The sequence below is a fragment of the Carassius carassius genome, chromosome 44, assembly GCF_963082965.1.
Source record: "Carassius carassius chromosome 44, fCarCar2.1, whole genome shotgun sequence".
In the NCBI taxonomy this organism is placed as follows: domain Eukaryota; kingdom Metazoa; phylum Chordata; class Actinopteri; order Cypriniformes; family Cyprinidae; genus Carassius; species Carassius carassius.
In genome coordinates this window covers 3120789-3264967 of record NC_081798.1, presented here as the reverse complement: position 1 = coordinate 3264967, position 144179 = coordinate 3120789, and the positions used below count along the sequence as shown (strand labels likewise).

The 144179-nt window shown below is 36.8% G+C and overlaps 9 protein-coding genes across 16 annotated transcripts in view; 7 read left to right on the top strand and 2 right to left on the bottom strand.

Annotated features, from left to right (window-relative positions):
* The window catches only part of gpr179 (G protein-coupled receptor 179), a 14699-nt gene extending 8227 nt beyond the window's left edge, over positions 1-6472 (bottom strand). For all 3 annotated transcript variants that reach the window (XM_059537917.1, XM_059537918.1, XM_059537919.1), the window contains exons 1-6: positions 5446-6472; positions 4985-5093; positions 2446-2542; positions 1016-1227; positions 746-814; positions 253-362 (exon numbers count right to left, since the gene is read on the bottom strand). In XM_059537917.1, coding sequence (XP_059393900.1) covers positions 253-362; positions 746-814; positions 1016-1227; positions 2446-2542; positions 4985-5093; positions 5446-6341 — 1493 coding nt within the window. In that variant the 5' untranslated portion in view covers positions 6342-6472. The remainder of the gene's footprint in view (positions 1-252; positions 363-745; positions 815-1015; positions 1228-2445; positions 2543-4984; positions 5094-5445) is intronic.
* A 1854-nt stretch (positions 6473-8326) lies between these two features.
* LOC132126477 (suppressor of cytokine signaling 7-like) lies at positions 8327-20613 on the top strand. 2 transcript variants are annotated; one of them, XM_059537734.1, is made up of 9 exons: positions 8327-10200; positions 11284-11348; positions 11591-11695; positions 14359-14490; positions 15740-15885; positions 16029-16197; positions 16907-17035; positions 18846-18981; positions 19860-20613. In XM_059537734.1, the coding sequence occupies exons 1-9, from the start codon at positions 8894-8896 to the stop codon at positions 19978-19980; spliced, it is 2310 nt and encodes a 769-aa protein (XP_059393717.1). In that variant the 5' UTR covers positions 8327-8893; the 3' UTR covers positions 19981-20613. The 2 variants fall into 2 exon arrangements, with proteins under 2 accessions (XP_059393717.1, XP_059393718.1); XM_059537735.1 differs by lacking the exon at positions 14359-14490.
* Positions 20614-23210: 2597 nt separating this feature from the next.
* Positions 23211-31898, top strand: LOC132126050 (transcription factor Sp2-like). 3 transcript variants are annotated; one of them, XR_009427357.1, is made up of 9 exons: positions 23211-23279; positions 24517-24593; positions 26064-26804; positions 28046-28264; positions 28392-28677; positions 28784-28964; positions 29834-30027; positions 30114-30930; positions 30982-31898. XR_009427357.1 is itself a non-coding variant. In XM_059537046.1 (8 exons), the coding sequence occupies exons 1-8, from the start codon at positions 23273-23275 to the stop codon at positions 30212-30214; spliced, it is 1806 nt and encodes a 601-aa protein (XP_059393029.1). In that variant the 5' UTR covers positions 23211-23272; the 3' UTR covers positions 30215-31898. The 3 variants fall into 3 exon arrangements, 2 of the variants coding, with proteins under 2 accessions (XP_059393029.1, XP_059393030.1); XM_059537046.1 differs by having other exon boundaries at positions 30114-31898; XM_059537047.1 differs by lacking the exon at positions 23211-23279 and adding an exon at positions 23302-24242 and having other exon boundaries at positions 30114-31898.
* Positions 31899-37817: 5919 nt separating this feature from the next.
* On the top strand, positions 37818-49426 carry si:ch211-69b7.6 (neuroblast differentiation-associated protein AHNAK). The gene is made up of 6 exons (XM_059538450.1): positions 37818-37994; positions 38554-38620; positions 38960-39009; positions 39116-39209; positions 39390-39559; positions 39639-49426. Exons 3-6 carry the CDS (start codon positions 39007-39009, stop codon positions 48756-48758), a joined length of 9387 nt encoding a protein of 3128 aa, XP_059394433.1. The 5' UTR covers positions 37818-37994; positions 38554-38620; positions 38960-39006; the 3' UTR covers positions 48759-49426.
* Positions 49427-55294: 5868 nt separating this feature from the next.
* LOC132126726 (WAS/WASL-interacting protein family member 2-like) lies at positions 55295-66328 on the top strand. Of its 3 annotated transcripts, none has more exons than XM_059538178.1 (8): positions 55295-55553; positions 57446-57576; positions 58547-58679; positions 58776-58934; positions 59753-60373; positions 60977-61195; positions 65015-65116; positions 65195-66328. In XM_059538178.1, the coding sequence occupies exons 2-8, from the start codon at positions 57517-57519 to the stop codon at positions 65233-65235; spliced, it is 1335 nt and encodes a 444-aa protein (XP_059394161.1). In that variant the 5' UTR covers positions 55295-55553; positions 57446-57516; the 3' UTR covers positions 65236-66328. The 3 variants fall into 3 exon arrangements, with proteins under 3 accessions (XP_059394161.1, XP_059394160.1, XP_059394162.1); XM_059538177.1 differs by having other exon boundaries at positions 55296-55706; XM_059538179.1 differs by having other exon boundaries at positions 55296-55706; positions 58547-58683; positions 58798-58934.
* A 1275-nt stretch (positions 66329-67603) lies between these two features.
* Positions 67604-74973, top strand: LOC132126724 (cell division control protein 6 homolog). Its single transcript, XM_059538175.1, has 12 exons — positions 67604-67753; positions 69139-69405; positions 69525-69770; positions 69903-70102; positions 72945-73099; positions 73246-73352; positions 73442-73581; positions 73665-73765; positions 73854-73924; positions 74020-74192; positions 74279-74419; positions 74545-74973. The coding sequence occupies exons 2-12, from the start codon at positions 69165-69167 to the stop codon at positions 74632-74634; spliced, it is 1665 nt and encodes a 554-aa protein (XP_059394158.1). The 5' UTR covers positions 67604-67753; positions 69139-69164; the 3' UTR covers positions 74635-74973.
* On the bottom strand, positions 74820-100726 carry LOC132126723 (junction plakoglobin-like). The gene is made up of 16 exons (XM_059538174.1): positions 100549-100726; positions 86075-86129; positions 85337-85504; positions 84180-84433; positions 83852-84090; positions 82713-82914; positions 82435-82579; positions 81855-81964; positions 81329-81667; positions 80694-80846; positions 78589-78708; positions 78309-78459; positions 78035-78156; positions 76723-76762; positions 76432-76580; positions 74820-76326 (listed from the first exon to the last, which is right to left on the bottom strand). Exons 2-15 carry the CDS (start codon positions 86085-86087, stop codon positions 76435-76437), a joined length of 2202 nt encoding a protein of 733 aa, XP_059394157.1. The 5' UTR covers positions 86088-86129; positions 100549-100726; the 3' UTR covers positions 74820-76326; positions 76432-76434.
* A 12858-nt stretch (positions 100727-113584) lies between these two features.
* Positions 113585-132778, top strand: LOC132126189 (trafficking kinesin-binding protein 1-like). The gene is made up of 16 exons (XM_059537323.1): positions 113585-113592; positions 113635-113879; positions 115376-115570; positions 123862-123938; positions 124051-124167; positions 124414-124505; positions 124614-124722; positions 124816-124894; positions 124989-125119; positions 125204-125278; positions 125376-125587; positions 126536-126751; positions 126845-127164; positions 129187-129381; positions 129997-130099; positions 131410-132778. The coding sequence occupies exons 1-16, from the start codon at positions 113585-113587 to the stop codon at positions 131759-131761; spliced, it is 2526 nt and encodes an 841-aa protein (XP_059393306.1). The 3' UTR covers positions 131762-132778.
* A 5206-nt stretch (positions 132779-137984) lies between these two features.
* Positions 137985-142688, top strand: LOC132126725 (keratin, type I cytoskeletal 19-like). The gene is made up of 9 exons (XM_059538176.1): positions 137985-138363; positions 139026-139154; positions 139432-139514; positions 139678-139834; positions 139923-140084; positions 140576-140701; positions 141767-141987; positions 142090-142184; positions 142276-142688. Exons 1-9 carry the CDS (start codon positions 138082-138084, stop codon positions 142380-142382), a joined length of 1362 nt encoding a protein of 453 aa, XP_059394159.1. The 5' UTR covers positions 137985-138081; the 3' UTR covers positions 142383-142688.
* Positions 142689-144179: the final 1491 nt, after the last annotated feature.

Sequence of the window (144179 nt, the reverse complement as noted above, 5' to 3'; positions counted from 1 at the left end):
GTTTGGTTAGCTATAACAGAGTTGTTTCAAAAAACCAATTGGGCATGACCAAATATTTAACACAGAGCGAATCAAATCATTGTACCGACATACTGACATCCTAAACTGATCAACTGCTTTTATACGCTTTTTATGTTTATCTTTATATCCTGTGATGCATAGCTGAATTTTGTGACGGATGTGCAGGTGAGATGGATATGAAAGGATTTAAGTTTGATAAATCTCATATGACAGGACTGAAGTGCTACAGACCGGTACATCTTGAGCATCAAAGTTCCATAAACAATGGCGAAGCCAAGCAGACGGACCCAGCGGAGCAGAATACACCGGAAAGTGCTGGGTTTGAAGTATAAAATGAAGACCTGAAAACACAGTTTTTCACATTCAGTATATTTAATGCACTTTTTACTAAATAAAAGTGATAATTACTTTAAATAAAAATCTAACTTATCCAAAATTTTGAATGGTGGCGTACTAGTCAGCATATGTTAAAGAAGGCACTATTGTCTTAAATGTGATCGTGTTTGCATAATAACCACACTTATATCCCAATTCATAGTTTTGTAGCATAATTACTAATATAATTAATTTGTTAGATGTTAATTTGTTATTGCATTTGGTTAATCTAGTAGCAACCATAAATGTTTAATTTTTGATCATTTTCTGCCTTCTCAGTGCAACCCAGCCATTATGATTTCAACTGAAGTCCAGTAATCTGAAAAGAAGATTTGAATCACACACTCACTGGGAAGTAAAGCAACAGAGAGCCACACAGGATCATCTCCAGCAGCAAAAGCCCCGACGATCGGATCCGCTGAGAGATAGAAAGATGGAGAGAAGCACAGGGTGAGAAGTGAAGAGGGGAAGCTAAAGGGAAATTACTAAAGCTGTCAAGCATGCATGAAGTTTGTGCACATGTGTCTGAAATGATGCATCGAAACATATAGTATCATAGCATGTAAGATAGCCTATATATATATATATATATATATATATATATATATATATAATATACCTTGGTTCTCCTGCACTGATATGCCAGCAACATGCTGACCAGCACAAGGATCATGAAAAGGCCCTGCACAGCCAGGACACCCGTCCTCAGAAGCCAGTCTTCCTGCACCCAACACGGGGCTCCATCCTTGCACTCATCACAGCCGGGCCAACAGGGCAGACACACAGGGACTTCTGGGTAACAAGCTCGGGTACTATTCACGCGGTTGCCCCCTATAACACCATATACCATCATTTCTTATTCTTTCAATGAACCAATTTTAATTGAACTAAAAAAAAACTATTAAATAATAATAATAATTAAATTAAGAAAAATATTTTTTTTAATGAAAATTCAATTAATTTAATAAGCAAATTAAATAAAAATAATACATATTATATATATATATATATATATATATATATATATATATATATATATATATATATATATTAGATACACACACACATAATTATATGAATAATAGATAAAGATAAAAGCAGTTCATCCTGACACTTCATCCTTACAGTCAATTCCATGCAGTTTTTTATTTTCATTAAATTAATACTTAATACTTAAATACTTACCTAGAACAATCATACAGATTATTATATATATATTATATATTTTTAAGCATTAATGATTTACTTTGACCCTTGTCCAATCATTAATAAATAAATAAATAAAACCTAAACTGCAGCTTACTTGACAATCAGTGATTACTGAGCAGTTGTTGATTAAACATTTTAACACCTAATTATAAATAAATACTTTCAGCTATAAAAATCATACAGCTTAAAATATTTTAATTTAATTTATTCAATTCAATTAATTTAAGTATTGTTCAAATCCATTAACATATTTACTGACATACCACTCAAGACTTACTGATATAAAAATGTAAATTATAATTAAACTTTATTTGGAGTACTACTTTCTTACTTATTTTATAAGTAATTATATTAAGCCAAAAATGTGTTTTAATGCCACTATTGATGAGGATAGTATCATATTTTAATGATCAATAATCAGTCTTTAAATGCAAGGTATTTAAAGTGTACCTGAAGTATACTTGCAACAGTTCTGCTTTAGCACAATCAAACATACTTCAGTATATCTTCAGTTGGACTTACTTTTACACAATTAAAGTACATTAAGCACAAAATCAGTTGTTACAGTTTCGCAGACATTAGTGTACTAAAATAACAACTGCAAGGTATTTTTATTTTAAGTTTAAATTCAAAGTTTAAGTTTATTTCAAAATCCATTTTCGTATAGAATTATTTTTCACTATAGGGTTATCAAAAATACAAATAACTTAAGTTTAATAAATAATTCAGGTACTATTATATAAGTGACCATGTTAGCTTATATATTATCCAATAAAATAAGACTGAAGCCACTGTAGACTCACTGTAGACTCTGATTTTTGATTGTTTCAAGAATCTTACTTTTGTTTTCTGTGTCTGGATTTGGACTGTAGTAGCCCTTGTTACATCGGCAGCAGTACTGACCCATCCGGAAGCCCTGCTGCGGGATGGATTCACACTGAGGGGAAGACAAAGAAAGAGATATGAAGTCTGCTCATGTCAAATCAACACTGATGTTCCTGCCAGTGACTTGAGTATGATTGTGCTCTCTCTGCTTCCTGCCATTAATTGCATGTGCAGTCCGTCCCTCATCAGCGGTTTATCTGTGAGAGTTGGCTGACCCACACGTCAGTTAATCTAAGCTAAATCCTAAATGGAGGGGTAATACCTCCATTGACAGAGCTTTATCTTTTTATTCAGGGAAATCCAGCACTGTTCACATACATTTATGTGATTTTCTATTTTACCTTTATTTAATCAGGCAACTGACTTAAGAACATGATTGTTATTTTTAAGAGGATGTCATCCTTGTGGAGAGGAGCAATTAGGAATAAATAAAAAAATATTTTCTCTGTCTCTTTTCAGTTTTATATAATATATAACTCCATCCTTGGAGTTATATATTATATCTGTATATTTTACAGTGATCGACTCTCTGTGAATTTATCTAAACTTAATTTCGTTAAAGGGACACTACAATAAAAAAGAAAATCGTCTTCATTTATGAGTGAGTTTCTTTCTTCTGTTGAACATAAAAGAAGATATTTTGAAGAATGTTGACAACTAAACAATTTTGGTCCCCATTGACTTTTATAGTATTTTTTGTTCATAATATGGAAATCTGTGTGGACCAGTGACTGGTTGGTTACCAGCAATCTTCAAAACATCTACTTTTTATTTCAACAGAAGAAATAAACTCTTACAAGTTTGGAACAACTTTGTTTTGAGGAAATTATGATGTAATTTGGATTCTAGGGATTCTACCGATCCTTTTAAATGTTTGTGTCTATTGTACTGATTGTTGAATCTGTATCTTCCATGTAATAGTCTGTGAAACAATAAAATATGTATTAAGTAAAACCAAAACTGATTCTTGTCTATGTCATTTTATCCATTTAAATAAAAAATTAAATACAAATGACATATGATGTTGGACACAAATTTAAAGAGTTTGTGTCCAACATCATATGTAACCTTATCCATGGGACTATATCATGCATCATGTCATACTAATGTTTCATGTAATGAATGCATCATCATGACACTGTTCTATTAATATGCTGCTCCTTTCATTTATAGGCGGATCAACTCAATTCTCATTAAATTCATTCAGTGTGCCAAATCTTGCCGTTGCTCAACCTGCCAACACCTGTGAGCTTGTGCTCTGGTTGGATGAGACGATGGGGGGTCTGGGTCTTGTGAAAGGGGGGTGTATGAGCTTGTGTCCTCTGGGAGGGGGTCGGAGTTGGGTGGATGGGGGGTTGTGTGTGTGAGCATCACAGGATTATCAACCTAATCCTTCAGATCATCCTGCACCCATGCTCACATCTTTAAATAGAAGGTCTGGATGAAAGTGGGAGGATGATGATGGAAAACAGGAAATGTTAAACGTATATAACAATCCAGCAAAATAACGAGCAAAGCAGGTGATGTACTAATATTTCAAACTTAATATCTAGATAATATACATAGAGAGATGCCAGATCTGATGGCAACAGGCTTAATGAAACAGTGTGGGTTTTAAAGTTAAAAGCATAATTCATGCAGAAATGAAAACTCCTCTCATGTCATTCCAAACCTGTATGAGTTTCTTCAGTGGAGCACAAAAGAAGATATTTTGAAGAATGTTGGTAACAAAACAGTTTTGGTTATCATTGACTTCGACTGTATGAATAAAAACACATTTCTTAATTTGTGGTCTTTTATGTTGAAAGTCATACAGGTTTGGAACAACGTAAGGGGGAGTAAATTAAAGAATTATTATTCTTGGCCCAGGTATACATATAATATTATCAATTTTTAAAGAGCATCAATCAATCAAAAAAAACAGATCTTATGTAATTTACAGGAAGAGTATTAGAGGAAAGCATAGCTGGTAAAAAAAAAATTCAGTTTCTAACATTATAGAATGCAGTGGAGAATCACACAAGCTCAGAGAGACACATACAAAAATGAATGACTTCACCACGTTTTGAGTTGCTCTTATGCCCTGCTTGTTTCTGCTCAGTAAAATCCACCCGTGCTATTATATTGTATATTGCTGCATTCATTGTGGGTTAAAGTGTTTTATATTTTTTTCATTTTGACAATGAAAACATGATGAACTAAGCATCTTACAGCATTGTATTAATCTAAATATACTTATATATTTTAATACTAAACACTGAAACATTCTTCAAAATATATTTTTTTATGTTTCACACAACAAAGGAAAGTCTTAAAAGTTTGGATCGACATGAGGGAAATAAATGAGTTTTCATTTGTGGTTGAGCTATCCCTTTAAATAATGTTAATAAGCTGAACCTTATTGTTAAGTGTTGATTAAACTTGAAGCCCTTGGTGCCTGCAGGAAGTCCTATATGAGATGACTGAATTTATGTTCAGTGTACAGTACACTCACCTCCATGCTGGTCTGATTACATTGGTGTGTGTTTGCAAACCAGAAGTCTCCACTGGCACACTGATCCACATTGAATCCCTGGATGTTGACATCGACACGGATAACACCCCTACACCACCAAAGCAAAGACACACTAATGATGGAAGACTTGAAATTAAATTCATCGGATTGTTCACTCAAAAATGGACATTCTGCTGCGTTCCAAATCTGATGAATTACTTTCTTCAATAAAATAAAAAAAGACGATCATTTATGTCTATAAATTATGGAACTGTTCCTTTTCATTGTATGGACAAAAAACAATTGTAACATTTGTCAAAATATCTTCTTTTGTATTTCACAGGTGAATAATGAATGTCCATGTTTAAATGAATTATCCCATCAAGAGAATTGAGACTAAGAAATATTTTAAAAGACATTATGAGTACACAAACTTAAATTCAGCAAGAAAGTGCACTCACCTGAACTCTGGGTTGAGGTCTGGCTTCAACCCATAAAATGGCATTGAGAGACTGAATAACCACCCTGGCAAAAAACGGCCATCAATGCACTCAAGGAAAGGGGCTTCGCCCCACCGAACCCCACTGCTATTGATCACATAACTATCCCCACGTGCCCACTTGGGAGTGTCTAGGGTGCTTAGGTCATTTAGAAGAACCCGTTTCGACAAGGCATGGAGGGGTGGAGAGCTAGACTTAAACATATCAAACCAGCTTTGGTCAGGTGAAGGAGGACGGAAGCTGCTCCAGGCAGACGTCAGGTCCTGCAGAAGAATGTTATGGGTTGTGCCTTTGGAGGCACGGAGCACCAGTTGGGGCTGTTTGATCGTGGGGTCAGCATCGAATGTTAAAAAAGCTCGTCTGACCAAGCCTGGCCTGTCCCCTTCAAGCATGGCCCGCACCAGTGCATGGTACCACTCGATATCCTCTTGTACACTCGTTTCTCTCAGCTCACTAGCTTGGAATATCAGGTTGAGAAAGTTGGCAGCATTGGTCAGAGACGCTATGGCTTGGTGCAAGAGAGGGAGAAGGTCTCTAGGCAGAGATCCCAGTCGAACAGGCAGCTGGAAACTTTGTGTGCAGGTAGAGGCAGACAAAGAAGATGAATTGCCGGTGTAAAGGTAGCTCTCCGCGGCAGACTGCTCCTTCTCCGTCCTCACTTTTACTGGAGCCGGACTGGTGGGTCGAACACTGGAAGACGAGCTTTTCCCTGCTACAGTATTTGGGTCGGTAAGAAAAGGAGTTGGGCTGAACTCCAAGCTGGACGTGTCCTCAAGCTCAGACACAGTGGTGAGCTGAGCAGAGAGCAGGATGGGAAGTAGCAGCAGTAGAGGTAGCAGACCGACACACGGGCCCATCCTTAAAGCAGCTGCTCCTTCAATGCTTTTTGTGAAGGTAAAGATGAGCTTTGTGCTTACTCACATCCTGAAAGATGCTTGGACTTCTTTTCTTCTCTATCCCTGGTTTGGTATCTTCTCTCCTCTTCTTGTTAGTTGGTGTCAGTGGTGACAGAGTTCAACTGCACTTTGCTGCCAACAGCGTCTTGTTTTCACACATAAATAAGTGTGCATTCATACATGGACCGATATGCACTATACATTTTCAAAGGTGAAGGAGAAGCTCAAAGAGGAGGCAATGCTTTAACTCCATGCATCCTGCAGTCAGTTGGTCGAGTCCACCCTGGATGCGACGATGCTGGGACCAGCACAGCGTGGAGTTAATTGGCCTGCAAGAAACTGGAGTGAGAAACAGAGATCAACAAGAAACAGTCAACATACCCCCATTTCTCTCTCTGCTTACCTGTTCACTCACTCTGCAGCCCTCCTGTAAATCTCTCCCTCTCTCCATCTCTCCCAGTCTCCCGGTAGTGGTGAGAGCTGAGAGTGGCACATCTGTTAATGTTGGATTGTTATGATGAGTGTATGTGCATGAGGATGGGCTGATGGATGAGAGGATGGGAGGGTAATCCTCTCTGTTGGGGTATGCATCAGAATCTCACCGCTTTGTGGATTAACCCAACACTCCCCGGCTGGGTCAGGCATGAGTGGTCTTTTAAGGACTGTGTATGTGCGTGCGACTTTGTGCATCTGTGAATATGTAGATGCAGTGGTTTACAAGTCTGCATCTGCCTGGCAGATAAAGTGCACTGAAATGTTAATCTCGGATAGACCAACTGCGTTCTGAACTGCCAAACGTCTGGTGCAACAATCAGGAAAATTGTAAAAAATCAAAGAAGAAGAAAACATGTTCCACATGTGTTCTACATGAATGAACGTCTGTCAGATCTGTGTGTGTGTGTGTGTGAGAGAGAGAGAGAGAGAGAGAGAGAGAGAGAGAGAGAGAGAGAGAGAGAGAGAGAGAGAGAGAAATTATTCAGATAAATCCAGTCATGTAATGCTGGCGAATCCTTGTTTTGGTGCCATGGCAACAGGGTTCTGAGATACAGCACTCATTCCTGTGGGGCCCCACCCCCACTCAGGACTGCAGAGGCTGTTTGCATCTATATACATGAACACAATCATCAAAAAAAGTAATTGTGTAAATGTGTTTTTTTTTTCTTCATGGATGCATGTGTGTTCAGCTTTGTGTGCAGTTGTATGCATTTAATTGGAAAAGATGTGGACAATGCATGTAATATTTCTCTGACAACGTCCTGTTGAAACACATTCTCTTTTGGATATTTGTGTATACCCATAACTGTAATAAAATCCACTCTTCGTGTTATGAGATGGCGGGATTTAAAGGGCTCTTGTGGGCATGTGTAAATGTTTGTGTACAGCGACACCATTCGGTCCATAAATGAAATCGCATTTAAAAAATACAGCGCAAATGAAAAGTCTTGACCACAGAACAATGGGGTGAATGTAAACAATAACTGTATTGTACCTCTATATGCAATTTAATAGCCATATGCATACGTGCAATGATTTATAAGCGTATATGAGATTAAATACTTTTTGAAAGTTGAAGTGTCCTGCAGTTTAATATGCTTTGTATTTAAAACTAAAATGAATTTTTACTAAATTATTGGGATATAGCATTAATTGAAAGGCATTAAATTAAAACTTTGGCAGTTAAATTTATATAAATCTTGTTGGTTAAATACCCCATATTATGCGTTAATAATAGCCTGCGAAAACAATCAAATAAAACCAATGCATTTTTTTGTTTAAATAAGTTATGCTACATAATATGATGTCCAGAATAATATTTAATATTCTCTTGATTGTAGGCCTTGTGTTTGACACAATGCTTTACGTTTTTAGTAGCTATATGAGGATTAGAGTCATTATTCAAATGATGATATCATGCAAGTCATTTGTCTTTGACTCATAACGTAGGGATTTGCAGGGAGAGTTTCGCTGGCGCTGGAATCGTGCGGAAAGGCGATGCCACTACAATTGGTGCAGCATAAACATCAGTGGGTAAGGGCATCTTCCAGACAACAGCGCGGTAAATGACATGAAAGCAACGTTACAGCACGGTGCACGTCACTAAGGGGGACAGCACATAGCCTACAGCCAAGTGGACAGCAATGGCACCGATAAGACCAAACGCGAAACGCATCGAATTTGCGGAAGTGAGCGAGCGGGTGGGGCCTCGACGGTAATGTGACCACAGACGCCGTTAGGATTGCGTGAAACGAAGCGTTATGTATGACCCTACGAAGACCCGAGGAGGATTTTAAGACCGGACGCGAAATAAGACGAGGACGTGCGCAATGTTGAAGGAGCGACTGAAATAGTGTTGATATGCACTAATTGCTGGCGCTGAGTTAGGGGTCTAACTAACTAACACCAAGAGGATTACCATCATCATCATCACCATCATCACACGAGCGAGATCTCATGACTGGAAGCAATGTGAAACGCTGATATCGCTCATTCCTTCAGTATATTGAGGAATAATAATGAACAACGCGCAAGATATGTCTCCCGATTTTGTCTTGATGCGCCTGGTCTCCGCGGCCGAGGATGACCGCTTGGACGAGGAGAATGGGAATCTGTCGTCGGTGGCTATCAAGGGGAACTTTGAATGCACACAGAATCACGGCCACATCTCGGCGGTGAACAAAGCTCCGCAGGCCAGCGGAACGGAGGCACCTGACTCTGGAGTGATGGCGAACAGACCTGCGCTGTCTGCGCCGCCGCCTCCTCTTCATTCAGCCGAGGCCCACGGTTACGATCTCACGCACCGAGGTGGAATGGGGCCTCAGCTGTTGGTGTTCAGAAACATATCGAGAGACTCCGAGGGATTCGTCGAGAGCAGGTCGGAGGATCAGCGGAGAGCTTTTGAGAACCAAGCGGCGCTTGTTTCCGAGTCTGGCGCTGTGGATGCTCAGCATCCGCCTACATGGACGCTGCATCCGCAGCTCAAGCTGCCAGCGGTTGCTACGGACACGGATGGAGCCGAGCTGTGCCACCGGCATCGCTTGATCACCGACAACCAAGACTGGCCGCCGGTGTTGGATCACAAAACGAGCTCGGTGAAGGCGCAGCGGCAGCTGCATCAGCTGCCCGACGGTCCTGTGCTGGAGCTGGCGAGGAAATTCGGCGAGCTGGGAGTCGCTCCGGTTCCCGATTTTCTCCTCAAGGATGGCGAGCTGCAGCGCTGCTCGTGTCAAAGCGTGCTCGGCTCGGCTGGAATCAGACAGGGAGAGGACCCGACCGAGACCAGCGATGCGCTGCTGGTGCTGGAGGGCCTCGGGTCAGAGGAGGTGAACGGCCTGGGCATCAATGCGTGCCAGAAGACCGAGTCTCAGAACGCGGAGCCGGGTGCTTTTGCGCTCAAGTGTTTCCCCTCGGTGGTGTCCGGGGGACTTTGCTCGCCGGCGTGTTGCTTGTTACGAGACTCTGTAAACACCAGGCCTCAGGCTCCTGCCAGCGACAGACTGACTCCAGAGGTCCCGTCCCAAACCAAACCCAGCCAGGGCACCCCGTGCTCCAGCCAGGCGTCGACGCCGAAGTCCCGGCCGGACCGGAGCGCGACCCGGGCGCATCTTTCCTCTGCGAGCGGAGGAGAGAAGACTCTGAAAGTACCAGGGAAATCCAGGAAGGGCTCGCTTAAAATCCGTCTGAGTAAACTTTTCAGAACTAAAAGCTGTAGTGGCTCTAACAACCTTTTGGACAAGAGACCTTCAGTCACGTTCTCCATATCCTCGGCGGGCAGTTTAGTGGACATGTCCGGAGCGAGCGGTGGAGAACAAGACACGGCCAGGTGAGTCCATCCGCCCAAAACAATCTTAATGAAATACTGGAACTTTAAACTTTTGTATAGGCATAATTTTATTTACATGTGTACATATTTTCCTGTGACTTTATGTATATATACTGTATTATTCGAGGACAATTTCGTGTTCGTTTTCATACAACATAAACCATAAATCGTAAAAATGTTAATTAATAAAGGGGGTTGCACTATTTTCCCACACATGCAGAAATGATTGATTTCTTTTTCGAATTGCATTGACTGCTTTAAAATACGAGACAGGACAGAATATGCTTAACTGATTAATTTCCTATTTGGGTTTGTGTATATGCTTTATTTTTTAAGATTAACATTTTTTCCAATGCATTGTTAGATGCCAGTGTTTCCTGTCATGTGCAAGGATTTGATTAACCATGCCTGCTTTAAATGTTTACACTATTTATTACATTTTAACTTTGTAATCTGTAACTTATTACATTTCCAAAGTAACTTTCCCAACTCTGACAACCATTGTAGTCTGGTCAGTAACCTATTGTTTGTACAGTGGCTTCATATTTGTGTCCAATTTTGAGTTGTAAGACAACACAGACCTTAATTTACTATCAAATCATAAACCTCTTTCCAAAAACACATTGGAAATTGTGTACGCATCACATGGCATATTAGCATTCATTGTCCTCTTACTTAGAAACTATGGCCTTTTGGCATGTTGTTAACCTTTAAATTTGTCCCTGAAGCAATTCAGTCAAAGATTTAGCCCCTAACACATACTGGTGATTAAAATGAATCAGAAAATTGGACACTTTTTGCCCTTTTCTTTTTAACATAATCTGTGTTACTTCATAAATATTCAACTAAAAATATATTTTCTGTCATAAACTTTAGATGATAAAAATACATTTCATTTCATCATCAACTTGTACTTTTAAAAATATCATCTTTAAGTAGTTATCAATGTGGCTCGGTGTGTGTACTTTTAAAGCATTGTACATTTAAGACTAAAAATTGTACTATGAATTGTGATGATAAGAAACTGATATGTTGACTTTCTTTAAACGCTTATAATTGAAATTGTTTATTTTCTTTCTGCAGCCAGCCTGGACTAACAAGAGCACAAAGTGCTTTTTCTGCGGCCTCTTTTGCTTCCGTTTTTACAGGTAAACCAAGATTTATAGAAACATAATGGGGTGGAAGTAAAAGGAATCCTTGGAATATTTTTGAATAAGGCGCATTTGCAAACCACTAATGAGCTTACACAGTGCATGGAAAATAAAATGACACAGACACATGATTTGGATGAGATTAGTCTAATTTTCGGCCTGTCTTTGGAATGATGCTATAACATTGGATGTTGTTAATGTCGTTCTCATGGCTCTTGTCATTGTGGCTCTGGTCACAGGAGAGACCGTGTCCTTGGTTGATGTGGACATCTCTCAGAGAGGCAGGAACTCCCCTCATCCTCCCACTCCTCCACCTCCCCCTCGACGGAGCCTCAGTCTGTTAGGTAAACCCCACTACAGATGTTATATTTAAAAAAGACACAGCTCCTCGATCTCCTTTGTTTCTGCTCTCCTTCATTCATACCCTTCACATCTCCATCTGTTGCACACTCTCGAAATATTTCTCCCCCATCCCTCGCCGTATATTCCTTTATCCTTCGCACTGACACCTCTAGCTTCTGTATCTGTTTGTGTGCATGGTTTGATACACTACCGTTAAAAAGTTTGGGGTTGGTAAGATTTTTTAAATGCATGTTTGAATAAAAACACAGAGGGATTGTATATTGTGAACTATTATTGCAATTTAAAATCTGTGTTCTGTTTTAATGTTATATAAAATGTAAATGCCATTACAGTCTTTAGTGTAGCATGTGCTTTCATATATTATTACAGTTTTCTGCTCAAGAAACTTTCCTTATCATTATCTATATTCTGGAAACCATGATGAGTTTAGTTTGAACCTTTTTTAATATAAAGTTCAAAAGAGTAGCATTTATTTGTAACATCATTGATGGCCCTTTTCATCAATTCACCACATCTTTGCCAAATAAAAGTTCATTTCTTTAAAAAAAAATGTTTTGACTCCAAACATTTGAACTTGGAATTAACATTCATTTGGGAGACTCACTCACAAGTGGTGGGCACTAAATATAGACATACATATTTTTATTTCATTTATATCCTAAAGAGATCAAGTTATAAAAGGTTTAAAGTAAAGTAAAACTTAAAGTAAAATGACTTATCTTTTTAAATTGAAAGTATTTGTGCACCAAATCTAAGACATTGGCTGAAAGAAATGGTAACAAATAGGTCAAAAGAAAAGATAACTCATATATTAAGAGTTAAATCTACAATTTATTATGACCTCTCAAATTAGAATATTCAAGTTGGAAATGTGTTGATAGATGACTAAATAAATTCATAAACATGGTCGATATATTTTGTGATCATTCAGACCAAATGCATTTAACCAGATCACATTTGTAATGTAAATGCTCATTTCTCTCACCTGCTGTCCTGTCAATCAAATATTTGACCTAAATCATCCATTTTAAACTTTGCCAGTTGTGTGTGGCTTTAGAAGAAAACAATGATGCAATAATATAGAATCTCAAGGAAAAAATATTATTTATTTACTTTTTTATTTTTATGTAATTTAAATAATTTTTTTTGCGCCTTGTCCCTCTCCTCAAAATCCCATCACAAGTGTTCAAACTGCTGAGATGCATGTTGCACTTTTGAAAACGCAGGTTATTCACCTCACCTCTGTGGTCAAACCCAAGGCGGATGTTAAAGATGCAGTGTGACGTCAGCCCACACGCTCATTCTTTCACTTCATTTCCCTTTCTTATTCATTCTTTTCATTTCATGGTTACCAGAGTCTCTGATTGCATTCTGCAAGCATAGAATTCACAGAAGCTCCACCTAAAGTGAGTTACTGTGTAAGTCTATAGTTGTAGTTTGACTTCGCCGGTGTTTGGCTCACAGGCGAGCAGTTCCATTTCTAAAAAAGTGAGGCCTCTCTGGACACTTTTCCAGTTCATCTGCTCAGTGTGGCAGTGTGTGCTCTTTATACTGAAGATTGAAATGATCACAGTACTGGAGATGTAGGTATTGGATCTATGAAGAAGCAATCTTGTCATGAGTGAATGGAGATGATTATAGGTATGTGGATTATTCAGTCAATGTGTGTTTGAAGTTGATTGTTTATCATGTTTAGGTTGGAGGTTTTAAGGAATAATCCAGGTTTCAATATTAGTTAAGTTTAATTAAATGCTTTTATGGAATAATGTTAGTAGCATGAAAATAATTTTGACTTGTTTTGTAAAAAGTAAAAGTAAAATTACACTGAGGTCTCTGGAAATGGAAGTGAAAAGGACCCATTTCTGGAGGATTTAAAAGCAGAAATTCTATATTCTAAATTTTTATACAAATGTATTTTACAAAAAATTGTGTATTTTTTTTAGCTATGAAGCTGTTTAATTAATTGTTACAGATGACTGTACACTGAAAAGGTTAGTAAGTGATTTTTCCACCCAACAGTCATGTTAACACTCATTTAAAAAAAAGTTAAAAAAATTGTAATGAAGACTAAAATGAAAACTGAATGTATAAAAATAAAAACTAAATCAAAGTGTTAATAAAAGCTACAATAGTATCTCAAATAACACTGTATTGAACCTGGAATATTCTTTTAAAGTACATTTTTTAGCATCAGCATCGTGAGTGTGTGATTGAATGCACATGCCAGCATATAGATTTATTTTTGTTTCCCCACGTTGCAGCTCACCGTGTCATATGCGTCCCGTCACGGTGTCTTAGTCTTCAAGTGCTATAAGAGGATCATCAGATATCGTCACATAATTGGAGGATCTGTCCTGCTCCATTATGGTTCAGACAGGCAAAACCACGTTACTCATACATAAAGTGCAGGTCATTGAATGCAATATTCATGTTAGTTAGTTTGGTCTAATTTTGGTAATATCCGTCCCTTTTCTCTGAAGCTGAGTGGTGTTAGGGTTGAATTCAGTCATGTTCTGATTCCTCTTCATCGCCCGTGGCACCTGTCTCATTCTAATAGACACTTCTCATCGCTTCTGTTGCTTTCTTTTTCTGTGACATCTCCTTATTCTCCTGGCTCTGAACCCTCCCTCCTGCTCTCTTCCAGACGATATAGGTGGGCCACAGCCTGGGCCTTTCCTAGTGAGTGTAATGGGGGCCTCCCTGCAGTCTCTCCCTCTGCCTCTTCCTCCTCCTCCCCCTCTCCATGCCACCATCCAGCATAGTCTCAGCCTCAATGGTAAGACTTGGGTGCAGTGGAGGGGGCGGTGTGTGTGTTTCAGGGTGTCTTCCTGGTTCTGAAAACTCAATTTCTGCCCTCAGAAGCACCTTTATTTCATTGAATGAAGTGTGAATGTAACTGGTGTTTTTGTGAACGGCAAAGGCAAAGACAATACATGTCACCCACCACATTTATTGTTTTGCTTAACAAAGGCTTTGGTTGATCGTGTGGTTTCGTTTTTCACTTCCTGCCGTTAGAGGAAAAAGGTGGTGTGAAAAGAGGAAGTGTGAGCGATAGTGTCATACTGTAGAGTTCAAACTCTGTCTCATATAGAAATATAACTTGTGTATAAAATATAAAGGAGATTAAAGATATGGTAACTACAATATAGCATGTACACATGGTTATTGGTAGTTGTTATGACATTTCATTGGTGTCCTGCAGTGTGATGTGCCATAGTGGACACCGGGGCAAGTTGTCACACAGAATCCTATTAAATAAGAATCACCAATCAGCTATTGGGCAAACAAGTGAACACAATATAACACACAACTGGGGCATGTTGTCACAAAAGGGCAACTTGTGTTCAGTGTACTGTATCTTTTTCCTGGACAATAATGGTGAACATCTTTTTTTCTATTGTAGCAAAGAATGTAAGGTTTGTGCCAATACAGAAATTAAAGGAACATTCAAAGCAAACCCACGCTGATAAATATTGACTGGTGCAAAAATTGTGACAACTAGCCCTGGATTCTTGTCTAATTGTTATACGTAGTTCATATACAGTTTCTAATAACTTCATATTAGACATTACAGACACTTATAGTCCTGTCACACTATAGTGAAAAATGTACAGAAATGGTGATCAGTTACAGGACCACAAAATATACACTTTCCCGTATATCAATACATTTTAATCTAAAATGTTTTGAAAAAGTTATTTGAGATTTCTATTTATTGAAATAAATGCTGTTCTTTTAAACTTTCTATTTATTAAAGAATCTGGACCAAAACTATTGTTTAAACTATTTAAACTATTATACAATTCAAATGATTTCTGAAGGATTACTGATGCTGGAAATTCAGCTTTGCCATCACAGTAATAATTTACCTTTTAAAATATACTAAAATAGAAAAAATGTAATAATATTTCACAATATAGCAAAATTTACTGTATTTTTGATAACATTTTTCATTTAGCTAGTTTTAGAATATATATAACTCAATATTTTATGTTGTGTTAAAAAATCGTTCATTTGTGTCTCAGATGCTTTCTTCCGGGCACTTCCACATTCCGTCCAATCACAAACGGAGACGCCGGCCCCTGCTAGAGTGGCCCCGCCCCCAATCCTGTGTCCACTGAGAGGAGCTGATTCCAGCAGCTTCACTGCCAGCCTGAGAGAGCTGGAGCGGGTGAGAGACTAAAACATTAAAGCAGTAAGCCCAAAGAAGCCGTGATTTACAGTCAATTTATAACAGCTAAGGGCCTTTTGTGGGTTGTGGGTTTTATGTGTGTTTTTCTCACTGTTGTGGTCATTGTGTGTTTGCGCCTGCAGTGTGGCTGGTATTGGGGCCCGATGAACTGGGAGGATGCTGAAATGAAGCTGAGAGGAAAGCCAGATGGCTCATTTTTGGTTCGGGACAGTTCAGACCCACGATACATCCTCAGCCTCAGCTTTCGCTCACAGGGAGTCACACATCACACACGCATGGAGCACTACAGAGGTAAACACACACACACATGTATATACATATCTCTTAACACGCTCAAACCCTTTTTGGACTCAAAATGTGTAGCTAAAAAACACACGAAATCCTGATCTAAACCATTTCCTCAAGTGGTTTGAAGGTAGATTAAAAGGTCAGTGTTGACTACACGGCCTGATTTCATCACTTTCAGATTGACGGTTATTCCTGAATTCAGTTTCGAAAAATGTCAACAAATGTTTTCACACCCCCATTTGATTTCTTGTGCATTACACTGAAAAATATGAAACAGGCGTGCAGAATACATACTAAATTTACTGACTGCAGAAATGATTGTGGGTTTTGTTAATTTTTATGGGTTTTTTTTTATATACATAACTGAAACTGTGATGCATACTTTAAAATGTCATTACAATAAACATTAAGGTATATTAAAATTGTTCTTAATTCAAAGTAAGTAAATTAAACATGTTTTATCTTTTATCTTAAGTGAAAGTGCTACTTTCATATTACAGCTAATTTGAATATAATGTTTTTCATGTAAGCAGAAAAATATACATATGTGACCCTGGAGCACAAAACCAGTCATAAGTAGCAGAGGTATATTTGTAGCAAATTTTACTTTTACTTTTTTAGTTGTAGCAAATTGGAGTCATTTCTTAAGGATGTCCAAATGATATTTCTTTCAGTGTCATTTTTTCCTTAAAATTTGTTTTTAACTCTTCAGGAACCTTCAGTTTATGGTGCCACCCTAAATTTGAAGACCGCTGTCATTCTGTGGTGGAATTCATCGAGCGAGCCATCATGCACTCAAAAAATGGGAAATTCCTCTACTTCCTACGTTCACGTGTACCTGGTAAGACTACAAATATCCCTTGCAGACTATGGAAGCATATGGGTAGCGGTATTCAATTTGGGATGTAATATGCAAAATGACAATGCATTTCTGTATTTACATTTACATTTTCCAATACATTTGTGCAACGTTTGGTGCAAAATGAAAATGAAAATTAAAGTACATAATTTCCATTTGGCATTTCATACACCAGTTTTAATATGTAAAATGAATACTAATTTTAACGCTTTATAAGTTGCAAAATTAAAATTAAAATGTATTACAGAAATGATTAATTATGTGCCCAGCTACATCTGATTCAAATATTATGCTAATTAACAGTGAGCAGTGGTTTCAGACATTACAGTGCTTCACTCGCACTGACTCTTATTCTGCCTGAAAGAATGAAAAGACCGAGTTGAAGGTGGAGCGATTCGACCAATCAGATGAAAGCAGCGTTTCAGCTCCGCCCACCATTGCGAATGAAATATTAAAGCCATAAACTGAAATGATCAAAACGTACACGGACCAACTGTCTTGTCCATGTTCTCTCACTTGAATCCTCTTCTTGAGATTTGAGTCTCTTGACCTTCTGCAAGCCCCGCCTTGTTCACGCAGTGATTGACATAGCGGGAGTGGGCGGACACGTGATCGGCTCGGAATGCATTTTCAATGTGCACATTGAATTTTGCTACATTCATTGCGGGACACTGAATGAAAATGCAATTGTAAGTGTCTTGACTGTAAGTGTTAATGCATTTAAGAAAAATAGCATTTAAATAATAATTTTGCCACAGTTTTTGCTTGAACATGTTATACATATCTAATCATTTCTGTAATACATTTTCATTTTAATTTTGCAACTTATAAAGCGTTAAAATTAGTTTTCATTTTACATATTAAAACTGGTGTATGAAATGGCAAATGAAAATTATGTAATTTAATTTTCATTTTCATTTTGCACCAAACGTTGCACAAATGTATTGGAAAATGTAAATGTAAATACAGAAATGCATTGTCATTTTACATATTGCATTGTCATTTTGCATATTACATCCCAAATTGAATATCGCTACCCATATGCTTCCATAGCAGACAGAACTCTCAGCCACTTGCTGCATAAAAAGCATTTAATTTTTCTGTGTGATTATGGACAACAGGTTTATGAACAAAGGATGGGACATAATACATTGGCTAAATATTATATCTGAATATCAACATGTAAATTTTTCACCATTTTTAAGAGGGTATACAGACAATTTGTGTGTAAAACTAGCTACTTTTCATGTTACATTAAATTTATGTTACATCAATAGTTTTAACAGATTAGATTTAGATATATTCAGTAGTTCTCACAACAAAAACGTAATAAAAAAACGTAATCTGGATCTCATATTGTATAGTATTACTTACAGTATATACTATTATAGTATTTATTTATTAATATTTTAAATTAGCTTTTATTTTTCAAATTCATCTATGTGCTTTTATCATTTTTTTTATTGTTCCTGTAGTTCAAGTGGTAGAGCAAGCGCAAGGTTGGGGGTTCAGATCCCATGGAACACATGTTAGGAAAAAATTGTTAGCTTGAATGCAATGTAAGTCGCTTTGGATAAAAGCGTCTGCTAAATGCATGAATTTAATTGAATTCATTAGTTTTTGTTTGTGTTTAAAACAAAGCTTCTCTGTAGCTTTAATTTAATTTTAGTGCTTATTTGTTTTCAGGCAGTTGCCAATATGCTCAAAAATAAAAAGCATTATTTATATTGTATGATAAAACCAAAAGCAGGTTTGAGGGTGTGCGAGATGAAACGTGTGGTGTCTGTTTCAGGGTTGCCCCCGACCCCTGTACAGCTGCTCTATCCGGTCTCACGCTTCAGCAATGTGAAATCCCTCCAGCATCTGTGCCGTTTCTGCATCCGACAACTCGTCCGCATAGACCACATCCAGGAGCTGCCCCTCCCCAAGTATGACTCCCTCACACTGTACATTATTTTGATTATTTCCATTTCCGTCACACTACCATTCCGAAGTTTGAGGTCTGTAAGGTAACGGTTTTAAAAAGTGTCTTGTTCTCTCCAAAGCTGCATTTATTTGATCAAAATCACAATAAAACACTAATATTATGAAATATTTTTTAAATGCCTTTAATTTTTTAAAATGTAATTTATTAATGCGATGGAAAAGCTGAATTTTCAAGCAGCCGTTACTGTCCAATTACCTCTCAAGAAACATGTCTAAATATTATAAATGTAATATACAAATATCGACGTAAATCATTTTTTAGAATACTTTGATAAATACTCAAAAGAACAGCATTCATTTGGAAGATAAATATTTTTGTAATATTATGAATGTCTTCACTGTCACTTTTGATCAATTTATTGCATCCCTGCTAAATAAAAGTATTAATTTATTTTATAAAAAAAAAAAAAAAAAAAAGATTTTGAATGGTGGGGTATATAGGAAATGCATGAAATACTAGGAATAGCTACTGACCTTCTGAAGTTTTAGACATTTGGACACATTGTAGGTAATTATTTACTGATTTATATTAATTTACAAATCTAAATTAAGTGAATTAAGTCATACAGAAAGAATATGGCATTCAGGGCCCCTATTAAAAGTATTTTAAAGTAAATACTATTAATCGAAATGTATAAAATGATTATTAGAATATCAAGAGAAATCCTTTACAGTTATTATTGTCAATACTGAGAAAGTTTATTGAAATAAACATATATATATATATATATATATATATATATATATGTATACAGTATAACATAAAAAAACTTTGCCTACAAAGTGCCTAAATAGACTAACTTTTATTTTTTCATCATAGACCGCTCATTGTCTACTTGAGGAAGTTCTATTACTATGATGCAGAGGAAGAGATGTACCTGTCAATCAAAGGCATGCGCCAGGCAGCAGGTGTGGAACAGGAAGCCGAGTCTGAAACATAGCCAGATCGCTTTTTCACTGTACGTATCTGCACCTGTGACCCATCAACGTTCATTATGTTCTGCTCGGTGCCAGTATCTTTAAATAACAGAACACAAATGGATTGTTTTTTTAGGATTTCTGTGTGTGGATAATAGTTGGAACAGCGCATGGACACTTCCTGGTGCATAGCTCTGCTCCAACTCCCTGCCAGTCTTCCAGCAGCAGCCAATGAACATCAGCGACTGGCCCCTCCTCTTTGACCAACACACGGACAGAGAGAGTACAGAGGAGTGCTGGAATACTGTCTATGTTGAGCAGGCAAATAAATCCAGAGACTGACGTGATAGACAAAAGACTTGAAAGGTCACTGGACAGCAAACAGTGGACTTAAAAAAATTAAGTTAAACAAAAAAATTGGGGTACTAGCAAAAGCCTTCATCTGTAGGTTATATTACACTGGAGTTTTTAAACTGGCCAGTTTGTGAATCCGTCTCTGTTTGGTTCTTCTTTCTTTCCTCATCGGGCCCCTGACCCCTGACCCCTGGGTGGAGTGTGTGACCCCTTTATTTGTCCTTTCCCTGATTGTAACTCCTTCAGTCTGATCAGGCCACATGAACTGTATTTTGAGTAAAATACAAAGTAAACTTGAAAAAGTGGTGGTATATTTGATGACTTTTTTTAACATTATTTATGATTTAAGATTATAATTGCTTGAATTTAAATTGGTCTCGCCACTGGACGTATCCGTTCTTCCTTGCAAATCACTTTACCGAGTTGCCAATTTAACCATCGTGGATTCCAAGGTTTAGTTTGAAGTAATCTGTATTAAGGCAAGGCACTACTACGTGCACTGGTCAATTTTGAAATTTTAAGAATTGGCGTTTCATAATGATATATTTCAGACCAGTGGAAAGAAAACATCCGATACACACAAGTCTATTTTATTACACTGTTTGAATCTGTAGATTTCAATTATGATATATATCTTTAAAGGCGGCTTTCTCTCATGCACTGAGCTAGAAATCTCCTCTTCAGAAATGCTTACATACAACAAACTTTCCGGTGTTTTCTGTTTATATTCTGACGTTTTTTTTTTTAGGGAGCAGTCTGTTCATGTATCATTTCCCTGAAAATTTTATTAAAAAAAAAAAACATAGTGAAAATTTTTTGTTCTGGCTATTTTCTGATTTATGGAAGGTGATAAGAGATATATTTAAAATCCTATCTGTAAAAACCACACTAATATGTCGACAAAATGAAAGAATTTTGAATCTAGCTTCATCTAATGTTCATAATACTGTTGTGGAAATGTATGAATTTACTTCATATCTATTAGTTACATTTTTATCAAGAATGCCTTGTCTTAAGACAATGGGATATGACTGTGATAATCATTCAGTATGATTGTATTACTATCTTCTACGGTCTTTAAGTCATGGTAACACTACAGTACTTTTTTATGTGGGACATCATACACAATTAACAATCTAAATGGGGACCTTTCATAGACTTTTATTGTTTTTATATACAGATAGTTCCATATTCTAATCAGAAAACTGTCTCGATTTCTACAATTTTAAACAAAGACTTTCTATTTATAATTTATAACTGCAAGTCCGAGAAGGAGGTTTTGCCAGATTTAACTCACTTCTGAGTACAAATTTGTCTCCAAAATATGATTATTTACACAGACCGTTGGTTTTATATATTCAGGTAACAATACCTAAACATTAATTCTAATTAATATTGGGCTCACTTAACAAATGGCATGTACAAAATGTAAAATGTCATGTTGAAAAGTGAAAGATGCTCCATATGAAACAACAACCATATATTCCTATGGAGCACCTGCAGTGCTTTCATATTGCAATACAAAAATAAAACAGTGCACGCAGGTTGCTCTATCGAAATTCGTGTCAATTGCTTTTGATTGATATGCTTTATCCTATGGAATGATATTGCGGACTTTATTCAAAAGGCATTGCAAATTGTATTTGCAATTGCGTTTTCAATTTGTGGACGCATAAAATGTGACATAATCCAAACGCAAATGCAAATCGCGCATTACCGTTTTCATTTTCGATTAAGTGAACGCACAGTGTCTGCCAAATTTAAAATGGAAATGCAAAGTCCGTTTGCAATTGTGTTTCCCATATCTTAGGAGCTATGCGCCTGTCATATTTAAATAGCAATATTAATTACCACATTTGCCTTTTCACTCTCTGCACTGTGCATGTAAACTGCCAAAACTCAAATGGAATCGCAATACCTTTTGCATTTGAATTTCCACCGTCTACACGGAAACCTGTCAATCAAGTGACAGGGGTGGGGCCGTTTTATTGGGCGTGTTTGCATTGGGAAGTGACGATCGTACTAAATGTAATATGTTTTTACTAGGGTAAATATGAGTTAACGATAGTGTTTATAATTAAGCCACAGTAGCCACAAATGTACAGTTGTCTTAGACGAATTCTCTAAGAATCTAGCGATCTGATGCTACTTCAGCGTAGCTTGGTAGGTCAGTGGTCAGTGACTGTCATCTCTCACGGCACACAGTCTTTTAGCGCGTGTTCGAAACCCGGGCCGACACAGACGTTCTTTATTTTTTTGTTTATCCTACTAACTTCAGCCGCTGATTTCGGACTTGCATCCTCAGTAGTTCAGACTTTGTGCATTCGACTCGGGAGTGTGATGTCTGCGAGGACGCAGGTCCGGTAATTCTGCAAACAGCAGCGTACTTGATAACACGTCAGCTCGCCTTGACTACTGTAATTTTCCTCACTGTATGATCGCCCGTTTGGCGGCTGAAGTTAGTAGGATAAAAATAATCATATTTTGGAGACAAATTTGTACTCAGAAGTGAGTTAAATCTGGCAAAACCTCCTTCTCGGACTTGCAGTTATAAATTATAAATAGAAAGTCTTTGTTTAAAATTGTAGAAATCGAGACAGTTTTCTGATTAGAATATGGAACTATCTGTATATAAAAACAATAAAAGTCTATGAAAGGTCCCCATTTAGATTGTTAATCTAAAGTGAGCTTATTAGGCTTATTATTTTGACTGCATCACAACGCCCGCCTTTCTCCGGAAAGCTCGACAATCTATTGGCAAAAAATATATCCTTCACCTGTCATAGAAACAATACCTTATCTCATTGGCCGAAACAAACGTCAATCATCCAAATGCCATACTGTGATTAGTCAGGTCCGAAAGCTCGCGTTGATTGACAAGTAACCTGATTGGCCAGAGGTCGCGGGTGGGGCGGAATCTCTTGTGGGCTCTTCAAGGCTTCACGGAGAGCGAATGTCGTCATGAGCGGTGGGTAGGAATTATAAACGTTGGTGTTTATACTACTATGTTACTTTCTTAAACATTTTCTCGAGCGAATGAACCGATGTATATTTTATGTAGTAACTAGCACGCACAAGTTAAAAAAAAAAACATGCGTATCACGGCGATTGTACCAAATGCACACTTCCGGAATCACGGTTCTTTTCCGCAGCGAAGAGTTTATCTGGCTATAGTTAGCACTTTAGCATGCTAAGCCAGCAGTTTCCTTCTCCATCAGTGCACTATTGAGTTTGTCTGCCCGCAGACAGAATAACCTTTGAATAGGGCACTGCGTGTTTATAGAAAGACGTAAATGTGTAAACGGCTGGCTAAGACATGATATAATATGAGGTTAAATAGTTATTTTACAGAATTCATGTAGCATAGCTCAACCACTTGCAGGCATCTGACGTGTAGCCCGTTAGCGTTAGCCGCTGGCTTCAGTCTGAAGCTTTAACTAAACTGCATGTTAATTTTATATAAGCTTAAAAATATAATTTTCTTCCCTCCAACCACGAATTTTGCTGTAAATACACAAGCGTTGGTTACCAGCGGCTGTGCTCTGATTTTCAGCCTGACTAGCTTGTTATGACACAACAAGAGGCAAAACCGTTCAAATATGATGGCAAAAACATACTGTGCTTTAATATTTCTAGACTTGCTGTGATTTTGATCCCGGTCATATAAATGTGGAAAAACGAAGCTAGATTTGACTGCCAATTAGCGAGCAAGTGTTTATTTGGGTTAGGATCGGGGTCAATGGGGTCAATGCTGGGTGTTTACCATAGATGTATATATAGTATACTCGAGCAGCAACTCTTAGTCCTTGTTCTGACGAAGCCCAGCACTTCAGGACCAGGATTGAGAACATCTTATGGTGTGCTATTAGTGGATTGAGTTTTAAAGCCTGTCCCGTTGAATCACTCCTCTCCAGGGTTTAGATTATCACAGGTAACGCCTTCATAGCTACCGAAAGTGCATGCCTTTCTGTTTTGTTTATTTTGCTTTGAACAAAACAATCGGGTTATTTGATTTGTTCAGTATTTCCAGTTTCTATGCAAACACTGATCACAATGCTATGGTGCTTTGGAAAATAATGACACCGTCCGTGGGCATGCATGCACAGTCTATGCACAGAATTCCCTTTCATTCTTCTGGTGCATTATTTCACTGTCAAATGAAAATTGATTGATTGGAGATTTCTGATGTTTTCTTTTTCTCCCAGATCAAAAGGACAGTATGGCCACCACTGTCGCAGTCAGCCCCAGTGAATATCTCCAGCCCTCCACCAACACCTCTCAAGTAAGGTCCCATCTGTCTGTATTTTTAGAGATGCTTTGATAAAAAAATGTTTAACCCGATAAGCCAGTAATTATTTTAATGTTATCAATGACATCTACAGAAGTCATTTAAAATGAAACTACCATTACTGGTTATTCTCAATTTTTTTTTTTTTATCAATTTCGTATTATGACATTCAAATAAAATGTCTATAGTTAGTGTAGTTCAAATTCTAAATTGTATTATTATTGAAAAGCATGTAAGTCAAAACTTTCACACAATCTAAATAGTGAAGTTCTAAATTATTTTTATTGATTTCTTTAGTGTGAGTCAAAACTTGAAATTGAAATGTTTGTAAAAAAAGAAATAAATAGTCAGGAACAATGGTGTTAGTTGATATTTATTAAATTATGACTGTTTATTAAACCTATGTACCCTAGACCTGAGAAAGGTGCAAAATATGAATGCATAATACATTTTTGAATGCATTAGGGAAGGAAAAAAAATGTCTAAGAAAATTGCTTTTTACAGTGTCATTAGATTATTAGTTACTTTTAAGATTGGCTTCAAGTAGGAGTTAAATTATAGTAAATATTGTTTAAATGTAAAAACTTTTTTAAACCATGAAACTCATACTTAGCTCTGATTGGTCAATTGCTGTATACCACACTTAAATATTTAGTTACACTGTGTAAAAAAAAAAAAAAAAGTCAGCTTTTCTACTTCAAAATTTAAAGTGGCTTGTTCAGTAAGATTTTTCCAGAAAAATGTTAATTTTTTAAATCTTGTGTAATTTGAACTCCTTTGTTTGCTTTGTTTTTATTTTGTGTTTAAGTAACTCTTGTATTATTTTAACTGCTGACATGGAAATAAAAACAAATAACTGCTACTACTCAAAATTTCACATTTAATTCTGTGTAACTTGCTGTTTCTTTGTAATTATTTGTGAACTTTAATAGTTGTTTCTGAGAAGTTTTTTTATAAAAGTAAATCCTACACCAAACTACAATACATGACTTTTTTGCCCCTCTTTACAGTCTGGACAAGTTGACACTAGTTGGGGAAAGTCGAAGCCAGTTTGCACATTTGAGTTGACAGGTTTCACAGAAAAAAGAAAAAAAAAACGTGTAGTGAATGATGAGCACAGACACAGACAGTTTTTTTTAGCTTCAAACTATGAATCCATGCAGTCTTCAGAGATCGAACATGTTGAGCCGGTTTTAGAACACTGTTTTCATTTGTCACACGTATCCTAGCAACAAGGCCCATGATGCCCGGTTTTTCCTCTCTAACCATTTCCAGGCTCAGCAAGTGTTTTAAAAGTTATCTAATGTATTCTGCATTTAAACTGCATATTTGACAACTGCTGTGAAATGTCTTTTTTTTTACTCTGAGGTCTCTTTATTCACTGCTCTGCTCTGTTCATGAGTTCTTGCTTGCATTCTTAAGTTAGTCAAACTGCTGATTGTGTATCAACACTCTCTCATGTAGGACTCCCAGCCCTCCCCGCTGGCACTTCTGGCGGCTACCTGCAGTAAGATCGGGCCTCCGGCTGCCCAGGCCCCAGTCAGCACGCCACCATCTCAACCAACCACGCGCCGTCTGCACCCTATCAAGCCCGCTCCTATTGCCCCGGCTCCACCCAAAAACCTTGGATTCCTCTCAGCAAAGGGAAATGTTATCCAGCTGCCCGCTGGACTTGGTTCGTCAGGGGCCAGCCCTTTTGTCTTCACTATTCAGAGCCCTACACGTCCAGCAGGCACATCCACTGCCAACATCCAGTACCAAGTGATTCCTCAGTTCCAGGGGTCTCAGACCATTCAAATGATGCCTCAGGGAGGACAGATCCAGATCATCCCCGGAACCAACCAGGCCATCATCACCTCACCCGTCACAGTTCAGACCACCACACCAGCCCCGCCACCTCTGGCCCCGGCCCCCCAGCAGAAGACGCTGGCGATCAAGCCGTCTTCTCAGAAGCGGCGGCAGAATAATGCCAGCATAAATGCTAACTTTGTACGGCTCCCTAGTGGACTCACACTCCCACTCAATGTTAGTGCGAGTGAGATTGTTACAGAGACTGCTGCTGCTCCAGTGAAGGGAAAGAGGGGGAGGAAGAGACAGGTGGCTATAGCTCCGCCCACTCCGAATCCTCAACCGGCCTCACCGCCACCTGTAGCTGAACAAGTCGAAACCTTGCTAATAGAGACCACATCCGACAACATCATTCAGGTAAGTGTGTTTGTGTAGTTCTGCTTTGGCTTCCTGCTTGAGCTTTTTTCAGTTGCTGGTTTCCTGGATGTTGTCTCATCTGACCGATTTCTACATCAAAATGTCCTTTGTGGTTTACACTGTTCTGTGTTGGCATGTGTCTTAAGGGAAAATCAAAGGATTTTCAGATCTTTTGTTTGTTGCGCAAAGTTTGCACAAAACCGGTCCTATTCACCCCAAAATGAAAACACATCAATGTTATATTATTCTAAAAATATATAATTTTCAGGATCATGACATTATTATACATGACTGTTAAGTACATTTCATCCCCAATGCAAAATAATTCCTTTTCAGCATTAATGTCATAAAAAAATACAAATAAATTATAAAGTAGATGTACTCCATATTAGTTTCATGATGGGTTTAATTGAAAATCTTTAAAATTTTCCAATAATCATTAGTATTTGGCAGTAGGGCTGCACGATGTGTCATGATGTACGAATCCACGATAGTCACATCGCAGGATGTGCGATGTAGGTTGTCGTAGTTGATCCGTTAATCATTAACTGTACGGGCCAGCTGCTCCCCAGCCCTTGACGAATGTGATTCGCGAGAGAGAGCACGAGAGAGAGAGAGAGAGAGAGAGCAAGAGCGCGCGCGAGAGAGAGCTCGAGAGAGAGAGAGAGCGAGAGAGCGTGCGAGAGAGAGAGAGAGCGAGAGCGCGAGAGAGAGCGTGCGAGCGAGCCCCAGCCGCACGCTCACCGTCTTCAAATAACACGAGCGCTGTCTTGCTCTCTCTCCCTCGCGCATATTAATCAATTACGATGGTGTCGATGTTTAAATAATTTAAAATGAGAATGTTTGTTTGTAAGAAAACAATAGATTAGATTTCATATCGCAATATATATTGCAGAAAAATAAAATATCGCAATGTCATTTTTTCCCCAATATCGTGCAGCCCTATTTGGCAGTAATTAAAAGTACTGCGTTACAATCATTGATCATTTAGTGTTAGTTATTTATTTATTTTTGTTTTAATTAAAAATATTTATACAAAAAATTAAGAGAACTTGGTATTAAAAAAATATACATTTTGTAATGTGCTGTGATCATTTTATTAGTTTTTTTATTGTATGTTTACGTAACTTATTATAATTTTAGTTTCTTATTTATTTCCATTTAGTATTTTTTTAGTATTAGTATGCAAGCAGCTGTTTTTGTTGATTGCATATGTCCCTAATAATCTCTTCCTGTCCCAGGCAGGAAATAATTTCCTGATCGTGCAGAGTCCAGGGGGGGGTCAGCCTGCTGTGGTGCAGCAGGTGCAGTTGGTTCAGCAGAAATCAGATCAGCAGGTCGTTCAGATCCCACCGCAGGCTCTAAAAGTTGTACAGGCCGCCTCTGCCACACTTCCCCCTGTACCACAGAGACAGACAGTCACGCCCAGTGTGCAGGTGCCCTCCCCAGAACCCACACAGGTAAATCAGAAACCCCTTTATGTTTATTTCCTCTTTATGATTTAATCAAGTTCAAAGGCAGTTAAGATTTCATTTAAAAAAGTTTACAATTATCTAAAGATGTCATGCATGTGCTCTGCTCTCCCAGTTGCTGTTTAAAACGGCCTCAGGTGAATGGCAGGCTGTACAGCTACAGGAGACAACAGTTACCACACCAACAACACCCACCAGCACGCCCACACCTGCCATGGTCGCTAAAAAGTCTCAAACAGGGACAAGGAAAGAAAGGACTCTCCCTAAGATCGCCCCGGCTGGAGGGGGGCTGATAACACTGAACGCAGCCCAGCTGACATCTGCTGCTCAGGCAGTTCAGACCATCAATATTAATGGTGTCCAGGTGCAGGGTGTTCCTGTTACAATCACCAACGCTGGGGGTGAGTGAGTGAGTGAGTGAGTGAGTGAGTGAGTGAGTGAGTTTCAACGGACATCCAGCTTGTTATGTGATGTTAACTCTGCTGCATTTTGACTGGTGTGTTTTAGGCCAGCAGCATCTCACAGTGCAGACGGTTCCAGGTGCGGGTCTGCAGCTGGGTGGTGTGCAGACACAGACGCAGATCATGCAGGTGGAACAGACGCAGACACTGGAACTGCAGAGTCAGCCAGGAGAGAAAAAGCGGCGCATGGCCTGCACCTGTCCAAACTGCAAAGACGCAGAAAAGAGGTGGGAAAGCTTCACATATAATGGGGCTGTTTGTAATTGGGGTAAGATAAGTCTGGGCAATATGGCTAAAATATCACAATTTTTCTTTCCCATGTTATTTGATATTGATATTTATTACAATATTTGATACCGGTAAATGAGCAGTTCAAATTAATGCTAAGTTTGTTTTATTCCATCACTTGCTCATCAATAGATCCTGTGCAGTGAATGGGTGCCGTCAGAATGAGAGTCCAAACAATTGATAAAAACATCACAGTTAACGTCTTGAAAAGCTTCATGTTTTTTAATAATTTCACCATTATTAACCATTATTTCAGGCAGCACTATTATAAATACATCAGATTATTGATTTTTAAATGGGTTGCATATCATAATAATGCTTCCCTCAGTGAAAATGTTTTTATCACATCAAAATCCAAGGACATATGTTTAGGACTGCTTTCATATTTTCTAAAAATAGTAAAAAATAATAATATTATTAATATATGAATTTTTTGCTTGAGTGAAACCGCATTGCTTATTCACACAGAGAAATGCTGCACATATAGATTTAAAAACAATAAAGTGTATTGAACTGAATGTGCATGCACACTTTTTACGTTGCCAATAGTGTAGAAGTAGGCTACTCAAAAGTTTGTTATAGATATGGATTTATTTTCTCTGATAATTGTATTGATATTTTCTTTCTGATAAATATCAATTAAATTCAAATGGTCAAGCAGAGAACTGGTCTGGGTTTTGTTCTGCGTAGAATAACTACTGTTTGGATATAACTGTGATGCAGAGCTCAGATCAGATTTTACAAGTATTTCTCAATGGTCGTTAAATGAAATACTAAAAAATCCAAAATCACTTTCTACATGCTGCAGGCCAGGAGAGGTGGGGAAAAGAAAACACATCTGTCACATAGCAGGCTGTGAAAAGACCTTTCGAAAGACTTCGCTGCTGCGGGCGCATGTCCGACTGCACACGGGAGAGAGACCCTTTGTGTGCAGCTGGGTCTTCTGTGGAAAACGATTCACACGCAGTGACGAGCTGCAGCGACACGCCAGGACACACACGGGTACGCAAGCTACAAATACACACACGCCCTAAATACAAGTGTGATGCATGACTGTTTCAATTCTCCTCTTTTTCGTCTGTTTTCAGGAGACAAACGCTTTGAGTGCAACAAGTGTCAGAAACGTTTCATGCGGAGTGACCACCTCACAAAGCATTACAAAACACACATCAACACAAAGAGCCTGTGAACGTCGTCTTTCACAGGCTTTCGAGAACTTGATGGGGATCAGAAAGAAAAACGCTGTTCCCAGGGCTTGTGAGATGGGAGCATTCCCTGGAAGATCACCTGTTTTCACCAGCCGTTTCAGGGTAAACTACACTTCTTTTTTTTTACTCTCCCTCATCAACAGAGGAACGCTGGCTGGCCGTAAAGTGTGGCCCTCAACTGGGATTCATGAAGAACATGGATGCCAGTTGTGTTTTGGCTGATTCCTCTGTAATACAAAGCAGAAAAGACCTCTGTCTTGGCACCAACAGACACTCGAAACCGCTACTTTTCCCCCTGCACTTAAACTTTTTCACGTTTTTGGTTGTTTTAGCTAAACCAAGCCCCTCACAAGAAGTGTAGCAGCTAATGGACAGTGTTTCCTGGCTTTTATTGTGTAAATGTTTGTTTTCATGCATACAAACATACATACTATGGCAAATTTGAATACAAAAGTGACGCTTTGGACAAACTCTTTGACTCAGTTGACATGTTTTTTTTTTTTTTTTTTTAAGTCTGCTTTGGAATTTTAAACAGAAGCTTGAAACTTTGTATAACTTTAGTTGGTTGTTTTTAATATTAGTGGTTTGGAAATGAAATATTTGGCTTTTACATACTTGGCCATGTTAGACTATCATGTTTTATATAGAGGAGATAAACAGGAGGGTAAATATCTTGGGACTTGCTACACGTTGAAAGGTTGATCTTCATCATAAGGAATAACTTATAAAAAAACAAAAAAAAACAAAGCTGAAATGGCATTGGATGTATGCAGGTTGTGTCTTTATTAAAACACTGCAAATGTGTCGGTTCAAAAAAAAAATTGATAAAGAAAAACTGTGTGTATATGTTCTCGTGTAAAGCAGGATGAAATGTCTCACAAAACAGGACGCAATGTAATGAAAATGTGATTGAATGCTTTATTTCATTGAAGGTACTTGTAAGTCCATGCTGATGGATTTAATGGTTAGCTAATTTCAGTCATTCCTTTCAAGGTGATCCAAGTTTTTGTCCAAGCTCTCTAAAAGAGGCCTTAAGAAGAAAAAGAAATCTGTGCTCATGTATGTTTGTATAGTGTCTGAGTTCGCGCTCTTGTATTTGGGTGTAAAATGTAGGATAATTGTTACACAAACGTGTATTGGCTATTGCTGCCAAACATGAAAGATATGGACTGTGTACAGTATAAATGAGAAGGAAAAAACAATGTTGTATAGTTTCATTCCTAATAGATTACCCTTTTTATTGACTAAAAGTTGCCTTAGTCTGCAGCACCCCATATTTAAAGAGATTTGTCTTTTTCCAGGGAATTGCATTTGTAGACCTGCTTTATTATTAATATTATTTTTTTTGTTTCCTTTTATTCATTTTTGTCTAACTTATAAAGTGTGAAGAAATGCCAATTTATGTGCACTGACCAAATTCAGGGTTTTCACTGAGTGGGTAATTCAATTTTTTGGTTCATGTACCTACATCTGATTTGACAGAATAAAAAGTTCTTTATCTATCCTTGATAAACCCCACATTTAAAGAGCCCTGGTTTTGAAAATCGGTAGGTAACCCTGTGTTTGTATAACTTGTATTGAGGAGCTTAGACCAGACAACTTGCTATCTTTTTCTACAGTCAGACCACCGCTCCCACTCACCCAATAAAGCATAACACAAAACACTTGAGTGTTTTTGTTTTTCATTTAAATCAGTGCTTTCACTTACTCTCATGTTCAAACCCACGCATGACTTTCTGTCATGACTACATACATCAAGAACTGAGCCATTTTAGACTTAAGAAAGAATTTTACAGTTTAAGTTCTGTTGTACATCAACTTATTCCACATAGTGCCCCACTGAAACCTTGGATGTAATGTTTTAAAACCTTGCTAAATTTTTTAGCTGTAGACTGGTACATTTGACAAGCGCAGACTGAGTCTTAATTATTAACCCTTTAGCACAAAATTAGCATTTGCTGAAAATTAACTGAGATGTAGATGAGTTTGTCTTTTTATGGGAACAGATTTGGAGGAATTGAGCGTTACAGCATTGCTCACCAATGGATCCTCTGTAGTGAATGGGTGCCGTCAGAATGAAAGTCAAAACAGTTGCTAAAACATCACGATAATCCAAACCACTCCAGTTCATAAGTTAATGTCATATGCATCTTGTGAAGCAAAAAGCTGTGTGTTTGTAATAAACAAATCCATCATTATGGTGTTTTAACATTAATAAAAATTAAAAAAAACTCCCCGCTGACTGCAGAGGATCCAATGATGTAATGCTAAACTTCCCAGAATCTGTTCCCATGAAGAAACAAACTCATCTACATTTTGGATGAACAGAGGGTGAGTATAGTCAGTAAGTATTCATTTTTGCTTGAACTATTATTTGAAGCACAACACAGAAGTCTGGTGCTTTCTCTCATTGGCTGTACTGTTATTTATCATTGGCTCTTTGGAGTACTTTGATGAAAATTGATAATTAATCAAATCCTAAATTTAAAAAATCTAAATAAAACACGTCATGCAACCATAAAAACTGGAGCATGTAAAAATGTTTTTAAATGAATGATATAAATAACTCAATAAAAATAGAATGACTGAATTAAAATGTCAGGGGAATTCTTGTACTGGTCGATCCATCCATGCTTTTTTGTGGCAACATTCATCTTTGAGTGTTTTTGTTTGTTTTCTTATTACTTGTCATTTAAACACAGTTATGAAATTAATCTAATAATAAATGAAACTTGTCTATGACTGCTGCATCTTTATGCATGGCAGATTCATTAAATGAATAATGTGCTTAAAACATTGATTAATGCATTGAATTAGTGCATTTTATATCGGTCACGATTTTTCTGCAGTGTGTCCTGAGGACCCTCTGTCTGCTGTTGAGATGGACCAGGCGAGTTTTTCCTGGAAGCAATCAGAGGAACATGATTCTATCAGTGCATCTGATGACAAGACAGAGGATGGGTCGCTAAAACGCTGCTTTTATCTGCATGCACTCAATCTCAGCATTAAAAGGGTATGTGCTTCTGCAGGAGCAATTAGCCGTTAAGTGGACCATCAGAAGATCAGTTGTTTCACTTTCATTCATATAAATATATTTGTCTCCTTTAAAATTAGTTTTCAAATAATTTATCAAAAGTTTAAATAATGAAAAAGTGTATAAGTTTGTAAATGCTTTTGCTTTCTTGCTCTAAGGCTCTCTGGTGGCTGTGGTGGGAAAATTTGGTTGTGGGAAAAGTTCGCTGTTGGCCTCCATAACAGGAGAGCTTACCAGGAGCTGATTTATAATATATGTATAAAGTTACTCTTTAAAGGGAAAGTATATACAATAACATTCTTGAAAATGTATGGGCTGTTAGATGAAAAACAAAATTCAAGAAAACTAGTGCAAGGGTCATGCACACCTGACCCTGGATGCGTAGGATCAAAAAAAGACAATCTAGTAGACTAAAAAAAGAAAACGGATCCCGCACACTATAGCTTGCATACTAAAATAGAACTTAACTAAACTAAAATTGCTCTAAAGACTGCATTTTTACCACAAAGGAAGATCTCTATTTGGTAAAAGCCCCGAAAGACTGCAAGGACATCAGCAATGCTAAGGAGAACGGTACTGATGCTTTTCAAATGAATGCATTAACCATCCCCATGAACTGATGCAGATAAACCTTCTTCCTCAGATGCTATAGGCCGAGATGAAGAGGAAGCCAGTGAGCCGGAGCTAGTGTTTGGGGAGGAGCAGACGCAAATGGCCAAGTTGTCCTGGGCTGTGTACCGCTCATATTGGAGGACAGTGGAATGTATGGAATTACATTTGTTTCAATAATACTGAACGAAACTTTATAAAACTGAAAGTAACTTTTTCAGAAACTATCAAAAATATGCCATTACAAAAGAAGAAAAACACTATGAAAATGATGGACTTGATGAAGTCAGCAACCTGTCTGACAGCTGTAAATGTACAGAATGTACATTTGTACATTTGTACAACAGAATGTAACTCCAGGGCTTGTATCTATGGGCTTCTCTCTTGACGTCTCCCCGATTGCCTGCGAGCTTCTCCTTCTGTCTGTACGGTAATTTCTCTACTGTGCGACAGAGACTCGAGTGGTTATGACGCAATCGTTAGCCTATTTTTACAAAAACTGTTTCTACAGGGCCATAATGTAACATAGAAAGTAATGGAGCCCTTTATACATTGTCGTGTATCTTTAGAAATAAATAAATGGACAAATGGAGTCTTTAAACGCCTCAGATGAAAAGTTATTCGCTGTCAAAGTGACGCCAAAATGAATGGGAGTCAATGGGATGCTAACGCAAGTGAAGTTTCTTTTACTGTCTATGGTGTAGCCTCACGCTTTCTCCAGTTTATTCACACTTCTCCGAAACGCTCAGCGGTCTGTCTACAGTGGACACACTACCAGGTCTGAAAACTAGCTGTACTATTGTACGCAAATCATTTCATTTGCATTGATGTTTGGTTTGAATAAATCTCTGGGTCATATTTCACAGTAAAATAGTTAAGTAAAAATTATTTTGCATAATTTATGAAAAGTAAGCTGTTTTTGTTGCATTGTGACATTATTTTTCTGACTATTACTTTTACATTACATTTACATTATTTAATATATTAAATCTATTAAATAATTATTGATTTGGTAATGATTATTTTGATCAGCATTCATTAAAATCAGTACAACAAATGTTAGTAATGGAACTTTTTTTGTAAAATAATGTGTCATTATCATGTAGGACCTTTCTGTATTACAATATGTATATTGTATATATATTGTATAAATATATATATTTGCATAAAGAAATATACATATATATATATGTATATTTCTTCATGCAAAATTCTTCTGTAATATGCTGTCTTTTCTCATTTGACTTTGACCTGAATATTTTACTGACTGAGGTTTTTTGGGGGGGTTTTTTCAACTCAATGTTAAGTAACTCAATGATAATACACAAGGAATCTCAAGTGTTGTTATTTTGTAATGAGTTCCCTCAATATTATTTAACACCTACTTGATGACACTGAAATAAATGTTGATAATTGCCTGACAGTGCTTGCAATGCTGAATTAAACTGTATTTTTGTGTGTTTGAGAGCAGATTTGAGGAGGAGAATGAGAGGCGTCTGGAACAGAATCAGCGCTGTCTCTTTAACAGTAATGCTGCCATGCAGTGGCTGGACATTCGGCTGCAGATGACCGGTGTCTCTGAAGTAACTGTCATCAGTGTGACCACTGTGATCCAGCATCAGCTCAAATCCCAGGTTAACCTCTTAATAAGATTAGAGTGTAAATTCACATTAAAGGCATTTAGCAGGTGCTCTTTACCAGAATCTTTAGCTTCATGTCAGACAGCCATAGTCAACAGAGCTTTGAGAATGTTAACTATTGGGCAAATTATGAATTCAAATAAGTCTCACATGTACTTTATTAGTCTATAATGGAACGTTTATGAAACCCAACTCTACTGCAGCACTATTGTCCAGTTTTAGAAGATCATCATCCAGTCTCTGTCCTATGCACTGTCCATCACCAATCTAATGTCAGGCTTGATTTTCAGCTTTGCGCCTAAAGAGATGCAGTTGATGAGCATAGAGCGAGAGTGTACAGAGGAGTATTTCACCAACATCCTGCAGGAGCCTCAAGAAGCCAGCACTGAGGTTAGAGGAGTGATATATTTTAATCACCCTTCCTTTTCTTCAGCACAGTGCGAGAGAACCTTGATCCCCATGGCCTCCATCCAGACTTAAAGTTGCTGCCCTTGAGCAATGCCACCTGGGAGATTTAGTACAGTGGAAGTACTTTTGATTGTTGCCTTACTTGATAGGGTTTATCTAGGGCATGAGAAAATGCTGTCTTTAATATTCTTTTGCTTTGTCTGTGTCTCCCATTACAGGTGGCCTGGATTCGGAGGTTGAAGAGAGGGGAAAGTCTCTGTCTGTGGGCCAGAGGCAGCTGCTGTGTCTTGCCCGTGCCCTTCTTACAGAGTCTAATGTATAAAACTAATGTATAATTAAAGTAAAACATGGACCATGTCAAACAAACAATCTTACCTTTGTACTTTAATGTTATTTATGTTTCAATAGATTTTATACTTTGAGGAGGCCACAGCAAGCGTTGATCATAAGACTGACATACTTCTGCAGAAAACTATCAGAGAAAAATTAAAAGATAGATCTGTTCTAACCAGTGCTCCAAAGCCCAAAGGTATTAAATTGCTTGTATACTTGCATATGATCTCTATTTTTCTTTTAATTTAACTTTGAGTAGCCTATGGAATGAAAATAAAGAGGGAAAAATCCCTTTGTAGCGATGCAAAACTGATTTTCTTTATAAAAATAAAAAAAACACAGTAACACAGCAAGAGTGCACAGTTTTGTGAGGCATTTCTTGAATCAAACAAAGCGGATAGATTGTAAAAGTATATTTGCAACTATTTTATGATTGTTAATCCCCTTAAATTACTATGATTATCTCTGTTAACCTTTGTGCTGAACAGTCAAGCATACTAGCAAGCATTTTAGTAAGTGCGTGGTTAGGCTTAAGAGAAGCTGCCAAAGAAAATGGTGAGTTCATCACTGCTTTGAAAGGTTAATAAATTCATATTATTAATTTAGGTTTCAGGGTGTCTTGTTGTTTGGTTGATGGAACTAAAAAAAACTAAACCTGGTAGTGACTTTTTTTTTAATTAACGTAACAAGTTAATTTAAAACACTTTTCAAGAACAATTCTGCTGCCATACAAACTCAACCAGTCTTTCTTATCCCACAGAATGAATACAATTATGGACTCAGAGTGCTGGTGATGCATGCTGGGAAGGTGGTGGAGTTTGACAGCCCTGCTGCTCTGTGCCAAAAAGAAGAGTCTGTTTTCCAGAAACTCTTATGTGGTGGGGAAGACTGAGTATTGTATTTACCAGGTAAGAAAGTCGAGTAGTTGTCCTATGCATGGCCACTGGATATGTGCAAATACCTGTAGTGTATCATGTTATAAAATGTAAAACATTGTAAAACTCAGGGAATGTTTTGTTGTTGTTTTAGAAACGGTCTCATTTGTATGTAATAGTTTTAGAAGTAAATGTGTTTTTTTTTTATTAATGGTCTGTTTTCAGATTTGTATTTATTTTTATTTATTGGTCTTCAGGAGGATCTCCTCAAAGTATTTTTCCCTCTTCAAACAGGTAAACATTTTTTTTTTTTTTTTTTGCAAACTAAGGTGTGAGAGTCCGACTGTTTTTTTAATATTTATTTCTGTGATTTGAATGCATTCTCTCTTCTGAGAATTCACAATGCCTAATTGGTTTCATTAGAGGTGTGAATGCTCGTAATAATGCCGTCTCCACCCAGAACAACCTGCGTGAGCGGGACTACGCCTTGAACAGGTGAACGTTTTCCAACCTGTATGAGTCATATGGGAGTACATGTGTGCATTGTTAAACCCTATTTTATAACCATTCCTTTAGATTTTCTCCCATCAATCTCGAATTAGGGAGAGGTTTGTTTTTGTTATGTCACCCTGCCTCCAATGCAGAACAGGCAGTGATGCTGAAGCTTTATTAGGTATGCGTTTGGCCTGGTTAAACCAGTCGGTCCACTGTTCAGGTGGATTACTTCCAGCAGTGAGAATACCATAAACAGTGATAAGAGAACAGAGGTGAACACGGTCTCATCCAGTCAAAACTTGTCTTCAGCATGGCACATTATCACCGCTGACACTGAACAAGGATTTAAAAGCTCACTGGATACAAGGTAAGGCTTTCAGATTTACAACAGTACTTTGGACTGAACTCTGTTGTGTAAAACAGCCCGTATGGTACTTAAAGTAAAGTTTGGTTGTTTAGCAAGCATAGGTGTCCAGGTGTTATTGTTATGTATGACTGCGCAGCACTCGCAGAGGTTACGCTGATTTAATTGTGTTTTTACTATCATTTAAGAGTGGTTTAATGTATTAATATTACAAACTGCACATAAGTCATGTATTAAAGTATTGCACAGGGACAGTTATAAGATATTTAAAATTGTGAATGTTTACATTGACATCATTTCTTTGGGGACCACTTTTTCTAAATACTGTTACTGTCTATTACTCTGTATCAAAAATAATGTTTCTGAAGCCAACTTTTAGGTCTTCTACCTGTAATTTGTGTTTACTGTAAATATACAGGTTACAGGCTTTGTGGATGTATATATCATTTTTCCATGTGGAATAATGTCAGATGGATATGCTGTAGGCTGCTTTAATGAAATGAGACAATTAAATCATTTTTATAAATAGCTGAGCAGATTATCAAAATATGTGCCCTTACAGATGATCATGGAAGCACCTGGTACCTCTACGATTACACATGTTTAATACAGAGGGTGTGGTTAACAAGGTGAGGTCTCTTCACAGTTTCCTTTGTCTGGCCTAACCTGTTCCTAACGCCCTTGTTACACTATCCCTGAACAATTCCTTGAATACCTCAGTTACATCAGTTTCGTCTGCCAGTGGGATAAATGCAGATGTTTAGTTAAGAATTAACATTGTTAAGGATGAGTTGCATACCAATATACATGCTTTTGTGTCAACCGGCAAAGCACTAAATTAAGTTAGTGTTGTTTGATCAGTCTTGCTTCATTTTCATTCAGTGATGTTCACAATGACATGTCAATAATAATTAGTACTCAAACATGGGTGTCTTGCTCCAGCTGAAAAATGTATTTTGCATCAACAGGTTTGAGATTTGGAGGCTTTTCTTCACCGTAGATATATATTAGTGAAATGGTATGATATCTTTATTTTATCCAATCTGTATCTGAAGAAAAATTTTCAAGAAATATGAAATATGGAAAAAAATAAATACACCATGATATTATCTTGTAACTTGCAGGCTCTTCGAAGAAGCCTCTCTGACAGCCTGCTACTTGAAGATGACAATGTGTCTGTAGAGGGTTTGGAATACACAGACCTGCACTTTCATGAAGGTACAGTTTTGTGACTGTTTGAATATGATTTTATGTCATTGTATATTAATTGAGCTTTAGATTGCTGGTTCACTTTTACTGTGGAGAAAATGGCTTGCCATGAACATTGAAATGGTGGAAATTTAAGCATAACAGTTTGTAATAGACTACATTTCACGCTAATTTACATTTCCATTTAAGATGATGAAATTGTGGGTGCCAGTGGTCAGTTTGAACTAAAGAGGAATGAACAAAAGAAGAATGAAGCTGTGGACATTTTAAAGTTGATTGATAATGACAAGGGGATAACAAAGCATGGTTTGAAATCCAGCAAGAGCTTGGAAAGCCTGGATATCAAAGCTCCAAATGAGGTCTGTGCACATCACATTCACTTCGTTTTCCTCCTGAAACCCCCAAACAAATTAACTTATGATTCAAATGTTTCAACAGGTGTGGAAAGATTCATATGACAAACTCTTCAATGCCAAAGTCAAGAAATACATGAAAGGAAATACAACTGTTAAGGAAAACAGATATGGCATACACAATGGGCCAGTGACAACCCAAACACTTGACCGCAAAAACGGTCAAGTAAACGTTTCGGCTTTACTTGAGAATGCAGATCGAATGCGTCCCACTCCATATGAAACAGAATTTGGCAATCAAGCGGGGCCATATATGGTCCATTATGATGCCAAGGATTCTACAGGTGAATATGACTCTGAAATGTTAGTACAAGGATCTGATCTGCTGAAATCAGCAAAGATCAAAACCAGTATTTCGAGAGATTTTCCATCGCATCATTTCACAAAGAACTCGACCAGTGTTGATAGGGAAATGAACATACGTGGTGGAACATATACAGATCCAAAAATAGATGTTGGTATTAATGCACCAGATTCAAATCTTACACTGTCAAATACCCAAGGATCTCCTGTGATGCACCTCACAAAAGGACATTTTAAAAGCCCAAAAGCAGTGCTTAATTCTTCTGATATAGATATGGATGTACCATCAGTTAACGTCAAGAAGTCAAAATTTAAACTGCCAAAGTTTGGCCTATCTGGAAACAAGAATACAGACATCAGTTATGATGGAAATATGAAGGGGTCAAAACTGGCATACCCTGAAGTAGCTGCAGGTCTTAATGGTTCTGATATACAAATTGATGGACCAAAGGCTAATTTCAAAGGTCTAAAAACTGACCTTCCAGACATGGAAAAGTCATCTGGAAAACTGAAAACCCCCACTTTCAACATGCCTAATTTTGACCTGTCAGGACCCAAAATAAAAACACCTGACTATGATCTGTCCGCTCCCAAATTTAAAACAGACTTTGATTCACCAGACTTCAACATCAGAGGTCATAAGCCAGACATCACAGGACCTGACATGGATGTTGATATTCCTGAAGGGACATTTAAAGGACCAAATTTCAAGAAACCCAATCTTGACTTAAATGCGCCTAATCTCGGCATAAATGTGCCTTCTGGTAACCTTAAACTGCCAAAAGTTGACTTCTCTGGTAGCAAGCCAGTAGGACCTGATCTTAAAATCAAATCTCCAGACCTGAATCTCAAAAGCCCCAAAATTAAGGGAGGAATTGATACCCCAAACATGGATCTGACTCTCCCTCAAACTGATGTGAAAGGCCCAAACCTAGATATCAAATCACCTGATATTGATGTTAATGGCCCTTCAGGCAAATTTAATATGCCAAAGATAAAGATGCCCAGTTTTGGCCTGTCTGGTTTGAAAGGGCCACATATGAACTTGGATGCTGACATTGATAGGCCAGACCTCAGTCTAAGTGCATCAACTCCCAAACTTAATGCAGGGATAAACAGTCCTGATATTGATATTCATGGACCTAATGTTGATCTCAAAGGACCAAGGACAGACATTACTCTTCCAGATATGGACAAGCCTTCTGGAAAAATGAAAATGCCCACTATAAAAATGCCTAAGTTTGGTGTCTCAGGACCAAAAATAAAGACACCTGATTATGATCTAAAGACCCCTGAAATGGATATATCAGCTCCAAAGTTAAAGGCAGACTTTGATTCTCCAGATCTCAACATTAAAGGTCATAAGCCAGATATCACAGGTCCAGATATGAATTTTGATCTCCCTAAAGGTCAATTTACAACACCAAACTTAAAAACACCCAATCTTGACATGAATGCACCTGGCCTCGACATCAATGCCCCTTCAGGTAAACTGAAGAAGCCAAAAACAGATCTTACGCTTCCAGACATGGACATGCCATCTGGAAAAATGAAAATGCCTACTTTCAAGATGCCTGATTTTGGTCTCTCAGGACCTAAAATGAAAAAGCCTGACTATGATTTGACGACTCCAGATATGGATATTTCAGCCCCAAAGTTTAAGGCAGATTTTAATTCACCTGATATAACGGCACCTAATGTTAATGTTGATTTCCCTAAAGGTAAAATTCAAGGACCAAATTTGAAGACACCCAATATTAACATGAATGCACATGACCTCGACATAAATGCTCCTTCAGGTAAATTTAAGCTGCCAAAATTTGACATCTCTGGTAAAAAAGCAGAAGGACCAAATCTTAAAATGAAATCTCCAAACCTGAATCTCAAAAGCCCCAAAATAAAGGGAGGAATCGATACCCCAGACATGGATCTGACTCTACCTCAAACTGATTTGAAAGGCCCAAACCTAGATATCAAATCACCTGATATTGATGTCAATGGCCCTTCAGGTAAATTTAATATGCCAAAGATGAAGATGCCCAGTTTTGGCCTTTCAGGTTTGAAAGGGCCACATATGAACATGGGTGCTGACATTGATCAGCCAGACTTTAATTTGAATGCATCAGCTCCCAAACTAAATGCAGGGTTAAATAGTCCTGATATTGATTTACATGGACCTAATGTTGATCTCAAAGGTCCGAAAACAGATCTTATACTTCCTGACATTAACATGCCATCTGGTAAAATGAAAGTTCCAACTTTCAAGATGCCTGATTTTGGTCTCTCAGGACCTAAAATAAAGACTCCCGAATGGGATCTAAAAAGCCCTGAAATTGATCTGTCAGCCCCAAAGTTTAAGGCAGAATTTGAATCGCCAGAAATCACAACCCCAGACTTGAATGTTGATATCCCTAAAGGGAAAATGAAAGGACCAAATTTCAAGAAGCCCCATCTTGATGTGAATGCACCTGACCATGACATAAATGCCCCTTCGGGCAAACTGACGCTGCCAAAGTTTGGTATCTCTGGTAGGAAGCCAAAAGGGCCTGATCTTAAAATCAAATCACCAGACCTGAATCTCAAAAGCCCCAAAATAAAGGGAGGAATCAATACCCCAGACATGGATCTGACTCTGGCTCAAACTGATTTGAAAGGCCCAAACCTAGATATCAAATCACCTGATATTGATGTTAATGGCCCTTCAGGTAAATTTAATATGCCAAAGCTAAAAATGCCCAGTTTTGGCCTGGCAGGCTTGAAAGGACCACATACAAAGATTGATGCTGACATTGATAAGGCTGACCTTGATCTGAGTGCAACAACTCCCAAACTTAATGCAGGAATAAATGGTCCAGACTTTGATATTCATGGACCTGATGCTGATTTCAGTGGTCCAAAATCAGGCCTTGCACTTCCGGACATAGACATGCCACATGGAAAAATGAAAATGCCGACTTTCAAGATGCCTGATTTTGGTCTGTCAGCACCAAAAATAAAGACACCTGAATATGATCTGAAGACTCCTGAAATGGATCTGTCAAGTCCGAAGTTTAAGGCAGACTTTGATTCTCCAGACCTAAACATTGGAGGTCATAAGCCAGATATCACAGCACCTGACATGAATGTTAATTTCCCAAAAAGAAAAATGAAAGGACTAAATTTCAAGAAACCTGATCTTGACATAAATGCACCTGATCTGAAGGGGAACATAAATTCCCCTTCAGCTAAACTGAAGCTGCCAAAATTTGGCTTCTCAAGTAGCAAGCCAAAAGGACCTGATCTTAAAATCAAATCTCCAGACCTGAATCTCAAAAGCCCCAAAATTAAAGGAGGAATCAATAACCCAGACATGGATCTGACTCAGCCTCAAACTGATTTGAAAGGCCCAAACCTAGATATCAACTCACCAGATATTGATTTAGATGGCCCTTCAGGTAAATTTAATATGCCAAAGCTAAATATGCCCAGTTTTGGCCTGTCAGGTTTAAAAGGGCCACATATGAACATGGATGCTGACATTGATCAGCCTGACCTTAATCTAAGTGCATCAACTCCCAAACTAAATGCAGGGATAAATAGTCCTGATATTGACATTCATGGACCTAATGTTGATCTCAAAGGCCCGAAAACAGATCTTAAATTTCCAGAGATGGACATGCCATCGGGAAAAATGAAAATGCCAGCTTTCAAGATGCCTGATTTTGGTCTCTCAGGACCCAAAATAAAGACTCCCGACTATGATTTGAAGACCCCAGAAATGGATCTTTCAGCTCCAAAGTTTAAGGCAGACTTTGATTCACCAGATATCACAGCACCTGACATGAATGTAGATTTTCCTAAAGGTAAACTTAAAGGACCCAATTTTAAGAAACCCAGTCTTGATATGAATGCACCTGACCTTGACATCAGTGCCCCTTCAAGTAAATTTAAAATGCCAAAATTTGGCTTTTCTGGTAGTAAGCAAATAGGCCCAGATCTTAAAGTTAAATCTCCAGACTTTAATATCAAAAGTCCCAAAATAAAGGGAGGAATCGATACCCCAGAAATGGATCTTAGTCTCCCTCAAACTGATTTGAAAGGCCTAAACGTAGATGCCAAAACACCTGATATTGATATTAATGGTCCTTCAAGTAAATTTAATATGCCAAAGCTAAAGATGCCTAAGTTTGGTGTCTCAGGACCAAAAGTAAAGACACCTGACTATGATTTGAAGTCCCCTGAAATGGATCTGTCAGCTCCAAAGTTTAAGGCAGACTTTGATACTCCAGACCTCAACATTAAAGGTCATAAGCCAGAAATTACAGGTCCAGACATGAATTTTGATTTCCCTAAAGGTACATTTAAAGCACCAGACTTAAAGGCACCCAATCTTGACATGAATGCACCTGACTTCGACATCAGTGCCCCTTCAGGTCAATTGAAGCTGCCAAATTTGGGGTTTTCAAGTAGTAAGCCAAAAGGCCCAGATCTTAAAATTAAATCTCCAAAGACGAATCTCAAAAGCCCCAAAATGAAGGGAGGAATAGATGCCCCAGACATGGATCTGACTCTGCCTCAAACTGATTTAAAAGGCCCCAAACTAGATATCAAATCACCTGATATTGATGTTAATGGTCCTTCAGGTAAATTTGATATGCCAAAGCTAAAGATGCCCAGTTTTGGCCTGTCAGGTTTGAAAGGACCACATATGAATGTGGATGCTGATATCGATCAACCTGACCTTAATCTGAGCGCATCAACTCCCAAACTAAATGCAGGGTTAAATGGTCCTGATATTGATGTACATGGACCTAATGTTGATCTCAAAGGACCAAGGAGAGACCTTACTCTTCCAGATATGGACAAGCCTTCTGGAAAAATAAAAATGCCCACTTTAAAAATGCCTAAGTTTGGTGTCTCAGGACCAAAAATAAAGACGCCTGATTATGATCTAAAGACCCCTGAAATGGATCTATTAGCTCCAAAGTTTAAGGCAGACTTTGATTCTCCAGACCTCAATATTAAAGGTCATAAGCCAGATATCACAGGTCCAGATATTAATTTTGATCTCCCTAAAGGTCAATTTACAACACCAAACTTAAACACACCCAGTCTTGACATGAATGCACCTGGCCTCGACATCAATGCCCCTTCAGGTAAACTGAAGAAGCCAAAATTTGGGTTATCAGGTAGTAAGCCAAAAGGCCCAGATTTTAAAATCAAATATCCAAAGCTGGTTTTCAAAAACCCCAAAATAAAGGGAGGAATAGATCCCCCAGACATGGACTTGAGCCTGCCTCAAACTGATTTAAAAAGCCCAAACCTAGATATCAAGTCACCTGAAGTTGATATTAATGGCCCATCAGGTAAATTGGATTTGCCAAAGTTAAAGATGCCCAGGTTTGGCTTGTCAGGTATGAAAGGGCCACATATGAATGTGGATGCTGACATTAATAAGCCTGACCTTAATCTGAATGCATCAGCTCCTAAACTAAACGCAGGGATCAATGGTCCTGATATTGACTTAAATGGACCCAATGCTGATTTCAAAGGCCCAAAAACAGACCTTACTCTTCCAGATATTGACATGCCTTCTGGAAAAATGAAAATGCCAAATTTAAAGATGCCAAAGTTTGGTCTCTCAGGGCCAAAAATAAAGACACCCGACTATGATTTGAAGACCCCTGAAATGGATCTATCAACTCCAAAGTTTAAGGCAGATTTTGATTCCCCAGACCTAAACATTAAAGGTCATAAACCAGATATCACAGGTCCAGACATGAATATTGATTTCCCTAAAGGTACATTTAAAGCACCAGACTTAAAGGCACCCAATCTTGACATGAATGCACCTGACCTTGACATAAATGCCCCTTCAGGCAAATTTAAGCTGCCAAAAGTTGGCTTCTCGGGTAGCAAGCCAAAAGTTCCAGATCTTAAAGTCAAATCTCCAGACCTGAATCTCAAAAGCCCCAAAATTAAGGGAGGAATCAATACCCCAGACATGGATCTGACTCTGCCTCAAACTGATTTGAAAGGCCCAAACCTAGATATCAATACATCTGATATTGATGTTAATGGCCCTTCAGGTAAACTGAATATGCCAAAGTTAAAGATGCCCAGTTTTGGCCTGTCAGGTATGAAAGGGCCACATATGAATGTGGATGCTGACATTAATAAGCCTGACCTTAATTTTAATGCATCAGCTCCTAAAATAAACGCAGGGATCAATGGTCCTGATATTGACTTAAATGGACCCAATGCTGATTTCAAAGGCCCAAAAACAGACCTTACTCTTCCAGATATTGACATGCCTTCTGGAAAAATGAAAATGCCAAATTTAAAGATGCCAAAGTTTGGTGTCTCAGGGCCAAAAATAAAGACGCCCGACTATGATTTGAAGACCCCTGAAATGGATCTATCAACTCCAAAGTTTAAGGCAGACTTTGATTCCCCAGACCTAAACATTAAAGGTCATAAACCAGATATCACAGGTCCAGACATGAATATTGATTTCCCTAAAGGTACATTTAAAGCACCAGACTTAAAGGCACCCAATCTTGACATGAATGCACCTGACCTTGACATAAATGGCCCTTCAGGTAAATTTAAGCTGCCAAAAGTTGGCTTCTCGGGTAGCAAGCCAAAAGTTCCAGATCTTAAAGTCAAATCTCCAGACCTGAATCTCAAAAGCCCCAAAATTAAGGGAGGAATCAATACCCCAGACATGGATCTGACTCTGCCTCAAACTGATTTGAAAGGCCCAAACCTAGATATCAATACATCTGATATTGATGTTAATGGCCCTTCAGGTAAACTGAATATGCCAAAGTTAAAGATGCCCAGTTTTGGCTTATCAGGTTTGAAAGGGCCACATATAAATGTGGATGCTGACATTGATCAGCCCGACTTTAATTTGAATTCATCAACTCCCAAACTAAACGCAGGGATTAATGGTCCTGATTTTGACATTCATGGACCTAATTCTGATTTCAAGGGTGCAAAAACCAACGTTGCATTTCCAGACATGGACCTGCCATCTGGAAAACTGAAAATGCCCACTCTCAAGATGCCTGATGTTGGTTTCTCAGCACCCAAACTCAAAACATCGGGCTATGATCTGAATACCCCTAAAATGGATCTTTCAGCTCCAAAGTTTAAGGCAGACTTTGATTCACCAGACCTCAGCATCAGAGGTCAGAAGTCGGATATCACAACCCCAGACTTGAATGTTGATTTACCTAAAGGTAAAATTAAAGATCCAAATTTCAAGACCCCCAATCTGGATTTGAACACTCCAGGCTTTGACACTGATACACCTTCAAGTAAATTTAAACTGCCAAAGCTGGGCTTCTCAGACAGCAAGCCAGAAGGACCTGATCTTAAAGCCAAATCTCCAAAGCTGAATCTCAAAAGCCCCAAAATAAAGGGAGGAATCGATACTCCAAACATGGATCTGACTCTGCCTCGGTCTGATTTGAAAGGCCCAAACCTAGATATCAACTCACCTGATATCGATTTTAATGGCCCTTCTGGTAAAATGAATATGCCAAAGTTAAAGATGCCCAGTATTGGCCTGTCAGGTTTGAAAGGGCCACATATGAATATGGGTGCTGACATTGATCAGCCCGAACTTAATCTGAGTGCATCAGCTCCCAAACTAAGTGCTGGGATTAATCGTCCTGATATTGACATTCATGGTCCTAATGTTGATCTCCAAGGTCAAAGAACAGACCTTACACTTCCAGACATGGACATGCGATCTGGACAGATTAAAATGACTGCTTTTAAGATGCCTGATATTGGTTTCTCAGCACCCAAAATAAAGACACCTGACTATGATCTAAAGACACCTAAAATGGACCTCTCGGCTCCGAAGATTAAGACAGAATTTGATTCCCCAGACTTCAGTATCAGAGGTCATAAGCCAGATATCACAAGTTCAGATATGAATGTTGATTTCCATAAAGGCAAAATAAAAGGACCACATTTCAAGAAACCCAGTTTTGATGTGAACGCATCAGACTTTGACATTGATTCTCCTTCGGGGAAAATGAAACTCTCAGGAAACATGCCAGAAGGAACAGATCTTAAATTCAGCTCTCCAAAGATGAATCTTAAAACACCCCAAATGAAAGGAGGATTTGATAGCCCTGATTTTCATGGCCTGGGGTCTGATGTTGATTTTGGTACCTATACACAAATGCAGGATAACAACTTTGCAGTCCCAAGAGGTAAAACAAAGGCATCCATAATGTATGGTCTTGATACTCCCTCAAGAGACGTCAGAATACCGACTCATCAGAAATATAGTGCCCCAGAATTTAACATGCAGGACCCCTACTATGACTTGAACAGAGATATGAAAGTTTCAGGACAAGCTCATTGGCCTACAATGCCAAAACATGTCTCTGGCCAGACCAGAATCTCTGGAGTAGGTCCAACACCTTCCGATGTTTACTACAATGATATGGCAGGAGCATTCAGGTCAGGACATCATAAAACAACAGCAAGTAACTTTAATATTGATGGCGACTGGAATAGTATATCAGTGCCTAAACTTCAAGTTTCAAGAAATAGAGAAAATGTAGCTGTGAGAAATTCCAATATGGGAATGAATACCATGCAAAGATCAGGTGATAATGCAGGTTATTACAGGAAGATGGTTCCTAGACGTTATTACACTACTGATGATATATGCTACACTTATAAAGGGATGCCTAGAAGAGACGGATGGGGCAACGGGCTAATTGACCATAGTCGCAGACAGACAATGAGACATCTGCAAATACATGCAATGGATTTGGAGGTTCCAGAAAGCACTCTGAAAAGGTCGAAATTTAACATTCTAAAACGTATATAGTATGATCATTAAAAGAAAGGGATGTTGGAGACAAGAATGAGCTTGTCCTTAGCTATCATGATTACAGGGCTGATAAGAATGAATATATTAAAATCTATAAAAACTTAGAGTAGATATTGTAAATGTTCTTGAGCAAACTTTTTTCTGCTTCTTAACACTGATGAACAAGTCTTTCCCTAAAGGAGATGTTATATTTGAAAAGTTAGCATAAACTTGCACTTACTGTATCATAGATCATTGGTTATAAGTTTTTAAAAGTTTGTGTACTATATGTATATGTCACAAAATATGTGACAATATTAAGTGGAATTGCCTGATTAAGTATTGTAAATCATATATATTTTGTAAAAGATGTAAAATGCTATAGTAATGTATAAATACAGAGTGGATGAAATATACAAATATAAAATGGTTTGTTTGGATAATATCTTGTTTCTTGCCAACTTTATTTTTTATTTGAGTTTTTTAATTTTCACAGATTTTTAGTGTTTTATGCTCATTGATACAATAAGGTACACATACGGGGGATTTGTATTGAAGTGTATATAAATTATTTGTGAAATATTCCTACTAACATTGTTGATTGAAGATACAAAAGCAGTTGTTGTTGTAGAATACTTCAAATGTTATGCAACTGAAATAAACATAAAAGTGTACCATTTTCTAAAGTGGTTATTTTGAAAGAGTATTTGCTTAATTGCTACTTTAAAAAACTTTTCTATATAAAGAGTTTTTGCACATAATGACAAAATCTGTGTATACACTCTTTAAAATAAAGGGGCTTAACGATGCCATAAAACTTTTTTTTCCTTTTCTAAATTGTTCCATAAAGAACCTTTAAAATAAAGGTGCTTAAAAAGTATTTCACAGCTGTGCCATAGAAGAACCATTTTTGGTTCCACAAAGAATTATTCAGTCAACGTTCTTTAAAGAACCATATCTTTCTTACCTTTTTATAATCTGAAGAACGTTCTTTTGCCCCAAAGAAACTTTTGTGAAAGAAAGTTTCTGCTGATGTTAAGAGTGTAAGAGTAGTCAGTCATAATTTAAAGGCCAATCTGGCAAAACTGTTTTGCATAGTAAGTGGACAGCAGTTTTGCTGTTCTTTATAAACCCATGTGTTTAAGAATTGACCATAAAAGTAGCCTATTGTGTGAGATGAAAATCTCAATAGATTCAAACATTAAAGATAGCAAATTAGAGAAAATGAATATATGATTAAAAATTTCCCATGGACTTATTTGCATACTAAATTGTGATACTAGTTGTTGTGGCTGTCATCTATTTTCACTGAATTTTGCTGAACACATTTTGTGTTCTTGTGTGCTGCTGACTTGTCTGTTTTTGGAGGTGTGGCCTGGAGTGTGGAGCTTCATCAGGTGTTGTTTTGTTTGTGAGCATGTGCAGTGTTGCCAAGTCCTCGGTTCTTCCGCGGAATTGGGCTACTTTAACACTGTTGCCGCGTGTTGTTTTTCATGTCCGCTGGTTTAAGCGAACACAATAACATGATATTTAACCCCTAAAATGCTAATTTTACTAGGGGAACCCAACCAAAACATGTATTTTACCCTACCGGAATGTGATTTTTACCGGGTGATCCCCCTCGAAATGTGATTGGGTGGGTTTTGATAAAGTCTAGGTTTTTTGTTTAAACAGCAAAAAAGAGTTAATTATGAGCAACTTCCATGCCTTTCACCAAATCACTTCCCTATAGGTAAAATATGTTTCTCCTGTAATAATTATAATGATCCTTTTTCATCCTTTTCCAGAAGGATGTTGTTTCGAAACCAAATGTAATTGCATACTGGAGTAAATTTGTGAGTGACGTCGACTGGAATAAAAGTCTGGCTCCCAATCGATATCTCATAACAAATAAGGTGAAAGAAGTATCCTTTAAACTTCTTCACAGAATATACCCTTCTAAACATTATTTTTATTAACATTAAATTTAAAAAAGATATTGATGTTAACTGTAACCAGAGACAACTGTTCATTTATTTTTGCACTGCCCTCTTGTGTCTTATTTCTGGAAGAATGTACTTGATTTTATTGTTGGATATGTTGATGGAGATTTTATTTTAGAGTGGAAAGATGTTATTTTAGGGCGGCATTACTGTAAACTCCAAAGATAAACAGACCTGTATTTATTTTATATATTAATTTATTTTAATGGCTAAATTTCATATACATAAATGTAAATTTGCAGGTAAAAAAAACATGTTTTACAGCATTTAAAAATGAGGTGAAATACTAATACTAATATATTGAATCTACATTACCCTCGAAGAAACAAAAAGCTATTCGAATTTTGGAAGCATGTACACTTTTTAATGTAATGGATTGTGGAATTCTGTGCAAAAAAAAAAAAATACAGTCTGGTTTTGATTAGCAATTGGGCGGGTTTTGTAACGAAAACCTGGCAACCCTGCATACACTCTTAGAAGAAAAGGTTCTATATAGAACCTTAAAATGTTCTATCAGGCGCTACTTATTTGGAACCCCTAAAAGCTTCTATATAGAACCCTTTTTAAGGGTTCAATCAAAAGAACCCTTTAGGACGAAGGTTCTATACGGAACCTTTTAGGGGTTCATTCATGATTATTTCTTTTGTCCTTTCCGGATTAAATATTTCATATAACTGACAAATATCAAGACCCTAAAATGTAAAAATGTAATTCACATATAAAGTCACCCATACTGAAAAAAAGCACACCCAAAGTGCATAGAACTAGTCATTTATTTATATTAACAAAAATAATTAATATTACTGAAAGAATGCTACTGTAATTTCAAATATTCAAGGCTTTAAATGTACAAATCAACATTAAAACACCAACAATTTAAAAAATCTCATAAATAATGAAAATAGAGTTTCACCTACATCTACATATTACAAAATAAGTCCATTATAAAATTACATTAATCTATCACTAATAAATAATGCAAATATACAGATTCATCTAAATTCCCATCAGGGTTAGAACAACATCAAGTACCTCAAAACTACAAATCCATATTAATATAACTCACAATGGAAATATACAGATATAGAAGTACTTCAAATCTACAAATTCATATTACTATCACTCATAAAGAATGTGAATACATAGATTAAAATTCAGATCAACATTTCAGAACATCAAGTACTTCAAATCTACAAATTTACATTAATATCACTCATAAAGAATTGTAATTACAGATTCAAATTCAGATCAGCATTTCAGAATAACATCAATCTCCTCATATTTACAAATTTACATTAGCACTATTCACGAAATATCAAAGTATTATGATAATTGATAATACATTTTGAGCACTGGGACAGACAGTTTTTTTTTTTTTTTGGCTTCTGGAGAGTTTAAACAGGTATTGCTCGACAAAATTCATCATGTGAGTGATGTGCTTGGGATATTCCACACTGAATATGAAATAAGAAGCAAAGAGGCACTCCATTGCCTCCATCACATCCATTTCTGCGCTCACAATGTTGACACCCTCCATATTGATGCTGGCTCTTTTTGCATGGAGGGGGTTTGAAGCTTCATGAAAAACTATAGTCAGAGTTGGCTTTACTGATTCCTGCAAGTTGGAAAACATATAAATTATTTGTGAAATAACTTAGAATCTTGCATACTTTCTTCCAAACAATTAGGGATGCGACTGACCATTTTTTACCACAGTGGTAAGGGCCAATTCACTGGCTAGGTTGCACACGCAACTCACAAACAATCATGACCACAGAAACGTCACGATCAATGCAATATTCATTAATAACATAGCTTGGATAGCATACTGAAAAACTAAAAAGCAACAATGTATCTGTTTTTGATTTAACTAAACTTGCAGCTTGATTTTTGAAGAGACACTACACAAACATTATTCACACATGCAGTTTCTCACTTTCTCTCTGTTGTTAATTTAAATAAAAATGCTATTCGTTCAAGCTACATCATTTCTGTATCTGATTTAAAGCATGCAGAATGCTAGATCTAAAGGCCGGTTGCTAAAAAAAAATGCATCAGGGGTTTTTTGCCTCCACGTCTTTCATTTAAATTGTGCAAATGTTTTTGTGAGAAACTGAGCAGCCCTCTCTCAATTTTAACATCTTTGTATTTCTCCTGATATTACAAAACAACTGTCAATAAGAGTAAAACATTCTTCATTAGAACATTATTCTACAAGAGCAAGACATTTTTATTTAATTTTGTCATCACATTCACAGAGCTACATGCAATCGTGATCGTGGCTGTCAATTCTTTAAAACTATGGCATCTCAAATATCTGCTCATCACAATGAACGTCAGTTTGGAAATCAAGTTCAGATCATTTTCTGAACCCCCCCACCCCCACCAACACAAAGACATGACATATCAAACTTACATTGTCCAGACAGAAGAGAAACTTGATGTTTTCTCTGAATAAAGATGGTAAGATTAGCAGTGCTCCATTTTTCTCCAGATCTGCATTATCAGTTTACACAAAAACAACAAAACAAAACAGGTTATTGGTACACATTATATTTTTTTATAGCGGGATCGCGAATCATTTGAGTCAGTTCGGGAGTTCAAAGCTGGTTCGCGAATCATTTGAATCAGTTCGGGAGTTCGTAGCGGGTTCGCGAATCATTTGAGTCAGTTCGGAGCGGGTTTGCGAATCATTTGAGTCAGTTTGGGGATCGCGAATCATTTGAGTCAGTTCGGGAGTTCGGAGCGGGTTCGCGAATCATTTGAGTCAGTTTGGGGATCGCGAATCATTTTAATCAGTTCGGGAGTTCGTAGCGGGTTCGCGAATCATTTGAGTCAGTTCGGGAGTTCAAAGCGGGTTCGCGAATCATTTGAGTCAGTTTGGGGATGAATCAGTTCGGGAGTTCGTAGCGGGATCGCGAATCATTTTAGTCAGTTCGGGAGTTCGTAGCGGGTTCGCGAATCATTTGAGTCAGTTCGGGAGTTCAAAGAGGATTCGCGAATCATTTGAGTCATTTTGGGTATCTCGAATCATTTGAATCAGTTCGGGAGTTCGTAGCGGGTTCGCGAATCATTTGAGTCAGTTCGGGAGTTCAAAGCGGGTTCGCGAATCATTTGAGTCAGTTTGGGGATCGCAAATCATTTGAATCAGTTCGGGAGTTCGGAGCGGGATCGCGAATCATTTGAGTCAGTTCGGGAGTTCAAAGCGGTTTCGCGAATCATTTGAGTCAGTTCGGGAGTTCAAAGCGGGTTCGCGAATCATTTGAGTCAGTTTGGGGATCACAAATCATTTGAATCAGTACGGGAGTTCGTAGCGGGTTCGCGAATCATTTGAGTCAGTTTGGGAGTTCGGAGTGTGAATCATTTGAGTCAGTTTGGAAGTTTGGACCAGGTTCGCGAATCATTTGAGTAAGTTTGGGGCTCGCGAATCATAGCTATAATAATAGCCTAAAGAACCTTTGTGCCAAAAGGGTTCTTTCTTGTCATTATAGAACCTTTTTAGCATAAAAGGTTCTTTGGAGTTGTGTAAAGAACCCTATGGTTCTATATAGAACCCCAATGAACCCTTTTTTCTAAGAGTGTACAGTATGTTGGAACCCCAGGGTCTTGTCCTGTTCTCGCCTTCACTCTACAAATTTTATTTGAGATACCAATGGATAATTCTAACTTATATAAGTGATATAATATATATATATATATATATATACATATATATATATATATATATATATATATATATATATATATATTGGAAAAAAACAGAGGATTGGACATTGCAAGTTAAACAAAACTCTTCATATTATAGGAAAACACCCAACAGGATTATGTGATGAATGTCAGGAGGAGGAAACAATTAATCACATCTTTATATCATATAAGAAATATATATTAGAAAGGCAAGAGTTCAAGAATCAGCCACAGGAAATAGGTATATTAGAAAATAGTGTTAAAAATATAGTAACAAATTGAAATAATGACCAAGGACGGAGATATTTGTTTAATTTTCTAAGGAGAATTGGACTGGAAAGAAGAGTTTAAATAAAAATTGAGTAAGCTAGAGTGAGACAACAGATGGCAGTAATGCAACACTATGGATGCCAACTGCCGTAAAAATCCAATGGATAAGAAGAAGAAGAAAATATTGGAAATTATTCATATAGTCATTGAAATTCGTTGGTCAAAAAGCGGCAAAACCACTGACCTATAATATAGATCGGTGGGCAAAACTGAATCAAGTAGGTAGCCTTGGGTCTAAATGAGCGAAACCGTTTTAAAATTCGTTTTAATACAAATCGACTCATAGAAGTTATGTTGTAAAATTACTTGTTGAAAATATAATTAGTTTGACTTCATGGTTAATTTGACAAATTATTACAAACAATTATAAGTTATTAGAAACAGGCTATTATTAAGTTCCTTCTGTTCAGTGTCGTCAAATACATAAATAAAACAACGAGGTACGTAACAATAAACTACTGCGGAGTTTTGGCAGATGCTACAATCTGGTTAGAGAGAGTGACGCAAGAGGAAAAGTTTAGCCGTGTAGTCGCAGGTCTTGGTTTCGGGAACCAATCGGGTTTTTTCGGCCTCGTGCCTCCATTTTGCACAAACTCGGTGATTTCCGGGATTTTGTAGAACTGGGTTCGCTAAAGCCCAGAGGTCCACCGCTGGAAGAGGATCGCCCTCAAACACTGGGCAGCAATGTTAATAGCAACAAGACATCCGGTTTTGTGAATCTTTGCCTTTCGTGCTTTCGTTTAACGCTGTGAACTCTTGGGAAGAAGTTTACCGAGTTGGCAATAACCAACCGTCAGTATGACAGCGGACCTATGTAAGCTTTCACACGACTAGTTACGTGTTTTTCGATTTTAACAGTTGAACAGTTTTTCGGTGGTCAGTCCGACAGTGGATCATCTACTAAAGAGCAGCCGGTTACTGTTTAACATTAATGTTGTTTGGGACAGGATCTCACATCGACCGACAGGTAAGCTTAGCTAACGTCTCAACAGCCGGAAGAGTTAACAAGTTTACCTATTTTGTTATTTACCTTTCTTATAGCGTTTTTAATGAATACACAAGTGACTCTGCGCAAAGTTTGTGCACATACTGTTTCACTGGGGTTGTTTTTATTAATCAGCGAGTTGTTTAGACCGGTTTGGTGAATCGATTCATTACAAAGATCCGACTCAGAACAACTCGGTTCCGAATCACAATCATTTGCGTTGCTCACAACATCTTTATTTCAAAAGTTTTGGTTTTACATAATCCATATCTGTACGTGTTTGTACCTGTTTTACATTTCACGACTATTCAGGATTTTGTTTATTAAGTCACTTAGTCTGTGTGTAACTTACTGTTCAAGTATGTGTTGACTCATATAGACAACATGTCATTTTCACAAACTGGTTTGGCTTCTTCCATTATTAAATTCCTTCGTTTTGCTGTGAAATTACTCTCAGCGAATCAAGATTTCATTCTATGAACACATTGGTCTGACATGGCAGCGATTTATGATACTGAGCATGAATATTATATTCTCCAAATGTGGTATTTGTATCTGTATTATGCTTTTAGAGACAACATACAAAGTATTCCTTGTGATGTCTTACAATGATTGTTTTAAGTGAGACAGTTTGCTGAAGTTTTATACACAATATATAAAAATGCATATGTGTTTTACAGTATGTTTAGTATAATATCCGATAAATCAGACGTTGTTTTTAGATTTAGCCTATACTAAAAGGCCTTTTTCTTGCTAAATAAAGTATAAACTATCAGACAACAGAAGGCATGTAGACGGTTGTGTGCAACAGCATTTTCAGCAAAGTTTTGATCACATGGATAATGTAGACGCTTTAGAAATTCAAGTTTTTAAATATGATCCTATAGGCTTTATAAAGAGTTAAACACTTTTGGTCCTAAGACATTTACAACTGCCAAGCAAAAATGTAAATACGATGTCAAGTGTGAACTTTCCTGATTATTAACGGTGTAAAATACATCAACTACTTTTTTTTTTTTTAGACTTGTCAGTGGCAAAAGTAAATTTTCTCATAAAATGGTTTTTGTTTTTGTGGTCTTGATGTGAATCAGTTGTAGCTGGCTGTCAGTTTAAGTGCAGAATCTTTAAAGACTACACTCCTACTTCCTTACATGTTTCACATGTGCTTTAATGCGGATCACAAACAGATTCTTGCAACAGTTGGGTGTAATAAACAAGGCCCTTGTCAGATTTGTTAAGGCTGATTAGAGCAGAGATAGTTGTTTGCCTGTTTTGGCCTGTTGTGCGACAATGTGAGGAATGCCAAGTTTATTTTCTGGATTGAAAATGTTTTGTAGAGCTTTCAGTACTGTTAGATATGGTTTGATTACAGCATATCATAGCCTGAATGTAATGAAGATGAGCCATTCAGGTCACAAGCATACAGGTTTTTAGACACGTTTTGCCGTGCTTCACCCATTTTAACGCTCTCTCATTTCAGTTGTTGTGCAGTGGCAGAACCTGCTTAGTGACATTCCAGTTAATGCTGCTCAAGTTTTGTGTCACTACACTTTATCTGTAGGGAAACGGTTCCTGGTAGAGTCAGGTAGTTTGGGAGGTACTCTGATGACGCTAATCATTAATAGTCATAATGATGAGTCACTGTTTTAGTTACAACCGTCTCTTGTTTTACCTGAAGCTGCGCATGGTAGTCTGATGGCTTTAATTCTTCCACCTTGCAGAGTTATTGTGAGAAGCTCAGATCAAGCGCTGAAGATTGAGGGGACTGTTGACGTCTTCCGGATTTGCCAAGATGCCTATTCCTCCTCCTCCCCCTCCACCTGGACCTCCACCGCCCCCCAGCTCTAGCCAGGTCAGTGGAAAGCAAAGAGCGGCTAGCATGTGTTTTCCCTCATACTGCAGTCATTTATCCTCCATGTTACTTCCTTAGTTCATGTTTCCAACTCCCTGATGTAGTATCATATTTGATACTTCTATTTTAACCTGATTTTGGATCTTATGTTTACTTTTATTGGATGTTTTTAGAATGAGCCTTTACTAAAAGGCCTTTTCCTTGCTAAAAAAGTATAAACTATCAATCAGACAACAGAAGGCATGTGTGCAACAGCATTTTCACTTTCTAGAATCTAGATTAAAGCACACGTGCCAAGATCTTAAAAAAATTGTATTCAAGAATGTCTCGTATAGCTTTAAGAACTGTTTTCAAATTTGTAAACATTTTGATCATTCTCTCTCTCTCTCTCTCCATCTATCTATATACATATATGTCTTTAGGTTTAATTAAGAAATATAATTGTTTTATATATTTTTCTAAGTAATTTTTTGACCAAAAAAGTCATTTATAGTTTAGAAATATATATTTTTGTTATTTATTTCATAAAATATCATTCATATGATATTTGATATATTTTACCAAAAAGTTAAGGTGATAAAATATCATTCGATTTTGGAATGGAGTGACACTACTTCATAAAACGTCATAAAGACCAAAAATAATAATAATCTTATAACTTAAAAGACTCACCATATAACTTTTATTTATATTTTTTTTAGATTATTGAGCATTAAATCATTTGTTACTTTTTTTTCCAATAAATAATAATAAAACATTATGTAGTCTTAAAAAAACAACAAAATTATTTATTCTCGAAAAAAGTTTTCTTAATGCCCCACAAAAATATCAAAATTAATTTTAATTTAGGAAATTCTGAACTATTTTTTTTCTTAAAGTGAAATTCAAGTCAGTGAAATGCATTTTGTAATGTATTTTTAAATAAATGGATAAATCAGGTTTTTTAACATACAAATGTGTTGACTTTCAGGCAAACGCCTCACCTCCAAAACTAAATCGAGATGACGCTAAAGGAAGAGGAGCTCTGCTGTCAGACATCTGCAAAGGCGCTAAACTGAAGAAGGCCACTGTGGTCAATGACAGAAGTGCACCTATCATCGAAAGTACGTAAACTGTAGTGCACTACTACTGAAAATACAATTAATTGTTTGACGTGACCCAGCTAACTATGCCGTTTTTTTTTCTGTTTTTCTTGGCAGATGCTGGAGGTCGAGGTGGCAGTGGTGGTGGTGGAGGAGGGGGAGGAGGAGGAGGAGGAGGAGGAGGAGGAGGAGGAGGAGGATTTGGAGGTGGTTCTGGGCCAATGGCCATGGGAGGATTGTTCAGTGGAGGAGTGCCTAAACTACGACCAGTCGGAGGTATGTTTCCCTTTCACAATGAGTAGTGCAATGATGATATTTCATGTTGCACCATAAAAATTACTTTTTCACCTTTTTTAAAAATTATTTTTTATTAGGGATGCACTGAAATTTTGGCAAAAAAGAAAAAAATGTCAGAAAATATGAGTCAAATATATGTGTTGTATAATAATAATAATAATAAAAAAAAAGTTAAAAATGACAAATTTCAGTAAAAAAAAAAAAAATCACTTTCATAGAACTAAATAAAAATAAAATATTGATATTTAACATTTATATATTTTCTGTCCAATTTTATTGTTTTACTTTGAATAAAAGTTTTTATTTGTAGGGATTCACCAATACCATTTTTACCATAGAACTATGCAGATACTAAGTTTTGGATTGGTGCATCCCTAGGTATTTTATTGGCTTGTGTTTTTTAATTCAGTAACATTTAAATTATTAAGTCAAACTAAAAAGTCTTACAAAATTATTTTATAAATTAATACATAATTATTTAAAAAAGCATTTTCAGTTTCAGTTTTTGGCCAAGTGCATTCAGAATTTTTCGTTTTCAGTTTTGGACCAGAATTTTAGTTCCGGTGTAAACTCAAATTTTTATTTTCTATGAAGATGCACTACCACACAAAATCACCATACTAACTCTAGCATGGTTCATTCTTTCCATATTTGAAGTCAAATGGGTAATATGTATTTTTTCGATATCGCAGTATAGCCTATATTGGAGGAAAAAAATATTGCAATGTCACTTTTCTCCCAATATTGTGCAGCCCTATATTATTATCTCAAACTGTTTGATTGATGTGTCCACACAGACAGCTCTGTAGGACGGTCAGCGCTGCGGCCGCCTGGCTCTCGGCCTGCGGTCCCTCGTGGCACGAGTCATTCTGAACCGGACGGACCTGTCCGTGGCAATGGAGGCCATTCGTCACCTTCGGAACAGTCACGAAATCAACGTCCATCCGTGCCAGACATCTCCAAACCGTCTGCTCCCAGCAGCTCCTCAAAACCCACCGGCTCCGCTCCGCATCCACCACCATTTAATCGCGGGGGCAATCGCGGGCCCTCCTCAGCCCAACAGGGTTCTGGGGCACACAGTCGTGAGAAACCCCTTCCACCACCACCTGCAAGCAAGGGGCCTCCACCGCCGCCATCTTCTGCTCGAGATGGGCATCCTAGACACCCCCCTCTTTCATCTCGTTCCTCTTCATCCTCCTCCTCTTCCTCAAACGCACCTCCACCTCCTCCTTATCGTCAGCCCACTAATACTTCAAATGGTGACCCGCCCCCCGATTTGCCACAAAGGCGAAACTCACTGAACAAGAGAAGCCATGGCAATGCTAACGTCCGTAGCCAGGCTCCTCCTCCTCCACCCCCTGCCCAGCAGAACAGAAGACCTCCGCCGCCATCACGAGATCCAGTGGTGCGCAGCACAGGTAAAACACACACTGAAAACTCTCTCACTGTAGACCTTAGTCAGTGTCTGACAGGAATGAAACAAGGCTGTGAGGTTAGAAGTAAAGTGCGTTCAGTGGATTGTACTGATTGGTTAGTTGACGAAATGTCTTTCCGAAAAAAGCTTTTAGTAGATGAACGCTTCATAAAACAATTCTGAAAGTTATGAGTTGTAAAAATGAAATGATGTAGGATTGTTAGGACAGCCTATAGTTCTATCCATCACTGACCTCAATTTCAACTGCATTGAATTCAACATGGATTCTAACCTGACTAAAGAGTTATCAACCATGAACCAAACCAACCAGCTACAAGGTGCATCACATCAAAAGTATTTGAAAATTTTACACATTTTGACAAAAAGGCTTTGTACCTTAAAGCTTTAAGAAGGAAAAGAATGACAAATTCATTTGAAGCATTGCAAATGGCTTAATCAAAACTAAAATTCTAAAATGTAATTACTTAACAACTAGGTTTTTAATGGAAAAAGAACAAAATGATGAAAATGTTATCATGAACTGTTCCTTGAAATCAAGGGTTCTCAAGTAAACGTAGTTCTCGTTTAAAATGAAGTGTTCATTCAGCTCCTCAGGTTCCTCCTCCTGGAAATCGTAACGGGGTTCGAGAAACACCACCCCCTCCTCCTCCTTATCGCATCGGGCAACAGACGTCCTCTGAGCCTCCTAGTCGAGGGAAGCCCCCTCCTCTGTCCTCTGCTGGACGTCAGCATTCAGGACACGCACCTCCACCTCCTCCACCTCTCCGTAATGGACATACGTCATCTGCCCCCAGATCCTTGCTTGGTGAGTTCCATCAGATGATGCAGTCTTTTTTGGAACATCAGTTCAGTTCCTTCTATTAGCTGCTAATTTGTTTGTTTGTGGGAAGTTCCTGTAGATCAGAACTTTGATTTCTGAAGTGGATCTGTAGTCTGCTGTGCATCAGCACATGAAAATAACCCTGGAGTCAAATGAGCTCTCAGTAATTCAAATGCGGTCCACTTATTTCCTCATTTACACCCATTAACAAAGCCTTCTCCTAATGCAGATATAAGTAGTTCTGAAAAATAAGATCGTCATTTCACTCATGACCTGTTAGTGATCATTCATTTGGAAAAAAAAATTATTTCTTTATGTATTTCATACAGGTTTCTCAAACTCTTGGGAATTTGTGAGGGAACTACAGAGGGTTCTTGCATTACTAAAATGATAAAAATAGAGCTGCAAAACTGAAATGATTTTATAGTTTAATATGATTATGAAGTCACAAAAGGCTGTATTTTAGTCTGTTGCATTGCGTGTTTCAGAAGGCCTCTACTGTGAAAAAAAAAAGACTAACCCTAAAATAAAAACCATCAAAATAAACGTATTATATTTGTTTACCCACATGCCATCCATATGACAATAAAGCAACATCAGAAACCCCTGAACATCCAAATGTGTTGGTAAATTACTGAAATATTAAATGTTTTGTCAGAAGGGTTCAGCTGGGAAAAATCCTGGGAATCTGTGGGCCGGAGAATGTAGCTAAAGAAAAATCAGCTTTTTTGATTGTATTCTATACTTCGGTATTTAACAGTTTGGATTATTTTTCCATCAGAAGAATTGTAATTTTCTGCTACTATAACAGCTACTGTGTCCAGTTAGTTATAAAATGTTTAATTCAAGTAGTAAAAGACAAAAAAAATCTTGCTTAAGATAATCTATGGAATGATATTGCGGACTTTATTCAAAAGGCATTGCAAATTGTATTTGCAATTGCGCTTTCAATTTGTGGACACATAAAATGTGACATAATCCAAACGCAAATGCAAATCGCGCATTACCGTTTTCATTTTCGATTAAGTGAACGCACAGTGTCTGCCAAATTTAAAATGGAAATGCAAAGTCGGTTTGCAATTGTGTTTCCCATATCTTACGAGCTATGAGCCTGTCATATTTAAATAGCAATATTAATTACCACATTTGCCTTTTCACTCTCTCTGCACTGTGCATGTAAACTGCCAAAACTCAAATGGAATCGCAATACCTTTTGCATTTGAATTTCCAACGTCTACACGGAAACCTGTCAATCAAGTTACAGGGGTGGGGCCATTTTATTGGGCGTGTTTGCATTGGGAAGTGACGATCGTACTAAAATGTACCATGTTTTTACTAGGGTAAATATGAGTTAACGATAGTGTTTATAATTAAGCCACAGTAGCCACAAATGTACAGTTGTCTGAGACGTTATGAAATGTTCTTTAACATCATGAACCATAAAATGTAGTCAGTGTTCTGCTATTGTTTATTTTCATAATAAGTAAACACAGGCCACAAGTTAACACGGTCACATTTCCTTGGTTCAGCAGCTGCACGATGTACAGCCGAGAGTCCTGTCTTGAATCTAGAGATCTGGTGCTGATTCAGTGTAGCTTGGTAGCTCAGTCTCTCACAACATACCGTCTTTTAGCGCGTGTTCGAAACCCGGGCCAACACAGACGTTCTTTTTTTTTTGTTTGTTTATCCTACTAACTTCAGCCGCCAAACGGGCGATCATACAGTGAGGAAAATTGCAGTAGTTAAGGCGAGCTGACATGTTATCAAGTACGCTGCTGTTTGCAGAATTACCGGACCTGCGTCCTCGCAGACATCACACTCCCGAGTCGAATGCACAAAGTTTGAACTACTGAGGATGCAAGTCCGAAATCAGCGGCTGAAGTTAGTAGGATAAACAAAAAAATAAAGAACGTCTGTGTCGGCCGGGTTTCGAACACGCGCTAAAAGACTGTGTGCCGTGAGAGATGACAGTCACTAACCACTGAGCTACCAAGCTACACTAAAGTAGCACCAGATCTCTAGATTCAAGACAGGACTCTCGGCTGTACATCGTGCAGCTGCTGAATCAAGGAAATGTGACCGTGTTAACTTGTGGCCTGTGTTTACCTATTATGAAAATAAACAATAGCAGAACAATGACTACATTTTATGGTTCATGATGTTAAAGAACATTTCATAACGTCTCAGACAACTGTACATTTGTGGCTACTGTGGCTTAATTATAAACACTATCGTTAACTCATATTTACCCTAGTAAAAACATGGTACATTTTAGTACGATCGTCACTTCCCAATGCAAACACGCCCAATAAAATGGCCCCACCCCTGTAACTTGATTGACAGATTTCCGTGTAGACGTTGGAAATTCAAATGCAAAAGGTATTGCGATTTCCATTTGAGTTTTGGCAGTTTACATGCACAGTGCAGAGAGAGTGAAAAGGCAAATGTGGTAATTAATATTGCTATTTAAATATGACAGGCTCATAGCTCGTAAGATATGGGAAACACAATTGCAAACCGACTTTGCATTTCCATTTTAAATTTGGCAGACACTGTGCGTTCACTTAATCGAAAATGAAAACGGTAATGCGCGATTTGCATTTGCGTTTGGATTATGTCACATTTTATGCGTCCACAAATTGAAAACGCAATTGCAAATACAATTTGCAATGCCTTTTGAATAAAGTCCGCAATATCATTCCATAATAATCAAGTATTTCACTATAAACAACTAAATAAATTGTATTAAATTAAACAATTTTAACAGCTAATTTATTCCTCTGATGCAAAGTTGAATTTTCAGCATCATTACTCCAGTCTTCAGTGTCACATGATCCTTCAGAAATCATTCTAATATGCTGATCGAGAAACATTTCTTATTAATAATATAGAAAACAGTTTTTGTTGCTTTATACTGTTAATTTCAAAAGAACAGCATTTTTTGTAACATAAAATGTCTTTACTGTCACTTTTGACGAACTGAATACAAGTATTTTCTTAAGATATTGCTTAATATTTTAAGTAATATTTTAAGTAAGCACAACTTGTTTGCTGTTTTAATAATAATAAATGGTCATTTTAATTATAAATAATAAATTATCAATAAAATTATCATTTATAATATATAACTACATTTGATCATTTATTTATATAAAAGTTATTTTAAAATATAATTACAAAATGTTTTTTTTTTTAGCAAATAAATGTAGAGCTCAATACTCTCTCTTTTTTTGTGTACACTGTGAATTTTGCATGTATTGTTTTTTTAATGAAGCTTTAATCTGCAAAAGACTGGAATACATGGCTTGTATTTTCAAATTGACAATTTTTTCCGACAGCCACATACTAAATTAAATGAATGTGCTCATCTTGACATGTCCTTTAAATAGGGGTGCTCCGATCACGATCGTTATGCGCATCTCGTCAGTAAAGCCGGTTCTCTAATCAGCGGTTAATTCCATCAGGTGCGTGATTTCACAAAGAGCAGCTGTTACTACACAGAGCCGTTGTTAACTGAGAAGATAAGCAAATCCACTTTAATTTTCAGCGTTTATTGGCGCATCTTCTCAGTTAACAACGGCTCTGTGTAGTAACAGCTGCTCTTTGTGAAATCACGCACCTGATGGAATTAACCGCTGATTAGAGAACCGGCTTTACTGACGAGATGCGCATTAACGATCGGCCGATCGTGATCGGAGCACCCCTACCTTTAAACATTAGCATATGCAAAGCTACTTGTCCACTAGCTAGTGTATAAAATATATAATGTTTTCTATTTATAAAATGTTGAATGTCTCTTCTCAGATGATTTTGAGTCCAAGTACGACTTCCACCCTATAGAGGACTTTCCCCCACCTGAAGAATACAGACCCTTCCCGAAGATCTACCCCAGCCAAAGCAACAAGGGTAAAGACCTTTTGACCTATCATTTCTCCATAGAGATAAACACATTTCCTCATGTCCTCTTTATCTTTCCATTTTTAGTGAGAGGCGCTCCTCCACTGCCTCCTGTTGGAGGGAAGTGAACACTTCAGAAAAGAGAAGGACCAAGAAGAGATGACACAAACACATAAACATGCACGCATATGCAGTAAATATTTATGTGTGTTTGCCACACAAACATTAATTGCACCTACAAACACATCGAATAATGTGACATCTTCCTTAGGGCAACACTATAAACACCTACATGATCTCTGATCCAAACCACTCCAGAATGCTGTACCTCTAGACCTGAAAATACTGTGCAATATTCCTGTGCTGCTTAGAAATGCACCTTTTAATATTGTGTCAGATGACAGCAGCACAGCGATGCGAGAGCAGACGTTTCTCCAGTTCACATGAAGCTATATGTGTACATTCCACCTGTTTCTTACAGCAACCAAAGTTTTTTATTCAGTGAGAAAATGTGTAGCACTTGAGGATAAACGATGACTATGCATATCAGACACAAAGTCTGTATTTCTCTGGACAATCATGTAATTGTATTTTTATTCTTATTCTTTCTTTCCAAATCAGTCAGGAATGAGTTCAGTCCTGAAAGCATTTGCTTACACTACAAAGACCATGAAACAGCCTTGTTTCTTGTTCATCTCACAGTTGTTTTCCTCATCACACTACAGAGTCAAAAACTATGACAGCCAATAAGGTCGCAGAGCTGATTTAAAAAAACAAATCAGTTCCATGCTGAATTTAAACTAAATTTTTACTGATCAAATATACCATAAGTGCCACGGAAGATTTGGTGTTGTTGGAGATCTGTTTTTTTTTTTTAAAATAGATAGTGCCATCTTCTGGCTGATCTGCACACTTTCTCCTGCTGGGTACCAATGCTTCTGGGTCATTTACATTTGCTTTTCATCATTACTTTTTAAATCTAAACTGAATTTCAGAAAACAAAGTTTTCTAATGGGCGTATTTTAACTCTGTGACATTGTATTATATATTATAAAGTGACCAAGTATGTTAATAATGTTAAGGCACTTCTGGCCATTAATATAGAAGCTATTAATTGGGATTTGGTGACCAATCACTCTGACTTATATCTGACTTGATCTGTTTCTGAATGTGTTCAAATATGTGTCAACAGAATTCTGAAATAAAAGGTGGGAATGGGAATTAATATACTTCTTTACGATAATAGTATCATATATTTAATTAGACTTTTTCATTAACACAAAGTATTTAGTCGCTCCATGCCTTGATTAACCAGTTAGACTTGAGGTATAACACTGTCATACTGATGATGCACGCACACAAAACAACTCCGGTTTATTGTCTATATAGATTAATCTTGGAAGACATTTGAGCTGACTGATTTCTTTAAATGTCACAACAGACAGACAACATAAGAAAACAGATGGATAGATATAACTAAATCATGATAAGGGACCTTCTTGTCACCATTTTGAACACCCTTAACATAAAAGTTGAAGCAAGATATCCTGTAAATGTATTTTGATAGCTTAGTTGAATCATTTAATAACTGCCAAATCAAACAGAATCACAGTGAAAAAGTAGTTGGTTACATAATTATACAGGGCCATATTCTTAAAAGAAACAGAATGTCATTTTTCACCAGAATGTCCACAAGTCTCCCATTAACAAATACAGTAACTGCTATTGTCCAACATAAATTCAGACAATGAATAGATTTAAACTTAAATACTCGAATGAAATGTAAATATAAGATAATATTATGCATTATTTTTTTAAACAATCAAATTTCTAAATATTACACTATTTTTACGGAAATGTATGTTCCATAGACTGTATAAAAACAGGTATGTTCATATACAAATATGATCATCCTCGACCCAGTTGGTGGCACTGTTGTTACAAAAAAGAAAAAAGGCACAGCTTTATCCTATAGATCTAAAGAGATAAAACAGATTTGGTAGTTTTCTTCTTGGTTGGTTCTAATAAGAAATATGTATAACAGCTCGTTTTAGACGAGTGAATACGAAAAAAATTGAAATTTAAAATGAAAAAAATTAATGAATCTTTCAACAAATAAGAGCTCATACTAATAGTATGTCAGGGAACCTAGACGCTAATGTATAATCGAGTTCAGAATATTACAGCATGTCTACTGAGTGTGCGCGACGCAGAAATGAGCCTGACAATGTGAAAACCTTGTCTACACCAGAAAGATTAAAATAAAAAAATCAAGAGTGAATACTGATGGCACAACACCTTCCATCAATTTATGCAACAAACCTGCAGTCAAGCGGGAAACCCGTTCTTAATATTTCCCGGTAAATACTTTCCGCCAAAATACAAACAAAGAATCACCCGCCTTTACAGTCAAGTCGACGGGGGAAGGGAATATGAACCCTATTGGTTCCTTAAACCAAAAGGAATTCCGACAGCCAATGAAACGCGTCGTCATGAGCTCACGTCACACACTGAGCGCGTCAGCTGTTCAGAGGAGGATTGCGCAACAGCACACAGTTTTGGCGCTAGTTTGACGACGGAGACGCAGAGAGATCTACAACTTGTGATAATTACAACGATTATCAACACAAATTCAGCTTTAATCAGGTAAGACATAAACTATATTAATTGTGTTGTTGTGTAGTGTTTTTACGTGAGATTACTTTTATTGAGTGTTGTTGTTATTGCGTGTGAACATGGCGCCAAATGACCCACAGCAGGAACTGCTCGCTTTAAATTTACAGTATTTGTTTGACATACAACAGATAAAACCATTTCTTTGTTAATTGAATTGTATTTGAAGCGTGTTCGTAAAATAAAACTGACAGAAAACATTAATAAAAAAGCGATCACGAAGTGCCTTGTTGGTTCAGATGGCCAACATAAAGAGGACTACATAACCTGTGATCTTTGATCTGTGTGATACTGCACAAAATGGCAACAAATGATTGTCTTCGTTGTAAGACTCGATATTGTACAACAACCAACCCCCAACAGGTTTTAGGTTAGTATGGCTTTGTTAATGACTCCCACCTCAGAGTCGCTCCTCAAGCTACAGTTTTGATGCTACAGATGTGATAAAATCACATAACTTGAGTACAGTGGGCCTCGAAAGTTTGGGCACCCCGAGATCATAGGCCTACTAAATGCATGTTATTTTTTATTTAGTACTGTCCTGAGTAAGATATTGTACAAAAAAGATGTTTACATTTAGACCATAAGATAAAAAAATGCTGAAAACCCCATTCAAAAGTTTGGGAACCCTTGGTTCTTAATACTGTGTTCTGTTACTGGATGATCCACGACTGTCTTTCTGTTTTGTGATGGTTGTGCATAAGTCCCTTGTTTGTTCTGAACAGTTAAACTGAGAACTGTTCTTCAGAAAAATCTTTAAGGTCCTGCAGATTCTTCAGTTTTCCAGCGTCTTTGCATATTTGAACCCTTTCCAGCATTGACTGTATGATTTTTATATACATCTTTTCACACTGAGGACAATTGCGGCATTCAAACACAACTATTAAAAAAGGTTCAAACATTCACTGATGCTCCAGAAGGAAACGAGATGCATTAAGAGTTGGGGGTGAAAACTTTTGGAATTTGAAGATCAAGGTAAATTTGTGTTCCAGGAAACATACAAGTATCTTCTGTTGCTTACGAAGGGCAGAACTAAATGGAAAAAAAATATATTTCAACAAAATAAGAAAAATGTGGCCATCTTCATTCTGTTCAAAAGTTTTCCCCCAACTCTTTTAAATATCTTCTATGTACAATATCATACTCAGGACAGTACTAAATAAAAAAAAACATTCTACATACTGTAGTATGATCTCTCTTATTTTTTGAAAATGATTCACATTTTCACAGATTCTGCAAGGGGTGCCCAAACTTTCGAACCCCACTGTAGATCTGACACAGAAAATATGGCAAACTACTGTGCATTGGAGGTCATTGATTTACTGTAAACTAAGTCATCACTGTGCTTATCCTTTCAGATCTGCTTCCTGGTTTTAAACAAAAAATGCCCAGCACTCGCTCACAGAATCAGCCCACCCTTCAGTTTCCCCGAAGAAAGTCTTGCAGATTGGGTTCTCGGCCTAAAAGCTCCTCTGAGAAAGCAGCGGACGTCCAGACCACCCCTCTGTCCCCTAGAAAGACAAATGTGGGAGATTCGCTTGGCGTCTGTCTGTCTCCCAGGAACTCTGTGTTGAAAAACAGCTCTTCGTCTGAGAGGCTGCCCTTGAGTCCTCGCAAACGCACAGGTGTGTAGTGTAAATCATCACCTTTAAACGCCCATCACGGTTGCTGGGCTTATAGTTGTGTGGCATGCTCTAAGTCTTTTATTGACGATGCTCTTGGTTTTCCCGTGTTTGTTCTTCAGGTGATGAGAACGGCTGTAACCTCCCGGCCTCTGTGCTTGGCTCTCCTCCGAAGCAGCGCTGCGCTCCTTTGTGCTCCCCTCGTAAACTGTCCTTCAATGAAAACACGCCGGTCTTCTCCTCAGCCAAAATCCCCCTCTCTCCTATTTTACATCCATTGCCAAAGCGGCTACAAGAAACCCCCTGCTCAAACCCGATCCCCTGTACAGAGGGAAAGCTCCCTTCTACTCGACTCTTTCCTGTAAAAAGTATGTTTTGGTCATTGTCAGTTAGCTAAATTATGTAGATGTATTAAAAAAACACAGATGTCAGGCATTGATCAGTTGCTGACATGTAATAAGCAATCTGTATATGTTGTAGTCTCTCTTTTTTTTCTGCAGAATCGGGTTATCAGAGTGTAAAGCAGGCTCTTCACACTGCAGTACCTGAACGTCTTCTCTCTCGTGAGGCAGAGAGAGCTGCCATCGTCTCCTTCCTGGAGAACCAGGTTGTGGCAGATAAACCCTCCAGCCTCTATATTTCTGGTGCTCCTGGCACAGGCAAGAGCGCCTGTCTGAACTGCGTCCTCCAGGAACAAAAGGTGAGCCTGAGAGGAAATATGGGGTCTGAAAATCAAATCCCAAATCAAACTATACTACTTTAAAATGCACTACTGTTTAAAATTGAGGTCAAGTAAGATCCATTAAACTGCTGTTTATAGTGTAACAAAATATCTATTTTCTTAAAATTCCATTCTTGTGAACATTCCACAACGATATTCATCATCACAGCTGATGTCAGCGTTGATGATACAAGCTTCTTGAAAATTAAATCAGCATATCAGAATGCTTTCTGAAGGATCATGTGACACTGAAGACTTGAGTAATGATGCTGAAATTTCAGCTCTGCGTCGCTAGAAATAAAAAGGTTATTTTAATTAAACTAATTTCACAAGATTAATATTTTACTGTATTTATGATTTAAAAAGAAAAAATATGTTTTTTTTCTGACCACAAACTTTTGAATGGTAGTGTGTATCAGCCTTTACTATAAAAAATCTGCAAGGATTGAAGCGTTCCAATTTCCATCAGTTCATGAAGACATTCACTTGCTTCATTCCTGAATGATTCATCCGTTCAAACGAATCAATTGAATGTTTGATTGATTCAGTGATAAAATCAGTCACTTGCCCTCCACCTGCTGTTGTATTTAATTTAATTTCATATCATATAATTTCAGTTATTTAAACTTAAATAATTTAATATTTCTGTATTCAAAATGTTAACTTTAAAACCTTAATCTCCACATGAATGTATGAGTTTAATTGCACTGGCTAAAAACCAGCTCTGAGCCTCATTAAACATCTGGAAATGTACCTACAAGCCACTCTGGTGTTCTTCTGTGCCACCTCTGTAGTAAAATTAATTTATTAATACTAATTTCATATGATTGATTACTTATTTCTTATTATATAGTTTTAAATAGAAAAAAAAATACATTTTTGAATTTGATAGAGATTTAAAATGATACTATTATAAAGGTAAAAAGAAAATACCCCTGTAAGTCACTTTAAGGAGTAAAATGTCACCTCGTATTAGGAAGGCAAATTTTTTTATCGAATTTTTGATGACTGATCAGAAGATGCTCTTAAATTTTTTAATTAGGAGGACAAATGCTCCTGACTGAAATTTTAGGCTAAAAATGAAACCAAATCCACCAGCAGGTGATGGCAAGTCACTGATTTTATCACTGAATCATTCATTCAATTGATTCATTCAAATGGCTGAATCATTCAGGAATAAAACAAGTGATTGTCTTTATGAATGGATGAACCTGGCATTAGGGCTGGGTATTGTTCAAAATCTTTCGATCCGGTGCCAATTTTGATACCTCAGTTTCGATACTGGTTCCTAACGATACTTTTTTCGATACCATATGTTTTAAAATCCATTTCAACATCAACACGAATACATTAAACACAAAACTTTTATTTTTCACCTTAATTAAAACAAATTCTGGTAACACTTCACACTCAGGATAACATTATTAATACAACTGGTTGTGCTTTTTGGATAGGGGTGTGCCATTCAGGGGCGGACTGGGACCGAAAAGACTTTCTGGCTCACAGCAGCCCACCACATCATAACGCAAACGCCCCTGTTTTGATGTCATTTATTAATTTAATATTTAAGTAAACAGTTTGGGGATTTTAACCAATAGGGCAACTGATCCTCTGTTGAAAAAAAAAAAAAAAAAAAGAACAGTAGCTGTTCATTTAGCGACTCCTAGTGAGCGATACATGCTCATCAAGACACAAACATTCTTCTAGAACTCACACTTTGCATTCAGTTAGCAGATCCATACGAATCATGCATGAAATAGAAGTTTATAAACTCAAACGATAGTTTTATGTGCTTTACAGATGAACTTGAAGTCTTTATTCATTCGAGATGTTCAATAATAGATCATCTTTGGCTCGGTAATACATCCGATTAGTGAACCGATGATTCTTTTGAGTCAATCTTTTAAAATAATAATTTATTTTGTTTAACGAAACCAGTGTGGAAACCAGTGTTTCACAAACTGGATAGATCTGAGCTGCAGGGCTCGCAAAATCGTTAGCCCTACGTCCCGGGGCAATTGTGTTTTCCAGTCCGATGGGCTATCGTGAATAGTGATGTAAAATCATAAAATCATAATCATAACTTCTGAATGAACACATACACATACAATTATATCAAAATAATTGTCTCTGCAAGTATTCTCGTAAACACAGTCGGTTATGTTTTAAATGAACGTATACAGTGGCCTGCTGCTTAGAGAAATTCGCTGTACCGGATAAATCTGTCTCTCTCTGTTTTTTAGACGACGTGAAAGGGGGCGTGTTTCAAGATACGCAATGGAGTAGACCAAACTAAACAGGGAGGGAGGACAAAACACTCATCCAAACAAATGCTTCATTAAATTGGTGGTATTGCCGGCTTTGGTTGCAATACTCTTATCGCATATGTTGCACTTTGCTGACTCGGCATCCACTTTTATAAAGTAGCCACACTTTAGACCTCTTTGGCATTGTAAAACGGAAACGTTTTGAGAAAAAACAACTACACTTGTGTTGTGTGACTGCGAGTATCTTCAGAAATCCTCCCCGTCACGTCACGTGGTGGTGGACAGCCATTCACGGCGAATTTAGGTCCTTACATGCACCTATGCTACAAGCTCACACAGACAGCCGCTTGGCAAAAAAAAAAAAAACGCCCGCTTTGTTTTTGGAACCGAAATTTGGCACCAAAAGATAAATAATTTTTCGATACTCATAGTATCAGTATAGATACCATAAAGGCATCGAAGCTCGGTACCCAGCCCTACCTGGCATGCAAAATTGTAACATGACCTTAAAATGACAAGCATGCTTATGGTGATCCGTCTTCTCTCGTTTCCAGGCTCTGTTGAAAGGTGTTCAGACTGTGCTCGTCAACTGTATGAATCTGCGTAGCTCACATGCCATCTTTCCATTGTTGGGAGAGAGACTGGGGGTCCCAAAGGGCAACAGCGAGGCTCGGCTGGAGAAACTTCTGACCAGCTCTGGGCCCACTGTGTAAGTCAGCTTGCACTAATTTGCATGAACCATTTCCGGATTTTTCTTCATTACGCACTATGAGCGAAATCAGATTTTTGTATTCGGAGTCAAACATGTTTTGTTTATTAGATAAGCTCTCACTATGGTGTTTTTGTGTGTAACAGCCTGTTGGTTCTTGATGAGATGGACCAGTTGGACAGCAAGTCTCAGGAGGTTCTCTACACGATCTTTGAGTGGCCTTACCTGCCCAGCTCTCGCGTCTGTCTCATTGGTAAGATAGTCGTCCATTTATCTCCCCAAACCTGTGGACATTTATCTTCTATAAAAAGTCTCATTTGGACATCTACTTTAACCCCTTAGGTATTGCTAACGCATTGGACCTGACGGACCGTATTCTGCCTAGACTGCAGGCCAAACCACACTGCAGACCCAAGCTGCTCAACTTTCCTCCCTACAGTCGTGAGGAGCTTAATGCAATCGTTCAAGACCGGCTCACACAAGTATGCATACTTCCATATCTCCTGATAATTGTACTTCTCAGGTTCTGAGTTAATAATAGACTGGTGTGTTCGTGTGCGTTCAGGTGTCAGGGGAAGGTGTCTTGGACGCAGCGGCAGTTCAGTTCTGTGCCAGAAAAGTTTCAGCGGTGTCGGGAGATGCCCGCAAAGTGCTCGACATATGCAGGTAAGAGAACCAGTTTCAGCTGCTAAAACACGTGTGATTGATTTTTAGCTTTGTGAGGTTCTCACACATTTGTGTGTCTATCCATCAGGAGGGCTGTGGAGATTGTAGAAGCGGCTGACCGGTCTAAAATGGCATCCGAACCTGCAGCCAGTCCTAAAGGTAGGCATTACTGTTCCATATTTTACACAAAGTACCAACGAAAGATTATTTGGAGAGAAAAAGAAACGAGGGATGTCTCTGCTTTCTTGTCGCAGTGTCGCGGGTGGGTGTTCCTCAGGTGGCGCAGGTTTTATCAGAGGTGTATGGTGACCGTATGGCATCCAGCAGCGGGGACGGCGAGAGCTTTCCTTTGCAGCAGAAGCTTCTGGTCTGCTGTCTGCTTCTTATCATCCGTAACGGCAAAAGCAAAGAGGTCCAGTTGGGCAAGGTGATGCAAAATTTGATCGTCTTGTTTCTAAACCCTTAAGTGTTCAGGAAGTGAGAAGTCATTCTGGGCATGTCTGTGTTTAGCAGCTGTGTGAAGCGTACAGTAAGCAGTGTAAGCAGAGGCAGGTGGGAGGCGTCGGACAGACCGAGTGTTTGTCTCTCTGCAGTCTGCTGGAGAGCAGAGGAATCTTCACACTCAAAAAGGCCAAGGAGGCTCGACTGACTAAAGTACGAACAGTTATGAATTATCAATAGTGTAATATACTTTAGCCTTGATCATTAGTGAATCTGTATCTTAATTCATTACAGCTTAATGAGGGGTCAAAATTTCAATATTGTTTTCTCTTTCCTAGATCTCCCTGAAGATTGAAGAGCGGGACGTAGAGAATGCTTTGAAGGATCGAACTCTCCTTGGTAGCATATTAGCAGCTGGTCTGCCATAAATTACATCAGATTTCAAGTTTGGTTTTGTTTTTTTTACTAATTTTACTTTTTCTCATATGTCAGTATTTTATAATGCTTTGATGTGAAAGTCTTGTTTAAAATGACATGTGCTATGATTTGATCCAAAGGGGTTGATTTCTCCATTGTTTGTGTCAAACATTTGGCCTGCCTTTTAAATGTAGGATTGTCTTTTTTTTAATGTATTCTTAAATGGGCATAAATTCTTCTTTGTGTCAAAACAGAAGACATTGCCTTCTATTTTATTTTGTACATCAGCTTTGTAATGGTTTGGGGTGGGATGTACACTTTTAATAAAGCAGAATGAGTTACTCTTTTAATTGTATCTCTCAAAATCAATCAGTAGGTGTTTTAAATCTGCTTCTTAATTTCACTTGTATTTTGACCAACAATTTGGCTTCACACAAACCAAAAATAAAAGGCCTTCCTAAATGTAGATAAGTTGGTTTCTTCGAAAAGATTTGGATAAATTTAGCCTTGTGTCACTTGCTCAGCAGTGAATCCTCTGTAGTGAATGGGTGCCGTCAGAATGAGCGGGGTCCGCTCATCACATTAATCCATACAACTCGTGAAGTAAAAGGCTGTGCGTTTGTAATGAACAAATCCATAACTTCTATTGTGTGGATTGTGTTGTTCTTAGCTTTATCTGCTGTCATTCTGATGGCACCCATTCACTGCAGTGGATCCCTTGGTGAACAAGCGATTTAATGCAAATATTTTTCCAAATCAGTTCCAACAAGAAAACAAATCTTCATTTCTAGGTGTACTATTTATTTATTGTATTTTTATTAAACCAAATGAAGAAAAACAACACGGAAGACCTTTAAAACCATTTCAACCCCCAGTCCAAATTAAGCTCGTCACAAAGCATTAGTTAACATGATTTTATTTGTATTTTTTTTGGACAAAGTGAGAAGTAAAAACGCTGCAAAGAATCCCTTTGTCTGTTCTGCTTGCATTCTAAGAGTAGTTAGTAGTTGAACAAATGTGAAGCTAGTTTTTAAAACGCTCAAGGTTTAATTGTTTGGTTAAACATTAGTCCCTTTCAATCAGCACAGCATTTATCATTCAAATAAAAAAATCTCCATACACATTGCAATGCAAAACAAACAAAATCAGTATTTCCTTGTCTATACATTAAGACGATTTTAGTGGAACAAATATATGGAGTGAAAAAAAAAAAACAAGTGAGAAAAAGTTAACATGTAAAAACTCCAGTATTCGACAGTCTTAGCATGGGACTCTCACAAAAGCTGATCCCCACCGGGAACGAAGCTATAAAGCTCAGTTATTGTGAGATCACAAGTCTAAATCATTGATCAGTTTTACTATAAAAAGCAACTTGATTATCATTATAAAATATTATAATAAAATCTCTTTGGCATAGTTAGTTAACCAGTCCTCTTACCAACAATGTATTAATGCACCCATAAGAAACACTAAAATATAACATTTTCTACAAAAAGACGTGTAAATTGCATCATGCTGTCATCCTTTTATAAAGGCAGGTTAAAGTTGTGCTGGATTCTGCCTCCCGCAGCACAGTGAGAATTGCATATATTACAGCAGTGTAAGTGTGTGTTTGCCAATAATGGACCACAGGCATCCAGCGACGGAAACAAAACCACCAGGAGTGTCTGTCGCTTGTATTTTTTATAACCCTCTTTCAGTGGCTGTAAAATAAATACACAACACTCAGTTTAATGCAGACTTAGGCACATACGGCAAATACTATTTAAATATTTGAAGGACAGACAGTGTACTCGAGCAGTACTAACCTGTTAGTACTCTGGGTAGCCTCTGGGCATGGAGTTGTAAGTCATGCCTTGCACAAAATCCTCTGGCATTTCTGGATCTAGCTGCATACCGTCCATATGCATGCCGTCAGGGTATCCTTGATATCCCACAGGGCCGTATCCATCAAGCTCTGCACGAGACAACATTGCAAATTTAGCTATCTGCATAATGTTATGGTCTCTGCAGACCATGTAGTCGTTAGAGACATAACTGCCAGTCATCGAAATAATTAGCTGCCAAATCATTGTGATAGAGAGAGATGATATACTAACCATCCTCTGGAAGACCTGGTTCCATCATGGTGTTGTGTGCCTAAAATGCAACAAGGATATTGTCAAGAAACCTGTGCTCATTTGTTGGGATTTATGTCAATGTACTGTACTTAAGACTGACAACTTTAATGTCAGCTTTACAGTAAACATAGAAATCAAACATGGCATCTGAATGTATAATAGACAACTAACATGCTAAACTCTACTCATACTAAAGTGTATACCAAATAAAATGAGCCAAAAATTCTAAAAAAGAAGCCTAATAGGGACAGTAAAGATCCATTTTCACATACACACACACACACATACACACACACATATATATATATATATAATAGTATATCGAAGCAACAAAAATTAAAAAAACTAAAACAAGCAAAAATATATTGTACCCATTTTTTCATTCATAGACAATAACAGACACCAGCGAACGATAACGATAGCGATATTAGCGACCACACCAGCGAACGATATCATCTGTTTATTCGAAGCACACATGCCTCTGCTGCTTTAAATTCTCGATCTCGTTTTAGCAGGATGGATTCTGATTGGATGTCAATGTTTGTACCGTTCATCAGCTGAAAAAAAATCGTTCTGAAAATGATTCCAACGATACCGTTTCTTTATGACTTTATCGTTATAGTTGTAGTGTGGACTCCGCTATTCTTTAATATTGAGAACGATTTTTAGAACTATATCTTTATCGTTATCTTTATAGTTATCGTGTTTGTTGTGAATGGGCCTTAAACCAAGAAATGTATCAGGCCAACACATAACTAAAAATAAAAAAGGTAATTGCGACTTTTTATCTCACAAGTCTACCTTTTTTTCTTGCAATTTTAAGTTTACATCTTGTAATTCTGACTTTTTTCTCAGAATTGGGAGAAAGTCCGAATTGCGATATATAAAGTCAGTATTGTGGGATATAAACTCGCAATTGCGAGAAATAGAGTCAGAATTGCAAAATATATATAGGAGAAATGGAGAAAAGAGACCGGTAACTTTTCTATCTTGCAATTCTGACTTCATTTCCCACAAGTTTGTATCTCACAATTGTGAGAAAATTTTTTAGAATTGCAATATGAAAAGTCACAAATACCTTTTTCATTTTTTTATTCAGTGGAGGATACAGGCTTTGATAGAATTATCCCCAGTTTCCTTATAAAAATATCTTACCATGAACACCATTTTTTAGGATCAGATATAATAAAATGTCTGAATTAAAATGGTTTGCGAATGCAATTTCATGTGCAATGTGTTCAAACAACACACTACTGTAAATAACCTCCACACCACCAGGGGGCAAACTCACCATCTCCCAAGCAGCAGGGTCGTGTTTGAAGAGCGAGTGCGTGAGCTCCACTGATACTCGTTTCTTATAGTCTGGGTTTTTGTCCTCAGAAATTCTGAAGAGAACCGCAGCAGCATAGGTGGCTAAAAGAAACAAAACACCCTTGCACTTAATTCCAAATTATACATCAGTGTTGATGTGAATGCGTAGTTTTTTTATACATTTGATAGAACACATGCACACTAAAGAGTTTTCGAATCTTTTTGCCATATTTGGATGCTTCTCTCGGACTCACCAATCCCTTCGTTGCTGGAGTGAAGGAGCTCCATGAGAGGAGCACTGGCTCCTTCAGAATCAATGATCTCAGCCGACTGTTTGTCCAGAGCCAGTTCACACAAAACTCCAGCTGTCACACGCTTGACGTTATCCAGTGGAGAATACAACAGCTGCAGCGACAGAAAACAGATGTCTATTACAGACTGACTATGTCAGATGGAGGGCAAAGACTGTACAATCCCATTCTTATACACATGTATAAAAACACCCAAAACACAGTGGAAAGATGTAAGAGGTACCTGAACAAACAGAGGAATGGTGTCCATGCTGGCGATGGTGACTTTGTTAACAGGATCTCTGGCCATGATTTGCAGAGCACCAGTGCAGCCCTCCACAATCTCCTCCATTCTCACTCCATCCTAAGAGAAAGAGTGAGAAAAGGACATTTCGTTAATTCATTGACAAAATAGTGGTCTGTACGTTGTATTCTGTAAAAAGAATGGAAATTGTAGAGAATTTTGGTTTTGATTCCTCTCAATGGTTTTAGTTACTTTACAATTCTATTAATGATTTGTTCAGCTGCACGGATGCGCCGTTTTCATTCAAATCAAAGCATAATACATGTAGAAAACATATCCTTGTGTCGCGGCTGACACAGAATAGTGTACACAGTTTGTGTTCAGCGGATGTTCTCCAAAATGGAGCTACCGTGATGTGGAGAGCCTGACGACTAATTGTTGAATAAAGTAATTATTTTTGTTTTCTTCGCATACAAAAGTATTCTCATCGCTTTATAATATTCAGATTGAACCACTGATAGCAGATGGACTATTGTGACAATGACATACTTTTCTGGACCTTGACAGTGTAATTTACTTGGTAGTTTATGGGATAGTAACAGTTATTAATCACAAAATTTTCATTTTGGGGTGGAGTATCCCTTTAATGAATAATATAATTATTTATGAAACATCTTTAACTACATATAATCATATGAACAACTAGTCAGTATATACTGTATATATACAGTACAGACCAAAAGTTTGGAAACATTACTATTTTTAATGTTTTTGAAAGAAGTTTCTTCTGTTCATCAAGCCTGCATTTATTTGATCAAAAATAAAGAAAAAACAGTAATATTGTGAAATATTATTACAACTTAAAATAATAGTTTTCTATTTGAATATACTTTAAAAAAATAATTTATTCCTGTGATGCAAAGCTGAATTTTCAGCATCATTACTCCAGCCTTCAGTGTCACATGTAACATCCAGTCTATCACATGATCATTTAGAAATCATTCTAATATTCTGATTTATTATGAGTGTTGGAAACAGTTCTGCTGTCTAATATATTTGATGAATAAAAGGTTAAAAAGAACTGCATTTATTCAAAATAAAAAAAATTCTAATAATATATATTCTAATAATATATTTTCTTTACTATCACTTTTTATCAATTTAACACATCCTTGCTGAATAAAAGTATTGATTTTATTTAAAAAGAAGAAAGAAAAAAAATTACTGACCCCAAATTACTGACAGTAGTGTATTTTGTTATTACAAAATATTTATATTTTAAAAACATAGCTTTTTTGTTTTTTACTTTTTATTCATCAAAGTATTCTAAAAAAGTATCACATGTTCTGAAAAAATATTAAGCAGCAGAACTGTTTCCAACTTTGATAATGAATCATCATATTAGAATGATTTCTAAAGGATCATGTGATAATGATCCTAAAAATTCAGCTTTGCATCACAGAAATAAATGATAATTTAAAGTATAATAAATTTAAAAAAAAAATATTTTAAATTGTAATAATATATCACAATATTAAATTTTTTTCTGTATTTTTGATCAAATAAATGCAAGGCTTGATGAGCAGAAGAAACTTCTTTCAAAAACATTAAAAATAGTAATGTTTCCAAACTTTTGGTCTGTACTGTATATACACTGATACAAAGTATATATATATATATATATATATATATATATATATATATATATATATATATATATATATATACAACAGTATAAATATATACTGTTTCAAACCTCATTCAGAGGTTGGTGAAAGCTGCACTACAAAGACCCAACTCAAAGAGTATTTCGGCTGGGAATTGGACTACACCGTTGTCATATGTTGTTGATTCACTAAAAGGATTCAAATCATTAGTCATTCATTCAGGAACTGCACTACATGTTATTGCTTTTCTAAAAACCACCGACTCGTTAAGAGTAATACATTCAGGAAATTGACTTCTCTGGTTGAGCTACGTGTTTTAGATTCACCAAAAAGAAATATCATTCATTCAGGAATTGTACTATAGTATATATATATATATATTTTATTTTTTTATTTATTTATTTTTTTACATGTTTTTGACCAGTGAGGAATTCATACCTGGTATGATTGTTGAGCAGATGAACCGTGTTTCTGTGCATCTTGATGAGCTTTCGTAAGCAAAGTGACCAGTTTGGGAATGGCTTCGGCATCTCTCAAAGGAGTCTGATTGGCTGGACACAGTGCCAGGTTACGGATCAGACCAACCACAGCCTGTGATGAAGACAAACTAAGGGTCAGAAATGGTTATACTGCACAACAGGAGAACTACTAACTGAGACGGAGACCGCCTATGATATATCATCCTGGGCCTTGCAAATTTAACCAGTGACCCTGTTACAAAATGAATAAACCTTGATTCAAAATGACATGTTTTTGCACTCTGTGGATTATTAAAAGCTGTTTTACTCTACATATGGACCCTTCACGTATGTCCCCAAAAAACTATTTTTCACTTTGTGTAATGCTTCATCCACACCAACAGGTGTCAGTATGAAGTCCAAAACCACTGTAAAGCAAAAAAGAAATTATGAAAAAATATTTTTTTTTATGATAAAAAAAAAAAAAAATCTAAAAACTTTTACAAATGAATAACAGGTTGATAAAAAGGATATTTTTTTTCTTGGGTAGTTTACAAACCAAACCGCTCACTAAGGCACTAATTTGTCAGTTTTGTCTGTTTTTCTTTCACTTACCTTTATGACTGGCCAGTAGTAGGGCTGATTGAGCAGTTTGACAATAGCTGGGATGCCGTAATACGTTCGAACGGCATTCTGCGCGGCCTCGGCCTCTGGATGCCGGCTGGTCAGGTGACGCAGGGCGCAGACAGCTGGCTCGATCACGTCTTGTTTTGATCCGGCCCTCAGGATGGTGTGAATCAGAGCCTCCACGCCGTTACTCTGGGTCACCTGTGTTTTGTTGCGTGTGTTGTTGCAGGTGAGGTTGGACAGGATGCCTGTGGCACAGGTCAGCATGTTGATGTCATCAGAGGACAGCAGGCCGACCAGCACTTGGAGCAGATTTTCCATACCGTCCTGCAGGGGGCGAGAGAGTGAGCATGTTTTGGTCTGATGCATATTATACATGCAAAGAATTTCCGTTCTTTGCATGTATAATATGAATAAAAAAATAAAATTTAAGTAAAAACAAATTAATAAAAAGAAGACGAAGAAGAAAAAGAGTCTGTGTGAATGACAGATGGTGTTAGATGTATAAACTGACCTGTTTGGTTGCAGCATCTGACAAGTTTCTCAAGGTCCACAGGCAGTTTTGCGTCAGACGCTGACCAGAGCTGTTCTTACTGAGATGCTTACCAAGAGCCTGCATTCCACCTGAGAAAAGATTTTTTTTAAATTATATTTTAAATGTATATTTTTAAATATTTATTAAAACATAAAAAATAAAAAAACCTAACTGTATATTGCCAAAGGAATATTTCTCATTTTAATTTAGTTTAACTTGGCGTACCGAGTAAAAAAAAAATAGTGAAGTAAAAAAAAAAGAAGAAACTATTGATTACTAAAAAAAAAAAAATACTCAAACTTTAACTAAAATGAAAAATTAAATGTAAATATATATATATATATATATATATATATATATATATATATATATACACACACACATATACACATACACACACACAATTAATAATTAAGCCTTTTTGGGCAGAAAGCCACAAAATTTCAGCTATCATTAATATCCATAGTGGATTAGTATAATTAAAAGTAAGTGGGCCTTAAGCAAACTTTTCAAGCACAACTAATTAAACACACTAATAACTATATCCAATTTGACTTACCAGCATCTACAATAGCGGGTTTGTTACTAGGACAGACTGAGAGCACTTTGAGCACACGGCTAGTGGTCCACAGCAGCTTCTCATAGTTACTGGTCCTCATGATGTTCACCAGACCCTCAGGGCCACCGTTAGCCAGGATAATTAGCTGAGAGACAATCACACTGATGTTAACACAACACACCATCAAATTTTAATAAAAACTCAACACATTTTCACAAGAAACAGGAAATCAACAACTAATAGATAAATTTGTCATTTAAAAATATAATAGCAAGCACCTTGCTCTCCTGGTTGCCATAGGAAAGCAGCTGTAGGCAGTCTGTGGTGATGGCCAGAAACTTGTTGTTGCTTTTCTTCAGCAGGGGAACCATCCTCTGCAGACCGTCTGCCAGACGCACCGCCATCTTGGCTCCCTCCTGATGCAGAAGCAGGTTGTGCAGGGTGGTGATGGCATAGAAAAGAACCGAATCCATCGGAGAGCTACAAAAGAAACGGGTTGGATGTTCAGATCAAGTGATTTATTGCTCATTTCCTAATAAATTAAGAATATCATAATAATGTAAAAAAATGTGCAATAAATCAAAAGATTTTAAAATCATTTATTTCAATTAATAGTGTATCAAAAAATAAATAAAAAAAATTGACATTTAATTTTTGCACCTTACTGAAGTATAAATTAAATCTCAATTTACTTTCCAATCAAGCGCTGGAGTAATTTCCTACTAATTAGGAACATCCATGTTTCAAATAATCAAATAATGTACATAAAAGCACACATTTGCAATGAAATGCATCGAATCAAATAAGAGAAATCTGTTGTTATGTGCAATGAATTCATAAATGAATATAGCTCTAATTTAGGGTGACATGAATACAACATGGAAGTCTTATGAATCAAGTTTTTATTTAAATTTTTTACAAAAATTAATTGTTTACCCTATTTTGTCATTATGTTGTTTAAATTAGATTTTTATTTCATCAATAAAATATAAAAAAGGCAGAACATCTGAGCTTGGTATTAAATCATTTTTAATGTTTTTAGACAGATTTTTTGCGCTTACTGAAACATAAATCACTGGTTAATTTCAAATCAAGTGCTAATATTAATTTCATAATAATTAGGAATATCTAAGTATCAAATAAAGTAAATAAAACACTAAAATCACACATTTGTAATGAAAGGCATGCAGTCAACCTGAAATAAACGTGCTGTTGTGTGCAATAGGTGCATACATTAACACAGCTTTAGTTTAGAGTGAACATATACGACATATACGAAAGTTTAATAAATCAGGTTTTATTTTCTCTTAGTTTACCCTAAAAATGAACAGTTTGACATAGCCATTTTTGGAAAAAATGAAACCAATAGTCTAATTCTCAGGTGAGCTAGTCCTTTACTGCAGTGTGCCTCTCTCACCTCAGCATGCGCACCAGAGCGGGAATGCCTCCTGATTTGAAGATGGCGAGCAGCCCCTCGCGCTGGTGTGAAAGGTTGTGCAGGATGCTGGCTGTGGCGCGGGTCGTCTCCATGTCAGACGTGTTCTGCATGGCTCTCACGACAGCGGCCACCATCTGCGGGGACTGCATCAGAGCCCGGCGGGACGCATCCTTGCGGGTCAGCTGGTTCACGATCATTGCTGCCTTATTCACCACGACCTGAAGCCAAGAGAGAGGGTCAGAGGTCAGGACATGAAGATACTATAGAAAAAGCAGAGACTGAATATTGGACACGAGCAGCGAGGTACCTGGTCCTCATCGTTGAGGAGTTTGGTGAGCTCTGGAATGGCACGGGTGGCGAGTTCGGCGTCGTCCTGGTAGTTGATGAGATGAATGATGGCGGCTTTGAGCTGCTGAGACGGTTCGGCCAGCTTCTGTACATTGGTCTGCTGGGACGGATCCATCTGTGTGGAAAGGACGGCCGTTCCCTCCATCACTGTCTCAGGAAACATGGCCGCTCGTATGCGCTGGGTCCGAGTCATGTTATATTGAGACTCCACGTCTACAGGAGAGAGTGAACTATAGTTTAGAGAACTGTAAACTAACTTGTTTTCAAGTTTCTATGCTTATTTTGATGGAAAAGAATTTGAAATAAATCACCATACTGTGGATCCCGGCAAAGGCAATTGGTAGAAATGATAAGAGAAAACTTGCTACATAATAGTCTTGATGTACAGTATACAATAAACCATATTTTAATCATGAACAATAAACATGAACACATGAACATAAACAATTTCTGCTTGATCATTGCCTGTGATGTTTGCTGATTATTTATACTTAATGTTTTTTTTTATTTGGCATCTGCATTATCTTGCATTGGCAACAGGCCTCCACAGGCTTTCATGGGTGCGGGTTGCCAGATGACAAGAGTTTAAATCCCCCAATCAGAGTTTCTCTCTTAAAGGGTAAGCTTACCCAAAAATACAAATTCTGTCATTAATTACTCATTCCAAACTTGTAAGATGTCCTAAGTTTCTGGCCCTTGAACATGGTAGTTGTTGCTGTCTACAGAGGGTCAGAAGCTCTCGGATTTTATAAAAAAATATCTTGTGTTTCAAAAATGAACGAAGGTCTTACAGGTTTGGAACGGCATGAGGGTAAGTAATTTATAACTGAATCTTCTAACCAGGAAACCATGCACACACGCTAACTGCAATTCGGAAAAAGTGCAGTTGAGCTGACAAAACCACCAGACATTAAAGTCAAAGTTTAGAGATCTTAGAGATATTCTGCTTAAATAAAAGTGTAATAGAGCCAGTCTGTTGTTGTTTTTTTCATGTGACTGTTGCGCTGCGTACTGTGACCAAATCTTCTTGTTCTGATGAAATGTAACAATCTTAAATGGCAATAATCATGATAAATAATCATGATAAACTGTTCCAGTTCGTGACAGGTTTTTCACCTGCAGGGTTCTCTGTGAATGTGGCGCTGTAGGTGAATTTCTTGCTGCTGTACTCTGTTCCATCTTCATCTGAGCGAACCGTAGCGGCTCCTGACTGGATGCCTGAATCTGTCCCATAATACGACTGCTGCCACTCTGTGACCTTCATTGATCCTGGGGCTTCTGCCACTGATACACACATATACAACAGCAGTTTCAATTGATCTGTTGCCTCCGGTTCATCAAAACACCCAATGAACACTCACTTACATGGTGGACAGATGACCTCAAAGCTATTAAACATGCATTACAAAGCACAAAAATCCAACTCATAAAGAACTGTTAAAACTGATTGGGCATTTCATTAGTATTAACAGTTTTAACACTATTTTAGAGATTTTTAGACAATATTAAATATCAGTTATTTAGTTGTGCATGTAAATTTTCCTTTATTTTTAGCCTTTTTTTGCCATCAACTAATGCTCAATTTAAATGCATCTTTAAGGTATTAAGTAAATAATACAGTGGAGTAAATAAATGCAAATGAATAAAATGTATATCCACTTACAGCATACGTACAGCAAATAAAGTTACGCCTTCAATGTTTTATTTCTTTCATTTTCTCTTTCACATAAAATGATCAATACAAATAGATTCAAATCCTCACCATTTAGTGATTATCGGTCATAACATGAGAATATGAACTGGATTAAGTGCATCACAAAGAGTTTTAATAATGTGACAATAGCATCTACTTACTGTGCATTTCCATTTTGGCTTCCTGGACTCAAACCAAACAGTCCAAAAGTAAAACCTGTAAAACGAGAAAAAAAACACATATTAAAACTGACTTGTGTCAATCATTGTACCAAACATTAAAACTGTAATTAAGACCTCCTGTGATCTGTTATTGGTCAGCAGGACAAAACAGCATTATAAACTGAAGTTCAAACAAACACATGCAATCGAAACTGGTGCAAAGGATCATGGGAGAGGAGGGCGGGCGGCAGTGATGGGGAAATGTCAGTGGTAGTTTTTGACCCTTGGCTTCTCAAACAAGGTGTGTGAGCTAATGCTTGATTGCAAGCACAACAACCTCACAAAACTGGCTCTGCGTGTTTCAACATTCACACACCCCTACACACCAAACCTTCTTCTTTGTCCAGCTCTCACACATTTAAACACACAACTACACTGTCCAGTTCAGACAAACGCTCTATATTGGACAAGTATGTTTCTTAAAATCCATTCAGAAGTTAAAATGAGGACCTTGTTCTCAAAATAAGCAAGACAGACTGAATGAATCACTTTTTCTCCTTTCACTTTTATCTGCACCTTGGAGTCTCTTGACTTCACTTGAACTCCTCCTCATATGTTATCAATTATTTCTCTCCAACCCTCCTCAGGTAATCTACAGTACATCCTCCATTTCTCTTGCTCTTTTTATAGTACATTCTGACTGTGTCCAACCAAAACCTTTGAACCCCACAGGAGAAGAAGAGCATTTATCAGACAGGTTAATATAGATTCTCGCATTTTTATTCAAATTTCTATTTGATATGGTATAAACATTTGATCAACACTTGCCCATATAAATGTGCCCCCATAAAACAGACATAAATCATCAGATTTATTCCTATTCCTGTGTTACATGCAAATATCTGCTTGGGAGGAGTTAAAAAAAAAAAAACAGATGCCTTTACTCTTGGTCGAGTCAGGTCTTGTATGCACCTCAAACAACCTTCTCAAGTAGTTTGATTAGATCTAGAATGTGTCTTGAAGGGTATTTGCACTCTTTTTTTTTACGTGACTCGATAGCTATGATACATAAAATGACCAAGTGTAAATAAAAAACACAGAGAGGAGAGATCAAAATTTTTGATGTTCAACCAATAATTATTGTGATTATAAATTATTATCGGTATTATCGGTAAATATTATTTCAGAGTAACCGGATAATAGCATTTAGCATTTAACAAAAACAAAAATGGCATAATATGATGCATTTATTTTTATATAAGTAGTAATAAATATAGTTTATGATTTTCCAGTTAAGCCAATAAAAAAGCCTAACTTCATATTCATTATTTGAAAAAAATTATCATATGTAATTATATTTTTATTTGTACATTTTTATTTATTTGTTTATCTTTAATAAATAAAGTTTATTATTTTCTGGTTAAATGGATAAAAAAAAATCATAATAAAAAACGTTATGCTCAGCAGTTAAAATAAAAAAATAATTTATATTTTTACTATATTGTTTTTTCCTGTTTAGTGTTTATTGTCTGATTAAGTGAATAAAAAGCCTAAATTTATACTATATATATATATATATATATATATATATATATATATATTTTATAAAAAAAATATATATATATACATGTATAAGCTGTAATAGATAAATATTAATTATAAAACATTTTTAAAGCAGCAGAATAATTCTGATAGAAAGTATAATAACAATAAATAAAAACAAAAAGCACAAAAACACTATTTGTTTATTGCTAATAAGCAAAAAAGACCTGACATGGGCATCCCAGCACTCATGACAGCTGTTTTATTCTGCTTATATTCCTAAAAGAGGTGGAACCTATCAAGGACTGGCCTCATGAAATAATAACCTGATTGGTTTATTAGAGCAGCCAATGAACACCAGTAAAAAAAATTAATTCTAAAACATTAGTATGAATTAACAACGCACCTAAAATGCACAGTGAAGTAGTTTCATGGATTCAATTCCAATAAACTTTTCAAAATGCACGTAATCGGAGGCTTGACATTTCCCGACCAGCAGGAAGCCTGGCCACAGCCCTACAAACAATCATGTAATGAAATGAAAGTTTTACACGCCTCTGAAAAATACATGTGCCACACTTTACAGAACATCATGAGAACAGCCTGAACACATATTTTGAATGCTTTGCATGTTGCCACTTGAAGAGAGTGTGAACACACACACACACACACACACACACACACACACAAACACACACAAACACACACATACATGTAGCTGTGCTGCCACGAAGAACAGAGTTTTTTAGCAAACATTTTTTCTAAACCGCACAACAGCAATACTAGGCAGATGTCAGTTGGTTTGTAAAGCTTGTGGTAATTTATTCTTGCCAAAATGTGCCTAGCGCCGACACAAACAGTCTTTTCGTGTTACTACACATCATTGAAATGGTTCTTTAGAGTTAGTTTTACTTCAAGGTCATAGTAAGAGGTTTTGCATATAGCTAAAGATCCTGTGTTTTTAACTCCCTTCACATCAGGACACACCTAACTGGGTGTAACCAAGTCAAAAACCTGTCAAAACACGTAAAACGCAACACGCAGCGAGTCCCGCCAGCCCTGCAGGTGAACGATAGCAAGTGTCTGTGTGAACACATGGGTGTGGGTGTTTTCTCAAGCTCCCAGTCTAGTGAACTAAACAATCACATCTACACACCCACTTGGGTACTTTAATGAAACACTCAATAAAACATAGCAGACTATGACAGATTAGGCGAGATGGCATTTGCGATCAACTTTACACCTTACTGATTTTGGTCGCGGACCAAACAATTCCAGTTGGTCTTAGTGCATACCTGCAGGCAGACACTAGGTCTGTTTTAAAGGGTGAGGTCAATCACACAATTAGTGACACACTCGGATGACACTACATGAAAAATCAGACAGATTTACATCTGAAAGAACCTGAGATATGACTAAGACCAGAAGTGGGCTCTTGACTTGAGGCAGTAAGCAACCACCCAGCAGACTCGGGACTCGGGACTGCAATTACGTATGAAACCAGACTCTGGAATTTGGAAACTGGTTGAACTGGTTTTTTTTTCAGAGTACAGCAACCACTAGCAATTTTGAGCTTTTCCACAAAACTTTCATGGCAATATGTTGAACATGCAATATGTCAAACAGAACCTCTGCTTTTAAACAACAACAACAACTAAAGTTAGTATTATTATAGACCTTATGCATCAGAGAATCAATTGCGCAGACATTTCGTTTTCAAACATGCATTAGTTCAGCAGCTCTCTAGCAGGGTTCGTCAACAGGTGCATCATCAGAAAGCAACATTGACTTACATCGTGTCTACATCGGACTACAATATAACTTATTAAAATCAGTGATGCTGTTACACTGGATGCGACCCAGCTGACTCGTTCTATTTATGACGTGCTGACACAAAGTTCAAATGATTTGCAATGCTTTGTCGCGTCCAGTGTAGATATACAATGTGACAGCCAAAATTTTCCTTCCTGTGTTATGGATGTTGGTTCGCAGTGAGTTCACAGTTTTAATGTAAGTTTGCTTTAGCCTAATTTATTTTCAAATCTGAGGTAAAATATCTATTGTTGCTTTCACTATGGCTACAAAGATCACGCAAAATAATATTCTAAGTCACATTAGACACTTTTAACATTAAATAAAGCACATAATCTGAGATTATCATTGTCATATTTTGTATGTTGTTCCTGCCGCGATGTCGCAGAAAATAAAAAACATTTCTAAAATAGAATTCCGTGTCGTTTATTGCTGTCGCGAGTGGTTAGGACAAAAACTACATGGATAAGATACTTTTTATCACGTCACGTCTGATTGGGATACATGGTGTTATAGATTGATCCCTCCAAAAAATCTAAGTATAAAATTATTAATGTTAACAGATCTAATAATAACTATTAGGGAAAATTAGGGAAAGTGGAGAGAAGAGACACAGTCTGGAGATGAGCAGGAACAGTTGATTTGCATGGCAGACATGGAGATCCAGATTTTTTGTTTGTTCATTTGTTTTTAATATTCAACAGGCAAAGTTTTTCTGTACCTAGGCTAAATGCAAAAATATTCATAACTGTTTGAATAAAACAGACTACTGGGGGAAAAAATTTAATTTTATTAATTTTATGCATTTAGCAGACGCTTTTATCCAAAGTGACTTACAGTACATTCAGGCTATCAGCTCAATAGCATCACTAAAGAAGAGAAATTAGCTAGTGAAGTAGTTTATTATTATAGAGTTACCAAACATTATCATTATGTGCAGTGTGAGAGGGAAATGATTGATGAACCACTGATACACTGCTGATATGAGGTGTGTACTGTAGTCTCTACTTTGGACTTCACTCACAGTCTGGATAATGAGTAGTTAATGAGTACATGTTTATTACTGTGCATCTGATTTCACACTGAGAAAAGCAAGCAAGGAATGTCACACGGTGTTCAGAATAATCACCCTCCCCCACCCTGCCCTGCTCCACCTACTGTCCCCGCCTAATGGACCCAGCGCGTCCGACAGCTTACGAGGCTGGGATCTGTTTGACTCACGCTGTGAGGAATCAGAACAGGTTGTGGATATGACACATCCCAGAGCTGATTCCCAAAACTCTAATCCTAGTGTGACATTCCACATTAGTCCAATGTGTGCTTACTGTGCTACACTACTCTCCCAAACACTTTCTCTAATACACACCCTCTCAATGACTTTCTGTTATGTACTGACATATAGCTACATGTCAACACTTGATTCTGGTGTATTTTTACCAATAGTCTGTTTCATTAACCTTTTTATATTATTAATATATTAGAGTCTTATATATATATATATATATATATATATATATATATATATATATATATATATATATATATATATATATATATATATATATATATATATATATATATATATATATATATATATATAAATGAAGCAAACCAACTATTTAAAAAAAAGTACAATTTGATTTAAAAAAAAATAAAATAAAACAGTATTTTAAAATTTTGTCACGTGTGGTACTGAAATTGAAGCATTCCAAATTAAATAATTAAATCAGAACATTGGAATGCACCAATTTTAAAATTGTGTGCAATAAGAATAAGTTGATAGTTATCTTCATGTTGTGGGTGATAAACCAATTTAATGATAATAAAATGCTAAACCGTAAATTAAAAATAAAATAGTAAAAACTAAAATAAATAGCTTAAAATGTTAAAAGTAAATTTGCCATTTGCCAAGAAATTGCATTTTCATGTAAAAATTATGCCAATTATCTTTATCGTTAATCGTAATTATCAATTTAATTTACAACTTCAAAAATAATTAAGTGCATGAGTTAAAAAGTAGAAAAAACACAGTATCTGGACAAATTAAGAAACTTTCAACTTGTTTGCAGAACCCGTTATCCTTTTTAGCTTATGTGCACAAAATCACTTTGTTTCTCTCAATCAGTCACATTTTCCCGTCTCGCTCTCACATGACCTGACAGCTAAAGAATGTCAGAATCAGATGTGCTGATGATGCTCTTTCACAGAACAATACTGAGGACTGACAGTGCAGTCGCCATGATCTCGCTCTCACTGCCCTGCCCTCGGGACACACAGGGAGTGCCGCTGATTAACTCAGGTGTGTGAGGTCTTCTGCTCCAAGATAACCTCTTTTATGATATATGATAAGGCTTTTCAATAGTGTCGCAGAATTGATAACATATACATCAATGATATGATGTTCTATTTATGCATTCCAAAATTAATTAATGCAATATGCAAAGATTTAAATCTATTGATATTAATTTCTATACTAATAAAATCTACATACATGCATTTTATGCATATTGGATTTATCTTCTTTTATTGTACATTATAAAATTGATGTCATTTTGAATATTTTTGTTATATTAATTATGGTATTTTTTTCTTGTGTTGTTGCTTATTGTAATGCTTCTTATTGTAAAGGTATTATAAAAATTTATTTTAATATATATATATATATAAATTTATTTTAATATATATATATATATAAATTTATTTTAATATATATATATATATATATATATATATATATATATATATATATATATATAGATAGATAGTACAGACCAAAAGTTTGGACACACCTTCTCATTCAAAGAGTTTTCTTTATTTTCATGACTATGAAAATTGTAGATTCACACTGAAGGAATCAAAACTATGAATTAACACATGTGGAATTATATATGGAATTATATACATAACAAAAAAGTGTGAAACAACTGAAAATATGTCATATTGTAGGTTCTTCAAAGTAGCCACCTTTTGCTTTGATTACTGCTTTGCACACTCTTGGCATTCTCTTGATGAGCTTCAAGAGGTAGTCACCTGAAATGGTCTTCCAACAGTCTTGAAGGCGTTCCCCGAGAGATGCTTAGCACTTGTTGGCCCTTTTGCCTTCTGTCTGCGGTCCAGCTCACCCCTAAACCATCTCGATTGGGTTCAGGTCCGGTGACTGTGGAGGCCAGGTCATCTGGCGCAGCACCCCATCACTCTCCTTCTTGGTCAAATAGCCCTTGATGCCTTCAGTGTGACTCTACAATTTTCATATTCATGAAAATAAAGAAAACTCTTTGAATGAGAAGGTGTGTCCAAACGTTTGGTCTGTACTGTATATATATATATCTTTTTTTCTTTAAAGTAAAAAATATCTGGGTGTGATGTAAATGTATTTGACAATCTTTTTTTATTATCATATCACAATAATAATATAATAGTATTACTATACTACTATTTCTTTAGAAAATCCTTTAACAAAACTGTGTCTCTGCTTATTAACGTTTAACTAAGTTTTACTAACTAAGTAAAGTTTTGAGCACAAAATCATTATAACAAATTTCAAGTGTTGTGCATTCAAATGGGGGGGGGGGCAGTAACAGGAAGTGGCAGAGTCGTCAGTAAGGCTCTTAAAATTCCAAACTTTCCTTCCAAAATTTAAAACTTATGTATTTGAGGTGCAAAAGAATTCATAGACGTTTTGGAGCCATTAAATAAAAAATGTCTCTTTAACAAAGCTGAATTCAAGTTTTTCAAAATCATCTGACACCAACATTCATATTCTGCTTTACTAGGAAGATAAACATCGAATATAACGTTCATCATAATATCACAGTATACCCAGGCTGCGGTCAGGCTTTATTTTTACAGTGACCATAATGAGCCATTACCACATTTACATTTGAATTACTGCCAGAAAGCAGCCATTTTGGTTTTAGAGTCAGTCTCCGGAGATTATAGTGCTTCTATGCCTCACAGCTTTAATTCAGTAGTATGAAATCCAAAGCCACCCACACACACACACACACACACACACACACACACACACACAGACACACACACACACCGTTAATGACTTTGTGACCTGAATGCTACCAGCTGAGCCCATACTGCTAAGAGCCTGCTGTGTCTGAGATCTCCCCAGACGCTCAGCTTGCTTCCGCTAAGGACAGCAAGTGGGCGAGCAGGTGGTCTGCACTGGCTCGGGCCCGCGGATTTCTCTAACCACAGAAATGCACACACAGGCCTCTCAAAATGGAGATCCATCAACCTGCACATGCAATTACACAGTAATCATAGGAAGTCAAATGAACTCAGCGAGTTATAATGTACCTTTCTGACTACAGCTGCGCACCCTCGAAATAATGGATAGCTATTAGAGAGGACATTTGCAAGGAATATAATGAAATTGAACAATTTGTCCAACGTCAACATCATTCATCCTACTACAGAAATTTACTACACAATAATATATAGCTTTTATAGCTTTGCTAATGCATTTGCTAATTGCTATGTGGTTGAATCAGAAAAACAGATAAAGAGGATCTCAAGGTACATGCAGGAGTGTAAATTTGAAGAAGATCAGAAAGATAAGAAGGAGCTAGACTATTAAGAGCTTTGTAGGTAAGAAGCAACATTTTGAAGTTGACACGATATTTGACCGCAAGCCAATGCAGATGGCAAAGAACAAGTGAAATATGCTTTACATGAGGGGATCTAGTAATAATTTGTGTAGATGAATTCTGTACCAACTACAGCTTATGTAAGAGTTTTGAAGGAAGACCAAAAAGCAAAGAATTACAATAATCTAGACGTGACATAACCAAGGAATGCACACGGATACCTTGTGGCCAATCAACACAAAACTCATGTTGCACAGCACTGCAGTAAAACATGCATCTTGTAAGGTAACTATGAGACAAACACATAATCACGGTTAGTTCGCAGGAGAAGGTAAATTCCTCTTAAAACAGTTGATGTGTGCGATATCCATGCATGTATGGACAGGTTACAATATTTCAGCCTCAAGCTAAACCATTAGCAGCACCATTAAATGACATGTACTTCTAGGGAAGAAAATTATTACAACAAATATACATATTAGAAATACACTTAACTGCACATCTTCAAAGCTACTTGTCATAAATTGATCATAAACAATAACTTTAACGTTTTAAATTGTTCGTTAACATCCTTGCTGTGAAGGGGCTCTAAAAGAAGTTTGTAGTCATCTTAAAAGTCAAAAATAATCATTTTTCCATACAACCCGTTTAATGGGTTAGCATGCTAATCAAAGTATTGTGGCTAAAATTTTAAAACTAAAAGATCTAGACTACTTAGTTGGCTGTTTTTAATTCTTAATGCATAAATGCATGAAGCAATTTCAAGGACAATTTGCACATTTGAAACAATCCAGTTTTGCCATAGACAATCTGCAAATCTGTGTTAATGATACAAAGCTGCAGATGCTCCATACTGTTGCACTTACATGGTTTAAAAGCTAAATGGTGGGCATTTGGTCATGGGTGTCACTTGCCATAAGTGCTTAGATTAACACAGAGGAAGAGACAGGGCATTAGCAAATGCTGTCGGTCTGCTCGCCGCATCCTCGCATCTCCATTCAGTTTGATGTGATGGACTGAGAGATACACCATAGGAGCAGGGAGTACGTCTAATTTCAAGAATCATGTACATATTCTAACATCCACTATCCCATAATCCCTCTTCTGTTTTAGGCTGGCTGAGATGAAAGAGGTCATTCCATCTGAATGGAGCGGCTGACTGAATGTGGGCAGCTGTGTGACTGCCTGTGGCTTGATGGACCAACAGTAACAATTCGTATTATTGTAAGACTCTTCTCGTCTGAGTCATTAGCAAAGGCTCTTAACGGTAAGTGGGGCGTTATCTGAGACCAAATCAGCGTTTGACATCTTACCAGCATTCTGAGGGCTAAGTTTCAACATCTGCCCCTCCTGGTTTTTGAAACGCATCATTTTAAATAGAATAAAGCCAAATCATCAGAGTATCTGTGGTTATCATAAATGTCGTCATTTGAGCCTATTGTGCCATTCCTTCCCCAGAATGAAGGGAAGCTACTTCATCATAGGTATGCATGAGTTTGTAGAGCACAACTGAGCCAATGTGACAGTTGTTGAATATTTCATCGATCGGAGATGTCCTGGAGGAAACCTGGCTGGTTCTGCATATATCTGGAAAGTTATCTGGAGGAACGCCACAGTATTCTAGAGAGAGTAACTCAGGAAGACAACCTGATTAATGTTTGACAGGAGAAGAGATTGAATTAGACTACTGCGTTATGAAGAGACTAGGCTTGAACTAGAAAAGAAACAGAAACTAGGCTTTATATAAAGATGCACAATGTAACTAGACCATAATGGTTACTGGCTTTTTTATTATTTTATTTTACAAATCTGATGCACAATTAAAGATCATTTTTTATTAAATGCTAACAATTTATTCATTTAATATCTTTATTACCAAACCTCAAAATGAATATGTTGTGATGCAAATTCAATTACTGCCACAAATTAATTTAATCAGCCTGAATATATATATATATATATATATATATATATATATATATATATACACACACATAATTTACAAAGACTGTAAATGGTATATTTAACATACCACTAAATGAAAATCCATATTCCATAATGTACATTAAAATGTTGTGACGCAAATTTACTTAGCATTCATTATGATTGATTATAGTTAGCATTTTTTTCATGAAACAATTTATTAAAACAAATCAGTGCATATAATAGATTTTAATCAAAATTTTAACTAATCACTGTCAACCATTTATTGGGTTTTGTCTAAAACATTATACTTAATCAGCTTTTCGGTATCAGCCTGCATTTTAATAGCGGTTTGTCCTTAATTATTATAATACAACTATAATATTCTTAACCCTTTAGGGGTTGTGACTCGCTGGTACACTACTGTTATCTACTAAACTCTAAAGTTCTGTTCATCTTTCACTCAGGTCACCTACAGGAGTCAAATGCACCATTACAAAGCTATGGGAATGTTCTTTACTACCAAACAGAATTAAACGGAGGCCCTGATTATTAATCACCCTGAGATTGTCTGTCTCTGGTGTGCGAACATTCCCTGAATGGCTCCTTTCTCCACCTCTCCCTGGTTCCGCTACACCTCCCTCGCCCTGATTTAAGGAGTGGAGATGCTCTGTCCTGATGAGACATGCCCAAACCCTCCCACAACATTTGACTCATGTTGAGCAAAGCTGCTCCCTACTTCACATGAACAGTGGTCTTGATACAGAATCGTGTTACATGTCATTTTTATATATTTATCACACCCAGAACATCACCCAAATCCTTTATTAAGCCGATCAAATCACACACAATTTGCACATTTAGAACTTCCCTTTTAGGCTTTGCAACTTCCTTCTTCTAGTGACTAGCACAGGAACATTCAATTACTCATGTTATAAGTTTAAAACTCACTATGTATGTCCAGATATAATGGTCTGAGGTTAGTTTTATACTGTGTGTAATTTGACTCCTCAAATTCCAATCTCCACTTTGTAAAAATCAAAGGGGAGGGGATAGAGGGTCTATTATGCTCCTTTGTGACTGCTCAGTGTTAATTCAGTCGTCTGTGCTGGTGTCGGACTGTTTACTGACATCTGAGGAGAGCTTTGTTAATATTGCATGAGAGCGGAGCTGACCGCACAGAGTATGGAAAAGATAGCAGTGTGTAAAAAGATCTTAGAGAGGTAATTAAGTGCAAAACATTCTTGAGTTATACCAATGCTACTCAATGATCCAGGCAGAGTACTAAGACTGATTCACACCAAAAACAATACCAGAATCTTAGGATAACTATATTAGTGTCTACACTACACTACACTGTTTATCATACACACAGGCTGCAGTTTTGTCCTCTGCCACTTGAAATGCTTTCAATTCAAATGGAAGTGTTCCCGTGTCATTATCTTTATAGTTGTGTGGTGGACGTCCCAATTTTCATACAATTATGATTGTTTAAACTTCAAAGAGTCATGCAGGCATGACATTTTTACTGGCCAAAACCCAGAAGCATGTTAACATTAGCACTTCCAGTTTCATTGTCCTCCAGAAATCAATGGATTTTTTGTTAAATGCCTGAAATAAGGTCTGTGGTAACACAAGCTCAAGATATTTTTCACGTGTTATTCTACGACATAAAATATATTTATTAAAGCTTTTACGTGTCTGGAAAAAAGGCTGTTGCTAACAAGAGGCTAAATGGGACTACAGATGCAGTCGTGACATTAATTGTCATTACAAACCGGTTAACTAATTTACTAACTAGTCCACTTTTATAGCCTCATAGTTTTTAGAATCTCACTCATGGAAACTCTTCTGAGGAAAACTATCAGTGAAAATCTTCTTAAAGACTGAAAGTTCATGTGATGATGTGGTTCGTTTATAGTCAAAGATTGTAGTCGACTTATTTAGGCTTCAAATTTCACAAAGGTTATTATCATATCGAACAAAATGTTTACTTTTTTCAGCAATATGCTAAATTCTGGGTTTATCCATAGAATAACATCATCACTGCAGCACTCTAAAGTTATCTTTGGTGTGAACAGCCCTCTACATCGAGTATAAACAAGGTTTATAACACAATTAACCTCAAAAAGTCCTGAAGAACAACTGGCCTGGCCCTGTACAGATTATGAAACCATTAGACCATCTTATCCATCTCAGCCAGCTGGTCATTCACCACAGATTTCATATAGCTACAGATCTCACTCCACGTTCATTAAAGATACATTTCACATTAGGGATTACAAATATGGAGAGAGGGTGTAAAGGAACACTCTGTGACGCATATGCTGAGACTACAGCTATAAAATGCTACAGACATGAATTATCCGAAAGGTAGAGAGAGAAAAAGATTTTAATTGATTTAATAATACTGTAAAATACAAGCAAATAGAGATTCTGAGTGAACGGTGCTTATGGGTAATCTCTTTTGCCCCCTCTCAAAGTGTATTTATGAAGAGGGGATCACGCTGCCCCTTGCTGTCCTAATGTAGGACAATATCAGGGATTTGTGCTCAAATGCTGTAAATCTCATCCTAAAACCAATGGCAGTCAGTCAGTAAAGCAAGCAGCTGGCCTCTGACTGCACTATTAATGCGCACAACTCAGGAACTCCCACAAAGAGCAAATCCCATATCCTGTCTTTGTTAAGATCTACTACAACTGACCCATCAAAATATACATAAATAGATTGTCATATGGTCCTTCGTCTGGCCATATTTCTTTCGGATTCTGTTCGTGAGAAAAAAAAAAAAACTGTGTTCTTGTCTCACAATCATCCTTTTACTGTGTGGCAGTAGGGCTTGCTGATGCCATCCAAAATCCAAATGAAATTTAACTGGGCCAAAACCACTGGCTAAACCCATGTCATTAAATTAAGTGGAATTTAGTTGCTTCTTTAAGAGATAAACCACTCACAGAAGACATGGTTTTTTGATTCCTTGCTAACCAGACAAACAGGAAAGGGTGTACCATAAGGAACATTGCTTCCTTTGAGGCAGATTAAGCACATTATTTCTTTGACACTTTGTAAACACTCAAAATGACTTACTAAAGTAGAAACTCAATTACAAGATGAATCTGATTGTGTATCGTATATTTTCAGATTGAGAGCACTAAAGATAAGTCAGCTATTCAGCCTTGCTCACAGTTGGGAGGTAAATAAAACATGGTACAGCCCCACCCAGACACATGCACTCACGTAAGACCCTACTAACAACGCCAAAGACAGAGGTATGATAACTTATGAATTAGACATGTTAAAGTAACTAGTTTGGTTTACATATTTCTTCACATTTGACTACACCAGGCTCTATAACACACTTTAGTGTGAATTCACTATTCACTGAACAACCTGCAAGGTGTTACAGGTGTGGCAACAGACCAGAATTCATAACATGCTGGGTTTTTGCCAAAACCAGTGGTTATATAATCAACAGTACACATCAAAATCAACATTTTATGCTTTGTATAATAAAACAAAATAATCAGATACAAAATCCCATAAGAGAAATACTGGTCTCTTAAAGAGATAGTTCTCCCATAATTTATATCCTATGGATGACCATATACGTTTCACACATAATACACTAATAAATTGTTTTTGAAATACAAAAGTTAGACAGAAATTGTCTTTGCATGAAGAAAAGAGCAACAGCTGCTCTATCGCTGTCTGTATTGGTAAAATTCATCCATTGGTAAAATGTATGTAGTCATTTTTTATCATATATTTATACATTTAAAAATAAAAAAGTTTGTATTTTGTTTAAAATGTTGGTTGGTTGACGCTTAGCTTACATGCGCTAGAGTTAGACGAAGCCACTGAGAACAGAAAATTATTTAGAAAATTTGACCCCCCCCCCCATCTTCCATCTTGAAATTAACACACTGCTGCCAACTTCCATCACCAAAGCAAATTTATTTCCTATTTTGTCCATATTTAAGACAACCGAGATTGTCATCTCCCTTTGTATTCCACATAAGAAACACAGTCCTACAGGTTTGAAGCATGAGAGTGAGTAAATAATAATAGAACCACTGTATGAACTATTCCTTTAATTCTATTGCATGTAGGCTACATACATTTTTTTATTTATTATTTACTTACAGGCCTATTAGGTATGTTTAATGTCAAAAGTTGACATTTGCGAATCTGCGGGGGTTATTGCTTGGATTTCTTTGTTGGGAGTGTAAAAACACACCCGCCTAACTTATATAGCCTACGTTACAGCTGAGTGTTTATACAAACTACGACTAAAGTACGATCATGTAGCGAAATAAATGCATTTAAAGTTCGGATCAGCTGAAACCAGACACACGGAAGTGAGAACGAGTATCGCACAGGTAGGTAAACCAACACCGATAACCCAGAGCACCACAATACTACGCCACTTTCCCAAGAGATCTATCCGCGAATTTTAATGGCTGCTTTTTGTATGGTCTATGTTGGATAAAAACAATTAAATAATAATAATTAAAAAAAACGGATAACGTTTAACTAACAACGAATACACGAAAACACAATGCTGCCTTATTTAATACACAAATATAAAAATGTACCTTTAAACGCTCGTCTCCAAACACTGCTGCTGACAGCGATCCAAGAGTCTTTTAGTTTTCCCCAGCGCACAGAGTTCCAGAGAGAGCGACACTTTCTCTCGCATTCAGATGAGGGTGAACAATGTGCTTTGGGGAGAGAGGGCAAAGTCTCCTCCAGAGCTCCGCCCCCGATACTACACCGAGTCCAGCACCACACCCAGCCCCACACCTACGCACCCTCGGACACTTTACCGATAAACACACACCAAAAACACTTACAGTGGAAATCTCATCGTTTCAGTTGCCCATCATGGCATATAATTTAAATGAGATTTAAAACATGCATAACATATCAATTTCAATATACAATCAAATAATTACAAAGTAAACACTTTTTTTCTCAGGCATATGTGTAATCTGATATTAATTATTAAATTAATGTTGATTTTTTTTAATATATTGTTTTATATTGCATGATGTTCCTGTCTTAATTTTATTACTTTTGTTTTGGTTTCTTTTGATATTTTATTATTAGTTTTAAAGGACTATATAAATAAACTTGACCTTGACCTTTATATATATATTTATATATATAATTTTTTTTACATAATATAGTGTCAAACCATGAAGACACCGTAGAAGTGTTTGCCGGGAAAGGGTGTCAGTGATGTTAATTAAACATTTATTTCAATATACAATAAAAGTATAAAATTAAATAAAATATAAAGTTTTTTTCCCCCGCAGTGAGCACTGAGGCTTACATCCTGTCTGTGTCTGTCATTTCTTGTCTGTGATCACTGATAAGGATTCGTCTATGTTTTTTTGTTTGTTGTTTGTTTCTGATGATTCATAGAGATATCCTTCCAAATCATATTCTGCTGTAAACTTATGATTCTCAAAAGCAGTGAGATCTTCTTCCTGTAGGGCATATTCCCATGTCAGCGGCCACACCTGTGGCAGGTATTACGACATACAAGGCCCTGCGTCATGACTCTGACAAAGTAATTCTCAGTCAGTGCAATATGATGATCTCTCTGTCTAATCCCCTCTGAAACTATACACTCATCCAGTTTACTTAAAGTGCTTTTATTCTAAAATTAAACTTAGGGTTTAACAAATTTCACATGCTAGACACACTTCCCAAAAGTGAAAGCAACATTTTATATTTTATATATATATATCTTTTAATCTGAAGTTTATCATCTACTTGTAAGAGTTATTATGAATCCATAATATTGTATATTAGCAGTCCACAAACATCTTAAAAATCTTCTAAAAGGCTAAACACTTATCGGTTTAGATTTTTTAAGATATTTGTATTTTTGAAGTTCAACAAATCTTTCACGTTTGATGCATTTGGCAGAGGTTTAATTGCTGTCTAGTGAGTGATTCAGATTACTGTTTACCAATGTGCAAAACATTGGGAGAGTGAAAAGCGAGAAAGGGTGGAGGAGGATTAGGGGTGTGGCTGGGCCACTCCTTTGTGCTGAAAGGATGACAGCAGTAATAAAAATGGAAGTCAAAATCAAATGGTCAAAATCTGGAAGTTCAGCAAAGGAGAACATTAGCTTTTTAATGTGTAACAAACAAAGAGCTCAAAGGACTGCAGGTTGATTCCAGCAATCTTTGGATCTATTTATGTTGATTTTGAAGAGGATATATAAAAACAGTTCGATCTTTGTTGTGCATTGAGAATGTGTATTTTGGATAGTTCAAATAAAGTATGGAAAACCCCTAAAATACAACAAATACAAAATCTCACATTTGTGGTCAATGTTTCAGCCTTACAGACTGAATGGGGGTCAGAGGTCAGCATTCCCAAGCTGCCTTTGATGTTTAGCTCAGGAAACCAAAATAGCTGCAACGTGTGCAGCAGACACAGACATGTGTTTCCACATCGACTGAGATTCAGCCCAGAACTCTTTATAGAAGATCTCTGTGAGGAAGACAATGCATGATGAATAGTCTCATTGTTTTATAATAGACAGATGTCATATGGACATGCTGCATTGAGGAACATGCTCTTCCCAACCAGTGAAACTGATGTGAATGAAAACAAGCAGTATTCTAATGAATGCAATCTTTGCAGATCGATTAAGCGGTAAAGGATTGTTTTGCAGGAGACTCATAAGGCTTTGTAGAGCTAAATGCAGTGCTCAAGGGATTTAAATGGATGGCAAAAAGTGCACTTTTTGAATGCAAACAATACTGTGATGTTAGAAAGAGTATAATTTTGTCTTCAAACATCAAATGAATGCAGTGTAATAGACACTAACTTTTCTTACTTAAATGTTTAAACATCTCTGCCGACATAAGCGGAAATACTTCAATATACTGAGCATTTCAAAATGGGAAAAGTGGTGGCCCCCCAGGACCTGCAAACAATGTGTGATGTAAAGGTGTTATTTATACCAGATGAATTTTGTGCAAAAAGAAATCAGTGTGATTTAGTCATATTAAACACTTTTTTTGTGACTTGAATAAACTGGTTAATGTAGATGCTACTACCACTTATTTCAGGGTTTTTTGATGACTATGTATGTTTTCATGTACCTTATGTTTTATTAGTAATAATAAAAAAGCATTTCATAGTGACTATAATAAAAGATACAAGATTTATTATACATGACTTTTAAATATACATTACCGTTCAAACTTTTGTGATCTGTAAATTTTTTTGTTTTTGAAAAGTCTATAATGTTCACAAAGGCTGCTATTATTTGATTAAATAATATTAAATACAGTAAAATTGTGAATTATAATCACAATCTTAAATAATATATTTAAAATTCAATTTTCCTGTTATAGCCAGGCTGAATTTTCAGCAACCAGTCTCCACTGTCACTTGATCCTTTAGAAACCATTCTAATGCAATGATTTGCTGCTCAAGAAACATTTCTTCTTTTTATTTTATGCTGAAAACAGTTGTGCTACTTAATACATTTTTAAACCAAAAACTGGCGTAAAGTTTTCAAATCTTCTTAAATGCCTCTCCTGACAGCACATCTGAGGCACTGTGTTTAGATGAACAGCTGAACATTCCTCAGTGATGTAGCGACCTCTGATGGATGGAGCTCGAGCTCCTAAATCACAGCGCGCGCGCCGTTCACGGAGGATCTCTGTCCAGAGGATCCTGACAGCCTGAGGCACTGTCGACAAACTTCACCTAGGTGCAAAAACGCGAGAAAGGACGACAAACAAAATAAAGTAAGTTATAAATCAGCTGTCAACAAAATGAACTACTCGGCTGCTGATTCGTGAAGCGAGGAAGTTGGACAGAGGGGCGACTGTTCTGTTCAGTTGTTTGGCAGGGTGGGACATTTCATCTCTTCAACTCATGCATTGATTACAAACATCTACAGTTCAGTTCCTTGTGTTTTTATAACGGGTTAAAGAAAAGGTTCAGCGTGCATTAGATGCTTAATGCAGACTAAATTATGAGTTATTTTACTCCTTTTTTTCTCTCTCTCCATCTGCTGCACTTCCTCACTACCAAATAAGGTTTAGGAAACCCATGGAAAGCTTTGACACTGAAAAGTGCCTTCTGTTTCCGAATTGAATGCACACATAGAGCATTTGTGTCTGGTGCTATCCGAAACGGGAGCTTGCAGTTGGATATACTTTTCTACAGGTTTTCTACAGCCTGGTGCTGAGCCCTTACAAAAATAATACACACCCGGACATGCTCACGGTGACGTCATTATGAAGTTCTTGAACTATTTCACTCATATGTATTGTTTAGAGAGAATATGAGATGACAGTCCAGCTGACAAAAATATATTCTTAGATAGTTTAGCTAACGTTCCCATTGAGTTATGATTCATAACGTATGAAACGTTATTTCTGAACGTTACTTGTGCGTTTAAAAATGTTTTAAAAAAACGATTTAAAATGGAATGCGCCTTTTGAGAATTTTTCAAACGTTATTGGAATGCTACTTTTGAATCTCTGAGCATTCTGAAGAAAGTAGCCTAATAATGAACATCCAACTACAACATTTCAGAAAAAAAGCATTCCATGAACAATGCATAAATAATGCTTTTGCTGAAATTCTGAGAAAATTAAAGGGATAGTTAACCCAAAAATGAACTGGACTCCTTTCTTCTGTTAAACACAAGAATATTTTTGGTAACCAAAAAGTTGACAGCAGTCATTGTCTCATAACTTGAGGGTGAGTAGCCTACATGATGACAGAGTTTCCTTTTTTGTTTAACTATCCCTTCAAAGTCTAAATTACTTTGAAAGACCGTTCAGTTAATGTGGAAAAATGTTTGTTCATAACTAGGAGAGGATCTTGCCAGAATGTTCTAACCAAAGTTCTGAGAATGTTCCCTGTCAGCTGTGAAGTCATTAAAACGTAATTTATTTGCTCAATGAAGCGATTTATAAACTAGAATAAAGTAATAAGTGGGAAATTATGAAAATGAATGTGGGTGAAATATATAAACCTCCCATTAATTTGTAAGCTAATGTTTTTTAAATCCTTTTATGCAGTACTTTGCTAAAAACAGGCTTTACCCTGCGTTTAAGACAGCTGCTGTGGATTTTCCCACTGAAATGAAAAACAGCGACAGACAGGTGTAGACACACCCGAAGAGATTCATTGACTGGGTTTGCATGCACAATAATAAACTGATATAAATTATATCATATGAATTATTTTTGAGTCATGTAAAACGCCTAATTGCCATAAGCCAATATTCCAGTTATCTGCAATTTACGACATTATATATACATAATATAAACATTACAAACAGAACTCAGCTGTTCTTTCTATTAAGTTTCTGCATACAAATGTACAAATAAATTTATTATAAATAATGCACAATAGAACTCTCATGACCTACACTTTGTAATTCTGAATGAAAATTAAGTTGATTAAATTACTGTGCATGATTAGTATTGTTACATACAGTACTTGTTGGAAATGAAGGGTTAATCAGAACATGGACTTCAGTTAGAAAACATGGACATTGTTCTCTGAACGGATTCATTTAAAAACAGCATGTGATTTATTTCTCCAAGCCTGTCCGCACCTGTTCTCTGATTTGCTGTGTGTGCTCAGGCCTGTTCTCCTCAATAAAGCCTTTTCCAGCAAATGCAAAACAGGGAACTCTGTGGTTTGTGCATTTGCTCCTATTGTTGTGGAAGAGAAGGAACAGGGACATAGACAGTGTTTCCAGGATGTTGTTAAAATCAGTATGGTGACTCAGAGGGTAGAGTCTGATCCTGGGCTCATGAGGAAAATGTTATGAGGAGAAATATGAAATATCAATGTGTTCCTGTTTTTAATAGACATTTTGAAAGAAAAAAAAACTATTTACTTATGTGAGCTGGCATGATGTCATATAAAAACTATTATAATAAACCAGTATAGGTTTGGATCTAAATTGAATATTTATGAATGCAATTTTTAATAGATTTCTTGAACTTCATTATGGTAGGGTTTTAAGGAAATTCTGGCCGTATAGATGTTTTACATTTTTTTCAAAATGTAAACATATTTGTCAGTGTCCGTCATGCATCACAGAAAGTTCAGACCTTTTTTTTCTAAAAATCACAAAAGAAAATGTCTTTTTTTTTTGTCTTGGAAATGACATATTAAAGTTTTTTTTGTCTTGCTAAATATAATATAAAATGTAGTATTTAATGTATTATAACTACACACATTAAAATATTTTGATATTTACCTGCATTTTAATAATCAGTCATATCACTGTCCTTACTGTTATTATCCTTTGTGAACAATACAATATCTTTAAAAAAAAATATATATATATATATATGCAGAAAAAGTATAAAAAAATATGCTGTCATATAATAAAAAGAAAAAAAAGTGTGTTTGTTTAACAAATAATCAACCATTTGGATATATATATATACAGTACAGACCAAAAGTTTGGAAACATTACTATTTTTAATGTAAAGAAGTTTCTTCTGCTCATCAAGCCTGCATTTATTTGATCAAAAATACAGAAAAAAATGTAATATTGTGATATATTATTACTATTTAAAATAATTGTTTTTAAATTTATTATACTTTAAATTATCATTTATTTCTGTGATGCAAAGCTGAATTTTTAGGATCATTATCACATGATCCTTTAGAAATCATTCTAATATGATGATTCATTATCAAAGTTGGAAACAGTTCTGCTGCTTAATATTTTTTGAGAACGTGATACTTTTTATGATACTTTGATGAATAAAAAGTAAAAAAAAAAAAAAAAAAAAAAGAAGCTATGTTTTTAAAATATAAATATTTTGTAATAACAATATACACTACTGGTCAGTAATTTGGGGTCAATAATTTTTTTGTCTTTCTTTTTAATAAAATCAATAATTTTATTCAGCAAGGATGTGTTACATTGATAAAAAGTGATAGTAAAGAAAATATATTATTAGAATATATATTATTAGAATTTTGAAAAAATGCAGTTCTTTTTAACCTTTTACTGATCAAATATATTAGACAGCAGAACTGTTTCCAACACTCATAATAAATCAGAATATTAGAATGATTTCTAAATGATCATGTGATAGACTGGATGTTACATGTGACACTGAAGGCTGGAGTAATGATGCTGAAAATTCAGCTTTGCATCACAGGAATATATTATTTTTTAAAGTATATTCAAATAGAAAACTATTATTTTAAGTTGTAATAATATTTCACAATATTACTGTTTTTTTCTGTATTTTTGATCAAATAAATGCAGGCTTGATGAGCAGAAGAAACTTCTTTCAAAAACATTAAAAATAGTAATGTTTCCAAACTTTTGGTCTGTACTGTATATATATATATATAAAAAGAAAAACAGTTAGGCTACATTACGCAAGTGTCGCACTGTGCCACATCACACCTGGAAGTCATAGACATTTAAATAAATGACTTGGTCATCACTGAGTACTATTATCAAATTAATGAAGCAATGCAATTTAATAATGGGTTTAATAATCATCAAAACCATCACAAGCATCCACAAACCATTCATGAGTGTAAAATGAATGATTAGGTTCAGTTAATCAGTAAATCTGATTGATTCCATAAAGTAATCAGAGGCATTTGATTAAATTGACCTGGCAGCGGTGAAACTGCTTTTAGCTGGATGAGCTGCAAAGTGCCGGCTCTCTTTATTCTCTCTCTCTCCTGCTCCCGCCCACTCCTCTTTCTCCACCCTCCCTATCTCTCCATTCAGAAAGTCATCTCGGTGCACAAGATAGTCGATAGAGTGAGCAGAACAAGACAGGGCAACCTTGAGCGGGTGAAAAAGACAGTTTGAAGAAGTACACAGGCTCCTGTGTGTGACCTATCGTCTGTGGCTCTGGGAGAGCGGCTCTCCTGATCATCTATCAGTTGCTGTAAGTAGCTCTAGACTTCTTTTATGTGTCTGACTCTCAGCTGTAGCTCTTAGCTCCTATTACGAGACCCTCGGTTGAGCTTCAGCCTGTTTCTGTAGATGTATGGGATATGAAACAAATGGACATGACATGTCTGTTTGGTGTCCAAGTATAGTTTGAGACACTGTAGAAGCCCTCAATAGAAAGGAGGCAGGAAGTAAGTGTGCTGTTTAACTGATATCAGCCCACAGTGAAATGTGATATATCGTTGTTTGTTTACAGGCCATTTAAACAGTTCGTTTTTGTGTTTAAATTGGAGTTATTATATTATTGTTGGGGCAGTCTCCAGCTATATCTTAATAAACTTCTTGAAATACAATCCGCTTCAGATTGGTATTAATCACTGCATAAAAAAATTAGCATAAAGTTTAACTAATTCTGATTGGGTGGGCTTATAACATTGATAATAATTATAAATTATTCTTGAGCAGCAAATCAGCATATTAGAATGATTTCTGAAGGATCATGCGACACTGATGATGCTGAAAATTCAGCTTTGTCATCACAGGAATAAATTATATTTTAAAATACATTGCAATAGAAAAAAGTTAATTGTAGAAGTTGCTACAGTAACTTTATCCACTATAGCTCTATTTATCCAAATTCACTAAAAGCAGAATTTATTTGGAATGTTATATTTATTTCTGGCTTGAAACAGTGAAAACAAAGCAGATCGGCTGATCTCCTTTATAAATACTGATGTCATTTGATACATGAGTGTAACTTTGACCTCTTTAACATAAATCCCTGCCCAGCTTACAGCACATATCAGGTTTTCGCCTTCTTGCTAATGTATAATTTCAGGTCTCATATCATTATCATCCTCTTTATGAAAAAAAGTTTAGAGGTAGAACTTTGATGAGCTATAGCTTGTTACTTTTTATTTGCAGAGTCCAGGAAAGTGCATCAGTTCAGACGCATAGGAAGTTTTTTATTATTAAGGTTAATGTGTAACTTTCACCAGTCCACTCTTTGTGAGTTATGATTTAGATTGAGGTAAAAACCCGAACAAAGCACGTGTAGGAGGGAGAGGGGGCAGATAAGAGGTGATGTCATTTTCATGTCATTTTTAAAAGTCTGTGAATGTGTTTTTGTGCCTCTTTGGCAAATAATAATTGTAATGTTCGAAGAACGTTTTAAATGTCTTAAATTCATAAAGTAATGGCATTGAATGTTGCATAAACTGCAACAAATACATTTTTTCATCTGTATATTGTTTTCCAAAACAAATATCTAAACTTCCTTAAATAAATATACATTTGCTTCAGCTGTAAACTAATTCCACATTGCACAAGGTGCAAACAACCTTACGCCTGTTTCACACATACTTCGTCTGCAGTGCGTATGCGTTGCATATTTTTTTACGCACCCATGTTAACTGATTCCAGTTGCGTTCCAGGAGCGTTGCGTCTGCAGCAGTGCAGCGATCGTTTACGTACCGAGTAGCGAACTGCAAACACGTCCTGTGTGAAAGCACATCGAGTCCGTGCTGCACCACATACGTAACGCACACGGACTGCATACGCACTGCAGACGGAGTATGTGTGAAACACGCGTGAGCAGGGCCGCAGCTGGGGTCAGCAGGGACCCGGTGAAGGTTGTTTAATTGTTTAATTTGTATGTTCGTTACAAATTAACGAACTTTTAATTTGTATGTTTAATTTGTATGTATTTAAAATTGTATGTATTTAATTTGTATTTAAAATTGTTTAATTTGTATGTTCGTTTATTTTTATTTATTTGTGCTATTTACACAATGTTTAAGTTTTTTTTTCAAGCTTGTAGGTGTCAAGGTACAGAAACCAAATAATTAAATGTAAAATAGCACTGGATAATCTTCAATGTAAAAATGGAATATACAATCAAACCTACATTTATTCAGTCACCTTCAACATTTCTCACATTATTACAGTTTTGCTATATATATCAAAAATTATATCTGGTGTCTGAATAATTTTTGTTTTGATTGTTAAAACTACAAAATAATTCAGTCAAGAGCAGTGAGTGATTTTCTTTCATTTTCTTAGATTAACATTACAGCAGCTAGTAGCTAACTTAGGCGCGGTCACTTTAAGAGACGATGAACGCATCCAATATAATACACATCCAGTTTTTTTCCTCAACTGTTTTCTTTCACTTAAGAAATAACTGACAGTTTTTTCGAGCATAATTTCCAAGGTGGATATTTTGACATATTTTGTATGTATCTGTTGGCACAAGAGCAAAAATAAGCAAATTCGATGTTCAAGTGTTTTGAGACGCCTTTCTCTGCGTGAGCCTGAACACCAGAACACCGCAATTACTGAATTGGGCTCTTTTACATCTTTTTGTTTGTTCAAACTGCGATTTGTATTTGTTCATTCAGGTGCAGGAGGGACTTCGAGGAGAACTTCGCAGAAGAGAGCTCGGTTCAGTGTTGCTGTCCGTGATATGCGGCTCTCTCTCTCTCTCCGCACCGAACACAGCGCGCGAGTAACCAGCTCTGTTCAGCTTTTCCGCGTCTTGTTTTGGGATGCTTTAATGTTTAAATCGACAAGCGGTAAGGCTTAAAAACACGTGAAAAAGATAAGCTTTCGTGACGATGCACAGCAGTGGCCCGTCAACTCTCCTGAGCATCTTTTTAGGCCGGCCTCTGCCAGTCGGTTATATAAACTATCAAGGTGAAAGTCATCATAGCTTGCTTAGTATAGACCCAGCTCCCAACCCAACTATGAGAATAGATTAACAGCGATATTTTTTTTATCGCCCGATAAGGGTCTCATGTTAACGCAGCACGTTAACGCCGATAAAGGCCCACCACTAATATATATATATATATATATATTTTTCAGCATACTGGTTTGGAACAACAGGTCTCCACAACAGTGCTATTTTCAACTGCATATTGCATCATCAGTGTCTTATTTATTGTATACTGAGTAACTGAGCTCATAATCTTATGATGGCAATGATCTGTTTGTCCTTTTTATTCAGGTTGAGTGTGTGCAGGACTGCTCGTAGGCGATGGGGATTGTTTGTATAGTCGGCACACATGATCAGATACAGCAGTGATAGGAGAAACGTATCTATCACCTGGGGGCAGAGACAGAGCTTCTCCGTTAGATCTCCATTAGAAACAGCTGATATTGCTGCTGAGAGCCAGTATCATTACATAACAAAAAAATGAATGTAGTTGTTTTCTTTTAAAGGTTGTGGATTATCAAGCAGAAGGTAATGGATGATTCCTTGTGCGTCTCTTCAGGATGGAAGAGGGCTGAAGTGTAGGCTAGTTCTTGACGGACGTATCTTTTAAAATCATATTTTAATCTGATTTTGATTGGTCATGCTCCCTTATGGTTCTTATTATATCTGTATCCAACCTGACTTTGTTAGTATGTCATGGTTTATAGCTGGCAATTAACCTACCTGATCCAGGCAATGCAAATTAGAGGAAAACATTCTTGTAACTGGCAATATTTTACTACAATTGAGCTTGTAGTTCCTTGTTTTGCCTTTATTTCCTTCCACTGATATGACTCATATTTTTGTAAAGATATAAAAAAACTTTTTTGACCATCTTAGGTATTGATATTCTAGGTTGGTTCATTTGTTGATATTTGACCTGATCTGATTTTAGCATTAGAAGATACACATGCTTGCTTAGTAAATTGCCAAAAGCATCAGTTTTCCTTAAAGCCAGTTTCAAAATCGATCAATAGCCTGCATAATACACATGCAATTTTCAGATACAGTAGGTCTATTTTTACCTGCCTTAGCTGTCAACTTTTTCCATCTGGATAATTTTAAAGAGATTTTTTTTGGACAAAGGATTCAAAAATAGGTTAGAACATAATTGTCCAGGCACTTAAGTCAAAACAAAAGGTTCCCAGTGTGGATATCAATTTATTATTTATTATTGATATTCAAATATTTAATTTTAATTGATTTTGAGTAAATATTGGGAGGTTTTTTGTCTTATTTGCAATCATTAAATTGCATTATCGAAATACTGGCATGATATTAGTCACCTGCCACGTTGAGATACTGGCATCAAGACTGGCCTTTGGAAAACTCATATCAGTCAACTGATCTATTTACTGAAGGTGAGAGAGTAAAGGAAAGCTGCATTAACCTTGACATGCTTTATCAGGAAAAACTGTGCATATGATTATTTTCCCATAGTGTGTTCTTCCAGCGGCTGATTTTCATTGAACAGTTTGCAGGAAAGTGGTTTGATATTGATGGAAAGAAATGGTTTGTGACTTGTAGTTAAAGTGTGGTCTGTGAGCATTTGACACTGTAAGTAAATTTTTAAACTTTTAAAAACAAGTTATTGTATGCATGCATATAGATGTCCGTGTGTACGTGTTTGCATGAGCCAATGCCCATAAAAGCCCACTGACGAATCCATCATGTGACCAAGCCGCACGTTCATAGTCCTCAGGTCTCCTAGGAGACGTCCGGTTCATAGTGCATGTGGCATTCAGCCAATCACATGCTTTCTGAACACGAAACTTGCCCCTCCTTCCAACTTAAGCTGTAATTCAAGTGTGTTCTGATTGGCTGGAAAAAGACATTCTTTGTTTCGCCTGTCTCTCTCTCCCACTTTCTCTTGTTTTATCACTCTCTCTCTCTCTCTCTCTTTTGGCCTCCCTCTTTCCCTGAGACTAAGAGAGGCATAGAGGCTATGTGAAAGGACACACGTAGGCAGCTCCAGCAGGAGTTTGGTTGGCAGTGAGTCCGGTCACCTTGAACTAGTCCAAAGTCTCTGGCTGAACGTAAGAGTGACTTAAGACCTGGGTCAACATTTTAGAACCAATAATAAATACAGGGCTCAAATTTATCTTGGAATTAAAAGTTTGCATAGAGTGATGTATTTTTTGTCTGCCAACCCGGGAAGTTAGCATCACCCTGGATTTTTCCATTGGATTTAAAGAAATATGCTCTGTGACCAACAAAGGTTTACTTTTCTTACTTAAGCTTATAGGTAAAAATGCCAGAGATGAAAAAAAAAGCTAAATCTAAAGCTATTATATAAAAATTATTGTTTTGTATCTCTGATAAATCTTATCAGCTGTACGCATGTTAAAATGAGGCTTATCTTTTTCCAGAGACTGTGAAAATTTGTCTTAGTCTAGTTCTGATTCATGATTTATTTTTAGAGGCGTTTTTTCTCAAGTGTTTTTGTTATTTAACAATTTCTTTGCAGAAAAATGGCAGCACATTCAATTTTAAATGATTATAAATTAGAATTTTTTTTTTTAATTTCCTTATTTTATTTCTAGAAGTGCATTTTTCCTATTTTGATTTATTCCTAGAAGTACAAGTCTCTAGTTCATTTCTATTGGATGTTCTGGAAAGCTATGACAAAACAACAGTAACCAAAAGAGCATGAGCTTACCAAAGGCTCATTTAATACTGACATTAGATATTTAATACTGGATCTGACGGACATTTTCACTGGAATACATTAAGCTGTAGTTACAGTACGTGAGGGCCTATCTAGTTACACATCAGAAGGACAATACAATCAATGGCCTGTTTTCAGATGCTTTCTTGAGCATCATTGTGTTTATACATCTTTTGATAGAGGAGTACACAAAAAGCTCTTTTCTTACATTCAGTTTGTTAATATCAGTGTGCATCACTCTCTTTCTTTCTGTCCCGGTTAGGTCACATGAGGACGTGTGTCTGTCTGTTCTCTGATCCAGCATCAGTCTGCTGAAGGCCTCAAGCATTCATCACCCTGAAACCCAGCAGGCCTTTCACACTGTCCCACTCCTCTGATTTTGCCTCTTCTCCTCCTGCGTGCCTCTCTCAGCCCTTCCTGGAGACCCCAGGGCCACTCATCCCTAATGGAGAGCAGGGAGAGGGATGCGGGACCCTCGTTCAGGAGATCTGCCTCACTCCTGGGAACCTGAGGGAGGATCGTCCACAGGCACAGGCCTTCCATGATGTCTCTACTCTCACAGGTACAGAAAATGCTTTTGTTGGTGTGCGATTGTTGAGCTTGTCAATATACTAATGTACTTTTAGCAGATACACTCCTGTTCGAAAGTTTGAGATCAATATGATTTTTGTTGAACAAACTTTTTAATTAGCGAGGATGCGTCAGATTGTTTAAAAGTGACCGCAACGACATTTAAAATGTTACAAAAGATTTCTATTTCAAATAAATGCTGCTCTTTTGAACTTATTGCTGATAAGAAATAAATCTTGAGCAACAAATCAGAATAAAAAAGTGATTTCTGAAGGATCATGTGACACTGAAGACTGGAGTCCCTAGTGAAAGATAAATATACTAAAATGTATTTGAAATACATTTATTTCATGACAAGTATACTACAAAAACTGACTGTTAGTATACTAAATTGGTATACTTAAAGTCTGCTAAACTGGAACAACTGATTTTGTGCTCAATGTACTTTAATTGTGCTGAGGTAGTGCTGAAGTCCAGCTAAAGATAAAAGTATATTTGATCGGGCTAAAGTGGAATTGTTGCAAGTATACTTCAGGTATACTTTATATAGCTTGCTTTTGAAGACTGATATCATTAAAACACATTTTAGGCTTAATATAACACAAGTATTACTCTAAATCAAGTGTAAATATAATTATTTCTTGAGCAATATGTCAATAAATGTGTTATTAGATTTGAACTATACTTTGTTTGAAAAAAATATCTATTTATTACCAGGGAACCTTTATTGTAATATGAAAACCCATTCACTGCTATTATTAAGCTTGAAAGAGGCAGGACATTTTTTTAATATAACTCTTTCTAATATAACTTCTTATTTTTTGGTGAACTATCCCTTAAAGCTGCAGTGTATATCAATTGGGGACAAAAAATACTGGTAACTCCTCTTGGATTAAGATATTTTTGTTCAATTAAATGCTCTCTAGAGTCTATACTAATCCAAACAGTACTTTATGCTCGTTCTCAAACATCAGGTGGTAGGTTTGAGGTTTTTGTATTTTAAACTGCCCAAATTTGTGAGGCGAGGTCACACATTGTTACACAATGTTACACATTGAAAATGTGCAGGAAAGCTGGAACAAACCGTTATCTAAGGAAGTACCTAAATGAATGTGCACTGTTTTTTTTTTATTATACTCCATCCTAAAAGCTCAGAATGTGTGCTGTAGCTTTATTAATAGCATTCAACTCTCAAATATGATTTTAAATCATCTTTCGCAGCTACCAGTAATTTTACTGATCGACTAATAATATTAATCTGGCTTTTTAAGACACCTTGTATATCATACTGGAGCTGCTGCTGAATTAATGTTCACACTGAAATTTTAATTTCTCAGTCAGGACACAGGAGCATTGTATGTGTATTTTTTTATTACGTCAATGAATTTGAGCTTCTAAATGATGCAACTTGATCATTTCTGTAGATACTTTCAGATCTTGTTAATGTTGAATGGGCAGTGAATGCTTCTTTCTGTCTGTCACACACAGACCTGTGCTCCAGTGTGGACCTGCCAGAGGTGGAGATTGTCAGCTTGCTCACAGAAGAATTGCCCAAATACACTCTGCGGGCGGACCATGTGTTTGGGTACGAGCATGACGACTGGCTGCACACACCTCTGCTGCCACCAGAGAACGCTCTTGAACTCACACAGGAGCAGATCGACCAGACACTCAAGTACTTCTGTGAGTCCACACCGTTCTATTTTACTAGATACTGCTTTGCCTTTTCTGTCAAATCCAATGATTTTAAAACTGCAAAAGCATGATAGTGAAATATATATAATTGTGTGGAAATACATACACTAAAGGTGGACTATGGCATGTACACTTCAGGTACACTTTAAATATTTTGCATTTAAAGACCGATATTATTCAAAGTATTTTGTATTGTATTTTAAATATAATACTTTTTCACTTAGTACGTTAGTAGATGAGTTTACCTGTTTCATATGATGACGTTTCTCATTTAGACACTTGTTAAAAGGTTTACAAAATTGTAAGTGGGGTATGTTTTTTTATTCTGTAGAATAAAACGTGAAAATGTTTTTAGCTGAAACATAACCACAGACCAGGCGTTTAACCAAAAACCAATACTCTTAAGGACAATGGTTTCGGAGGTCCTAAAATGCTAACTTGGTCTACAAACATAATTCATCCCTGCATCAGTCTTTTAAAGCTGGTCATTTAATTTAGGAAGCTACATGTATCATATCAAATAAAAGTTTTTATGAAAACATGTGGTAGTACAGCCTGGCTTTACCAGTTACAGGCTCGAGTGGCACTGCTGACCCCGCCATAGAGTACTGCTGTAATCCCAGCTACTTCCCTTCTTCTTGTTGCACAGATGTAAATGCCATCAAGAGGATTAGCTCCTCGCTGCTTAAGGATAATGAGACAAGGATAATGCTGTTCTCAGTGGCTTCTCTCGATGGCCTGGAAAGACAGTCAGCCGCTCTGACGTTTACACCAGCACTGCAGTATCTGTCTGTTGATCAGATTGGCTGAATTTAGGTCACTGCAGTTTGGGAGTGTGTTTATGGATTCTCTAATAGGTGTTTCTTGAGATTTAAGGTGATTTGGTTCAAAAACATTTTTGTTATGCTGGTTGAAAAAGTCTCTTTACACCCCGATAGCAATTACTCCGTTAAATGGTCTAAATGTATTTATAGGCATAGGGGTTATGGCAGGCGAAGGACCATAAAGTGTTTGACCAATCATATTCATCGGTCCGAGGGCTTCAATAGGCTGTCCTAACTGGTCATTGTATGTATTTGCACACCTGGTAGCCTCTTAGAAATCGTTTACTGTACCTTTAACAGGATTGCAAAAAAACGAACAAACAGTCATTAAAGTTTGTTTCATGGCTGTGATTTTGTGGCATCATAAAACTATCAATGACTGACCACAAAAACATGCTCGACTAAATAGAGGCAGTAACTTACAGAAGACATACACTGAAGACATACACTGACTATACTGTTCAAAGAGTGTCATTTTTTTTATTAATAAAACTGTCACTTTATATAGAGATTAGTACTTTCATTTGGCAAGGATGCATTAAACGGATCAAAAGTTACATTCAAGAAATGTATAATGTTACAAAATATGAAAATGTTGTCCTTTTAAACTTTCTAATTAATAAATAAATGATCACAGTATTCACAAAAATGTTAAGCAGCACATCTGTTTTTCGACACTGATAATAGTAAATGTTTCGTGAGCAGCAAATCAGCAGAAGCATTTCTGAATGCTCATGTGACACTGAAGACTGGAGTAATGATGCTGAAAATCCATCACATAAATATATTACCATTTAAAAAGATATCAAATAGAAAATAAATGTAAAAAAAAATTATAATATTATAACTGGGATTTCTGATCAGATGAATGCAGCCTCGGTGAGACTTCTTTCAAAAACATATGTAAAACATTTGACTGACCCCCCAAACATTTGAACGGCAATGTGATCAGCCAGTGTTTATTTTGCAGTTTTGAAGTCATGGAAAAAAGAAACAGATCACTGTGACTGCTCTGATTGATTTACGGTGGTGCTTATTTAGTTCTAATCCACTTGGCATGGAAACGTTCTCATACCTGCACTGATCTCTTTACGTGGACTGTAGCCCAAACACAGCTGTTATTTCTAGCCAACATCTACACTTCTAGTATGTTTTCATTGTCCGTCTTGTATCTCACTCTGCCTAGCCTTTTTGAGCTCTCACTGGAAGAAGTCCCAGTGTTTTGTATGTCAGATTTTAGCACATTGTGCCACATCATGTGGTGACGTGACCTGCAATTGAAACATTTAGTTCAATATTTTTTATAGAACCCTTCAGAATCTGGCTAGAAAGCAGTTGTGGCCCAAATTCTGAAAAAGAAAGACTAAAGACGTGCCTTTGAATTCAGTACATGGATGGAACCATGCATGATTTTGATTGTGCACAGATTAACTTGAATGCAAAAATGCTTTTGAACTGTAGGTCAGTCATCAGATTATGTGCAATTATTTTATACTGAAACAAACAATGTATTGACTTCTAAAGCATATAATGGTGCACACTCCTCCTGCATATATATATATATATATATATATATGCAGTTATATTTTAGCATTATTTATTTACTTTTATTAATGTTTAATTTTATTATTTTTTTTAAAGTTTTTTTTTAGTATATAAAACTTTATATACATTATAATTTATATACATTCATTTAAATTTTAGTTTATCATGTCCCTTATATTAGTTTTTATATATATATATATATATATATATATATATATATATATATATATATATATATATATATATATATATATATATATATTTCAATGTTTATTTTTATTGCAGTTTGAATATTTTTTGTGCTTTAACTCAATCTTATTTATTTCAGTTAGTTGCTAAGTAATTTTCATTGAAGTTTTCAACTAAAATGTATATTTTATTTCAGCTTTATTACAATGATCAAAAACAATTTTAATAGTTTTTGTTTTAATAAGAATAACAACACTGATATTGACAAAAATGCTATTTATATACTAATATTTAAAGTTTTATATTTCAAAAATTTTATTTTATATTGTATAAAACGTTTTAATAATATATAAAACAAAATTTTTCTGTTTCTATTTTATGTCATTCATGTATTTCTCGTATTTTTTCCTACAAAATATTTCTATATAGCTTTAATTATATTTTTTATAATTTTAGTAATTTAGCTTTTAAATAATATCAGTTAGTTGCCAAGGCAAAATTATTATTTTTTAAGTTTTCCAATAAATACTTCAGTCACTACTGATAAGCTACTACTAAATATTGTAGAAACTTAATTTTTTGTAAAGTCGCTTTGCAACGTGAAAAGCACTGTACAAATAAACTTGAATTGAATACTTAGATTTGATTTCATTGCAGTTTCATTTGCATTTTTCAAATAACAAAACTGATGTAGTGCTGTGTTTGTGGAAGTGTCTGTATGTTGTGCTGCAGCAGAATTATGACTTTAATCTGGAAGGTACCATATTGTGTTTGGGGGGGGGGGGGGTGTTCTATCTGCACAATAGCCTAAGCTGTTTTCGAATCAAATCAACAGAACTGACTCATAGATAAGCTTGATCTAAACCCCCAAATGACTACAGTAACACACAAATCCCTGGTCGTTCATCAATCTCCCTAAATTTCCCCTCAGCTGTCGTCCCCTCTCCTCCTCTCAGAGTTGATCTCCTCCTGTGGCTCAGAGCAGCCAGGTGAGTCCAAGCTGCCATCAGGCTTGAGCTGCAGTGACACACACTCTCAGAAGAGTCTGGGAGCTTACAGGAGCGTTAGTGAGCAGTGACTGGCAGCAGACAGACGGTGCGTGTCATAAATCAGCCTGGCACAGTCTGTGAAGAGAGAGAGAGAGAGACTCGAGACAGACCGCATTGCAGGGCAGACACACATAGCAGAGCTTGAGTTCAGAAATGGAGGTGTGGAGCAGTTTGGGAATGGATATGAGCGAAAGAGAAAGCAGCACCAGTCATGATGAAGATGATGAAGAACCAGAGGATGAAGAGGAACCCGACACTGAGGGACTGTGCAGGGAGCTGGTGCAAGGTAACAGAGAGAGAAGAGAGTTATTTGTAATGCTGTGAGGCAGGAGGAGAGAAAGCATGAAGTCAATCTTGAAGGTCTTTATTTGCAGCATGTCAGTAAATCCTCATTGTCATCTGCTGAAGAGGATGTTGGTACTGTTTCACCTCCAACAACCTTGTACTTGCATCATTTGTTTTTTTGTCATAATGATGGAATGATGGTTTTGACCTTGTTGAAGTGTATCTGTAAAATACAGAGTATAGATGGAGATATATGTATCTATATATTCCATGGTCTATCTGAATACTGGATTTTAATGAAATGTATTAATTTGGAATTAAATTATAAATATAAATAAAACTATATATGAAATGTTATTTATATATATATATATATACAGTACAGACCAAAAGTTTGGACACACCTTCTCATTCAAAGAGTTTTCTTTATTTTCATGAATATGAAAATTGTAGAGTCACACTGAAGGCATCAAGGGCTATTTGAGCAAGAAGGAGAGTGATCGGGTGCTGCGCCAGATGACCTGGCCTCCACAGTCACCGGACCTGAACCCAATCGAGATGGTTTAGGGGTGAGCTGGACCGCAGACAGAAGGCAAAAGGGCCAACAAGTGCTAAGCATCTCTCGGGGAACGCCTTCAAGACTGTTGGAAGACCATTTCAGGTGACTACCTCTTGAAGCTCATCAAGAGAATGCCAAGAGTGTGCAAAGCAGGAATCAAAGCAAAAGGTGGCTACTTTGAAGAACCTACAATATGACATATTTTCAGTTGTTTCACACTTTTATGTTATGTATATAATTCCATATATAATTCCACATGTGTTAATTCATAGTTTTGATTCCTTCAGTGTGACTCTACAATTTTCATAGTCATGAAAATAAAGAAAACTCTTTGAATGAGAAGGTGTGTCCAAACTTTTGGTCACGACTGTACATATATATATATATATATATATATATATATATATATATATATATATATATATATGTATGTGTATATATATATATATATATATATATATATATGTACAGTCGTGTCCAAAAGTTTTGAGAATTACATAAATATTGGAAATTGGAAAAGTTGCTGCTTAAGTTTTTATAATAGCAATTTGCATATACTCCAGAATGTTATGAAGAGTGATCAGATGAATTGCATAGTCCTTCTTTGCCATGAAAATTAACTTAATCCCAAAAAAACCTTTCCACTGCATTTCATTGCTGTCATTAAAGGACCTGCTGAGATCATTTCAGTAATCGTCTTGTTAACTCAGGTGAGAATGTTGACGAGCACAAGGCTGGAGATCATTATGTCAGGCTGATTGGGTTAGAATGGCAGACTTGACATGTTAAAAGGAGGGTGATGCTTGAAATCATTGTTCTTCCATTGTTAACCATGGTGACCTGCAAAGAAACGCGTGCAGCCATCATTGCGTTGCATAAAAATGGCTTCACAGGCAAGGATATTGTGGCTACTAAGATTGCACCTAAATCAACAATTTATAGGATCATCAAGAACTTCAAGGAAAGAGGTTCAATTCTTGTAAAGAAGGCTTCAGGGCGTCCAAGAAAGTCCAGCAAGCGCCAGGATCGTCTCCTAAAGAGGATTCAGCTGCGGGATCGGAGTGCCACCAGTGCAGAGCTTGCTCAGGAATGGCAGCAGGCCGGTGTGAGCGCATCTGCACGCACAGTGAGGACAAGACTTCTGGAAGATGGCCTGGTGTCAAGAAGGGCAGCAAAGAAGCCACTTCTCTCCAAAAAAACATCAGGGACAGATTGATCTTCTGCAGAAAATATAGTGAATGGACTGCTGAGGACTGGGGCAAAGTCATATTCTCAGACGAAGCCCCTTTCTGATTGTTTGGGGCATCTGGAAAAAGGCTTGTCCAGAGAAGAAAAGGTGAGCGCTACGATCAGTCCTGTGTCATGCCAACAGTAAAGCATCCTGACACCATTCATGTGTGGGGTTGCTTCTCATCCAAGGGAGTGGGCTCATTCACAATTCTGCCCAAAAGCACAGCCATGAATAAAGAATGGTACCAAAACACCCTCCAACAGCAACTTCTTCCAACAACAGTTTGGTGAAGAACAATGCATTTTCCAGCACGATGGAGCACCGTGCCATAAGGCAAAAGTGATAACTAAGTGGCTCGGGGACCAGAATGTTGAAATTTTGGGTCCATGGCCTGGAAACTCCCCAGATCTTAATCCCATTGAGAACTTGTGGTCAATCCTCAAGAGGCGGGTGGACAAACAAAAACCCACTAATTCTGACAAACTCCAAGAAGTGATTATGAAAGAATGGGTTGCTATCAGTCAGGATTTGGCGCAGAAGTTGATTGAGAGCATGCCCAGTCGAATTGCAGAGGTCCTGAAAAAGAAGGGCTAACACTGCAAATACTGACTCTTTGCGTAAATGTCATGTAATTGTCGATAAAACCTTTGAAACGTATGAAGTGCTTGTAATTATATTTCAGTACATCACAGAAACAACTGAAACAAAGATCTAAAAGCAGTTTAGCAGCAAACTTTTTGAAAACTAATATTTATGTGTGTGTGTTAACATGAAATATAATTATACTATGTGTATAGTCAAGGTCATTTGTTTGTTTCAACAAATTATGTACTATTTCTGTATCTAGTTTGTATTTTAATCAAAAATAATAATCTTTCCTTTCCTTTTTGGTCCACTGAAGGATATTGGATTCATTGCATGTCTTTCCACGAGAGCTAAATGACTTTGATCTGTCCAGGACTTTATCAGAAGTATCAGAAGCTCAGTACAGTTTCACGTAGTACAGTCTACTGTCTTACTGTCCTTAATTCTCTCAGTGACGTAAATCACAGCAGAACTGAACTCCTTTCGGGCCAGGTGAGCAGATTTAGCTGTGGCTCTGTCACTGGCCAGGAATGAATGAAAGGACACATGCTGACACTAATAGTTGTGTAGTTAAAGTAAACAAAAATGACAGTTTCAGTTTCTGAATGTCTTGAGCTTCATTGGTTTCCTGTCCTCGGTAGGCAAAACACTGTGGTTTGCGCAAACCATGATTGTCTTCATTCCAAGCGAACCTGTATTTAATTAAATTTGGATTGTGTTTTTTTTTTTGTTTTCTTATTTTCTTTTAATAATGTTCTTGATAGTTTTCAAAATACTTTAGAGTTTCATTAGACACACATTCAACAACAAAAGATTTTCAAAACATCAAAAGGATCGTTTGATTTGCTCTCCAGGATATGTACAATAATATCGTCGTTGCGTTAATTTTTTTTGCCTTTAGTGTCTTTAGTGTAGAAGTTTAGAGCTTTATTAATGTCTCTGCAGAGCTAAGCTGTCATTTTCAGAGCTGGGAACCGCTGCCAAGCTCTTATTTTAGCAAAGTCAAACACGTCTCATACCAGCTGAAATTTGATTACGCCTCGGGGAAAGGCAAGAACCAACCAAGTGAAAATACCTGTGCTGAAAACAGCAGAAAAATATAATGTACTTCTGTAGAGGGTTGTGCTGTGCACATATTATTGAAAAAATGGAACAGAAAGCAGTAAATTTGACAGTCAGGCCATAACTGAATGTCATTAAGTACATTTATTTTAATTTTTATATTTTGCTTTCTTTCCTTTAAATGTAACTGATAAAAATAGAATAAAACAACAACAACAACAACTAAATCGTAATTTTATTAGGTTCGATTCATATATGTATTTATAGTTAATAGTATTATATTTCAAAAAATATTAATGTACCCTCTGATCTGAAAAGCTATTCATATTCTGCAAAAATTTTGATCAGCTCTTGTTTTATTTTATAATAAAAGTCTCTAGAGATTTGTCAAACAACACACAGAAGAAATTACTTTTGTTTACATTTATAGAATAAGATGTGTAAAATAAATTATATTTATTTTAATGGATTATGTATTTTAGAATTTTTATTTATATTTAATTAACTGTTTCATATTGTAATAATTTTTGATAAAAGAAAAGTGTACCCCCTGCAGCATGGTCTCTCTGGTGCGGATCACTGATCTGGAAGGTGTTTGTAAATCCAGGCCTGAGCAGTATTTATGAGTAGGGATGAAAATGAGAGAATTAACCCTTAATGAGGATCAGGCTGCTAAGAGGCTTTTGTTCTTGAATGCAGAGGTCTCTGTTTAACTGTCTAGTCATGGCTGGATCACATTGACTCTACAGGGCTGTATAATGCATTTCTGCACAGATCACACTTGTATAAGTGGTGCTTGATCAGAGGAGTTGTTTTTTGGACCAATACAGTGACATTATTCTGAAATCTACTTCCATTTTTATTAGATTTTGTTTCATGAACCCTTTAGCCAACTTTCAACAGCCTCTCTGTCACGTCCATCCTTTCAGTATCTTTTTTTCTCTCCGCAGTGCTGTGCTCAGAGAGAGTTGGTCAAATCACAAAGACGTATCATGACATTGAGGCAGTTACACATCTGCTTGAGGAGGTGAGAGACTATTCCAAACCAACTAGTTAGTATAAGTGAAGCCACGGTCCTTCCATTGATGCCTCAGTGATGACATAATAAAAGTCCTGCACATGCTCGTCTACCTCCGCAGAAAGAGCGTGATCTGGAATTGGCAGCCCGGATTGGCCAGTCACTGCTTAAGCAGAATAAAGCCCTGACTGAGCGCAATAAACTACTGGATGAACATCTGGAAATCACCAAGGAAGAGGTGATTATTGCTAAAAGAAAATGTTTTAGATGTTTAACCCTATCTATCTATCTATCTGTCTATCTGTCTATCTGTCTGTCTGTCTGTCTGTCTGTCTACCATTTGAATTAAAAACGTTGAAAAATATTATGCATATACTGTATATAGTTTAGTAACAGTGTCCTTCTTAATGCTGTAAAAGATGTTGATGCACTCAGAGTCTTGTTTTATATGATGCTAACACTGACTCTGGGTCTGTTCTTACAGATTGCCCAGCTGCGTCATGAGCTCTCCATGAGAGACGATCTCCTGCACTTCTATGCAGGCACTGAAGATATAGAGCATTCCTCAGAAACACTGTGAGTTACACACACACACACACACACACACACACACACACACACACACACACACAGTGATCAACTACTCAATTCTGCCATACTGATAAGTGTTTTATCCTCCTTTAGACTAATACAGAGTGATTCGTCCTCATCTCTCAGCAACTATATCAATTACGACTTGCTTCAGCATAAACTCAAGGGTTTAGAAGAGGAGAACGTTAAACTGCGCACAGAGGTGTGTTTAAATGCATGCCTGCATTCACAAAAAATATCAAAATGCTGTGCTACAGCAAGTTTCATGTTTTCACACCCATCACTCTCTTTTTAGGCTAACGAGTTAACATTTGAGACCAACAATTATGAGGAACAAGAGCAACAGCTTATGATGGTGTTTGTGGACGAGCTCTGTGAGTAAATCACCCATGATGCCCTTCTTTAAGTATTACAAATAAGTTTTTGTGATAACTGACTAAAGTGTCCTCTGCTTTTTTCTCTCACCAGCTACAGCAAATAAACAGGTCGGATCTCTGTCAGAAGAATTAGCCCGGAAGGTGGAAGATTCGTTTAGACAACAAGAGGAGATTAGTTCCCTCCTGGGACAGATTGTCGACCTGGAGCAGCGATGCAAAGGGGTTAGACACAAACATATGCATGCTTTTAGCATTTAGAGAGTACATTTTTATAAACAAATACATCAAATTTGCTTCCAAATTCAGCTCACTGCTGAGAATGAGGAGTTGACGCAACATCTGAATGCTTCCCGGGAATCCCAGTCACAGCTTAAAACAGAGGTACAATCCTCACAATGTCACACCATGCCTCCTTTTCAATAAATGGCTTTGTGCTTGGAGTGCCAATTGCTGGTGTTCTGTCTCCCTCTGGTGGCAGCTGAAGGAACTGCAGGAGAGGTACTCAGAATGTGAGGACATGCTCCATGAGGCCAGAGAGGACAGTAAGAACCTGCGCAATAAGAGTCTGCCCAATAGCACCGTGCAGCGTTACAGCACCCTGGCAGCGGTCGTCCCAATGGATTCACTCGCTGCTGAGATCGAAGGAACCTTCCGGAAAGGCCTAGACAGCCCAGCACCCACTGAATACAAGTACAGTTAACAGCTGTTCATATACTGCATTTTTATAAATGTAATGTGCATTTTTGTTTTGTTTAACATAAAAAATATCTAAAGATCTATAAAACTGAGATCAAAATATCTGTAAAAATATATATATATTTACAATACATTTAAAAATACATTGTGTAAGATTTTCAGAAGGATATACTGTATAGAACTGATCAAAAGTTTGAGATGAGTTAGTTTTTTGTCTTGAAAAGAAATTAACATTTTATTAGGCAAGAACACATTACGTTATTGTAAAAAAATAACAGTAAAGATAATTATAATATTATAAACGTTTTCTGCTTCAAATAAATCCTTTTCTTTTAAAATTTCTGTTGATCAAAGGATAAAAAAAAACACAATTTCAAAAGAAAATTAAGCAGCACCACTGTTTTGAATATTGATAATAATAAGAAATGTCTTTAGCATTGAATCAGAACATGGATGATTTCTGTAGGTTTGCGGCTTTGCCATCACAAAAATAAAAAGTACTTTTTAAAATATACTAAAATAGAAAAGGTATTTTACTTTGTAGTGATATTTTACAATATTATTGTTTTACTGTGTTTTATCAAATAAATACAGCCTTGGTGAGCATAAGAAATAAAACTTCTATCATAAACATCAGAAAATCTTACTGACCCCAAACTTTTGCTCTAAAATATATTTTGAATTTATTTATATTGTAGTATTTTATAGAAAAAATCTTCCATTCTTAAATGATTATTATACATAATTTTGAAATTTCAAGCAGCCTGAACATTTAGATATTTTACTGGGGAACAAAACAAAAATACAGAATTGTTTTTTTTTTGCAGTATATTCAAAGTCTAACTAACATGTTTCGTATATAATGAATATACATTTGAATGTTAATGTACTATATAACCTAGGACTGCAACATGACATGTTTGTCATGAATTCTCTGTGCAGGAATCATCCGTTGCGTGTGTTTGAGACCGTGAAAGTGGCCAATCAGGGGGCTCGGCTACGTTCCCAGATTCTGTCTGCGCATGTCCCGGGTTCGAGCCCTACATCATTACACTCTAGTCGAATCAGTACTCCACAGACCAGTTATTATGAATCAGACAATATTAGTGTCAACATGGAGGATAAGCACTCCTCTCAGACGCACACACAAGATCATGGGTCAGTGTCTGTTCATTTCTAACTTTTCACAAAAATGAATGACTATTAATAATGAAACGATTAACAACGAATAATAACATATTTCCTGCACAGGTTACTGGAGTTGAAGCGTTTGGGCCAGCCAGGTACGCCAGGTGGGCAGGATTTGGAGGAAGCGCTCCGGTCTCTCTCGGAGCGGCAGGAGAGCCACACGTCAGAGCGGCCGTTCTTCGAGGTGGAGAGAGAAAGGAAACTGAGTGCCCTGCAGAGTGGAAGCAGTGGCAGTGGTGGCAGCTCCAGTGGCTTCCTGACGCCTAGTGGCAGCATCGCATCCACAGGAACCAACTACTCCGGCACCTCCACACATTCCTCCAGCACAGGCTCCTCCCGCTCCTATCTGCCTGAACGGCTGCAGATAGTCAAGCCGCTGGAGGGTCAGTAGATGCACACACACACACACACACACACACACACACACACGTAGCTTAATACAAGTCATGACAGAGGGACATTTAGATCAACTCTAAAACTAGGGCTGTTCAAACTAGTGCTTGACCGACATATCGGCCGATATTTGGTATTTCTTTTTTTATCGGCATCAGCTGTCAAAAAACCAATGAAAGCGCATGCATATTCTTAAGCCAATTATTATTAATAAGCTGAAAACTCACCTGGTCATGTAAATGCGGTAACCTGTTTTCTTTTATTGGAGTAAGGTCAAAAATGGCTTGATCATAAACCGGTAGTTATTCGCGTCTTACCTCGATTTCACATGGCATGTAAACGCAATAACCTGCTTTCTGTTGGCTTATTGAAGTGCGCATGTGTTATAAGTGACATGGACGCATCATTAGTGCAGATTTAACCTAATCTAGACCGAGCAAACGCCTTGCAGGAAACAAAGAAGAAAATGTATCACAAAATGTTCCCGTGCAGCAGAAGTAGAAGTGGTTCAGTCACAATATGTTTATAACTGCATGAGAGGATAAATACAAGCTGTAAGTTTACCGACATGTTGCAAGCTGAAATTAACATCACAACTGACAAATCTATGGAGTCAGATACGCAAATGATTATAGGGAAATGACCTGATTTATTAATGGAGTCATGAAAACGCAGCTTACTTGCGTTGTCAGGTTACTGATGTGCATGTAAATAGGGAAAACTGGTTATTTTAATAAGCTGATATTTGTGAGTTATCAGCTTAAAGGTGTGCATGTAAACGTGCTCAATATCGGTCGACCACTAGTTCAAACCACAAAATACAAGTTTTAAAATAAAAATAACATTTTAGGGGAGTTGCACAACATTACAACCTAAATTGCCATGTCATATAAAGAAGGGATATTTTATTTACGTTTGCCAAGTCATGCAAGGATCTTCTCTATGATATCATTTCCTGGTTTATGTAACTTCCTATCAATGTTACAACATATTTTCCTATCATATTTCTGAATTTTTGGTGAATGAAAATTTTTCCAATATTATTCCTGTAAAGCCAGATATATGAAATAATGTTTCAGTTATTGAACCTTTAGAAAAATAAAATAAGAAGATTTGTTTTTAGTCAAGTATCATATTTAATACATCAGGCTTTAATGACTCGTATAGTATAATATATAGGAGAATATGGAGCTCAGTTTTATTCATTGGCCCAAACTGAGCACAAATATGCAATTTAATGCAGTTGCTGATATTTATATGGTCAAAAGGTTAAATGAAATTCTGATAGCTTGTATTTTAAATACTTGAGGTCTTTATAACAATATAAAATCCATGTTAATATCAGTTGTACCTCTGTATCTCCCAATAATATGATTGATATTTATATTCTTAGTTTTATGATCAAAGCTCTGTAGTTTTAATTGTGGGGGCGAAACATATAATTCAATTCAATACAATTATGAGATGAGAGATGAACAAATAAATGTTCATCAAAAGCCTGATGTATCATATTTAACTCTTATAAAAAATGATATATGGATAATCAAGTAAACCTAAGTTTCTGCAGTCAATTAACTTTCATCATAAAATATTAATAAGAATAGGTAAGAAAGTTATTTCACAATGCCTGAAAATACCTTTTCCTCTTCAGCATGTATATCAGTTAGAAAGTGAGTATACAGAAGTTATTCTTACATTTACATTATAAAAATCAGTAAAGATTTGCAGCAAAAAGACAACCTTAAAACATTTTTAGAATTACCCAAAAATGCATTTCACTTGCTAAAAAGTCTAAACTATTAGTCAGGGAACAGAATGCATATAGTAGACCATGCAAAACCTTGCTGATCATTTAGATGCCTTAGAAATGAGCATATCAAATATGATGCAGCAGGAAAGAGTGGATAAGCAGTTTCAAGTCAACTAAAAATCCTTATTAAACTTTTTTAGCCTAAATGGATTAAAAATAAAAGATCATTTTATTGACCGACTTCATCATTCGTTGTCCACAGGCTCAGTGACTTTGCACCAATGGCAGCAGCTGGCCAAGCCCAATCTGGGGGGCATCCTGCACCCACGGCCAGGTGTCCTCACCAAAGACTTCAGAGAGCTGGACGTGGACTTCCAACATGTCTACAGCCTCAACGACCTCGAGGAGGATGAGCCTGATCTCTCCAAATTCCCAAACCTCCTGCAGGGCACTGTGGGTAAGAGCCCATTCACCCACAGCAAAACACTTCCTTCTTAATTCTTCAGTTTGAAGAGGAATTTTTAAAGTGGTCAAAACACTTCAGATCCAAAAAGCTTTTAGTGTGTATATATATTCATACACATATATATTCTTTAACGTACCAATGTAGATTACTTACAGATTGTAGTCAGTTACCGATTAGAGATTACACGATGGAAATGTAGTTAGTAATGAAATTTTATGTAATGTGTTCTGAATACTTTTAGATTACTGGCTTGGTTTAAATTTACCATACTTATATAAAAAAGCAAAAAGTAAGAAAATACATTCAATTTTTCCTGTCATCCAAATGCATTAAACTTTACATTAAACCAGGGCTTTCCAAACTGGGCTTAATGTAAGCACATAAAATTTGTTATGCATAAAAAAGTTACTTTAATCTGATTATGAGGATTAGAAAAAGTAATATACTCTAATTACGAGTACTTGATTTTTGGAATCTGATTGTGTAATGTTACGTTACTACCCAGCTCTGCTTCGTAGGTATTAAAATGGTTTTAATCAGTGTAGTGCTGTAGGTACCTGTCGTGCATAGCTGAAATTTAGCATGTGTTTGTGTTTCCCCACACAGTCCCTTCATCCAGACTTAACACCCCTCAGACCTCACCCACACCTCCTACCACTAGCTGTCAGATCCTCCATCCCTCCGTCCTCCTCTCCTCCTTCTCCACCAGGTAAGACATGATCACCCTGGTGCCCACACAAGCTTATTATAAGACTGTCAATCATCCATCACAATACTCTTGTTTTTACTTTTATCGGGCATATGCATAAAACGAGACAGTTCTTACTACTTCTTACTACTTATCTATCATAGGATATAAATGTAAGACAAAAACCAATACAGGGGAACTCTTCCCCTCATGTCTTGGATTTTATGGGCATACAACTGAATTCTAGTCATGCAGTTCAGACTGATGTCTAACGTGTCAAATCAACAGCCATCATTTTTCCATTTAAAAACAATTTAAATTAAGCACTTGGAGGAATATCAGAAATGTCTGTATTTGTTCACAACTAACTTTTATCTTAATATTTAGTATTTCCTTGCTCATTTTTCCTCCTTCCATCTGTAACAGGAAGCGCTGGAACCTGTTCTTTGTACAGTTATAATATCGTCCTCCATAAAGTAAGACATGTCAGGCATGGTCTCTTTGAAGCCTTTACTAGGATGATCCCACTAACTTTATTTCTCTCTAACCTTAGGTTTCATTCATGAACAAACAAAACATCGTAGCATAACAGCATCAGGACATTATATTACTAATTCTGTCTTCTCTTCTGTACAGATTTAGGTTTAAGTGAGAAAGCCGCATGTGTCATGCATCACACATCACACTTTTCTGCTGAGGTTATGTTTTATTGGGGGGATATAATGTACAGTAGTAAGATCATTCTCAACAAATGCTGCTTATGAATTTGGTTTAATTCTCATAAAAAATTGGGTGTTAATTACTCATTAACATCTTCAAATTACTAATCTGGACTATTTTATATTTTATTTTCTATGATTGAAACATGGATTGGAACACCAGTGAAAAGTTGTCAATTAAAAATGATACGAATTTGAATTCATTTTACCCTTAAATATTTTATAAACAGAATCTTTTACATTTACCTTGAAAGTATTTTTTTTTTTTTTAAAAAAACAAAAAGAAATTACATTATCATTAAAACGTCATTGGTTTTCTCATTCTATAACCTTTCTTATGCAGGGTTTCATGAATATTTGAAATCTTGACTGAAATGTCATATTTTGAGAATGAATCACTAACACTAGACTGTGCATGTAACATTGAAGCCTTCTTTAAATGCTTTTAACCAGCTAGTGGAAGTCTCATCATTACATTCTTTTATTCATCAGAATGATCATACACTATATGCTGTGTGTTTCTAACTGAAAAAGCTTTCACTAACACTTGTGTTCTGGCCTGATTATTTCTGCCATGGTGTGACGCACACATCTTCCTTGTCCTCTCCTTAGCCTTCAGCCCCGCAATGCATCCGCGTGTGGGAGCCGTGAGCACGTGAGGACATCATCAGGCCTCCAGTTCATCTCTGGGTCCACATCCCACCTCCACCAGACCTCCTCCCTCGGTCTGCTACAGCTTGTATCAGAGCATGGCATCTCGGCTGCAATTCATCCCAACTGCCCTCTCATTCACAGAGCCACCGCATATTCAGAGGAAAGTAAACAAGAAAAAAGAGAAAAGCCACGGCAGGGAAACATTTTCAGCATCAGTCTTGTTGAAAAACTCAGAACGCTGAGCCTGTACAAAGTGGTTGCCAGAGGCTTTGTGGATTTTTGGTCGAAAAGAAATACCAGCCCCCCATGAAACACAAAAAGATGTTCACCATTAAAGGTGCTATTTTGTGCATCACCCTCATTGTGGCATGCAGCTAAACTTTTCCCATTTGTAATGGGACATTCAGAAAGCCAGATCAAGTTTTTATTTCTGTAGTGACTTCTGATTGGCACTAGGAATTTTACGTATGGACTGCACCTCAAAAGATTTCATTGTGAAGTCAAACACATCCGTGTTTATATCATCATTGTTGTTGTAGGGTGTTTGAAACATTCTTCAGAAGGGAATGGCTGTACATATGTTGACTTTTTAACATGTCCTCTTTCGTTGAGACTTTTGTCTGTCACTATCAGTCTTGAAATCACTGTTTATTGTTATGAGATTGTAGCAGCACTACAGAAAATTTCAGTATGTGGCCTCAATTTTTGCTTAATGCCAACCAAGCATTAGTATCAGTTCTGCGTTTTGCTTTCTGACAAAAGCATTTATAATAGCACTTTTCAGGGCATTCAAATCCCTTTTCTTAGGGAATGCAGGGTACATTATCTGAGGATATGTACTGTACCTGCAGTCTAAACACTGTAAGAATGAGAAGCTGTATTTATGATGGCTGTTGGTGGTCAATTTAGGGAACATTATACAGTCTTGTTGAGTGAATTGCAGTGATCTTGTCCTTTATTTTCACTGTGCTTTAATGCAAGAACACCTCATGTGATGGTACACCATGCACACACGTATGTCATGAAAATTGAATGCCACTGACACGTTTTCACTGTAATGTTTATGATTGTGTTTTTGCAAGAATCAGGGATGCAGTAATAAAGTTAAGTGCTCTAGAGCCGTGAATAGTAAATACACAATCGGGTAATTCTAACACTGAGGGAATATTGATTGAACACAGCTTTGTTTTCTCCTCTCCATCAACATCTTCCATTGTGTCTACTTCTGTCTGTCAAGCAAGTGAACAGAAATCTGGTCATCTGTATGTGGGAAAAGCCTTGTATGCATTTAAAATTTTCAAGGGGGCATGATAAGGTGTAGCCTAGAGCAGTGGTTTTCAACCTGTGCTCCGCGGCCCACTGGTATTGCAGGTGGGCCGCCAATTACTATTAAAAGAAATACTATTGTTAATATATAAGAAAATGTCTAAGTCATAACATAACATCATTTCATATATATAATTAAATAACAAAAAATAAATATTAAACTGTTACTATGCTTCCACTATTCGAGCTCGTTAATTGGTTTAAGAATAAACCACCAATTTATCTTAGATATTTTTGCTGCATATGCTACATAACAAATTCAAACATGCATAAATGGCTGTCGTGTTTCCCTTCTGACTGCTTGCTTCGGTGACTGTCTACCCGCTGCCGAGCTCTGCCTGGATCTGGTTTTCCCGTTTTGCTGAGCGGTGCCAGCCAGAGTTATTTTCTTTTCTGTTCATTTCCAGTCCATTCCAGTCCAGGGCTGTGCGATTAATAGAAATCGTCATAAAATCACGATTTGAGCGTGCGCGATTTCTAAATCGCTTTATAGCACGATTTTCCGCGGCCCTGACCTCCCGTAGTATGCTATCCGATCCAATCAGAATGCATTGCGCCTAGCGCGAGAACAGAACAGACTGGGCATATGTCTGTAACTCCAGGTTCACACACTGTCCGTGATGCGCCTTTTTTCCGGGCCCATGTTAACGGATCAGAGCGTTCACACTGCACGCGGTAAAAGGCTAGAGATAAAAACGTGCGAAAATAATTAATATCTAACACATGAGCATAGAGAGAGTTGTGAGCGCACAGGATGCAGTTTAAGTGAGAGGAGACACGTTTTAAGTGCGCACACTCTTTTCGCGCAGAGCAGCGTGTATCTGAGCAAGCACGTCTGGTTTTGTGACAGAGCAAAGGAAATCTGCGTGCGAACAGAGAGATTCGCGCTCGTGCATTATTTTAATGTGCTTTCGCGTTATATTTATGCGCTCTCGCTGCTGACATTTTGGAAATATGTTTCAAATTAATCCTGAATGCATTTATGACTGTAAAGGCATATCGGTGTGTGTCACAATCGCAAAATTGATCAAAGAAATCGCGATAGTTTTTTTTTGTCCATATCGCACAGCCCTAGTTCATTCAATAAATACAGTTAACAATCTAGCTTCTGAGTACTAAGTTATTAACCCAACAATAGCGGGGTCATTTCATTTTTTTTGGGCCGCGCAAACATATGTGTGTGGCGCGAGCTGAAAAAGGTTGGGAACCACTGGCCTAGAGTATTTAATGATCTAAAGTCACAGACAAAATGGTTATTTAAAAAGTAATATATTTAAATCAAAATGTCTACCTGAAATACCACTCTGTGTAAAACACAATGCCTGGTCGCCATTTTTGTAGAATATGTAGCCTAAAGTGCATAAACAATTATGTAAGTTTTTGTTCATTTACACAAAGATGAGAGGCTAAAAGGTATTTTTACATTAGAACAATGTTTAGACACTTAGCTTCACATAAAAGCCCGTGAGTTCACAAGTAGCCACTGATATTGTGCAATGCAATAAAGATTTCAGTGTATTTTTGACTTATGTTTTTATTTGTGCTTATGTGTAGACTGTTTCTATTTACGCTGACAGCTTTAACAGCTAAGAGTATCTACCTCATTTTTCTACATTTTTTTTTTTTTTTTGTGAATGTGCAAGACTTCCAGTTTATCAGCCACGTAGTAAATAAAGAGAAGAATAGAAACTCAAGTGTCGTAAAAACTGTTGTGTTCATAATTAAGACAATACATAAAAAATCATATGATGTTTGCAATATCAAGCAGCAAAACGAGCATTTTTTGTACAGCTAAAATTAGCTGGAAGGGAATGATACCGGGAGCCTCGCACATAAAATTTTACAAAAACACAGTAAAAATAAGGGGGATAAAAACTGGTTGGGGCCAGAATAAATGCAGCCACGTCCGGAAAGCAACAATTAATACAATGTTCTAGATGTTTAATAGTTAGGCTATATTAATGCTGAAAACGCAATGTGAATCTTAATTGTACACTGACTCCTAGTAGTGTGGATATATCACACAAAGCAAGTTTTCTGTTACAAATGGTAAAGTGTTTCAGTCAGCCATTATTGATTTTTTTTTTTTTTTTTTGCAATATGGGATGGTTAACCTGAGAAACTTAGTAGTATTCTGCTGGCAATTACATCACGGTCCCCAAGAGGCGACCCGCTCCGTGTAATAAAACAGTATTTAGTGGGATATGACTGTCTTCATCTTTATCACACGTGAGTCAAATTCTTCACACACGATGACACAAAACACATATAGCTGCAAGTATATTTAATGACAGAAATCATTACAGAGTTTATACGGTTAAATAATCAGTTTGTACTCCGACGCCCAAAATCCACCCAGCCTTGATAATCGGTAACGCAGTCCTCCCGCTGGATGATTTCTACCGAAAAACACAGGCGGAGAACAGCAAGTAAGAGCGAGGCTTCGTTTCTTCTAATGGTTTTCCCTTTCAGAGACACGCACCTGACAGAGCCTGTAAGAGCTGGCGGGACATGAGCTCTCGCTGATCCTCCGATAAATGCACGGAACGACTCGCACGGGACCGAGGTCTCTCCGGTGGTCTCTCCGGTGTCTCCGGTGGTCTCTCCGGAAGCCGTTCCGTCACCTCTGTGTTCGCAGGTGCGTCTTCGGACAGAGGAGAGGCCACACATGCCGCCGCCAGCATCATTATAGCGGTCAATACAACACACTTGGCCATCACGTCTGTGAAAAACAAGTGGTTTGAATTTGTTGGTGTCAAATTATGATACAAAAATAAATACAAATGCCCACATTCCTGCTAGACATCCAATTTGGAAAATGGTACATGGTTTCTAGCTGGTTATTAACTGAAACCAGCTAAAATGTCCACTTCGTGGCTTAATTGTTAATTGCTGATCCAAGATGGTCTGCCAGCTTTGAATCAGCCTAAAACCAGTTTAGACAATATCTAATAAACATTTAAGTTTTCAAGATGATAATTTAAGTTTTCAAGCATGGATATTTAAGAAAGATCTGATTTACCTGATAAGTGCTGAGCCAGAAAGGTTTTCAACAGTGTAAGGATAAAACCTTGTAATACAGAATTACAGGTCAGTCCCTTTATATTACAAAAGAAAAAAAAAAAAGAAAAAAAAAAGTGTGAATCAATAGAGTTGATAATTGCTCAGGAGGGGGAGCATGTTTAAACAAAAATAAGTCAAACATGAGCGTAAACTGTACATGGGAAATTCAATGGCTATTTATGAGAATTTAACATAGCAAGCATTACAAAACCAAACGGTCAGGAAAGTTGTAGCGGTTAAATAATGGGAAACAGCATTAAAATGAATTTGACCTGTAAAAAGGAATTAACAGTGGGTTTTTTATTCATGTCATCGTCCGAGTTCTCATCTAATCAATTGTCCTCTTGTAATATTATATGATGTGAAATCAATCAGTGACCTTTTTAAAATTGTCATTATTGATTCAGATGAACTGGTGGAGAAAGGCTGTGACGCAGAACTTTTGATTTTATTGCCGAGGAGGGGTCTGTTGCTTCCTCTCAGGACCATTAGTTTTATGTACCTAAAGATTTTACTCAAGAACTCAATTCTATATCCTGTGTATGAAGTGAGCAAACAATTGCCAGTCCACCATTGAATGCATGGTCTAGGTATGACATCAGATGCTGCTCGATTCTAGCTTTTTCCCCATTTCTATATCTTTAGCATTGGTTATTGATGATATAATGGCAGTCACATTTCATCCAGTCTATTAATTTGTGGAAAACACATTAAATATTCAGTTCTCATTCGATGACTGAAGCAAACCATTTCTGTATGAGCATGGTTTTAGTTTCTGAATCATATTTCATTTTGAATTTCTTTTTGGGGAGCATTAATTAATGAATGTCAGGATGAAATGCCTGTTCTGCAATTAAAAGACTAATTACAAGAATGCAGAACAACCTGAAAACATGTATGAGAAAAGAAAATGTTCTGAAGAATATCAGCATCCAGTTTTGATTACCACTGAAATTCATTGTATAAAGATGAACTGTGGAACTGTGGAACTATATACAAGTTCTTTTAAGTTCCACAGAAGAAATAAAGTCATAGGTTTGGACCGTGGGAGAGTTTTTATTCAGGTGAGCTACTTAGAATAAATATTTGAACAGATCTGCTTTCACTATTAATATTTAAAAAGCTTGTGTCTGCAAAATCTAAATCATGTGATCTACGCAACATGGAAAGATAAAAAAAAAAACAGGAAACTGTATGATAAATATATTTTACCTTGAAAAAAATATTTAAAACATTTTTAAAAGGACACTCTAGAGTAGACAAATGATTTTCAATACTCAAAAGAAAGATGCATTCAACTGATAGATTTTGAAAATCTACCGGGGGGGGGGTGGGGGGGAGGGGGGGGGTTACATGTATTTACAAGTAAAAATCCACAGAGTGAAAAATTTTCTTTGAAATGGGTCAAGCCTCATGAATTTGCATGTAAGTTCTGACAGTAGAAGTCAAAATAGCTTGAAAGCATGATTGATTTCCTATGAATTTTACCATTCACCCATTTTTAAAAAGTCAACAGCTATATCCCCTCTCTGTCAACTCTACCAGCTAATCCGTTTTATCAGGGGTTACATCTGTACGTTTCAAGAGATGGTGACATTAGGCTACTGAAGGTTGAAAAATGTACTTAAGAGATGTGTTTTACTTTATTCTGACACATGAATCCATTCGTCATGATTGATGGTTAGTCTTCCGATACATGGCATTTGAGTGTGTTTTTGTTCCAAGCTTAAGAAAGAAATGTTTTTGTCATGTTACCGAAATGCCAAAGCAAAACCTGATGAATGTTGTGGTGAATCCACAAAAGAAATAAACATCAGAAAATTCGGTTAAAGATATGTCACATGTATGTGTGTAATTAAAGGCTGCATTTAAAAGAGGAAAAAGTTATACCTTTTCATAAAAGCCACTGTTAATATTTTTTTAACTGGCACATGTCCAACACAAACAATCAGTTTGTACAATAGTTAAACAGTTAAAGATGAAATCATTCTAAGCCACAAATCATTTTACAGGTTTGTGAAGGTAAAGGGTGTGATTGCATGTTTTGAAGTCAATGGTTTTATTCTGTGTCTGGGCACAGTCAGGTCTCACTCACATTCCATCTATTCACTGGAACTGGAAATCTGACACCGTGTGGGATGCAACAGGGCTATATAAGACACTCTTTAGTGCAAATTAGTTTAGGTGCTTAGTTTCGACATTAAAGGACATCCTAACTTGCACAGATCTTCTCGCTCAGCCATGTCGGTCCGTCGCAGCAGTAAGACGTTCACCACTCGGAGTGTGTTGGGGTCATCTTCCTCTGGTGCACTGGTCATGAACGGAGTGGGGAGTTTAGGGGCCTCTTTGTCTTTTGGTGGACAAAACTACGGCAGTGCTGGGGGCTATGGTGGCCGCCTCTCCAGATCTTTGTCCACTTCATCTTTGATGACAGCTGGTCATGGTTATGAGGTCACGTTGCATGGCAGTGAGAAGCAGACAATGCAGAACCTCAATGACCGCCTGGCTTCTTACCTGGAGCGGGTATGGTTAACTTGAAATTGTAAAAGAAATTATATTTAAAAAATCTTAAAATCTTCTTCTAACGAACACTGATCAATGATTTTTAAAACACATATTTATTAAAAAAAATATATACTTAAATATGTTTATAATGCTTGTACGTGTCAATAGCAATAACAATCTTAAACTCTTTAAAAAATAAAACTATAAAATTATTCTACGTAATAAATATTATCTTGTAAAAGCCAGACTAGAAATCCTAAAATGATTTTTAAGTAAATGTTATAGCATGCTATATTTACATTCTGTCTAATGTATGGAACGATGCCTTTAATAAAACGTATTATAATTGTTAATTTTATTGAATTTTTTTGTCTGTTTTTAAGAAAAAGAAATGTAGCAAGGTTGTTCATTTTATTATTTAGTAACATTGGATTACTGTATGTGGATAGTTATTGTCATATTTTCATGTTTTTTTTTCCATAATCAGAAAATTCAAATAACTTTATTTCTGTAATTTTAAATCAAGTCTTAAAATTTCTGCATTTTCTGAAATCAAATGATGTAAGATTGTACAATAACAATTCAGTTACATTCATCCTTGAGATTATGTGGGCTGAACTTTTGCCTCGTCTCGTCTTTAATGATTTTCTGAAGATCTGTGCATGTGTTTTGTGTTTCAGGTGCACACTTTAGAGCAGGCCAACAAGAAACTTGAGCTGCAAATTAAGGAGTTCTATGACAAAAAGAGTCCGCTGCAGGGCAAAGACATGAGTGCTTATTTCAAAAGCATATCAGAAATCCGCACACAGGTAGAGCTGCTGTCAATCATCCCAAAGATCCACACCCTTGAAATGATTGAAATGGCATGTGGTGAACGATGCCTCACCTTGTGCCATTATGCCATGCTTTGTGTTTCAAATATCACACATACCACAGGGCAATCCTGTTCACACACTGTTAAGCATCCGTGTTAAACAGAGTGATACTTTCTCTTTTAAAAAAAAAAGAGAGGCATGATGTTGTTATGCTAATTTAAATGATATATGAACATCCACTGATTAACCCACATTTCTATTTTTCCAAAAGATTAACAGTCGTTATGTGGAGAACGCTAAGCTCCGTCTGAGTCTGGACAACACCAAGCTCGCAGCTGAAGATTTTCGGCTGAAGTATGTGATGTGTTACACCAACACTCAGATTTTCAGACTGCAGATTTCTTTTACATTTCAAATAAAATTACACAGAATGTTTAATTTTCAGTGTTAGTTGCTTCATCTTCAGGATTATTGTTTAAGAAATACCATATACTCCTTTTCTCCTTGGCTTTGGCAGGTATGAGACGGAAATGAATCTGCGTTTGATCGTGGAAGCGGATTTGGCTCGACTGCGGGGGGTTCTGGGGGAGATCAAACTCTCCGTTGGAGATCTAGAGAACCTGCTTACTGGACTGAAAGAGGAGCTGCTGTTCATCAAGAAAAACCATGAAGAGGTGCCTACTCAGTGCACCCTAACACATTTAACCAATTATTACACAAGAACAGTTTTTGGAAGAGTGAACGCTTCTTTCTTTTGCACAGGATCTGCATTTGTTGCGGCAGCAGCAAAGCGGTTCTGTTAATGTGGAGATGGACTGTGCAGGTCAGTCAAACATTGACAAGGAGCTGCAGGAGATGAGAGCGCAGTATGAGATGCTTATTGAGAAAAACCGCAGAGAGGCTGAAAAATGGTTCCAGAGCAAGGTGAGCCAGTAAGACAAGTTCACCTTCAAGAAAACAATATGTCAGGCCTAGCAGAGGCGGATGAACTTTCCTCTGAAAGGTCACAGGATTCTAAGATATAAAAAGAGTGGAATGTAATTCATTGTCTCAATGTTTTTTAAAGTAAATCCCCTAATAATGATTGAAATGCCAGCTGTCTGATGATACGCTTCAGAACAATGGTCTGTATAAAAGGAATGCGATTTGCGATAGTCAAGTAATCATTAAGTCTTTCTTTGTTGTAAAAACTTCCGAATATTTCGCATTTGTCTGGCTTAGACAACTGTAGGGGGAGGAAAGTATTTTAACTCAGTCTATGATAACATCCCAAAGTCATTATATACTCTCATGGTAATTATTAATTATGTTATGTTTTGTAGCAAATTTGTATGAATTCATTCCAATAGGGCCCTATGAAATCCATTTTTATCATCATATATTCCTCAGTCCTTTATCGGTGTCATTATTTTTAGGCGGAGGTGCTGCAGACTCAAGTGACCAGCAGCTACACTGAAATCAAGACCTCTCAGACTGAGCTCACTGATCTGAAGAGAACTTTCCAGAGCCTGGAGATAGAACTACAGGGGGTTCTCACAATGGTATATTCTCACAGGAGATATCTGATGATCTCTGCTTATTTTTCATTATACAACAGTTATTTCCGGTACTTGAATGTGATTGGCTGAGCAGCATTCCAAAAGCGATATTATAGGCACCTTGACTTTTTACTGTTCATTCCGTTTTTTTGTAAAAATCCAGTCATCTTAATAGGAATTCACACAATCGGGAACATCTTGTGAGATGGAGCAGATTTTGCAATCAGTGGGTCATGTGAATTCATCTCATTGACCAGCAGAAGGCTTCTGCATCAGTCATTTCAATAGGAATCCACTGATTCGAGTCAAGTTACTGTTTAATGAGTCACTGAACATTCAAAAACAAATATTCTTTGCCAGATAGAAGTGACTGTGAGCAGCAAATCATTAATTCAACCAATTAGTTCAGAATTGTGACTTTTTATTTCACAGTTCTGAAATTTTCTCACGAATACGAGTTTACTTCTTCTAGATTTAAGAGATATAAAATAAAATATATCTCAGAAATAAAGTCAGAATTGCAAGATATAAAATCGCAATTGCATGTTATAAAGTCAGAATTGTGAGAGATTAATTTGCAAATTTGTCTTTTTTTCCTCAGAATTGCGACTTTATATCTTGCAATATTTCAATTCTGACTTTCTAACAAGCAATTGCAAGTTTTTTCCTTAGAATTGGATTTTATAACTCTATAACTTTATAGCTTATATCTCACAATTCCATGAAAAGAAGTCCGATTTGTGAGATATAATCTTGCAATTGCATGAAAAAAGTCAGAATTGCAAGATAAAACATTTTTAATTTTTTATTCAGTAGTGTGGGCTTCCATAGATAGTTGTATGCATGCATTTGTTGCCAAAAATAACTAAAAATGTTGTGCCTAAAATGTAAGCTACTAAGTATTTATTTCTTATTTATTAAATGCTATAAAAACAGTTATGCTCACACTCTCAATCATGCTATTGAACTTAAGTAATTGAAACAGCTAGTGGACTTAACATGGGCTATAATAAAATATTTCCACCTTTTATTTAATTTACATTCTATGTTAAAACTCATTTTGCACAGAAAAACAATCTGGAGCAGAGTTTGGCTGATGTTGGCATGCGTCATTCGGCCCAGCTGAGTCAGCTTCAGTTGCGTATAGACCAGCTGCAGGAGGAGCTTCAGAGACTCAATGCCAACATCCAACAACAGGCTTCAGAGTACCAGATACTGCTGGACATCAAGATGAGGCTGGAGATAGAGATCGCTGAGTACAGGAGGCTGCTGGACGGAGAAGCTCACGCGTACGTAGAACAGATTTATTTTAGCTGTTTTAGTAAGTTAAGTTAGTGAGCTTGTGTGCTGTATCAGCTTTGAGACCCTGAGTATGTCATTGTGTCCTGTAGGACCTTCATAAGCACATCAGCATCTTCCACGACTAAAACTTCTGTGACAGAAACAGAAACTGTGACCAAGATGGTGGAGATACAGGAAGAGGAAGGTGAGTGAAATGAAATTCTCAGCCAATGCAGTGCAGAAATGAATGAAAACAAGCAGTAATACATATGCATCTGTTTGGTAAACCCTTACAGAGCATAACCCTCACCTCCAGCGCCGAGTGAAGGTCATTGTGGAGGAGATTGTGGATGGTAAAGTCGTATCTTCTTCTGTTGAGGAGAAACTCCAAGAAATTAGCTGAGAAGATAAAGCAACAGCAAAAAAAGAATAAAAAAAACTAATTGTAAACTAGAGTATAAAGATAAATGTTAACTCTAGGGTGACAATACGTTCTCTTTTACCCTGGCATACATATTATCCAAATATGCATACATATTATGTATGAAAGCTGTAGAAAGCATGTCAACAGGAAAACAAAACCAAATTATGCAATTTAGAAGTCTGACTTAGAGCAAAAGAGCTCTTATTGTCACCCTAGTCAATGCAAAGATTAAACACAATACCAGTCTTAATTCTGTGACAATAAATTGGTATTTTTGGGCTTTAATTTTTCTTTAATAAATATTATAATATAAAATGTGTTTATAATTAACAGTATAATTTTAGCATCTTATTTTTACTAGAAGTGTGGTGTTAATGTTGGTGTGTTTTGGATACGAGCCACTAGGTGTCGCAGTACGTCAATAACTCAGACGTGAGAGGGTGAATGTAAGGAAATTAACCAAGAAATGGTTAAACTGATGAAATTAAAGTAAATAAAAAAGGGCAAAAATGTTAAAAATGAAAATAAAAAGGTTTTATACAACATATCTAAATGTAGAAATGTACTTGTCTATAAATGCAGGATCCTGGCCACTAGGTGTCATAGTACATCTAGTGTATTTGTTGTGATAGTCATGCATGTCGTCATTCTTATATATTTGCACATTTGTATATACCTATCATATATCAAATGCTAAATTTACAATTTGTAAGGATGGAAATCACAGTATCATATTTAAGGGAATTTCATTTCCAGTTAAAAGAGAACTTTATTTTGAGTGGATGTTGCCATTTTGTGCCATATTTGAGTGCTATGAAAAACTATCAGTTAACTAATAAACATTTCAGGATATATTGCCTTATTTAAAGGGATAGTTAACCCCAATTTGTGCCAAACCGGTATGAGTTTCTTTCTTCTGCTGAACACAAAAGAAGGTATTGTGAAGAATTTGGGTAACCAAACCGTTGGACCCCATTGACTCACAAAGTATGGAAAGAGATAAAATGGATGTAAATGTGGACCAGAACCTGTTTGGTTATCTTCTTTTGTGTTCAGCAGAAAAAAGAAGAAGAAAAAGAAGAAGAAATAATTCAATTAGGTTTGGAACAATTTAAGGAAGAACTATCCCTTCACAATTTTTTTATTATACAATCAGAATCTCAAAAGATGGATAAATATATCAACATTAAAATGACTTTCTAATGTAAGCTTACTGGTAATCTCATATTGAGCAATCACGTGCTGAGCAATAAGAACTGCTTAAGTACCTGAGCTTGACTAATGCATGATTCTGCTAAATGTTTTTTCTTAAATTACAACACAAGTCCAAAGTAAGCTCAAAGGATAATACAATGATAAACTGTTTGGTTAATGGGTAAATTACTTTTAAAGCAGGTGTTAAAATAGTATACTTAGTATTTCTAAATGAGAGATAGAGCTGAAACAGGTTTTATTTTGTGCTCACAAGCTGTGGGAATTCAGGTAAAACATTAAAGTTGGTGGGGGGTGGGGTATGCCTGTTATATTCTTGCAAATATAGAAGGAATAAAATAAAAACAGTTCTCTTTACTCTGTATGTCTTGTGCATTTTATTGTTAACTGGTTTTGAAATATGAGACAGGAATTAAAACCTTTTTGCACAGTGATGAACAGAATCTTGGGTGATGTTCTAATATAAAGACTTTATTGCTCCTTGATAATGAAGATTACTAGTATTCGGAGCCGTGCATATGATATGCAGAGGAAAAACGTTTGGGGGCAGTTTTAAAATGGGCA

Excerpts from the sequence above, each read along its gene's own strand:
- LOC132126723 (XM_059538174.1), bottom strand. Across the intron at positions 81,965-82,434 it reads ACCCGCTATTGTAGATGCTG|GTGGAATGCAGGCTCTTGGT; the intron begins GTAAGTCAAATT and ends ATCTTTTCTCAG. Across the intron at positions 81,668-81,854 it reads CAGATGCTGCAACCAAACAG|GACGGTATGGAAAATCTGCT; the intron begins GTCAGTTTATAC and ends CGCCCCCTGCAG.
- LOC132126477 (XM_059537734.1), top strand. The coding sequence starts at position 8,894 with ATGAACAACGCGCAAGATATGTCTCCCGATTTTGTCTTGATGCGCCTG. Across the intron at positions 14,491-15,739 it reads GCATAGTCTCAGCCTCAATG|ATGCTTTCTTCCGGGCACTT; the intron begins GTAAGACTTGGG and ends TTTGTGTCTCAG. Across the intron at positions 16,198-16,906 it reads ACGCATGGAGCACTACAGAG|GAACCTTCAGTTTATGGTGC; the intron begins GTAAACACACAC and ends TTAACTCTTCAG.
- LOC132126189 (XM_059537323.1), top strand. Across the intron at positions 124,506-124,613 it reads GAGCATTCCTCAGAAACACT|ACTAATACAGAGTGATTCGT; the intron begins GTGAGTTACACA and ends ATCCTCCTTTAG. Across the intron at positions 125,120-125,203 it reads TGGAGCAGCGATGCAAAGGG|CTCACTGCTGAGAATGAGGA; the intron begins GTTAGACACAAA and ends TTCCAAATTCAG.
- LOC132126726 (XM_059538178.1), top strand. The coding sequence starts at position 57,517 with ATGCCTATTCCTCCTCCTCCCCCTCCACCTGGACCTCCACCGCCCCCC. Across the intron at positions 57,577-58,546 it reads CGCCCCCCAGCTCTAGCCAG|GCAAACGCCTCACCTCCAAA; the intron begins GTCAGTGGAAAG and ends GTTGACTTTCAG. Across the intron at positions 58,935-59,752 it reads TAAACTACGACCAGTCGGAG|ACAGCTCTGTAGGACGGTCA; the intron begins GTATGTTTCCCT and ends GTGTCCACACAG.
- si:ch211-69b7.6 (XM_059538450.1), top strand. Across the intron at positions 39,210-39,389 it reads AGACCTGCACTTTCATGAAG|ATGATGAAATTGTGGGTGCC; the intron begins GTACAGTTTTGT and ends TTTCCATTTAAG. Across the intron at positions 39,560-39,638 it reads ATATCAAAGCTCCAAATGAG|GTGTGGAAAGATTCATATGA; the intron begins GTCTGTGCACAT and ends ATGTTTCAACAG.
- LOC132126050 (XM_059537046.1), top strand. Across the intron at positions 24,594-26,063 it reads CCTCCACCAACACCTCTCAA|GACTCCCAGCCCTCCCCGCT; the intron begins GTAAGGTCCCAT and ends TCTCTCATGTAG. Across the intron at positions 30,028-30,113 it reads ACACGCCAGGACACACACGG|GAGACAAACGCTTTGAGTGC; the intron begins GTACGCAAGCTA and ends GTCTGTTTTCAG.
- LOC132126724 (XM_059538175.1), top strand. The coding sequence starts at position 69,165 with ATGCCCAGCACTCGCTCACAGAATCAGCCCACCCTTCAGTTTCCCCGA. Across the intron at positions 69,406-69,524 it reads GAGTCCTCGCAAACGCACAG|GTGATGAGAACGGCTGTAAC; the intron begins GTGTGTAGTGTA and ends TTTGTTCTTCAG. Across the intron at positions 73,582-73,664 it reads TTCAAGACCGGCTCACACAA|GTGTCAGGGGAAGGTGTCTT; the intron begins GTATGCATACTT and ends GTGTGCGTTCAG.
- LOC132126725 (XM_059538176.1), top strand. The coding sequence starts at position 138,082 with ATGTCGGTCCGTCGCAGCAGTAAGACGTTCACCACTCGGAGTGTGTTG. Across the intron at positions 140,085-140,575 it reads AAAAATGGTTCCAGAGCAAG|GCGGAGGTGCTGCAGACTCA; the intron begins GTGAGCCAGTAA and ends CATTATTTTTAG. Across the intron at positions 140,702-141,766 it reads TACAGGGGGTTCTCACAATG|AAAAACAATCTGGAGCAGAG; the intron begins GTATATTCTCAC and ends CATTTTGCACAG.